This window comes from Carassius auratus, unplaced genomic scaffold (assembly GCF_003368295.1).
Source record: "Carassius auratus strain Wakin unplaced genomic scaffold, ASM336829v1 scaf_tig00024134, whole genome shotgun sequence".
In the NCBI taxonomy this organism is placed as follows: Eukaryota; Metazoa; Chordata; class Actinopteri; order Cypriniformes; family Cyprinidae; genus Carassius; species Carassius auratus.
The window spans coordinates 143,387-287,565 of NW_020525319.1; the positions used below are offsets into that span (position 1 = coordinate 143,387).

General features: G+C 37.8%; 3 protein-coding genes across 9 annotated transcripts; 1 reads left to right on the forward strand and 2 right to left on the reverse strand.

Moving 5' to 3' along the window:
* The first annotated feature begins 651 nt into the window (after nt 1-651).
* Nucleotides 652-10,286, forward strand: LOC113078063 (kinesin-like protein KIF3B). Its single transcript, XM_026250343.1, has 9 exons — nt 652-846; nt 3,907-5,424; nt 6,205-6,306; nt 6,642-6,764; nt 7,019-7,137; nt 7,713-7,829; nt 7,919-8,024; nt 8,198-8,415; nt 8,520-10,286. Exons 2-9 carry the CDS (start codon nt 3,988-3,990, stop codon nt 8,626-8,628), a joined length of 2,331 nt encoding a protein of 776 aa, XP_026106128.1. The 5' UTR covers nt 652-846; nt 3,907-3,987; the 3' UTR covers nt 8,629-10,286.
* A 421-nt stretch (nt 10,287-10,707) lies between these two features.
* LOC113078064 (protein-L-isoaspartate O-methyltransferase domain-containing protein 2-like) lies at nt 10,708-17,356 on the reverse strand. 2 transcript variants are annotated; one of them, XM_026250345.1, is made up of 6 exons: nt 17,194-17,356; nt 15,279-15,633; nt 14,306-14,408; nt 14,056-14,227; nt 13,590-13,713; nt 10,708-12,646 (listed from the first exon to the last, which is right to left on the reverse strand). In XM_026250345.1, exons 2-6 carry the CDS (start codon nt 15,583-15,585, stop codon nt 12,159-12,161), a joined length of 1,194 nt encoding a protein of 397 aa, XP_026106130.1. In that variant the 5' UTR covers nt 15,586-15,633; nt 17,194-17,356; the 3' UTR covers nt 10,708-12,158. The 2 variants fall into 2 exon arrangements, with proteins under 2 accessions (XP_026106130.1, XP_026106129.1); XM_026250344.1 differs by having other exon boundaries at nt 15,279-15,637.
* A 3,077-nt stretch (nt 17,357-20,433) lies between these two features.
* On the reverse strand, nt 20,434-60,686 carry LOC113078066 (myelin transcription factor 1-like). Of its 6 annotated transcripts, none has more exons than XM_026250348.1 (23): nt 60,550-60,685; nt 49,701-49,801; nt 46,542-46,596; nt 45,479-45,509; nt 44,493-44,555; nt 43,348-43,640; nt 40,876-41,772; nt 39,016-39,150; nt 38,696-38,786; nt 38,242-38,361; nt 36,090-36,304; nt 35,551-35,741; nt 32,244-32,507; nt 31,994-32,148; nt 31,831-31,893; nt 31,550-31,618; nt 31,270-31,332; nt 27,840-27,923; nt 26,754-26,975; nt 25,739-25,830; nt 25,544-25,647; nt 25,266-25,409; nt 20,434-25,174 (listed from the first exon to the last, which is right to left on the reverse strand). In XM_026250348.1, the coding sequence occupies exons 1-23, from the start codon at nt 60,572-60,574 to the stop codon at nt 25,031-25,033; spliced, it is 3,621 nt and encodes a 1,206-aa protein (XP_026106133.1). In that variant the 5' UTR covers nt 60,575-60,685; the 3' UTR covers nt 20,434-25,030. The 6 variants fall into 6 exon arrangements, with proteins under 6 accessions (XP_026106133.1, XP_026106136.1, XP_026106134.1 ...); XM_026250349.1 differs by having other exon boundaries at nt 25,031-25,171; nt 60,550-60,686; XM_026250354.1 differs by lacking the exon at nt 60,550-60,685 and adding an exon at nt 57,579-57,810 and having other exon boundaries at nt 25,031-25,174.
* Between the last annotated feature and the right edge of the window lie 83,493 nt (nt 60,687-144,179).

Consider the following 144,179-nt stretch of genomic DNA (forward strand, 5'->3'; position numbering starts at 1 on the left):
GAAATCTTACAATTTCAGATAACCAAATTCTATGTTAATTTATTTTAAAATGTAATCTATTCCTGTGATGCAAAGCTACATTTTCAGCAGCCATGACTTCAGTGTCACATGATCTTTCAGAAATCATTCTAATGCAGATTTTCTGCTCAAGAAACATTTCTTATCAATGGTGAAAACAGCTGAACTGCTTAATATATATATATATATTTTTTTTTTTGTAGAAATCAATTTTTTTAATTTAAAATAGCATTTTTTTTTAAATAGAAATGTTTTGTACCCTAATATAAATGCCTTTACTATTACCTTTGATACTTTTAAAGCATCCTTTCTAAGTAAAAGTATTCATTTATTAAAAAAAAAAAATTGAATAAAAGTAACCGTTTATAGTTTTTGCAATAAATCTGTGCATGGAGTGTTTCAAATTTGTCAGTTTGAAAAGTTATTTATTTAAATTTGTACTTCTTAATCAATAAAACCATATTAAGTAATACAATAATTTTACTATTAGAGGTAATCTGATGCTATTCCATTGTTGTAATAACAAAACATACAAACTACATACAAATCTATAATGCCCATTTGAAACATCTTGTAAGTGCGCGATACAAGGATCGATCCAGCAGCAGCAGTAGCAGCAGATCCATCCCGGCCTGCAGGGGGATCACAGCACATCTCCCTCCCTCCCTCCCTCCTCACAGGGACAGTCATGGCTGACGGAGTTCATGAGGAGAGATGCGGGTAATTTTGTATGTTTCAGAGGTTTGAGAGGTACGTGCTTCTGATGGATATGAAGGCGACGGTGACCTTCGGCGTACTTTGCAGGTTAAACTGTCCTGCAGTGTCGAGGTGAGTCACATTATGTATTTATAAAGCGTGCTCTGTATAAATGACGCGGTTTGTTTGCTGTTGCCAGGCCGCTTGTTTTGAGTCTCCGAGGAGCTCCATCCTCACCGATCCGTTTATATATCTTGACAAGCTCGTATTAGCAATAGTCTATAATTGAACTTTAATAAAACATTATAATAGCACGATAAAACTGACATTTTCAACAAAACGGGCTAATAGTGCGTAGTTTTTGACTCTGGTCTATTATTCACCCTTATATCTCGCTGTATTATGTGACAACCGGTGCTGAGATTAACTCAGTTAAGCCAGATTTACAGGGATATTTACTATTCAATAATATCGGATGGGTTGATGTGAATTAGCACTGTTGCTACAGCTAATGTAACAGTTAGTAGATAGTGCTTTATTCTGTAAATTATTATGACCAGTCTTTGAAAAATGATAATTTGGGAACAACACGAGCTGCTTTAGACGTTTGTTCTTCTACAAATATAATGTGTAATACTGAGTACACAGGTTTGCTTATGAAAATGATTATTTAGGAGTGGCATAAACGACTCTACAGGTCTGTGCTTGTGGAAATGTAGTAGTATGTATCTTAATATCACTTTCAGTTAGGTCTGTACTTTGTCTGAATAGTTGTAAAGCTAAACGCAGAGTAATACAAATTGCGATACACTGTTTAACTTAACACAACTTCTTTGGCAAAAGTGATTATTTCTGACCTTAGAAGAAAAAGTTGGTTTTGGTATTACGTCAATACATCAATAGTATAATGCACTAGATATAGAGACAACATTATGAGATACTAAGTCATAATTATGGCATGGGTCAAAATTATGAAAAGGTGATATATTTTAACTTTTTTCTATCATTTCTTTATCTCACTGGCATAGAGTAGAGATCAACCTACAATGTCCTAAATTGAGGTCACTGCTTGCCTAGTCTTATTTGAAGTTACCCTAATAGGAGTAACAGTGCAGCTTTTAAGCTTGAAAGAGTTAAATATTTTCTGAAGCACAGCACATAAAGCTTAAATGAGATTGTGAAAAATAACTCTGATCGAAATTAGAGATCACTTTCAGATACCTCCCAGTTCTTTAATTATATGTCAAACCCCCACGTAACCCTACATGGCCTAACTTTCCATTTCTAAAGTGACTGAAACCCTCCGACAGCAGGTTGTCCAGATGAAGAACAAGCAGCCATTTCAAGAGAAGTTGGTCATTCCAAATCTGTGATAGAATATTGCATCTTTTTACAATGAGTTTATCCACTTATTCAATATCGCCCTGTTCCAAAGTTCACTTTAGTATTAAAAGCAGGGTCTTCTACACTTCCTCTGCTTTTTCGACTGCTGTAACCTTCAGAAATTCTAGTTCTAATTTTTCTTTGGGCTTACAATCATTGCTGTCCTACTAGCATGGTATAGCCACAACTAAAATGACTTCAAATTTTGAACAATGAATATTATTTCAACTTCGATTATTATATTCAGTTATTGAATATAATATAATTATTATTTCTGAAAAAAATCAAGTGTTCATAAATGGTTCTCTCCACTGTAGTATCTCATAATTTTGCCTTTTTGTTTGATAGTTATAAAAAAAATAATAAAAAAAAGCATAAAAAGTATTACTTGAGATTTACTAAAACATTATTTATTTTTTTCTTATTCGGTGGAAAAAATGGGATATATATATACAGGTGCTGGTCATGTAATTAGTTGATTTATTTCACTAATTCCATTCAAAAATTGAAACTTGTATATTATATTCAATCATTACACACAGACTGATATATTTCAAATGTTAATTTCTTAGAGCTCTGTGTCCAAGCACATTAATAGAGAGGTGGAGGGAAGGACAAGATGTGGTAGAAAAAAGTGTACAAGCAATAGGGATAACTGCACCCTGGAGAGGATTGTGAAACAAAACCCATTCAAAAATGTGGGGGAGATTCACAAAGAGTGGACTGCAGCTGGAGTCAGTGCTTCAGGAACCATTACACACAGATGTATGCAAGACATGGGTTTCAGCTGTCACATTCCTTGTGTCAAGCCACTCTTGAACAACAGACAGCGTCAGAAGCATCTAAAGACAAAAAGGACTGGACTGCTGCTGAGTGGTCCACAGTTATGATCTCTGATGAAAGTAAATTTTACATTTCCTTTGAAAATCAGGGTCACAGAGTCTGGAGGAAGAGAGGAGAGGCACACAATACACATTGCTTGAGGTCCAGTGTAAAGTTTACACAGTCAGTGATGGTTTGGGGTGCAATGTCATCTGCTGGTGTTGGTCCACTGTTTTTTTCTGAGGTCCAAGGTCAACACAGCTGTATACCTGGAAGTTTTAGAGCACTTCATGCTTCCTGCTGCTCACCAACTTTGTGGAGATGCAGATTTCATTTTCCAACAGGACTTGGCCCCTGCACTCAGTGCCAAAGCTATCAGTACCTGGTTTAAGGACCATGCTGTCCCTATTCTTAATTGGCCAGCATACTCGCCTGACATTAATCCCATAGAAAATCTATGGGGTATTGTGAAGAGTAAGATGCAAGCAAGAAAAGCAAGACCTGAGCAGTGCCACAGACTGATCGACTCCATGACATGCCATATTGTTGCAGTAATTCAGGCAAAAGGAGCCTCAACTAAGTATTGAGTGCTGTACATGCTCATACTTTTCACGTTCATACTTTTCTGTTGGCCTAGATTTTTAAAAAGAGATACTGAATTTGGGATTTTCCTTAGCTGTCAGTTATAATCATCAAAAAGAAATGAACATTTGAAATATATCAGTCTGTGTGTACTGAATGAATATAATACACAAGTTTAACTTTTTGAATGGAATTACTGAAATATATGACCAGCACATGAATGTCAAGTAAGCTTTATTTACTATATTTTGTTGTTTAGCAGATATGTACTTATTCAGTATTTGTATGAAAAAAGTTACCACAGATTGCTTGCCAAAATAAATCTAGAAAAATAGTTCAGTGTTTGATTGCTGTAACCATAAAACAAGTTTGTTCATCTTTATTGAGCTGCATCATGTTTTGCAGGCTCTGACGCTGGGAGCACCATCACTGTGAAATAAAACAAACTCATTAGGAGACGCCAGTAGATACGCCAAAGCCATCAAAATGTCTAAAAGCAAGAGCTCTGAATCTGTTAAGGTAGTGGTGCGTTGTCGTCCCATGAATGAGAAAGAGCGAGCTGCCAACTTCCAGAGGGTGGTCTCAGTGGATGTGAAGTTTGGGCAAGTGGCCGTGCGCAACACTCGAAGTGCGTCCTCCCATGAACACCCAAAAGTGTTCACCTTCGATTCTGTCTATGACTGGAATTCAAAGCAGATGGAGCTCTACGATGAGACTTTCCGGCCATTGGTGGACTCGGTACTTTTTGGCTTCAATGGGACCATCTTTGCATACGGCCAGACGGGCACCGGAAAGACTTTCACAATGGAAGGGGTACGAAACGACCCCGACAAGAGGGGTGTCATTCCGAACTCCTTCGAACACATTTTCACACACATCTCCCGCTCTCAGAACCAGCAGTACTTGGTCAGGGCTTCATACTTAGAGATTTATCAAGAAGAGATCAGGGACCTTTTATCGAAAGACCAGTCGCGCCGTCTGGAGCTCAAAGAGAGGCCGGATACGGGTGTCTACGTTAAAGACCTCTCTTCATTCGTCACTAAAAGTGTTCGTGAGATTGAGCACGTGATGAACGTGGGGAATCAGAACCGCTCGGTTGGTGCCACTAACATGAACGAGCACAGCTCTCGCTCTCACGCGATCTTCGTCATCACCATTGAGTGCAGTGAGTTGGGTCCTGATGGAGAGAACCACATTCGGGTTGGGAAACTCAACCTTGTTGACCTGGCAGGAAGTGAAAGACAAACCAAAACTGGTGCGCAGGGCGAGCGCTTGAAAGAAGCCACCAAAATCAACCTCTCTTTGTCAGCTTTGGGTAACGTCATCTCAGCGCTGGTGGACGGGAGAAGCACCCACATACCGTACCGTGACTCTAAACTTACAAGACTGCTTCAGGATTCCTTGGGTGGAAATGCCCGTACGGTTATGGTTGCCAACATCGGACCTGCTTCCTACAATTTGGAGGAGACTCTAACCACGCTACGCTATGCAAATCGCGCAAAAAACATCAAGAACAAACCCCACATCAACGAAGACCCCAAGGACGCCCTGCTTCGGGAGTTTCAGGAGGAGATTGCCCGCTTGAAAGAGCAGTTGGAGAAAAGGTCTGGCAGGAAGAGGAGAAAAAGGAGGAGGAGGAGGGTTGGAGAAGGAGGAGAGGAGCTAGAAGATGGGGAGGGTGATGATGATGATGAGGAGGAGGAGGACGATGACGACGAAGAGGAAGGAATAGATGTGGATAAGAACATTGTGGATTATTGGCATGAACAACAGGAGAAGCTGGAGAAGGAGAGGAAGGCCATCATGGAGGACCACAGTCTGGTGGCGGACGAGAAACAGAGGCTGCTGAAAGAGAAGGAGAAGAAGATGGACGATCTTCGCAAAGAGAAGGAGGCTTCAGAGATGCTGGCGGCTAAAGTTAAGGTTAGAAAGTACAGACCTTGGATTGAAATCTACTTTTGTTCAGAAGTTTATATATTTATGAAAGAAGTCACCAAGGCTACATTTTATTTGACCAAAAATGCAGAAATAACAGTAATATTGTGAAGTATTATTGCAATTTATAATAATGTTTCTATTTGAATATATTATAAAAATGTAATTTATTCAGGTGGTCCCAAAGCTGGATTTTCAGCATCATTCATGTTTTTTTTTTTCAGGATTCTTATACAATTAGAAAAGAAAAACTAACTATATTTTGTAAATTTATACATTTATTTACTGACAGTTTTGTGTGTCATTCCTGAACAAACGTTTCAGCCACATGCTCACACCAAACTTTTTCTTTGCTAGTGTATTTATTTATTTTTTAATGAATATAGTACAATTATTGCAAATATTCTTTGATGGGGAAACCAACAAACAAGCAAACAAACAAAAATAATGTGTTAATTTTTTTTAAATAATTAAATATTAAATGTAAAAAATGTTCTTTATATCTGTAAACATTATACAATTTACATTTATACATAAAAAAAAAAATAATATATTAATATAAAATATACATTTAATATACATAAAATACAAATACAAAAATATTCATTGAAATTAATCATTTTTGAATTGGGCCATTGAAAAGATTTAAAGAAATCTGTTGAAGACAGATCATTTCAGGAACAAATACTCTTAACAGTCCTTCCCTCAGTTTAGCTGATATAGTGTCATCGTGTTTGACTTATCTGACAACCAATTTTTCACTTTTAGGCCATGGAGAGCAAGCTGCTGGTGGGAGGGAAGAACATTGTGGACCACACCAATGAGCAGCAGAGGATTCTGGAGCTGAAGAGACAGGAGATAGCAGAACAGGTATAGTTTCCAGGTGCACACTGTGGAGAGATTGAGCAAATTAACAAGAAAAAAAAAAGTATAATAAATGCTGCTTCAATCTTTTTTTTTTTCTCACTCAGCAGTCCTTTCTGAGTTTGTTTGGAGCTGCATTTATGCAACTTACAAAGAAGTTCTGATACAATTTGTGGCCTGTCGTTGTGTTCAACAGTTAATTTATATCTAGACCGTGATTGGACAGAAATATGCATGTACATTTATCATTTTTTTAGGATGTTATAAACATTATATGAGCAGTTCCACATTGGCTTGTGAAATGCAAAGATGTTTAAAACATTCATAATGTCTGTGAGCAGAAAAGGCGGGAAAGGGAGATGCAGCAGGAGATGGAGTGTCATGACGAAGAGACACTGGAGCTGAAAGAGACGTACAGCTCCCTGCAGCAGGAAGTTGACATTAAGACCAAGAAACTGAAAAAGGTAGTTTCTGTCCGTCTGTCTGTAGTAGTGTGCTTTTAAAATGATATTAGGTGTGCATGTGATCAGGTGTATTTTTAGAGTCCAGCTGTATTCTCTGTATTCTCTATCATGGCAGATCTCTGTCCTCCTTGTTGAGAATCATTTATACTTGACTGAATTTGACTTCCTATTGCTTGAGTTTGTAGACCAAATGCCTTACCTTTTCCTCTGAAGAACCTCACCTTTTTTTTTTGTATGTCCCGTCTTTCATGCAGCTCTTTTCCAAGCTGCAGTCTGTGAAGGCGGAGATCCAGGACGCCCAGGATGAACACGTCAAATACAGGCAGGAGCTGGAGCAGACGCAGAATGAGCTGACCAGAGAACTCAAACTCAAGTATATCACCATTCTGAATTGCTTTGGAATAGAAACACAATCTGGTGAATCCTTAATCGATACTCTATCAACACAAAGACTCACGGTCCTAGCCTTTACACGTATCTTCCACTTCCTAGTCGATCCCATCAGCATGTTTTGTCTTTTGTTGGTTCAGTGTTTGGTTAAAAATGTCATGTTTTGTAATACTAAAGTAAAAGTAATAACATTCTTTCCTTACACAATTTAATAAAAATGTTAACGTACACATCTAAATTTATTATTTTCATTTTTTATGTCACTTCCTGTTTATTTTTCTCTGCATTTTGGCTTTACCACATTATGATTTTTTTCAAATATTAATATTTTTATAAATTGCTTCACTATTTCTAATAATAATAATTTAATAAATTGCTTAACTGTTTATAATAATAATAATAATAAAATACAGTTGTATCACTCTTGACTTTTTGGAATTTATAATGCAAAAAAATATTTCGAAAAAAGAAAAATCTATGAATGAATTGCATTTTAGTAAAAAAAAAAAAAAATTCAGCATTTCATTGACCCATTAAGATTTGTGTTGTACCCTCCAGACATTTGATCATTGAAAACTTCATTCCACTGGAAGAGAAGAACAAGATTGTGACAAGAGCCACTTTTGATGAAGAAGATGACCTTTGGAAAATGACCCCCATCACCCGCATTCAAAAGTATTTAGACTTATCGCAACTGAAGTATTTGTAGGCCTACTAACATCCTTCCCTTCTTCATTATAATGTTTCATCCTTCTTTTTCTCAGCGATCAGCAGATGATGAAAAGGCCTGTTTCTGCGGTGGGCTACAGACGGCCTCTGAGTCAGCACGCACGTGTGGCCATGTTGATGCGGCCTGATGTCAGATACAAGGTATGCTGCTGACACTGTTCCCATAATCCCCCGCGTGACACCACACAAAGGCTTCGGTTACAATACTCCCTCACTCTTTACAGCCACACAGATGAGCTCAGGAGAATCAGACGCATGTTATGCTCTTGCTCCTTTGCCTTCATCTTTTTATATTCTCCCCATCCGTCTTCCAGTCTGAGAACATCTTGCTGCTGGAGCTGGACCTGCCCACACGGACCACAAAAGACTACGAGTGCCCGGTGATCGCGCCTAAAGTGGCTGCGGCTCTGGAGGACGCTCTGAGGGAGGAGGACGAGATCCAGGTGGACGCCTCTGGTCTTCGTGCCAGCCTGGGCTCCAGTCCAGGCCTCAGTGCCTCAGCTGCTGGGATTTCCAAGAAACCAAAGTCAGGGTGAGATAAGCTCCCTCCACCCTCTCCCTTTTTGTGTATTTTTCACCTCTTTGTTTATCCTACCTTAATATACTTTTTCGCTTTTCCCCACAATCCTCTCACAGCCGCCCAAAAACTGGCAAGAAGATGAGCACTCCAACTTCAGCTCACAGCCCTTTGTCCGGCTCAGGGTCCTCTCTTTACCCACAATCCCGAGGCCTTGTGCCAAAGTGACACCGGCTCTCTGTGAAAACCTTCTCTGCTCCATATAAACCGACCGGTTCTGGCATTAAAGTCATCCATAAAGTAAAGTCAACACAGAGACATATTTAAGAAGTTTGACCATCTTGTGTTATTTAAACCCATCCAATCAGCTCTCAAACTACCTTGATGTTAGATGTCGCTTCAGCATCCCATTCATAGCACAACAACAAAAAGTTAAGTTTGGCAATCCTTAAACCTCAATGTATGATGAAGATCTAGATTTAGTTTGTACTCAAGCAAAATGTTACATGTTTTGTGTGTGTGGGTGTGTGTGTGTGTGAGGTCATTGAGACAGCAGACGGTCTCGGCATTGACCATAAGTGTCAGTTACGTCATTGTGGGGGTGTTTTTGTGTGTGTCCGGTTGTAGGACAAAAAATTTCTCACATCAAGTAGCTGATTTGGGCCACAAAAGCACAGTATTGTTGTTCGACGAGAGAATAAACACATTACGTCATTGGCTAACACCCAAAACAACCTTTTAAGCCTTTCTCGAAGACTCTTCGAGTCGCTTGGACTGGGGGAAGGGCCCAGAAACACACCCCTGACCAGGCTGTCAGCGCTGTATCCAGTAAGGAGTTAGGGGGAAAGGGCATCACATACTAAAAATATCAGGGGTCCAAGGTGCCTTAGATTCTCTTTACATACAGAGGTTGGGTCTGAGAGTCCCTTGACCTGATAGCTGGACAGTAGAACCTGTAATCCACACCAAACCCCTGTGGATGGTTCCTGAATGCTTTGAACTATGCTCAAAGTCTGTTGTATTGAGCAAGCTGGATTTTTAATATTCATGGGGTTCTGTAAACAAGAGTTTGACTTGACGAAGTCTTAAAACTGTGTGTGGAACTGTCAAACCTTGAACTAGTGAAGGTAATACCATTTCCTGCTGCTACTGTGGGGTTCTTTTACCTCTTGTGTCATAGCATAGGGTTTATGTATATTGAGACATGTTAGGAAAAAAATCTGCATTCTCATTGCAAAAGTGTTAAAAGTCAAAAATAATAAATGCAGTCTTAAAAGTTATTACCATACTAGTCAGTTTTATATCCAAGCAATTGTAGATAGTTTTTAAGTCGTATTTTCTTTGCTTAGATTTATATGGTTTATTTTTGAATAGGTATTATTTAAAGTTGTGTACAAATGATTTTTTGCGTATGAGATTTAAGTATCATTTTCATGTCGTTCACTGCGTTCTTCTGTGTTAATTGGATTACGTCATCAAATAGTAAATGCACAGCTTTTGGATTGTCAGAATTTTGGTACTGCGAATCCTGATGCTGGACATTGAAGTGAGTGTGCATTTATTAATTTAAATATGCATTATCTAATCGATATTCATAATACCACTTCTGGCTGTGATGTTGGATAAGTCATTAGTTGCTGTTACATTATTTTAGAATCCCAAAAGAACAGAACGCATTATAGGCAAAACTGTTTGTAGTCTAATATTCCACTTTTACCTTCTTCCATGTGATGCATGAGTTCAGTGCTAATAACCACACTGAAAAAATAATTTTCATGTTCACACAGATTTATTTTTTTGTACAATGTTTTTGAATTTGTATTTGAGTTTAGAATGCAAATGTCCTCATTGTCTTAACCATCTTTTAATTAAAGGATGATTATCTATTTGAGGGTGTAAGAGCTGTTTTTTCCCCACCCATTTATTCTGCTTGCATTATTATTCCACCCAAATCACAATATGACTTCAATAAGTAATACAAATAACCAGACTTTTTAATGTTTCACCTGAACTTCATCCTAGTCCAATATTTGTTACATTTTTATTATTACTTACGAACACTGTTTTTACACCAGCCAACATGAAACTTGACAGAAAATAGAAAAACAAGATTACAATTTTTATTGTTTAATATGTGCTTTGTGTTAGTGAAAATGAGCTGAAGAATAACTGAAGCTGAAAGGGTTTGTGAGCTAAACATCCCAATTCTGAATTCTCAATCTACAGTAAATGGTAAATAATAATAAAGTTTTGGAATGTCAATTTCATACTGTAATACAAATAAAATGAACAAAATGATGCTGGCCAGTGTGCAAATTCAAACTTTATTGAAGGTTCTGTCACCTACAAGCGCACAGTTGTTTCAAGCAAAACCTGGTAGATATGCTTGTATGTCAGATGATTAAAGACTTTTCTTCCAATATCCTGGATTTTATGGGCTACCTAAGCATTGGTCTCATCAAAGAGAATTTAGGCGAAAAGCTCCTGCACAGAAAATTAAACTTAAAAATAGAAAAGTCCTAACATTTTGGTCTTTTTGTTCTTGAGTAAAAAAAAAAAAAAAAAAAATTCCTAAAGTATTCCTGAGTAGGGCCCAAGATTCTGAGCACAAAGATTGAAATCCATGAAAAATACACAAGTGCTTCATATACCTTGAATTTTTGGCAATTATCAATAAATAGAATTTTACAAAAAAAAAAAAAAGTGTCTTTATTTTTACACGGTCTTTACAATATTTTTTGTAAATGTCAATCACTGTGTATAATTCTGACGGATGAAGATTCTATAGTAAATGGGTCCAAAAATGATTTCTGCCTTCATTTGATTGTGAAATAAAGTTGCCGCGTCAAATGTGATGCTACAAACAATGGCAATCAAATTTGCATGTTGTAAAATGTTTCATACCACCACAAACTCCAATACGGTCAAAATGTGGGTGCGCTACACATGCAGACGTTATTCAGTAATTGGGAGAACATAGTAGAGGCGAGGAAAAGAGTTCAAATTTAGGGTCTCGTGTAAAGGTTAAGCAAACTTTCACAGGCAAAGAAAGACCAATGTCAACAGAGTAGCAATGCATGAAACACAGCTCATCAAGCAGCTTTTTGTTGGTTAACGCGGCAAATTTGCATGACCAGCTTTGACACGAACTCTGCTTGAGGAACTTATTTGACCTCGTACGAAATGCCAACTGCGTGAAGCACCTCTCACACAGAAGTCACTATCAAACCAAGCAGCTTCCGCTGAGTTGTGGGCAACTTTCTTGACCAACGTGTGTGAGGAACTTTTCCATCCTTGCACGAAACTCCCAGTCGCGCAGATTCCTATCGAAATGACTGGATTTCACCAAAATAGGGTAAATGTGGCCGCACCTAAATGCTATTAAAAAAAGACTAAATCCCTTCATGTCAAACTATGCCACATCCCAAAGTGATGCTACTCTAAAAGAGCTCACAGCTACAAGCATTTCCCACAGGGACAATGTATCGCATCGTACACTTTTGATAATCTCAATCAAGGGAAAACTGAATTAAAAAGAGCTGTGTGAGCTCAGGCGATTCAGGAAATGAGCTGTTCTTCAATTCCATCTCTGTACATCGTAAATCAAAGAGCATTGCTTCTCAAAGGGATATGGATATCATGATGTCATTCATTGAGGACTTAATTGTCATGCTAATCCAGCTAAGAGGAGGAGGAAGAAGAGAAAGGCTTCATGTCTTCACATCTAATCGTCGTAGCACTACACCGCATGTGTTATCTCACTTCTCCCTGTAATACAGCAGATACATCTTCAGGGGTTCAGGTAACGGGAGTCTTAGAATCTTCTCCCTCAGAATATTAACGGGAGGTTCTGCATGAGCGCAGCCGCCTTTGCTTTTCTCCTCTTCGGTGCCGCCGCATCCTTCTTCATCCTCCTCGGGCAGGTCTTCTCTCGCTCTGCGGCAACCGATTTCCTCTTCCTCCTCCTCTTCCTCTTCTTCCTCTTCCACTCCTCCGGGGTAGTTGCAGTCGTCCATGGCCGTGGGAATCATGGAGTCGTGGAGAACCACGGAGTTGACGCACTGGCGGTAGAAACGGCGGCAGAAGCGGCGGCGTTCGAAGCGGGGCCCGTAGCGGTGCATGGCCCGGGCCCCTGGGAAAGACACCCGTCTCTTTGTGCGTCCTTCCCCCATAGCTATGGGCTGCCGAAGAGTGTGGCGAATAGCAATCCGGCACAGGTCCTGCAATGTCCGCACCTCAAAAATAGCTGCAAAGCAGAAAATGAGGAGGAAAGAAGAGTTTTCCTTTTTAGTTTAATAATAATAAAATTCTAATAAATTATAAACCTAATTTTTTTATGGACTATCATACAACGTTCAATCTAAAAGATGAATTAATGTTTCATGTCTTAATTTGATTACCACCATTTTTTGATGACTAATTTATAGTATATTATAGTATATAATATAGATTTATTTTCATATCACTAGATTATTGCATAACATTTTTTTTATATACAAAAAGTTACTAGATTAGTTTTTATTTTAAATATTTAAATTTGATTAAATAGTTACAATTACTTATGAAGAGAATGTAAGCTTCTTCACACTAAGAATTTGTTAATTTATAAATAATAAAATGTAAGAAAATTTGTACTGCAATCATGTTGTTTTTAACATTTTTTTCCAAATAGTGGGATAATATAAAGGATTCATAAAAAAAATTAAATAAAACGATTTTCAGATTTAACATTCTTATATTTCCAAATAAAGCCTGTTCACATCAAGAACTTAAATGTATTATTTAAAATAAACATTATATTTATTTATTACAAGCATGAGCTGTGGTTTTGTCATCTGCAACTTCAAATGCTAGATCTCTTAAACCTGAATTTTGACTGACTGTCAATGTTTTCAACATTCTTTAGGTGGAAAACAATGCTTATGAAAATGATTCCAACAATATTGTTTCTCTGTGTTGTTAACATAATAGTTGTGGTCTGGACTTCACTCAGCATGGTTATTAAAACTTTACTACCGTAATTAAAGTTATTGCTATATTTAAGGTTGTGGGTGTGAATTACCCTTTACACTGAAGTAAACTTTCAGAGAATTACACAAATTCTCATTGGATTTGGTGTAAAAAATCATTTGCAATTAGTGTCCTTGTTTGTACTGGTCTTCAGGCGGATGATTTGTCAGCGTACTCACGTAAAGGGACAATCCTAGGTCTGCCATTGACATTCTGCTTTGGCTGGACGAGCGGCGCAAAGGTCACAGCGATGATTTTCTTGGTCTCCCAGGAGCTCTGACCTGTGCGGGTGATCTTGGTCAACTATAAAAGAGTTTCTAATTAATTACACTTATTACAAATCATTCCATGCGAATACTAATTACACGTGTGTGTACACTGATTTTGCTCGTTTATTTTTCTTAATGGGAAAAATATTATATATACAAAAAATATTAAGTGCTCATCTTGTACACATGGTCTTTAACAAATATTTTTCCCAAGTGGGACTAAAGTCATTCTATATGTCTCGGCCCTACTTCCTTAACAGGAAATGTCAACACAAGAAAGAAAACTACATTCATCAAACCATTGACATTTCAAGTGTCCTTTAAAACCTGCTGTGCGATAAGAAGACATTAACTTGATGAATAAACAGGAACCCACCTTCTCCTCCAGGGGGAGGACTAAGATCCCGCCAACCTTTAGCAGGTTCTTCATGTAGTTCTCGTACTCTTTCTGAACTCCTGCTCCACAGTACACCCTGTCATACTGCCGGCTCTCCGGAGGGATCTCCAGACAGTTCCCCACCACAAACGTCGGCTCACAGAACTCAAACCTGTGGCCATTAGACAAAATCAAGTCATTCGATTCAATTTAAAGCCAAAGTAAGGATGCACCACAGGAAATGACTCACTTGTCAAAGCTGTCGCTGGTTTTGATAAAGTAGTCAAATTTCTGATATGCATAATCGACCACATCTGCATGCAGTTCCACACCGTGATTCACACCAAACGGACCTGGTGACAGAAACGACAGATGTGTATTTTTATTCGAAATATGTTTTTTAAGTTAATCCTTCTAAAGGACAAAAAAGCGAATTGGTTAAGAAATGTATAAAAATCCAAGGTCCAACAACAACAACAACAAAAAAGTTTAAGGGTCAGCAAGATTTTTTTCTTTCTTCTGTTTTTAAAGAAATTAATACTTTTAATCTGCAATGATACATGAAAATGGTCAAGTGTCAGGTCAGACGTTTAGGAGGCATGGAGTCAGACTTCTAACCCAAAGGTTGTAGGTTCGAGTCTCAGTATGGTTCTCTTTCACCCACGGCTGAGCAGAGACCCTTGAGCAAGGCAACGAACCTTCAACTGCTCCCCGGCTGCCCACTGTTCTAGGTGTGTGTTCACAGTGTGTGTATGTGTGTGTTCACTGCTGTGTGTGTGCACATGGATGGGTTTAATGTAGAGCACAAATTCCGAGTATGGGACACCATACTTGGCCACATGTCATGACACTTTCACTTTCAAATATTCCTGACAAAAAGGTTTCTTAAAAAAATACTAAGCAGAATTTTTTGAGCAGCAAATCACCATATTAGAATAGTTTCTGAAGGATACTGTGACACTGAATTTTGCTGAAAGTTATTTAAAAGTGTAATATTTCATAATGACGTAAGCCTTCATTTAAAAAAAACCTTCCGACCCCAAACTTTTCGACAATAGTTTATATTCTCTCAATGTAAAGTTTTAATATTACACAACTTCGCTTCTCATCAGGTGGAAAAGGATTCTTGTAATGTATCTTAAGGATGTTTAGATAATTTTTACTGGAAAACAAGTCAAAAATAGCAATAAATAAATGTTTTTTTGAAGTGCAAGTACGCTCACCCAGTATAAGGCCCACCATGGTGCTGAGGTAACCCGTCCCACTGCCCAGATTGAGAAAAGACAGGCCAGGCTGCAGGTCCAAGGCCTCCATCACCTCCGAGTAGATACACGGAGCAGACAGATGGAGGTTCCCATGCCTCCAGGCCAGGTCTTTATACGCACTGTCACGGTACTCCTCCAGATAATAGTCAGCTCTGTCAATGGCTCTAAAGGCCCTCTCCACCAGATCGGAGCGGATGTAATGGGCCTCCTTCAGGTTGTCAATCAGCTCATCGTTGTCCTCACCCGCGCTCACGGCTCCACCCATGATGACAGCAGAAGAGCTTCTAAGAACCGCCCTGAGGTGTGCCTGTCACTGTCTGGAGGGAAAAGCAAAGCAGCTCAGATCAAACCCAGAGTAAGCTGACAATAAATTGGCAGAACATCCTCATTGAGCTTTAAAACACAAACACAGAGTCTGATATATCAAATAACAAACATGAAGGAAGAATTCCTAATTGAACAACACATACGTAGTTATAATGATGACACTGTTGTAGTGGTTTTAAGATCATGTTTTATTTAGTCATAAATGACACCTCCAACAGACTGTTGTCTAGCCGGTGGGAAGAAAGGAAAGAATGCTAATTAAGACAGCTGGATACGATAATGAGTCCATGTCAGATATATGTTAGGTCTGCTGATGTGCCAACAACTTGGCAAGAAGACTCACACTCGTCTTCTGCTCCTTCTCTTGCACTCTATATTTAGAGGTCAGACAATGCCAAGTAAGAAGTGGCACGCTACTGTGTCCCGACTTGAACTCTTGGCAGCGCCACCATTTAGAGCAGAGATATCATTTGTTTGTCATTTTGGCAAGCAGACAAAAAGCACATGGGTGGCTGACTTATTGCATGTCTTTTATTACATTTTTTGATAGATTTAATATTTAAATGTACTATTTTTGACATGTTATTAAGCATGTTACAGCACATGTTAGCATATCAATGGTCACATTTGCAAACTGCAGAAAACTTCAGACTTTTAACAAATAATAGACTAACAATGTAAAATTGCAGAATTCAAGGTACTGTTACAATAAATGAAACAACAGTAACAGCTAGATTAAAAACAAATATGATTTGTTTTGGATTACCCTTTACCTACAACTACCTGATGGTAAAAAAATATCTTATGTTACCTCATTGCTTGGTCTGATTGAGCAACTCAGTAATTATTGACTCGTTGGTTTCCATCTAGTTACAACTGTGACCTGAAATACAACACGTTTTCAATGCTTTGTTTGTTTTAGTTTTGTACTTTGTTTCAAATGGCCTATAAAAAGAGTAAATTAAATATGTGCTCGGAACATGTGAGCTCATAAAAAAAAAATACAAATAGGATTGTTCAGTTTTGTTTCACAAATATGTCAACTTAGGTAACAACAACATTAAAATATCAGCAAATGCAAAATAGTGGGCTGGTCGTTTATTTTGGATTATATTGTCAGATTAATTTGAACAAGTCTGTGAAATCGAACTCAAAATAAAATGTACATTATATCTCTTTGCAATTTAATCGAAAATATGAACTACTGAGGTCGTCAATTATTTACAACTGTAACACCACAGCGCTGTGTATGACAAACGGAGCCGAGCATCGGCAGTAGCATACTGCTCTCGCCGTTACACGACACTACAAAAAAACATCTGTAACGCACAGAGCAGCGTGAATATGTGAAAACGGATTCAAGAAAACCAGGTGTAACACAGTAACCGTCATATATTATAGGTCGCGTCTGTGTTATGCATTTACCAACAGTTAACTGCAGTCGGTCTGTCTATGCACGAGGAGTAGTTTTGCACCACCACCGACATAAACAAAAGAGTCTCCGGCCACACTGCCACTTATTGCCGCTGCTTAGTCTACATCTTACCGTGTGTATTCGGGCCTCGTCGGTTGTCCCGTGCAAACCGACAATGTCCATCAATTACGTATGTATTATATATGGATGCAGGCACAATAACGCCTAACTTGACGGCGAAAAAAATGCATGCGATGTAAACATAAACCAGCTGACGCACTGACGTCACGCGCACAAAGACGTCGCTGCTTTTCGTGGAGATTCGATTCATCTCAGTGACTCGATTCTCTTAAACCTTTTCAGCAAAAATATTTACATTGACATTCAAGCATTGGTTTGTTACAACAACAACAACAACAACCTCAAACATCGTCAGAGTAGTGGTTGTGTAGTCGTTTATTGTTTCGCCTGAGGCAATCAGTGAGTTATGATACTGTGTTGTGAGTCAATGAATCATTCATTCAATTGATTCTTTAAAAGATGCATTTAATTATTCGTTCCCGAATTATTCGTCTTATGCGTCTTATAAAATGTACCAAAAGTATTATAATTATAATAAGTATTTTTTCTCCACAAATGATAACATATCATCTACTGTTTAATTGTCTTTCTCTATTTTGTCCAGCAAGACAAATAGTTTAAAAACTCGCTCATTCGGTCAACAGATCAAATGTGCCTTGTCGCTCCGCTCCGAACCTTGGAGACAAACACAGACTCACCGACGGGACAACTGCTCTTCTGAAGGTAGGACACGACAGTGAACAAAATGCGTCCACTGCATGGTAAAGGGACGTTTCGTTTGCTTAAAATATTAATTTAAGTACAGATTCGTTCACGAACGAAAAAAAGTAGAACAATACAAGTTCAAATCTTTCATACACCATTTGAGACTCTCTCTTTTTTTTTTTAAATAGATTCACAAATATATATATATATATTATTCTTATGAACAGAGTGAAGTTTTTTTTATGAAGGTTTCATTTATTTTGGCGTAGAGTAATTCACGTCTGATTTATCTAAATGCAAATCCCTAAACATATCTGTCAGATACTGTGATTAGGAATAGATATCATTTAATCTCATTTCTAAAACTAGTGTCGCTATTATTAGAGAGATACCGTTGGAAGGTTTCATATGAACAGTGGCGGCTCCAGACAATTTTGATTGGGGGGGCAATGGGGGGGTCCTGGTCTTTTCAAGGAGGGTCTCATGAAAACCAACAAAAAATACAGTGGACATGGCTAATAACTGCATATTTCTGCTACTAAACAACAAAAACACCTTTGCAATGTAAACAAATGACAGGCTACATTTGTTATTCATATCCTTCACACTGCACTTTCATGTCAGGTATATTATGCATTTTTATTGACATTGATATTTTTACATTTATTTCCAGATAGATATTATTGAGTTTACAGGCTAAAGTGGTCTTGCTGTTGTAAACACTGTTGCTTTCGTAGAAAAAATATTTGCATCACATTTAAAATATAATTATATTTTAATTCATTTCTGAATTGTTTTTATTTTTATAATGATAATTCAGAGAATGAGAAAATCTGAATAAGCCTTACCAGTGTTGTGATAATTATTTTTACGTGTTAAAAATAAATAAGTACTGTAATATAATAAAAGTTTATTCAAATAACATAAAAAAGACCAGACCCCTCGATGCCTGTGAAACTTTTCTCCCTCAAACAGCACGCTAGTGTTACTTCTACACTACAGGCTACACACAGCAATATAAACAACGTATCTGCATGTTCTCACATCACATCGTTCTTGTAAAATAATAATAAGTAAATAAACACCAAAATCACTTCGCTGAGAATGAAACACGACTTACCAGCTGCCACGATGTTGAAAATATCCTCTAGCAATTAAAAAATGCGCGTGCAGCATGAGGAATCTTCCCGGTTGGATGAGGTCGTAGTCAGGTGAACTGTCATCATGTTGGTCATTTTATTTACGGCTAAATTATTATTAATAAATTGTACTAATATTATGATTGGGCGTGGGCAGGCATTCACAAAAGTTTATGTTATTACAAAAAAAAATTGAGGAAATTGTGCTGTGACAAAAGGGCACTTAAGGGGCAAAGGAGCAGGTGCTCAAGTGAACCGGTTCTTTCGGACAATTCGATCAAATAAACCAGCTGAAAAAAAAAAATGGTTCACCGATTCTTTTGCGCTCGATGTAATGCTGTCATTGGCGATGATTGCCCTTCATTCAAGCCTTTGGTTTACCCGCGCTTATAACATTAGCAAATAATCAGTTCAGAATCAATCACCAAAAGAATCAGTTCGGTTCAGATGCGCTCTGTGTCAGTCTGCTTCGCGCTGAATCACGCATGCGCAGTTATCATCAGCTCATCGGTTCTCGAATCGGACGCGTCCGACAGAAACGGTTCTCGGTTCAGTGTATGGATAAATGTCGAAATAATTATGATTTATTATTGTTCTGCGTAGTTTGAAGAGAAACATTTTTGGATCTTTATCCCGATTATATATATTTTTTAATCAGGAAGAGGCTGGGGGGTCAAATGGGGGGTCAAGGCATTTTTTGGCAGGGTCTTGAGACCCCCCAAGACCCCCCCTGGCGCCGCCGGTGCATATGAATCATAATCATGCTGAGATAGTATTGTTTTGAGTGTGGTAGTCTTTTTGTCTCCAGCAGAGGTCAGAATGTAAAAAGCTTTGATTAGCATATGGTGGGATACTCGCTATCTATAAAAAAAACATATTTTTTGAAGCCTAAGAGACTGTAAAACAATCTCTCATCACAGCTAGCACTATCATGATGCTGACAAAGATGGAATATATAAAAGAAGATACTTGTCAATTGGCAAACACTCATTATTTTCAGAATTTCAGTTATCAAATTGATTAATCAATCATGCAGGGACTAAAAATTTGCAAAACCAAAACTTTTATTTCAGAATGTGTTTGTATCCAAACTTTTGACTTGACTTAAGCAAAAAACAAACAAACAAACAAACACACCCACACACACGCTTGCATTTGTGGTTTCCATAGGTTTAATGTTTTTTTGTTTTTGTTTTTACTGTACAAACTGTATTTTCTATTGCCCTACACCTAAACCTACCCCTCACAGGAAACTACTGGAAATGTATGAATTTCATAAAACACTGTTTTTTATGCTTTCTAAGTCTTTTGTTTTACGGGGACACAGGAAGTGTCCTCATAAACCATGTTTAAGTTGTAGTACCCATGTCATTGCACACATTTGTGTCCTCATAAACTATATATACCAGTACACACACACACGTAGGAAATGTATACTCAGAAAGATGACATTATTGACTCTTTATTTATGTTTTCCATATATAACACTGAAATGAACAATACCTTCACAAAACAGATATTATTGTTCTCTTTTAACACTGATATCAATGAGCACAGGTACAAGGATACACAAACACGGTCACAGTCCAAAACCAGCTACACACTTCAATTCCAAAGTCAGCTCGAATCACGCACAGCCATAGCTTGTCCTGCTCTATAGAAATAAAACCTCGGCAAAGAAACTACCACTGCTAGGAAAGTGACTAAAACACGTCTATCACTGTGAAAAGTGCTTATTATTGTTATTATTATTTGTGGAAGTACCATGTCTTAATTTTTTTTTTTGTCATTTTCTAAAGGAGAATCATTTTGTGGCTACAAAATCTCCAGTAAAATAGATGATCTCTGTAAAAAGGACGCAAGAGGACAAGCCTTGGCCGTGGGTTAAATACAAGTTGTTGTTTTTTTTTTCTTCTTTTTTTCCGCATTTACTTTTAAGTATTCTTTAATACAACAACACTGTTCTTTATTACAAATGTACAGAATCCCATTGTTGTCAGAATAATGCCCCGTGTATAAATGCTTCCTCTGTTATACGTTCCATGATTACTCGATGAAATGACCCACCACACATTTTCATACCTGAATCAGAATCACAGTTTTGGGAAGAATTGTTACATATTGTGATTTATTTCATGTTGAACAATAAGCTGAATATCGATTTCAGTATGATCCGCTCTTGGTGTTCACCACTTTGCTGAATTCCTGCTACACCCACCTCCTCAAAACAAGGAAGGAAATAAAAAAAAAGGACAAAAGTTTGGTGTCCTGAGTGGGATTTGAACCCATCCTTAAATGTAAACACACCCTTTCCTGCAGCGGACAGAAGCGAGAAAAGGCACACATGAGAAAACCACAGAGCTGTACGCTACGGTACCTACAGAATGAGGGCTGTTTTGGTTATATCAGCTTAATGGGACAAACAGTACCTTCCGACTTTTTAGCTGTTATTGTTTCTCATGAAATGACAGAGGAACCATTTTAATTGACCTACGATTGGCTCAGAAAGGCCGGACTCTCAAGTACAAGGTGCTAAATCTACCCTTATTTGGTTCCCCGGAGAGGGGTTACATATGCTGACTTGCATTTGCAGATGCTACACTGCTCCAGAGAACATGCTACATTATTAGGCAGATTCAACACACTCAACCTCACCGTGCAACATTCATAGCGGCTCATCATCACTGACAGCAGGCATTTAAGAAGCATGCATCGAGGAAGAATAATTCACACATGCTTTATCTCATGTCAGTAGTAATAAGCAGATAGAAATGTTTCTCCCATCATAATAAGACGATCTGACATCTGTAGTGAGTATTCCCTATACGCAATTTAATAGAAGGAAGAAAACTCTGCCGCTACAGATAGACCGCATCTTCGGATTGCTTTTAAAGCAAAGGAAACTCTGTGGTATTGAAATGCAACACACACATCTTTCCTGCAGAAAGTTAGACAGAACGAGGCGATTGAGGTCAATCTGACATTCTGTGGAAATGGACAAAGATTTATGCAACTAGCATCTCCTTCGTTTTCTCCGTGCGCGAGGACATGTCAATGACAATCTCAGAACGCAAACGCTCAAACCACATCTTTTTTCCTTTGAACGAAGGCCTTGTTGCCGAGAGCTAACAGATCTGATATCGTACATCTGATTTTGGATGGATAAGGGCTTTTTTTTTGTACTGGCCACAAGGGAAAAAGATATCGGTCGAAGGGCATTTGACATTTTGGACAGGATACAGATTCACATTAAACAACAACGAACAAGTCAAAGACATTTGCGATATTTTATCCCAATTCTGCTGAAGCAATGAACAGTTGTCCAGTAGCCATTTGTACCTTTTTTTCGAAATAAAAAAAAGTATGCACTAACACACACCCACACACTCGCACCCACACAAAGAAAACCTTTTGCTTAAAAGGTCATTAGTTGGCATTCAAGATTTCTGAAAAGTGCACACACGTTCTGTCCATCACAATATTGCTGCCATAATAGCAAATGAGCAACATGAGCACTGTGTACTATTTAAACGAAACGACCTTCTGAATAGAGGCACAATGTTCATTTCACAACTTGCTATCGTGAGTCATACAGATGTCATTGCGATGACTGAAATTTTACACGCGTATCTAAGTGTGGCGTGTCCCACCAGAACTGCACAACACCATACAATATTAAAGACAGATCCAACGAGGAGAACTTTCAGCACAGTACAATGCGTCTAAACGATTACAGCCTAAGACTAATCTGTTAACCACTGTCCCATTAATGTGGCTGAGATACATACAGAGGCCCAGTGAGTTCGGACCAGAAAATAGGAAACTCTACAAACATCCTTGTATTCTTCGCTTTAGAAATGTATGTTTACATATTATAAAACACATCGTATTCTGCAACCACAGTAAACTGGGTCTGCCTTTTTTTTTTTAAATATGATTTAGTCTTTAATATTATTTAGTCTAGGACTCACAGCTTTTGGAAAGATATTGTTTCTGTTTAGCTATTATAAGAGAAAAAGAGTTAACAATTACACTGTAAAAATATATGTATGTATATATACTATATATAGTTTTTTTGTCTTCTTTTTTCTTTTAAATACAGAATGGATATATTGTGTAGGTATGGCCATTACGGCAAAGGAATAAAGGCATCTGTAACAATCCCCACGTATGCCACGGTCACATGACCTGAGGGTAGTGTGGTTGCTGAATGGGCGGAGTAGGTAACAAAAGCACAGGTCAGTGGCACTTTGTGCATCAAAGAAATAAAAATCTAGTATAAGGCTACACAGGTGTATGCTTGTCTGATACTAGTCGAGTAAGGGCATTGTGGTTCAAGAGTTTCCGTCAGGATGGTTGGTATTCGTCTTCTGTGCCTCGCCGCAAAAACGACCGCCCGCTTCCCATGGTCCGACAAAGACAAGTTTAGCAAGAAAGTAAAAATAATCCATTTGCAATTCGTTAGGATTGTTCAGGGGAAACAGTTTTTGGCTACTACTGAGAGCTTGAGGAGGTATACAGAAAAAAAAAAAAGGAAAGAAAAAAAAATCACAAGAGGATCCAGAAGAATGTCTTCCTTCTGTCGAGACGGACGGGGTAAGAGTCAAAGCTGTAGGTTCCACAGTACTGGAATTGCTTTTTTTCTCTTTACATTCCTATAGGAAGTAATGCTGGTATAAGGAAAACCTTGATAATCATCATTTTTTATTCTTTAGTCCAAAACGTTTTTTTGTCTTTATTTTTATATCACCAAAGTTCTTCGAGACTACTAAGACTTCACAAACACATGGAGACGTTACAAAATAAATATACATTACAACCGTATCACAGTTCATAATTTCATCATAAATATTAAATAAATAATAAATAGAGATGATACTTCTCCTTCAGCTGTGTTGGAAATTTGAAGAAAAAAAAATGCAAATAGAGATACATACGCAAGTAGAGAGAAAGAAAATGTACAAAATTATCAAAACATTGTTGGTTAAAAATATTTGCACTTAAAAAATGTTTAAAAACGATTATCGTCAAATGAAAAGAAGTTAAAAATTAGTGGTACATTTCCTTGCCACACTGTCATGAAGCAGAAGGGCTGTGTATATTTAAATAGGCGAATTTAAATAATAATACAGTTAAAATTAAATGATAACAAAATATAAATAAATTATAGTAGTGTCTGGACAAGCGTCCTATAATTTATATATCAGTGCCAACCCAACATCTTGTCTGATGTTGAATGGACTGAAATGAAGTGCAACTCATTGTTCAAATGTAAGAGATATGACTATGCTGGGTAAATATCCGTACAGTGTAAGTACTACAAATAAACGAGAGCATGCTAATGCTCCCGTGTGTAGCTCTAAAACAAAACAAACTAATAAACAATAAATGGCTGCCGAGATAAAGTCGTGTTTCAACAGGTGAAATTTACAGAGTCAACTGCATGGCACTGATAAGGTTGCACACGCATTCGCTCACTTTGTATGCTAGTACAACATCCTCTCATTTCCCACGATCCAAACGACTTTTGTTTTCTTCGGGAAAAGAAGGAAACGCTGCATATGTCTGTTCCGCTGGGGCTCATGTATGGATCACTTGTATTTGGAGCATGACTTTTGTTGTTTCAGAAGAGCAGCATACTCACAAATGAGTAAAAGACTCATTTCTTTCACCTAAAGCCTGGGTTGCACATCTTCTGGAAGTTCTACTCCCAGTTTCTTTTTCTTCTTCCAAAACTTCTCACCATTTGAATGTAAAACAAAAACTGTAAAGAAAACTAGGTTTGTCTCTTCTCCGTGAATAAAGGATTTGGTTCCATCTTCGCCTTCCAATCCAGCAGCTTTTGTGGATTTTGGTCCTCATAGTAATATATATTATATACCTCTTTTTGAACTCACAGAATGCTCCCTGGGATGAAGGTTTAGATTGTTGTTCAAAAAAACCTGAATGCCCTTTTTGTGTGTCATATGTTTGCTCTTCCCAATAGTGCCACATTTCTATTTCTGTTCCACGCTTCTGTTTCTCATCCTCGTCTTTTGGTTTAGTCAGACCTTAATGCCTTTCACTGCTTTGTTGATGGTCTCCAGAAGGGCCTTGTTCTCTGGGTTCTGGTAGCAGTCCTTATTGGTGTACATGTCAGTAAGGGTGCTCACGTAGCTCTCAAAATTCTGCTCTGTGATTGGCTCCTGCTGCAATGGAAAACGGAAATCAGAATGGTGCATCTAATTCATGTAGGAGAGGAAAGTTATGGAAGCTGCTGTAGGAGTTTGCGTAACTCACCATGTGAGGGAGACGGATGTTGGCCAGACTCCGTATAAGAGCTTGACTTAGTCCAGACAGCTCCACAAATAATGCCTCATTCTGTTCTTCAATCACCTTATTCTCCTGCTCGATGTTCTTCAGGTTCTTCTCCATGGATGTAATCTGAATCACCAAAAAAAGCTGATTATTTCAACTTCCTATGGAACATGTCCAAAAAAAAAACAAAAAAAAAACAGTAATGTGTTGTTACTGTTTTATATATGTGGTCTTTAGTCACCGGGAGATGTGTGGCTAACCTGTGTTTGAAGGTTGACCATATCTGCCTCCATCTCATTGTTGGATTCATTGAGCTCATTGATTTCTTTATTGAGCTGCTTGATGTCATCGTCATTGTCTAACACTGTAAAGAAAAAGAGAAATGTTGTCACCTTTAGTGTTCCATAAAATATGACAGAAGAAGAGATGATGGAGGTAAATATGGGATGTCTCACCATCACTGGCTCTGAACTTAGTGCTGAGATACTCTTCTCCAGGGAATTTGGTTTTCTTCTTGTTGAGGGAGGCTCTGGGGCAGCCTGAGAGACTAGGGCCAAATACAATTGATTCATCATCAATCATCACACAACGGAGCAGCACCTTTGCTTCATGAGCAATCCCATAATGACTCAGACTTGGCCAGCACCCTAAAACCTAAAGGTAGCGTGTGTAATTTCTGTTCTATAAAGCTGCGGTTACATTTACCTTTATGGTGAAACTCTGCAGGCAAAACAGTCATCTCAATAGAAAATCAATGAAACCAGGAATTTCACATAAGAGACATGTGAGGTGAACCAATATAAAGCTGCTTGGTTTGCTAATGACCTTTGAGCAAACAGTGCTTCATGCATTGCTACACTATTGACAACTTTAGCTCTATTTGGATGGGATTAGTTTCCTGAATGATGTTACAATTAATATCAAAACCATATCTGTAAATTTATATACCGATTAAATATCACATGAGACTAACATTTCCATGTTGACTGCAGTGGTGAGAGTGTGTTCTGGATACGGCATTACAGAAGGTGATGTGCTGTGACTGCATGAATTAAATTAACCCATGTAACTGAGCAGAGAAATGTAGACATGTACCTTACCTGACACTGACAAGTTTCCACAATTTAGCTCTCCTTATTTTTATATCTATACTTTATACTTTTATAAAGTTTAAAAGATGCCATCCATATTAAAAAGTGAAGAAGATGTGCAAACAGTATGTCATTTTGATGGGATTAGATTTCTCAAAGGTTCAGTGATTTTGTGGAAAACACTGATTTAGATGTAACTAAGAAATGCAAATTTTTCAAACCTACTCCATGGAAAACTAGTCCTGTCCAAATAGGGCTTTAGTCCATTAAATATTGCTGAAGTTCATAATGACTGTTTCCCAAAAGGTTTCCCACCTCAAACTCTGGATGAAACAAATTTCACACAGCATTCAAAACCCTATTTTCTCTATTCAAGTACCTGCGGTGGGTGAGGAAGCTGCCGTTGGCGTGTCCCGATCCATCACATCCTGGTGTGGGACAGGTTGGGCCTTCTGTCTTAAATGCCTTCCAAGAGAATGGAGACCCATTCAGCAAACCCTCCTTCTGCCGTCTAGCTGCCAACGGGCATCCGTATGCACTGCGGTGAGTGGCGTACTTCCCACTGATGTGACCCAGGCTGTCACAACCTGGCACTGGGCATCTGTGAGAGAAGGAAAAAGATGATGATAGAGGGAATAAAACAGATAAGTTTGGTTAGATCTTTCGTGAGATCATTTATCCCATCAGAAATATCACCTTGCCATTAACTTCAGTTCCCATCTGTTTACTCTCTGTCTCACTTGAGTCTCTATTCAGTTTTGTAACGAGGGCCATATTTAGCTACATACTTTGCCCAACAGTCACTGTGAATATTACAACATTCAAACTGAAAAAAAAAAAAAAAAGAAATTTTGACACATTGGGAAGCATGAGTGCCACCATATGCCGACTGCTCATTGACTGTAGTGGAATCATGTGGATAAAAAGAAAAAAAAAAAAAGACAAAAACCCACACATTGCGCTGCAGATGACTTACTAACAAAAACATGCACAATATTTCAATACCCCATGAGCCATCTGTGCTGTAATATATTCAGTTTTTACTTCCTCAGCAGTATAACTAGGCGTCTTTGTATTCTTGCTTTTAGAAGTTATACAATGGGATAAAACACACAATGCCATTTTCCAAAATAATTTGAACATTAATGGCACTAGTTTGCCATGCGGGGCTACATGCACTGATTCATTAGCTCATGTACAAGAGAGTTATTTGGAAGGTTGCCAAGGTGATATTTAACACAAGCAGTATTTTGGGATCACAAGTGGTTCTAGATTGAAATGCTTGATTAAGTCACTTCTGTTTGAATGAAGAGGGGTTTTCTAAACTGCTTTACACTGTTGTTAAGTAACTGTGCGGTTGGACAAACATTTGATAACTCCTTTACAATATTCCGCCTAAATTGTGCCTTTTTTACCGTATAGTAAGTAAAGGGGAAAAGCCTTTGGCTTTCTATGTAGTACGAACTTTAAGAGCTCGGAGTCCTCCTTGTCGTCCTTGATGGGAGTTGTTTTTATTCCACCTTTCTTGGCCCGTGGACACCCAGACAAACTGAAAATAGAGAGTATGCAGCTCATGATCAGAGGAGCTAGAAACTTAGAACAATAAGGTTCCAGCACTAATGATCCAAAGCAATGAAGGAAACCAAACTCAATTACTATTAAAAAAGATGCAAGCACACACCATATCCTGACCAGGCACGATGCAACAAGTTTCCATCAATGTCAATCTCACTGACAGCATAATGCTAATGCTACAAATCACAGCCAACTGAAACATATTTGATATGTAATAGATGGTGAATTTAGATAAACTGGGACAATTTTCCTTACAGAGATGCCAAAAAGTGGCCCAATTTACCTGAATCTCTCAACAACTATGTGGAGTAGAAGTCTAGACTAATAAGAGGGGACCAGTGCGGGAGGCTCTATTGAGGGGCTACATGACAGAAACAGAAATCAAGTGACCTTATTTTTTTTTCACTAACTATCATGCAAGGCATGATTCACAGCTCATGGCTGGTTAGGAAACAGTGACCTCAGCAAGCTTTTAGATAAACAGAGAAGAAAGAAAATTTCTCAGGTTACTTATATAACCAGGGTTCCCTGAGTAGGGAACGGGACACTGCGACATCTAGGGGTCGCTATGGGGAATGCTTCGTCATGAACCGTGTCTGAAGCATACATTGAAAAACACCAACAGCACGTTGTACGGCGACAGCCCATGACGTCACTACCGGTGCGACTGTAGTATAAATAGGCACCGGGAGAACATGTCATCCACTTATTAGTCTGAAGCTTGTGTCTAGAGGATGCAGAGTCTCATTTCCTACTCAGGGAACCATGGTTCCATTAGTAACCTGAGCATTCTTTTTCAAGGGAACTTTGAACTGCATCCTCTAGGGGCCGCTATGGGGAACAGTATACCCACGCCACCATGCTGAGGGGAGTGCTGGCCTATTGCGGAACCATGGTGATCACTAAGTACCAACTCTACCATTTCCATGGAAGGTGCCCCTGGGATGATAGACAGTCTATTTAATTATCCCTTATGGCCAAAGGCTAGATACCTAAACTTACCTGCTAAGGCCAGACTGCTGGTCTCAAGGCTTGGAATCAAGAATAAATTCCTTTAAATGGATTGCTCTTATATAAGTTTGCTGAAGGAACTGTCTCAAAAGACCCCTAGTAGCAACACCCTGTTTAAATAGGTATCCTGAGGATACATAGGTGGAGTGGCGCTCAAGATGAATGGGGCTTTAACCATCTCAAGAAAGGGCATGAAGCAACTGCACAAAGCCCTTACCTTATAGTTTTTTTAGAAAAGAATGCAGAGTACTAGCGTTTAAACTTATTTCAATGTGGAAGTTAGAAAGTCCAACACACCCAGTTCTCAATGAGAGAGGAGGCTCAACCTACAGCATGTTCCAATAATGGAACGGCTAGCAGTAGGTTACATGGCTGATGGAGTATAAACCCAGCTCTCAACGAGAGAGGGGGCTCGACCTACAGCATGATTGTTAGAATCAGAAGGGTAAGCGTACTGCTGGTTTCACATGCTCTGGAAAAACGGAGAACTCAACTCTCACGTGAGAGGAGAATTCCAAAATCAGAAAGGAGTAGCACGCTCATAGGCAACCCTTTTTATAAAGGGAAGCGCTGCTAAACTACCATGAGAACAGCCCAAGGAGGAAGGATTTCAAGGGGTCAGAACACGACTGCACCCAAAATGAAACAGCATGCTCGCAATAAGCCTCAATGCTGGGGGAAGTGATGCTTCAAAGTGTGTTAATAGACTGGTTGAGTGGAGCCAAAGGTACTGGGGTCTAACTAACTCAGAGAAAGGGAACGAAGCTAATACACGTAATCCTTACTGTACAGGATTTCAGAGCGCGCACTTTCTGCATTACCCAAATATGATCTCGCAAATGCCACAAATACTACCCCCTCAATGCCTCCACAAGAGGAGATATCCTGGTGACCAGAAAGCCCCTCAGGGCAATCTAGCCGGATATCCAGGAAATTTTGCAGTGCCGTGCTGAGGGCTTGATGATCAAGAAGGCTCCCGCAGAAGCCTATGACCTGGCTGCATGATCCAGGAAGCATGAAGCCGAAACCAGGTCTTCGTGGATCTGGACCTTCGTGGAATGAAGGATTTGAAGGCAGCTGAGCGTACCTTCGCCTCCCTGAAATCTTGACTACCGTCTCGATGGAAGTACGGAAAGTTTGGAAGGTGAAACTGGAGCATCAAGAAGAAAGCTCTTTTCGGAGGTGGCCTGCTTAGTAGCAGATAGAGCGAGATCTGTGGCGCAGCTCAGCTACCTCATTGGGAGAAAGGCCCTCGCCTTTATCCAGGTCTTTCAGTAGATCAGCCTGATATGCCTAGAGCACCGCCATCGTGTGCAATGAAGCTTCAGCCCGACCTGGTGCTGCGTATGCCCTGCCATTTTGGAGATGTATCCTGATTAGTATCGTGATTATTAGACCGCTTCCACAATAAGTCCAGCCTCCCCGTGGCGCGATCCAAAACCTCCAACAGCTTATCATAAGCAGGGCAGAAGGCTCAGCCTCAGCTTCTTCATCGTCCTCAGATGACATCTGCTCTTCCTGGGCCAAACACAGCAGAGGACTGAAGGAAATAACATCATCCTCCAGCGGCTCTCTCTTGTCCACAGCCGACGAGCATGAGAGGGAAAGACCCTCTTTAAACTCATCAGCCAGATCCGCCTGTGATCCCTATGAGCTTGTTCTCCTTCGTGCCTCAGCAGCGCTGGGTCCTGAACCGTGGGAAGCAGATAGCTACCCCTATTTCCTTGAAAAGAGAGACAAACGAGAGCAGAGCTTTTTCATCGAAAAATGCTCACAAGGCACACAAATGGCTCCCTCAAGGACATTGCGTGTGTGCTCTTCGCCTAAACAAAAAAACGCAGAGATCGTGTGTGTCATCAGGTGTCAAATAATGATGACACAGATGCACACATCCTCTAAACGTTTTGCTAGTGCTCGGCATGATAGAATAAAGATTGCTCTCACCACGTTCAAAATGCATGCTTCAAACAAAACGAAGTAGAGGATGACGTGTTCTCCCGGCACCTATTTATACTATAGTCTTACTGGTAGTGACGTAATGGGCTGTCGCCAGCTGACATGTTGTTGGTGTTTTTCAACGTATGCTTCAGACACTGGTCAAGATGAGGCGTTCCCCATAGCGACCTCTAGAGGACACAGTTCAAAGTTCCCTTAAAAGGGAACTGCACAAGATCTAAAATATTATTCAATAATGGGACGGGTAATAAATTAAGTGTTGCATAGACGTGTGTGTCTAATATACAGCTATCACTAAACTTCTCTGTCCTGTTTGTGTATTATGTTGGGAGGGGTTATTCAACAGGCCATACCTCCTGTGAGACGCGTAGTTACCAGTGATATGACCTGAACCATCACATCCTGCAGTTGGACATCTGGGAAAGTGAAGTCATATGTTAAATGTGATGGGTTATATTACTTGCAGTAAACTTGACCAAAGGCAGGGGTGGTGTGTAATATTAAGTTGAATCTCAAGTACTATATATATATATTTTTAATAAAGAAATATAAAGAAGAGTAAAAGCAACATTTAGCTGAGCAGACCCAAGTGAACAAGAACAAAGAACAAGACCAGAAGCAGAGCTGACATACTTGAGTTCAGATGTGTGTGCTGCCATGAGGGACCGAAGACTCTTATCAGCGAGAGGACACCCAGACAGGCTAAAAATATTGAAAAGAAACAAGGGAGAGAAAAGAGAGAAGGAGAAGATAAAATGAAAGAACCCAGAACATCCCAAGTCGGTGTAAAAAGCAAAGAGCAAGCAAGAGTTAAGCAAGAGAAAGATAACATACACGTGAGGTCTTGTTTTATTCAATATTTCCTTTTTAAAGGCAAAATAGAGACAGAGAGGTGACCTCCAAACACTGTATACCTGCGATGGGATGCATAGTTTCCGGTGATGTGTCCACTGCCGTCACAGCCCGGCGTAGGACACCTGCAAAGGACAAACACAAATGTCTGACTGAGTGAAATGTTTCCACTGTGCTGAATATCAGTTTGTGCAAAGAAACGCATACAAATTTGATCTGACTTACAGTAGGAGCTCTTTCTTGTTGTCCTTGGGCTGGAACCTGACCTTGAAGCTGGGGGTTGTGACCTCTCCGGGGTACTTCCTGTCATCAAGGCTCTCCTGCATCATGTCACAATCCTCAGGGTCAGACGAGGCAAATGACTGCGTGCTGTGGTCCATCTGTGCAAAGATAGAATGTATATTACGCTGGTTTCCACAACAATAGCTAGATCAGGGCTCATTTAAATGAAACAGGAAATAGCAAATGATTGTACCTCTTCTAGCTCCTCTTCTCTCTGTCGATTGGGCTTGGTGTAGTCCAGAGGCCCCTCCCACTCCTCTTGTTTGTAGGTGTGTAAAGAGTGGGGTGAGATGCTGCTGTTGACTTGGTGAAGAGATGTGGACGATGATGAAGATGATGAAGACAGATCAGGGGAACGCACTACAGGGCTGGTGCAAGACAAGCCCACTTCTCTCTTTATGGGCTTCTTCATGCTTAAGTCCAAGGTGCCATTCTCATCTACCTCAATTTCCATACTCTACAACATGAAAAAAAATATTTATATTAAATAATTATTTACTGGCTTTGAGCATTATTTAATTATTATTTTTTATTTTTTATTTTTACAAATTAATCTGAGTGGTTGCTGGAGTGTCATGGGGTGATTGCAAAGGCATTGCTATGTGGCTGCTAAGGGTGTTTTAGGTGTTTGTGAATATGGTGGGTGTTTGTGAATAAATTGCTGGTTGTTAGCATGTTGTGGGTAGTTAACAAGGTGTTGCTATGCAGTTACGTGGGTGTGCTGTATTGCTTTTTTAGCTATTTGCTATGTGGTTGCTAAGGTGATGTGGGTATTTGTAAATGCGGTGGGTGTTTGTAGAGTGTTGTGAGGGTTTATAAACAATATGAGTGTTTGTAAGGTTTTGTGGGTGTTTGTAAATGTGGTGTGTGTGTTTTGTAGGGTGTTGTGGGTGTTTGTAAATGAGGTGGGTGTTTGTAAATGTGGTGTGTGTGTTTGTAGGGTGTTGTGGGTGTTTGTAAATAAGGTGGGTGTTTGTATGGTGTTGTGGGTGTTTGTAAATGCAGTGTTCGTTTGTTGGGTATTTGTTTATGTTTGTAGGGTGCTGTGGGTGTTTGTAAATGCGGTGGGTGTTTGTAGAGTGTTGTGAGGGTTTATAAACAATATGAGTGTTTGTAAGGTGATGTGGGTATTTGTAAATGCGGTGGGTGTTTGTAGAGTGTTGTGAGGGTTTATAAACAATATGAGTGTTTGTAAGGTGTTGTGGGGGTTTGTAAATGTGGAGTGTGTTTTGTAGGGTGTTGTGGGTGTTTGTAAATGAGGTGGGTGTTTGTAAGGTGTTGTGGGTGTTCGTAAATGTGGTGTGTGTGTGTTTGTAGGGTCTTGTGGGTGTTTGTAAATGAGGTGGGTGTTTGTATGATGTTGAGGGTGTTTGTAAATGCGGTGGGTTTTTGTGGGGTGTTAATAAATGTGCTGGTTGTTTGTGAATGTGGTGTGTGTTTGTAGGGTGCTGTGGGTGTTTGTAAATGTGGTGGGTGTTTGAAAGGTGTTTGTAAATGAGGCGGGTGTTTATAAATACGTTAAGTATTTGTATGGTGTTGTGAGTGTTTGCAATTGCAGTGGGTGTTTGTAAGGTCTTGTTGGTGTTTGTAAATATGGTGGGTGTTTGTAAACGTGGTTGGTGTTTGTTAATGCTTTGTGTGTTTGTAAGGTGTTGTGGGTGTTTATAAATGTGGTGGGTGTTTGTGAATGCAGTGTGTGTTTGTAATTGCAGTGGGTGTTTGTATGGTGTTGTGGGTGTTTTTAAATGAGGTGGGTGTTTGTAGGGTGTTTGTAATTGTGGTGGGTGTTTGGAGGGTGTTGTGGGTCTTTGCCAAGGCAGTGCAATGCTATTTCTTAGAAAAAGTAAAAGAATGCAGTAAATAACGAAGTAAAACAAACAGAATAAATCTGAACAACAAAGTACACAGTTCATTACATATGTTACTATTGTATGTAGATGGATGATGCATGGATTTATTGCTAAAACAGGCATGTTTACATATTTGTGTGCATGAATATGAATCTGGCAATGTGCACACAGAGTAGGCACTGATCCCAGTCTGATTAGCGTTGAGCCACTGGGCCTTTCTGCCCATTAATCTTCCCCTTTTATCCCCTTCTGCTAAAAACATGTCAGGAAATCGAAAAATGATGAAGTACTAGTGACTCCCATTTTTATCACAATATCGAGGACAGAGCTTCTCCAATTACAATATAGATCCCAGAGTTTTCAGATGGAAAAGTGGGGTGAGAGGCTGATAGATTGTGTTTTTGGGTGTACAAAGGGACAAGGGAAGAAAAGAAAGAAAAATGGGACAGGAAATTGAGGGAATGAGAGAGAGATGCCCTCATTTGCATTAACCATGGAAATATTGAATAAAAGAACATGAAGCACCTGGTCCTGCCCTATCTAGGGAGCTCACTACAACTTAATGCAATAACAACATGAAGAGGAGACAAGGATGAAATTAATGGAGGGACAGATGAAAGGGAGGGCAGATGACGCAATGAGATCCCAACAGCAAGCAAACACATTCTCACTAACGTTACATTCATATGACACAAACCCTGCTGAAGATCAATCACACATAGAGACAGACTTTCTTCAATTAATGGATGCTAACCATTAACAATTACAAATCTACATATGATATGACAGTGTTGTGGAAGCTGGTGTGAAACTGTAGCCTGCTAAGCTAAGTAGATCAGAGTAAATCAGAGCAGCATTCATCTGGCACAATAAAAACAATAAGGATCTTAATTAGGGTGCCAGCATCACATTGAACACATTCTAAACTAAATGCAGCTAATAAGGCTAATTTGAATAAAAGAAAAAAAAAATCTGTACAAAAATATGTAAAATTATTTATAGGGACTTCTGAGAACACTGTTGATCAAAGACTCAGATCAAAAGAAGAATTTGGGATTTTTTTTTAAAGTCAGTTGAATGAAATGAAAATTAATCCAATGAACCAAATTGCTAAAATGTTTGATTATTGCCTCAGCTAACTTGGTTGCAAGATGTGTGTTTTATCAAAGCTACCCAATACTAGTCTGAATAATTTGCCTGTTAGCTACTAGCTGCTCTATTATCAAAACAGCTTAGGTACAATTTTTTTTTGTTATTAGAATCACTACTTAAAGTTGGTAACTTGCAAACATTAGTCTGTCGCTATTGGAAATTTCTAGGCCAACTGTTATCAGCTACTACCTAGTGAGTGCTGTCTTCATGAAAAAAAAAAAAAAACCTGTATTTTTTTATTTTTTACGAGTATTTCTAAAGTAATCTGTAATTTTCCATTTCTTGATGGAAATTGCCAAAATGTGTGGACCCCAATGATTGATAAAGTTGATAGATGACCTTCACTGCTGTGCGATTATTTGAGTTTTTATTTGAATTATTTTTAATGGCAACGTATTTTGGATAAACCCACCTCTAAATTCCATATAAAATACAAATACAAAATGAACTGTGATTGGTTAAAAGTCTGGCTGTGTTACATGAGATTATGTTCTGTACCTTATCTTGGTGTCTGATGCTGAGGTTCTCTGGTCTCTCCCAGCAGCGCGTGGACAGGTTGAGGATTGCAGTGGCGGCCATGTGGGCGGCTTCGGCATCATGGGAATAATCATAGCTGCTGGTGGAACTTTTTCCATAACCAACGTGCAAGCTGGGATTTGGGGGGGAGGCCCGGGGGAATGGAGGTTTGGCTATGGGAAAAATAGAACATTAGGCTAGTTAATAGTCAATATTTGATCTTTTCATTTAAGGGCACTTCACCAAACTCAATTACTGCTAACCTTGATGTAAGACAATAAAGAATCTTAAACCTTATATGTACTATTCACAAAGCACACCAATTACACTCAAGCTCAAGGGCACCTAAGTCGTGGTATTGAAGGTGGAGAGAGAACTGTACATGCACTCCCCCCACCCACAATTCCGTCCGGCCCGAGACTAGAACTCACAACCCTTCGATTGGGAGTCCAGCCCTCTAACCATTAGGCCACAACTTCCCCTATACATAGCATTCATAAAACGTGACTAATCCTGCTCACATCTGAAGGCTTTGGGTGAAGTTTCGCTGGTGTGCATCTTTGGGGCAAGCATGCGCTTGCCGAACACCTGCACGTCGAAGCTTGCATAATCGAAGGACACCTTGGAATACTTCTCCAGCTCCTTGGCCAGATTAGCGCGTGGCGTGGCAGGGATGAGGCTGGGACTGTAGCTGCCATGAGGAGGAATCTCCAACTGTTTCACAAAACACATGGGCCTGAAAAAAATGGGTAGAGAGAGAGAGAGAAGTTTTTTTTTCCTCCACAAAAGAATCAATATCCCTGCAGTGAAGAAAAAAGAAGCATAAAAAGGATAAGTGTAAGTGAGCATAAAAGATCAAGAGTGAAAGAGTGGGCTGGAATTAGACAGCAGAAGAGAAGTGGAATTGAAAGTCTGACAATGAGCCAAAGATACAGTGAAAAGAAAAAGGAAGGAAAAGTCCCTTGGATAAATAGCCGGCAAAAAAGAGTAAATGGGAGAGAGAGAGAGAGAGGTTTTAAAGCAGGGTGACTGAAGGAGAAGAGGATTAAATAGTGTCTTATCAGCACTGAGCACATTAGCATATCATATAGCATGGAATTGAAGCCCTAAAACCAACCCCTTTTCCTGGAGTACCATGAGCCAATGCGGCCCTTTCTCTGTTCTGAAGAAAAACTCTGAAAAGACATTTGCTGTGCTCCAGAAACTAGTGAGCTGCTTACTGAGAAGGCATTTTAGGCATCGTAGATGCTCCCAATGTGAAGGCTGTTTAAAAATGTAAACCGCTTCCTAATATTTCACATTTTAACCAAATTCTAAGGCAGCAGTGCTTGTGTCCTTCACAGAGAAGGCAATCCCAGAATGAATTGCAATGGCAAATGATGCAAGAAATATTTTTCAATGCAATTCAAAAGGATTATTTTACTCCGTATTTGCCCGCACTATGCAGTTTTATGCTTATTAGAAAATCAAGCTATTAGCTTAGCAACTTTATATAAGACTGTATATTTACCTAGATGGTTCACTCATATTATTATGAATGAGAGAAAATGCAAAATAATGTACATGCGCATTAGTTGGGCCAACCTCAATTATGCATTTTTAATGCTATTTGACTGTGAAAAAAAAGTTTGTGGAATATTTAATATCAGATTTTGTTGCTGATTAGGAATAAGGTATTTGAAATGTGACCTTGGCAAGCAGTTTTTGTAATTTACTTTATTTATTGTAATTCAAGTAGGTGGGAATTGGTCTTTCAATCCTGAAATGACTTTTCTTAAAAAGGACTTTGGTCAAACTCCATTGCGAGTTGAATCTACAGCTTCATTGAGGATTCGGATGTTGTTTTAGAAGTGAGCAGTAGGTTCACTTGCTAGGTTTTGGAAACTAGCTAAAGAATGCTAGCATGAGGGTGTGTGTGTCATTGCGGACCATGACACTGTGTTCTTTATTTAACATCATTAACAGATTTCAGGCATAAACCAGACATGGTTTGAAGGAAAACACGCACGCACACATCTATGTGTGTTATGACCTGCGTGATAATGGCATGTAAAGTATATTAGCCACTGCTTCCTGTCTCTTCATTAGTCAGTGCATCTCATTAGCAGGTATGGCATGCGGAGCCGTCAAAGGTCGTTCTGGTGACTTCTCATTGTCGACATCTTGCCTTAATGGGCTTTCTCAGTGAACTGATGCTCATTTAAATCAGAATAACACTAATAAGAGAGGACTGCTTATTATTTTCATAATCCGCATTGCTTTGTCTGACCACAGACATGCTTCCTGAAGGAAAGTAATTATTTTTCTAATACTTCATGCCCTGTAAGTCCCATAATTATCTTATCAGTGGCATAATTAGACTAGCAGGTTTGAGGCCCAATCCCAGCATGAAGCGGCAGGCTGTGCTGTACTAGAAGGGCAAAGGAAAAGGAGGACAGACATTCTGAAACGCCTGACCAAACGTGCTGTGGTAAGTGAGTTCAGTCCTGCAGTGACTGACAGCTATGTTAACCAACCACAGCAGGAGCATTTGATGGACAAGTACTGCTGACATGGAAGCTGAAGGACAGGTGGAGACTGAACACGGGGTAAGCTTGCTGTTGCTGGGAAAAACAGGAATTTACGCTGGTATTTTCAGTTCCTGGGTTTGTTTTGTCTGGGTTTTGGGCTCACCTGAGAATGCGGTCAGAGTTTAGGGTGCCTTTGATATGCTCGCCCATGGGCTGGGGCAGGTGTTGCTTGTCGTGACTTTTCGAGAGCTTTTCAGCAGCAGCGATGGGACATCCAGACAAACTGAAAGAGGTGGAAATGGGAAAAATTATTAAAAAAAAAAATTCCTTATTGGCATTAATGTTTCCGTGAAGAACCTTTAACATTCATGGAATATTTCCCTTGCACAAAAGACTCTTATAATGGAAAATAGTTATTTTAAGAACTGTTTACCAAAATGTTCTTTGAGGTATCCACAATGATTCTATTGCAAAGCTACAACAGACCCTGTTGGAACCTTTATTTTCAAGAGTGCACCAATGTCATAATGTGGACAAAATTAACCAAGAATATACAATTTGGGATCTACCATGTGGTCACCAAAAGGAAAACCATCTCGAAAAAGGAGCCTCCGTACCTGCGGTGTGTGTTGCGGTTGCTGTTGACATGACCCTGACCAGTGCAGCCTGGTGTTGGGCACTTCAAGACATTCTCGTGCATGGCCAAAACTGACACCAACCAATCAGAGCACGAAAAGAAACAAGTCAGCCAATAAAAGGAGTTCTTGACCCCCCAAAAACAAATTCTACCAGCATCGATTTGGAACTAAGAGATGAGAGGTTTAGGAAAGGACATGCACAATACTAGATTTTTTAGTCTAAAGTACAGTGTTTCATCTTTTCTATTGCAGATTATCACACAATCAATAGATGTATCTGTATCTTGATGTTGACTCACTCTCTGGAGGGATCCGATCTTTGTGTGGGCAGCCTGACAGACTGCGGTGGTGGGGATAGAGTCCTGTCACGTGACCCGTTCCATCACACCCGGGGGTTGGGCATTTGATCTCTCGCTTCTCTGATCTAGAACTCTCTGTGGGCAGCAAAACACCTGTCAGTCAAACCTTATCTGAAGACATTATCACTTCTGTCAGGACAGAAATGTACAAAAGATGGGCATATTACCACACAGGTTACACACAAACATGCTCTCTGGTTTCATGTTCACTGGAAGATGTTAAAGTTGCTTATGGACCCATGAGAGGGCACATTTACGGTGTTAATTACGGTCATTATGCATGCGGGCAGGTGGATGTTTCCATTCAGGATTATTATCTTCAGTGAGGGTGCGCTGGGGTTTATTGGAATATCTACTGAAAAATGGAGCTCATTAAACAGCCATTGGCAATTTCACCATTGGCAAAGCACATCTCCATATTATACAGAAGGAGTAAGTACGTGGGGTCCAAGGTAAATGAATGAAAGTGCAAGGACAAAGGCAAAAAACATGAAAAACAGACGGTAGAGAAAAAAAAAGAAAAAGGAGAGAAAGTGAGAGATATAAAGAGAGAAAGAGCTTGCATGTGTGCTCCAGTGGCTCCTTAATTAAATGTTGAAATGTTAACGAGACATGCACCTCCTAATTAAAACTGGTCGGAGCGTGAGGAGGCCAGTTATAGAGGGGGTGTGGAGCCCTACTGAGCGCTCGGCTGAATTCAGCACCACACGGACCGGGCACGGTGCCAACCCAAAGCAGAACAACACCACAAACAAAACCAATAAACAAATAAACACATGCCAAACCAATCTAATTACACACACCCTCTTTCCCCTTCAACTTTCTCTCTCTCTCTCTTTCTGAGTGCTTCAGTAATTATAGACTAAGGCTGGAGTTTATCTATGGAAACCAATTCATTTGACCCATTTATACTCTCCAGATCGCTTCCCCCATTATTAATCTTGCAGTTCTTTGCCTGAGCGAGAGCTTGCCATTTTAATCTTCTTTCTGATTAATCATGTGTGGGTGTTTATTTATGAGAATTTGTTGATATTTGAGCACTTGTGTAGGGTGTGTTGAAAAATGCATATGTGTGAAGTTTAAATAGCACTCTGAGTGCACTTATGTAATGCATTTCTTGCATTAGAGTGTATATATTCATTCCTTAAACAAGCATACTGTAAATAATTGCTGTACACAACATGAGTATTGTGTAAATTTTCGCAACGATGTGACTGATAATATGAAACAGTTTTGCTAAAACATCATTAGTTTATATTTTTTTCTAGAAATTAAGAAGATAATATGTAAAGACATTGCACAAGCAGTCTTATATAAATTGGATCAGATCATGTACAATTTACACAAATCTTTACGTATTTTCTATGTGATTCCATTTATGTAAGAAGGAATTTCAGTCCAAATTGTAAACTTCAATCCAACTGATGAGCCAGTCAGTGTGTATCACCTTTACCTGGTTTTACATTAAATTATTTTAGGTAAATGGTCACATTAGTGCAAGAGTTTATCTAAGAATTATTGTACAAACTCATTGTTTTTATGGTAATCCATTTTAAAAATGTACGTAACAATTCATAAATGGTTTTCTGTAAACACTGTAAAGACTTCATGCAACCATGAATGAGTAAATAGTTAATTTATATGAAAGTTTGTGTAAGAATGGTTTTAGACAAAAATGACGTGAAGACTTTAAGACTTTGTACAAACATTATTACTACAATTGTTGTATCATTTAAATTATAAGAAAAATCTACATAGAAATAATACAGGGGTTGATAGGTAAAATGATTAAGATCTGACCTTTTCCGAAGCAGCTCTTGCGGATATGTTCCATGTGTTTGCCGGGCCGTTCGTCGAGAGGAAAGAAGCGGTGGTGTTCGGGAATGCGGCTGAGCTCACGATGAGCTTTAACCTGTTGGGCTTTCAAAGCAATGGCCTGCTCCAGCAACCCCAAGTTCCCCCGCATGATGTCGAACATCTCAGACTCGTCCGCCACCGTTGATCGTTGAGACAAGCTATCGTCGTCCCCATCATCATCGTTACCGTCCACGTCGGCATCCCTCTCCGACTCCTCAGACTGTACTTCGATAACCACAGGAGACACCGTGGCGGTCTTACTAGAGCTGTAACTTTCTGGCAATATAAGTTTGTGGGAAACATAGTCTTCCCTTATGTGGGATCCCTGAGTGGCAGTGATAACTGAAAGGGCGATTTCTTTGTCCCCTTCCCTTTCAGACTTAATTTCCTTGTATGTCTCTTCAGCTGTAATCTCAGACTTCAGCACCTCATCATCATCTTCATCATCTTCCTCTTCGGCTTGTTGTGTCTCCATCATCTCAGAAAAATACTGGTGGTCTAACTCCTTCTGGCTCTCAGCATGCATGTCCTCTTCTTCATCGTTAATCTCATCTTTATTTCCCATTACTCCATTCTCTTTAGACACTAGAACTCCTACTTGGTTCCCTGTTTCCTCTGTTTCATTTCCTTCTTTCTCTTCTTCTGGTTCCCTAAAAGGGCTTTTATCTTGTGTTCCCATTGTGACAGACTGTTGTTGTTGTTGGGGTGACATGGCACCACTGTTGTGGTTGTTGAGGTGGGGCACTGAGTTGGCCACGATGTGCTGATAGTTAGAGAGATCCTCAGAGGATGAAAGCTTGGGCTTCTCTGTGTTGGATGCCTCAATGATGATGCATTCCTCTGTGTGACAGACGCAAATGTTAAAAAGGGTAATTTTCGAAGGATATGTTCACACTGTAGTACTACAGCATCAGAAGCAGATTGAATAGTGTCTGTATGGACAAGTGTCCAAAGTTAAGCCTGCAACATTTCTAAGTAGCAACTGTAACCACAGTAACAGAGAGTGACAGTTAATATTACAGGTATAGTTCACCCAAAACATTGTCATGATTTACTCGCCCTCGTGTTGTTCTAAACCAGTATGACTTTCTTCTGTGGAACATAAAAGAAGATATGTCGTCTAAGGTTTTCTTCCATATAATGTAAGTCAGTGGGGTCCAATGTTGTCTTTCATTTATGTGTACTAAAAAGACACTTTTCAAAATATATTTTCTGTTTCACAGAAGAAAGTATGTCTTTTCAACACATTCTATTGCATTTAAAAAAAATAGATTTTTATTGTAAACTTTTTTCACCCTTTCATTCAACGTAGTAGGAATGCTTTCTTACTGCACAACACCTTATTTTCTAGCATTTAATGTCACCTGAGAGGCAAAGATTGAGAGCAAAGAATAACCCAGAAAGCGTGCAATGCTTGTCATACATATGTCAAAGATGTGACAGTCAAATAGTTGTTGAGTGCAATTCCATTGAATGTAATTTGCTCTCTAAATCTGGTTGTGACTTCTTCAAATGCATAGCTGTCATTTTGGTTTACAGAGTGTATAACTTACTTTATTACTTTAAGAGTTGCTGCTGCTGAACATGATGATGCAGATCGTATTTTCTCAAAACTCTTTACCTTTTCTTACTCACTGCAGGTCTTAAACTCTCTACTAATTAGCTGAGGAGTTGAAATGGGTGTGTTAGATGAGGGAGACAATACTGGGGTGCTCCTGGACAGTTTTAAAAACCACTGCATTTCAGTGACGTTCTTAAATGTGATTCATATATAACAAATGCTTACATACATGCAGAGTTTTAAGACAGCTTTAATTGCCTTTTTGGTAATTTCATGCCTTAACTGACAACATAACTATGACATTGCATGCTCGTAGGTTCATTTGAGCTAATATGCAATGATACAGGCTACAGCGCGAGCACTGCGTTTGTGTGTGCAATGAAAGAGCACGCGCTACGAGCACAGTATAATGGCTAACTGACAAAGAGAATTAGTTTTTACTGACATAAATCCTGACATCATCTCATCTGACTGCAGTTCATTGTTGTTGTACTGAAGCTTCTCGTCATCTGTAGCCTTTCCGCGCTCATTTCATTAGAGCCTGGTGCTGAGAAGAGTGCGTGTCTGAAAAGTCTCCTGTTTGATGTGGTTGTAAAGACATCCTGCATCTAAATAAACGCAGTTCTTGTCAAGTAAAAAGAGACAGAAGCAGCAGTTGTGAGTGGGGTGGCCAACCCCAGCTCCGCCCCGCGTTAATTGCGAAAAAAATATTTTTAATGTGTTAAGCTTTGAAAACAAAATTCATTGCATGCCTCCGCTCAATAACTTTGACAGCACTAGTATGAATATAACTGCATTTATCACACCAAACAAGACTGTCAATAATTTTCATTTCAAACATTTTGATCACTCACCTTCATCACCATCCTCCTCCTCTGTATTGGTGCCCTCTGTGTTGTGTTTCGCTTGCTCCTCTTCTTCATACACTTGATTGCCAGCTTTCTGCTTTGCCTGTTCTTCATCCTCCTGTTCTTCATACTCCTCTTCTTCCTCCCTCAACTCCATCTCCTCTCCGCTCCCCTCGCTCTCTGCATTGAATCCCTCATCCATCGCCAGCTTCAGCGGGTGGGACTTCCTCTTGGAAGCAGGTTGCTCTGACTCTGCTTCATGTAGGCGCCTTTTTCTGGCCAATGGGCAACTCAAAGCACTATAAGAGAAGAAAAAAAGAAATTAGAAAGAAAATTTGACAGTAAATTCAGCATTAAGGTCTCTTACAGTACTGGTGGAAAAACATGCAAACTACACACATGCAAGCCAAGCATGCTAAGATGTCAGTAGCACTTTATTTTACAGTCCTATTCCTCATGTACATACTATGTACTTATTATAGTAATTACAATAACTATGTAATAACTAGGTACTAACCCTGAACCTAACCCTAACCCTACCTGATGTTGTTACCATGTATTAACAAAACATTATTAGATAAATAAACTAAGTACACTATACGTACATGTAAGTACACATACTGTAAAATAAAGTGCAACCAAGATGGCTATGGAAACTCAGGTGAGGAATGGAACAGCGTTGGATATTGACCTGTAGGTGGCATTGTGCTGGCTAAAAGCCTTTATAAATCTCAGCCAGTTGACTGGAACACTTAATTATAGCACAGTAAAATAAGAAACAGAGAGAGAGAGAAAAGTGAGGGAGGGAGCAGTGGAAGCTGGAATTCAATAAAGCCCTCACCTAGAAAGCGTCACTATCGGACGGGCAGCGGAGATAGATCTATAAACATGAAGCATCTCAAATGGCTTCCTGAATCTATACACGTGTAAATAAACATAACTGTAATATATTTCCAATAATCAATACATTGCCTAAAGACCTCAATTAGGGAGCGTGAGAGTACGAGAAAGAGAAAGACTGACATTATCAGAGGAAGAGATGATCTAGTCTACGGGAAAAACAGCGTTTGGGATCAGGAAAGGCTATGTGGCCGCAGAGGGAGGTGAATCAGGGGCTACGGAGCACCACACGGGCATGTCATCTGTCGTACCTTCTGTGTCGGACATATTTGCCACTGATATGGCCTGAGCCATTGCATCCTGGAGTAGGGCAGCTGAACAGATAGAGGGGGTCAAATTAGAGATGCTTTATAGCTTTCGTTATTTCCTGATGGTTGTGTGCTAAATAGTTCATCAGGAGCCGCAATTCCACGGCCAGCATATCACAAACAAACATTGATTTTTAAATTTAGCAAAATAATTGTTTGGTCAATATGACGGAGCTGTGATCGATTTTCGTTCATGCAGTGGCCCTTCTTTCATTTCATGAAATCCCCTTTTTGGCTAAAAAAAATGTCACTGATATCTTCATTTAGTGTTCCATTTAGTGGTCGAGCAGTGCGTTAGCAGTTGCAAAAGGTGGTGGGTTCAATTCTCAGGGAACACACATACTGCTAAAAATGAATGCACTGTAACTCCCTTGCAAAATGCAAAAATGTTAATTTATTACCAGAAGGGTTGAGATTTGAACATGAATCTTGTCTTCACATGCATTTTAATACACACACACACACACACACACACACACACAAGATCAATAATACAATATTATGGCTAGAAAAATCCAATTATGTACATAACATATAATGTCTAGAAGGATTCATAATTCTTTTTTTTGCTGCAGTATGAAAGCATCAAGCATCTTTTGGGGTGGTCTTTTGAGCAGAGCTCTGTTTAAGATCTGTGACAGAAAACGGCCGTGAGCGGCTTTGGTGACCCTGACGGCTAGCGAGTGTTTTTGATGTGTTATAAATTTCACTCTTGTAAACCTCATAGAGGACTTGACCGTGAGAGGAAAATGCGGAGAATAACTTCAAGAACTGAGAATATGGGGCTGTTTTGTTTGCAAAGCGGCGTGCATTGTGAACCAAATAATGTAAAAAGAATAAATAAAAATAAATAAACATGGATTTAAAACATAAAGAAAAAAAATTGCTGCAGAAGGAAAATTTAATTTTACAGAACTAATCTGTCTCACCTGAGCTCCTGTCCAATGATCTCTGAGGGAACTGCAGAGGGATAGACAATCAGGAACAGAGAATTAAGCAGAAAAATCTAAAGTCACAGATAATTGCATAGAACCACAATCAATAAATCACAAATATATACAGACCCCGGGAGGCCATATGCAGTAACACTCATGACTGCATGATTACCAAGAGAAAACACACACACACGCTGTACATACAGATGCATTATACACAAACACCTGAGTAAGCCAAAACATCAAGCCTTGATGATTGAAAAAAAAAAGTGCAATATGCACGGATCAGCATGAAAATATGATTAATTGTCCCATTTTAATTTAGTGGTGAAGTCATAACAAAACTGTAGATGTTTTTTTTTTTAAAAATCAGCCTTTTTCTAATATATTTGTTTTAAAACAATATAAACTGTCAAAGAAAATTAATGCAAGAAATCAATAAATACAGTTATATACTATATAAGCTGTAAAGAAATGTTGGGTTCAATGCATTTAGCATTTTGAACTAATTTCCAGTTTTCTTTTGCATTTTTCAGTTGAATAAAAGACTATTTTCCCTATATATTTCATCATTGAGGATTTCTTAAAATAAAAATAAAAAAAATCTCTTCTCATCTGGTGTTGTTCTCGTGAACCCAGTCTCGTGTCTCGTGTCTCGTCTCGTGGGATAAGTGTCTCATCACACCTCTAACATGTATTATAAACAAATCTCTACAGGCTGATGGATGAGTCAGAATTACTGATGCTAGTATCTGATAGTATGATGGAGATGCTATCCAACTTTTTTTCTTTCGACATTGCATTTCGTTGAATGCTCTTCTCTCTCACAAAGCTCCATTTAAACTTACTGAATGCTACATAGTGAATAGAATTTTCTTGCAAAATGACCTCTAGAGACTCCAAGAGCAGGATTATTTGATAGAAGCTAAAATATTAGATATGCCTACAGCGAACATACTCTATAAGACATGCTCAGCTGAGCAGTGAAAGAAGTCAGTTTTAGAGGTGAGAGAAAAAGAGAAAGATAGAGTGAGAAAAGGAGAGAGGGTTCACCGACCTCTTCCTGCTTTGGACCGTGTGCGAGTGCGCTTGTCATCAGTATCCAAACTCATCTGTCAAAGAAAAAAAGGAGAGAGTCAAGACTACAGAGACAAACAGACAGATAAACAGAGAAAAAATGACTGGATAAAGGAAAATGATGGATGGACGGATGGACAGATAGATCGACAAGACAAAATGAGACAGAAAGAACAAAAGACAGACAGATAAATAAAACTGACAGATACAGAAAGACATACAGACATATAGATAGATCTAAATAAAACTTTAAAGCCCAGAATATTTTCAGTGTTTTCTCCATCCTTAATGCTTCTGTAAACCTCATCAGCTTATGATTTAGAGGCCCTGAACAATCAATCTGATTGGATGGACACAGAGAGAGACAACAGAGCATGGCGTCTGCCAGAAAAGCCCATTTGCTTTCACGGCCCCATGGCAAGCTCGAGTCGTAATTACAATAGCAATATTAACCAAAGTGACAGAAATAATACAAACACAGGCACTCCAAATCACTGTAATTCCTCCCACACAGTCCCCGATTGCAACACAAAAAGGAGCAGGTGTCAATCCCTCTCAATCTCAATCTCACTCAAACACACAGATGCAGGGAAGTCTGCTCACTGTAAAGCCATCGGATCTTTTCTGGCGATACAATGGCGCCATTAGCTTTGATTACTTTACTGCGATTTAAATGGAACGGAATCCTTGAAAATCCACAAAACTCTCTCCTTTTGACCCTCGGCGAGCGCTGCTCACCCCGCTCCCAGCTGCCGCCTTTAATACAGCGCTGGAGCTGGCAAGGGTACACTGCACTTTCACAGAGGAGTTTCTCTTTCACACGCTCCCTTTCTCTTTCTTTTTTATCCCTGCGCACTCTCTCTGGCAGTGCCACTTCCTGTTGATTGCCGACTTTTCAGCACGGGCGGATAATGAGTGTGTTGTGTTCGATCTGAGGGAGTTTGCGTACATGGCGATGAAAGTTGGCTGTGTGTGTGTGTGTGTGTGCATCCGGGCAGACAGGTGCACAGAGAGTCTCTCTTCCTCTCCCAGGGGCGTTTTGATCACAAGCACACACGCTCTCGAGCAACAAGCCGGCTTTATGTGCAGATACTCGCTTCTCACACTCTGAGCTGTACTCGCCGGCCTGAGAGGAAAGTTCTCTCACATTGATGATCGAATAAACCCGGGAGATGTGGACGCAAACACTGAGCATTGTGTTGTGTGTGGTTCGCCCATCTGCGAGTCTTCTATGCCCTCTCTGTATCTCCGAAACAAGCTTTGTGACCACTCTGACCCCGAGCACAAAAGCCAGGGGCGGATGCGTGTCGTTTTATTCTTTCCCCACTGTAGCTTCCTCTGGTCTCTCACTGCTGTCTCCTTAGTGTCAACACATGAATCAAACAGGCCGGAAGGGAGCCCGCACAGCTTTTATGTTTGTGTAACCATAGCTACGCATCTCTTTCAAATAGGTGAGCGCTTCGGAGTTTGCATTCCTTTTTTTTTTTTTTTGAATTCTACCTCATTAAATCTGCATATAGTGAAGGTGTTTGTGACAAGCAAGACGGTGTCTTCTTTCTTTCATAATATCACTCAAAGGCCTTTTAATGTTTTCAAACCTGTCCTTCCCCGGGATTTTTAATAACGATTGTTGGCAGAGAAATGAGTGAGTGATTTTGAGAACTAGAAGAGGAGCATGGGGATGCCGAAATTAATGGGAAGAAAATTGGCATAAAAATGCGAACGCTAAGATAAAGCCAACAATTTTTTACTCCACATTCTCCACTTCGAGTGTGAGAATGTCCATGCATCCCTTCGGTCCGTGTGCTACATTATTAATTGTGTCCCTCTCTTCTACATACAAGCGGACGGAGACGCTCCTTCATGCTCTTCTGACAGCTTTATGTAAATTGCTTGCTGGGGGCAATGACTTCACAAAGAAGGTCACCCCTCCTCCTCCAGTGTGCATAAATGAGGCTTTTATTCATTTTCACATTTACAAGAAAAGGACGCAACCCGGGCCTGGCGTGGCAACAGTCACTGGAGTGACAGGACTACTGACATCTCCAAAATTACCTGCGGAAAGCAATGGCCAATTAAAGGAGGCCGATACGGTCGCCAAGGAGATCTGAGCCATCCATCAGGGAAGCAGATTTAACGCTCACTCTCACGGCCTGACTGACAACTGAGAGAGGTTTTTGTTTGTGTGTGTGTGTGTGTAAATGTGTTTTCTTGTAAGAGTGCGTGGCAGCATGAGAATAAGCTTGGCTCTGATTCCTTTGCACACAGTTGGATGACGCTGATCAGTCAGAGTTTGGTATTATCTAATTGGATGCTGTTAAAAGAGCTGCCTGCAACTGCAACCCTTTAAACATTTCAAATTAGATCGATAAATCAATCGCTTCAGAAGAACTCTTTCCATCAGAGTGAAAAAAATACATTTATGGGCCCACGGGAGACAGTGAAGACTCTCTCTCTCTCTCTCTCTCTCTCTCTCTCTCTCTCACTCACTCTCTTTAACTCGGTCTTGTTTTTTCTCTCCCCATCTCAGCGCCCCCATTAGAAATCTCTTCCGATGAATTTCCCAATGCAGAAGTGAAAGAGATGGATGGCTGAAAATATGGGCTGTTCCAAATAAAAAGTGTGAAGAAGAAACAGCGAAAGAGGAGAAAAAGGGATGCATCCACTTAAAGGCAAAAACACACACCTAAGCAGAAAGAGGAAAGGGGGGAGGCGCTAGGATGGGAGAGAGAGAGACTTTCTTTTACGTTGATGAAAAATAGCAAACAAAAGCAGCTCAAGGACATCCCCTCTTTCAAACCTCTCCAGTTTTCCTAAATAATGCAAGAAAGCTCTAAAAATTAAATTAGGTTGAGCCGAACAGCCCAATTCTTCATAATTACGGGATGCGGGACACTTTCAAATCTCGGCTCATTCACATGGGGGTTAGGCTGCTCTGCCAAAACCCATTCTAGGTCAAGCTGGCATGAACTGCGTACGTTGCGGTAATACAACGCTGACTTCCTTTCATAAGTGTGCTGATAGACAGAACTGATGAATGTCATAAATGTATAACCCTCTTTCGCCTCTAATTGTGCCAGCTTTGCAGGAAGCCCAAGTTTCTGGGTGATGATTGGCCGGGTGGGTCCATGGAACTCACTTTGATTGGTCGGCTCTGCAGTCTGAGAGAGGGCCGGCAGCGGCTGGTCTTGTCTCCTCGCGTCCAGCGCTGGTTCAGGAGTTTCCCCCGGTACTCATTTTCTGTTTGAGTGATAGAAAGTGAAAGAGAAAGAGAAAGAGAAAGAGAAAGAGAAAGAGAAAGAGAAAGAGACGACAACATGTTAAAATGAAAAAGAAGGGAAAAGACAGTCATGTCAGCATCTGCGCTGGCAGTTGGAAGAGTTCTGCGGAGCGAGGGCAAAGGAGCTTTCGGTTCAGATGCTGTAACGGACTGATTCAGCAGTGAAATGGCCAGATCAACTCATCAGCTGTCCACCTGCATCTGAAACCAGCAGCCTCAGCACAGGAAACACAACCCCCTCCATCCCAACAGCAAGACACACACTCACAAGTGCACATTCGTACAAACATACACCTGGGTCAATGATATATAGAAAAGGAATCTTAAAAAAACCCACATCTTATAGAAATGTGCCATTTGCATCTATTATTGTAGTGTGGTGGTGTTACAATCAAGTGAAAGTAAATATGAATAAATAAATAAATAAATCATTGAGCCCCCTGTCACTAACCTACATATAGGCTGGTGGAAAAAAATAAAAAGTGACATTTATCTTTGGGTTTAAATGCATTAACTAATCTAACATGTTGACAGTACATATACAGCACATTTATATGTAGACTGAAAGGTGAATAATGTCATATGTGTGAAGTGACAGATTGACAGTTCATGATGGGGGCTGGGCCTTTTAAACGTGATCTATGCACTTTTAATTAAAGAGAGGTGAGAGCTAAAAAAAAACTCACATTCGCACATTTGCACACATGCATATGCATGCTAAAACACCCCAGCTGGATGCTCTGTCAGTCTGCTATTAGAATCAATCACATTTGTGCATTTTTATTGAGCTTTTAGCAGGCAGGAGTGTAAGAGAGGTGAGGGGTCACGAAGACAGGCCCGTGTTAGGCGAGGGAATTTGGTCAGTAAATAATGAATCAACCATAAATCAGATTTTTGTCCCTCTTACTTTCTTTCTTTTTTTTTTCATCAGGGTAATAGTCCACCTCTCCATAAATCCGTTCCCCCGCCCCCTCTGGCACACACATGATAGACATGCATGATAGAATGATAAAAGAGTTTCAATAAAATATAATGAAAAAATATCCCTTCTGCTCAAACACTAACATGCATGTGCCATCAAACTCAGGCCGAATTAAAATAATTATTAAATTCGTCAATGTGCAAGGATCAGCCATCGTTTGTGAAATCTCACAGCTGAGACGTCAACAATACCACAGGCAACTAACTCTCAAAAGTTGCGCGAGAAAACCTTCTGAGGATTTTAGCGTTCAAAACGCTCAAAAACCTACGCTAACCTGTCAAGCTTTGCCTTTAAAATGATAAAAGGACACCAGAAAACTTTGTGTTGAATCACAAAGATCTCGCATCTCTCTGTCAAGCATAAAAAGCCCATGTAAAATTTTTGTAGTGTTGAGTAAAAATAATTTAAGTGGAAGTTGGTTATATAATTATGTATAAAAACTAAAATATAAGAAAAATATATATAATTCACTGAATTTGCTCATATCAAAACACTTTTGAAGCTATAGTTATTTTCATATGCAGTCTGCAGTCACACGAATAATTTTTTTCTGTTCTGCTATATTGTACTAAGAGGTACGACTAATCTGCTATTCTCATTTTGCCTCTTCTCCCCTCACTTCTGCCCTTTCTTTTACTTTCATTTTCCCTCTTTATCTCAATCTGGTGTTTTCTTCCTTTAAAGCAGGCTTCCATCTGTTTCTTATTGAGCCCTAAAACTCACCTTGCACTCTTAGAGAGAGAGAGAGCCAAAGAGCAGGAGAGTAAAAGAGAAAGAGTTTGCTGTCAGTAAAAGAGGAGCCTTTAAACATGCCTAGCTTCTGACTCTGTCTCTCTCGCTCCCCCCTCCAACATCTGCCCTTCTCTCTTAGCAAGCACAAAATAAACAAAGCAGGCAGATCTGATTTGCCTCCTAAAACTCTGTGCAGCAGCAATAACCCAGAAAAAGACAGGCAGGATGCCAGTCATCAGAGTTAGAAAGCTGTAGGGCATTGTCAGTAAAAGCATTTCTAATGCCCCTTACACACACACTCCCACGCCAACACGGAACAAAACGCTTATTTATCAACATTCAGCCCTCTTCTAAAAAGTGACTACAACAGCACTACTGTGCATCCTTCCCCCCAACGCTCTCGCCTTTCTCATTCTACGAATTTCAAGCTAAATAAACAGAACTTGCGGGGCGCAAAGGGCTTTTTAAAATCACACCATAAACCCGGGCTATATAGCCGACTCCACACTTTCCGGGCCTTCTGAAATGGCACGGCCCTATAATCCACCCCTGTGGCTCTCAATAACCTTGATGGCTCAGGTGCCACTTATTCTAAAGCGAGAGAGAACATTAATAAAGCTAAACAGTTCATCATTTACAGATGGGTTAGAGAAACTATTATGTGATTGGCTTCTGTGGATGTTCACTTTAAAATATTACCCTACAGGAAGAACAAGAGATTAACAAATGATCTGTAATAGTTCTGCTACTGCGAGACAGTCAAAGGAGACAGCGGTGAGTGTAAACAAATCAAGAAAATCATGTCATGCGGCCGAAATCCATCATGGCGATGCAGAGTTGTTTGAGACGGACATAAATCCATAGTTTAGATTAAATAGGGATGGATGCCTTCACGGTAATCCACGGGTGACACATCTGCACTCTCTGCTCCAGTTAAGCAGATTTAACTTCAACTTTGTGATTAGAGAACAAACAGAAAGCTCTTATCAAGAGCAGAGGTGAAAGTATAACATTAGCCTGCGAGATGCACTCAAATTTAATGAATATAAAAACAACGATACCATCATAATATATTTAACGTTCATGGTGGATTGTAGTTTTCCTTTCGTTTTCCTATTTTTTTCTTAAAATAGAAAACGAAAAATTGACTTGTTCCTGAAAGTCGGCAGTGAGTAATAAAATTAGACGCTCCTTCATGTCAAAACAAGTCAAAGTGCCTTTGAGAGCTAGGGTCACTCTTTTTTTTCTTTATGACACACTACGGAAAACACCATGACAACCACGAGCAGCAGAAAGAAGTCCACTCAGAGAGTGATTAAAGGAGCAGTGGCAGAATTTGCCTTTGTCTGGGCTTCTTAAATAGACAAAAACACTCTCAAGGTTACAGACAAGTTAAGAGGTTAACTATCAATGTTCTTCAAAGATTCTGCTCAGCAGTGCTCCCAGTCCTGTCTGGAAATACATGTTTAAAAGTGTCACAGAAATAGTTATGGAGAACTTCATTTAATCCAGGTACCGATTCTAAATTAAGTCATTCAGATTTGTTCAATAGTTCTGTACATTACAGAGTTCGGCCAGTAGATCGCGACAAACATTTTGAGTGTCTTTTGTGTTTGTTGAGTGCATCATTGAATCATTCTCTCAACAGATTATTTTAAAACACTGAGACTTTTTATTCCTATAATCACAAAATATCATATTACTATGAAATCTACTTACAAATCAACTGAGTATTCAGGTTTAAATGTCATACGTGTGTCTCACAAGATGAATGAAGTGAACAAACAAGGTATCAGAGATTAGATTCAAAACATCTATTTAAGGGTCTTGTTCCTTTAAGAGGTCCAGCAGCCAATGATTTTGCCATTTGTAACTTAATGTTCAAGACTTCCGATAAATTTAATAATGCTTCGTTATATTGCAAATTGGTATTTGTCATATTATTTTAATTTATTGTTATAATCATAAACTGATTTGTAGCCCAAAAAGTTTTTATTAAAGGTACAGGTTGTAGGACCTTCCACTAGAGGGCAAACTACCAAAACAATAACAATCGCGTGGTTTGATGACGCTAAGAAGGAGCGTGGAATGATGGGATTTGTTGTATTCTACCCAACCGCTGACGGCTGTCAATCAGATGGAAAGATAAATCATGGATTTATCGCGAGTTCAACGATTTGCGCGAGTAGATTACATACAAAGTCAATGCAAAGACAGGAAAAGACTACGGCTCAGACGCGTCCTCACGTGGATCTAGAGATGTGATGCCCCGCGTTTGGCATGTATGCCAACATAATACTAATATTATTGATCGTCATAATAGCATATGTTTTCTGTTAAGATACGAATCAAAACAACTCACCTGTCGAGCAAAACACAAGCGAGATCGGCATCTCTTTCTAGTTGAAGTTTGTTGCGAAGCTACTTCCGCATTTGTCCACACACTGTTGTCATGTGGTTTCTACGTCAGTAAAGGCGGTAACACACGCTAACTAACGTCATTGTGAGGCGACTGCACTGCTCCGTGTCACTGTTTAGAATGGGAATTTTCTTATGATTTACAAGTAGTTGAAAACATTAGAGATATTGTTAGTAATCAGCTGGACAACATATATACTGTAACACTAGCCTAGTAGTTTTAGCCTAGTAGTTTTTTAGCCTAAATGCAAAACAGGCCACAAGAACAATGCTTAACTTTAAAGCTGGAAGTCAGTTAGACGTAAAAAAAATACAAACAAACAAACAAACTACAACAACAACAAAAAACATTTAGTTTTAGAAATGTAAATGAGTGCACATGAGGGAAGGAGAACGATTCTTAAAACAATGGCGTGGTTGTTGAACGAAACTCAAACAGCACAAACATTCATTGTAAATCACCGTCCAATTCAACTGCATGCAATTCAGTGTTTCAAGGCTTCTCTAAATGGCACCTTTCTTCACTAATGATAGGGGCGACCCTGACCCTCGGCCCTGGTGGCGTGGCTTTCTGCTGTGCTCTGAATGAGAAGAGCGCAATTTGGCCCAGCTGCTCCATTCCACATTTATTACTCTCTCCTCTCCGGAAAACCTGCGGCACCTGCTGCTACATATTATTTATTTATTATTATTATTTTTTAAACTTTTATAGGCTATCTCTAGTTTTCTGTATTATGGACTGAGTGATAAACAAGCGCCTATTTCGAGCATTTACCACCTTTGGAAAACCAAAATGAGCACTGAAGTTGGTATATTGCAAACAACCTTGCTTGAAGATAGAAATTAATCTGTGGATAAGATTAAACGGTGATCTGTGAAGACCCAGATTTCATGATTTGGGTGAAAAGAGCTGCATGCACCAGATGATCTGCTATAGTGTCATTTTTTTATAATACTGAGCACATTGTTCGAATATACATTAAAGTGGCTGACATAAATAAATGGGAAAACTTGCAAGGATTCCCCCCACCGCACAGATACCGGCGTCCCCTTTCATTAAACTCTGGAGGTTCCTGACGACTGCGCAATTCTGCACAATTTCCGCAAACAGATAGATATGATCTTGTGAAAGTTATTACCAAAACCAGTTTCTAGTCGAGTGAGATAAAATAACTGACTCCATGAATCAATGTTGCGCTCAGGTGACCTTCATTTTACACAGTGCTGAATATCGTGACAAGTGGATGTCGCTAAAATCATTATGCATCACACCCCGCTCTTATTTCATTATAAACATGTTAATTCAAATAGAAAATGTTTTCATTAAATCAGCAAATTAAATTGAAAACAAATATAGAAACACATAAAACTAAGAACATAATGTGAATAGTCTCTCTCAAAAACTAAAACATATTTAATATATATGTATAATCTCATTATATGAAATATTGGTTCAGTAGAAGTGATGGAAAAGTGTTACAAGCCTACAAGTTTGCTCTGCCATGATATTTATTTAAAGTATATCAAATTAAACAAGAGACCCTGCTTGTTCGGATAATACAGTACCTAATAGTTCTAACATTTAACAAAAACAAAAGTCAAATAAAAAATCATGAGATTCAATTTTAGTGGTCTGGTAGCTCTTTTATATTTTTTACATAGAGACGTACAGCTTCTGCCATCACCACAAGAGGCTCATGATGGTAATTTCTCCCCTGTAGCTCATTTGTAATTGGTTAAACTGATGGTGTTACACCTCACCCTGAGTTACAACACTTCCAGCTCTTCTCTACAGCACTGATCTGATCTGAAAGTGCTGGCTGTCATAGAGCCAGAAGCCTCAGACTGGAGAAGTTAGTCACACACGTAAAGCTCACTAACTCCAGTTACTTTTCTCATAGCATGAGGATTCTGGCTCTACAACAAGAATATATTTTCTTTAAAATAATAACAATGAATAATAATGCAATCCTATATATATATATATATATATATATATATATATATATATATATATATATATATATATATATATATATATATATATAGTACACACACAGTAGCATAGGTCCATTGTGATTACACGATCACATTACTGACTCTCAGATGAAACACATTCACGTTCACTTCGTCCACCATCTTGGTTGCAGGTGCTTTGATATTATACTTCATACAATAGTGAATGTCTAACACATTAGCCCCGGAATACTGAGCAAGATGAGACACAGACGCACTAATCACTCAGAAATGAACAGGGGCGGGGGATGGATGCAGAGGATGGGCGTTATTGCTTCAACTCTCATGACTTTTCTTCTGCGCATCTCACCAGGGGCGGTTGACATTTAAAGAGAGCATCTCTCCACTCTGTTTTCTGCTGCAGAAAATCAAATGGCCACCCCTCCTTCTTCTTCCTCGCCATTCGTGCACTCGGCCGGGAGTCCTGCGCTACGCCCATTGTTCGACCTTAATTACACCGAGCCATATGGAAGCAACTCCGTATGTGTGCCAAAAGATGGAGATTATACAACTACATGACAGTGAGCACTTACAGTGCGATCACTCCGAACGGATACATTCTAAACACACAAGCACACATACGCTGATAAAGCTCAAAACGCGACGAAGTAGGTTGAGAAATGACAGTTTTGACTAACGCACGCCGCGCGCATATAATCAACATTTATGCGCGACAGTATAAGCAGGCAGCTGAGGAATACAGACACGGCATTACCGATTCATCTCTAGGATCAGACGCACACAGGATTTCTGTGGCAAAGTGAGAAAACAAATAGACATTCGCTGCGTTTGTGCAAGAGCGCCATAGCTGACTGTCTCTCCATCACTTTTTCCATGTCAACTCCACACACTCTCCGCTGGAGCTTCTTCAAGCAGGGAAGCGTGGACTCACACTCACAACATCCTCTCAGACACAACCCCGCCTGTACGAACTATAAGCCAGCAAACATTTTAATTAAAATATTATGAAATCAATCATTGATCATACAAGTGCAATGAGGATGGAATATGAAAATAAAAGGGCACCCTTCAACGTAAAAGCCATTAACCTTGATCTGTAGGGCATCTCGGAATGGGATGATTTAGATAGTCAACATCCTTGGTTAGCAAATTATACAATAAGAAAGCGAGAAACATTTATAAAATCTTCCAACAACTCAACCCTTGACTCTAAATCTAGCTACACATATCAAAGATCATCCAGAGTCATCTTTTTGGTAATTAACAAAAATAACCCAAACTATTTATGTTTGATAAATAAAGCCGAATGACATGATCTTGGTTACCTGAGTGAAAAAAAAAAAAATATTCCCGAAAGCTTCTCCCGTCTTCGTCGTGTATTCAGCAAACTGTGAGACAGTTTGGGGTAAAATATCCCATTTATAGATTTTTCTCAAAGAAAACTAAACTCTACTTCTTCAGTGGTATCCCGAAAGATTCAGTGACAGTGGTGGAGAGGATCGGCGCTTCGCTGGTGCTGCTACGGACGAGCGAGGATCCAGAACGGGGCGGTATGAACGCTACTTGTTTGTAAGCAAAAACATGGCTTCATTTGCCTTTGTCAGCGAGAAAACGTAATATTGACTTACCTTTCCCTTATGAGCCATTGTCCCCCACCTCCTCCCTCCGCCCTTTGCCATGACATCACGAAAGCTGTAGTAAAACCTACAACATCGATGGGCTGGGCTTTGAATATCCCCCCGCAATAACTCAGCAGGCATGTTCACAGCCATGCACACTATTTCATACTCTGTCTTTCTCAGTGCACACACACACACACACACACAAACACACACATGATCGCTCCACTCTCTCTCTAACACCCACGCACTTACTACAAGGGATTTATATAAGTTCTTCTTTGTGCCAGAAACAAGATAATCAAGATTCTTCAATGGTTCAGAAAATAACCATCTTATTATCAAATACCATGCTGGCAATGTATGGTTCTTTAGAGATTAAACATATTTTTGATATAACAATATAGATGAAAAGGATCACTATATTGCCTTTTAAATCCCTTGAAACACCATTAAAAAAGTTTTTTAGAAAACGTTTTTTCTATCGCTTTATTTTAGAGAGTAAACCGCTGTCAAACGCTGGCGGTTAAGTAACAGAGCAAATGCTTGTTTAAAACATCCTATAGTTCGAAGTGCGCGTCGGGTCGCTGTTACTCTAAATTCTAATAGCGTAAGCTTCTTATTTTACATCCAGTGATTCATCTTCAATATTGCACAAAAGCATGCATATGTCACTGGTGTTATCTGAACCCTCCCTCCTGACTCTTTCCGAATGGTACTGTCCAGTGATTCACACAACACACTTCTCATAGGCAATGCTTCCTTGCTAAAGTTAGCATAATATATTATTATCAGATTATTGCCACTGAGAAAAAAACAAGATACAAACCACAAACTACAAGGCATGTACATCGTTTCCATGGACTTAGTTTTTTTTTTTTCGTGCAAACATTTGCATTGATATGAGCTACATCATTGATGTATGAGTGTATATGTATAGCCTATATATACACACATGCCCTTTAGAATTTTGTTGCGAAAAGAGTTGAAGGCAACAAATACCGGACTGTGTTCTTCACTCAAAACAGACGACTGTAACTTGGAATGACTCCTAAATGTTCCACACACCGCTGTTGTGCTTTGTTGTTTTGTAACCATTAGTGAAAATGACAACCATTCATTACAAGCCATTTGAGAATATTCTCCACAAATGCCACTCTTTATCTGCTGTCTCCATGCTGCACACGGGGGGAATTTTCAAAAACCCAACCTTCGCCTTTCAGAAATTCTATTAAGTTCTTATCTCTTTGCGGCAGGCTCTTTTTTGCCGTCCCATTGTTATGCATTGGAGCGAAAATCAATCACGAAGTGTCCACGCTGCATCAATATGATTTGAGTTGCCCCACTAACCGAGACACAATCCAATAAACAAAAGACAGAAGAGAAACCATACACACCTTAAAAAAAAAAAAAAAAAAAAAGAAAGTTCCACACCCCTGATATAAGTACTCAGAATTAGATAAATAAGAGAACGGAGAATTATGGTTTCTTCAGTATCTCACTGGAAATACAACAGAGGGATCACAAGTACAGAATTTGCGCTCGACTGGGTTTCAGGACCTCAGACAGCGCTCTAGCCCAGTACCATGGACAGCGACTCGGAGGAAAATCACACCCGACTGCTTCCTCTGCGAGAATTTTGTCATCTGTGATGGGATTCAACAGAAATGTTGAAAAGAAAAATTAAATAATATGTTCCGAGTTACGGTGAAATCACAAGTATATATATATATAATAAAAATAAGTGGATTGGTCCGATTAAACAAAAAAGGATCCTGACTGAAAACGATCAAACGGCCTACTGTTGCTATGGTTACCACAAAAGACCAACCCAGCTTGTTTTCTTGAGTGTACTCTGACTAACTTATCTAACTTTTGGGGCAACTTAAATGATAAAATCATATACCAAAGATGCATTCGTACACTAAAATATTTTCATCATGATGCAGCATTTTTCTTTTCATTCATTTAACTTGACACAGTCATTGATTGAACTAAATCTTCTTAATCTTAATTTTTCTTTAATAGTTACATTTTAAGTGTTGGGGAAAGTTATAGTATCTTTGAATGTTACCGTTGACAAACCGTTTAATTAAGTAGTTTGATTTGTTTACATTAGTGTAACATCGGAGCGTTTATAACTAAATCCCAACTGGACAAAATGCCTACTTCATGTAGCTGTCAAAAGATGTTAGCCAGCTTAAAAAAAAAAAAAAGAGAAGAAAAGGAAACTGGGATTGTTGAGTAGCCTATCCATTACAGTTAGAACTGTCCAATCGCGTTGAAATTCCACTGCAAACAATAGGCTTCACAATCTTAATCGCTGCGTCTCTCAGGAGCACATTTAGAGTATAGCGGCTGTATAAGTATTGCATAAGAGAGTCAGCTGAGAGAGCGGCTGCAGGGGCCCCAAACTCAGCGAATGGCCTTGACAGATGGGACAAGCTGACAGACGACAACAGAAAGTAAGTTTGAATGCGCCTCCGGGCTGGCATTGTGTCCGCCACGGCCCCCCGGGAAACAAACAGCCCTTTGTCTCCACACTTCAACAGCAATGAAGTTTAAAAAAGGTCTTGACGAGACCCTACAATTCCCCAAAGTTATGATCTTTATTTATTTGGGATATAAAGACCTCCATACAACAGTCTTTCAACACATGCCTAAAGAAAAGGGCATGCTAAACTATAAAGCCTCACAACAGCGAGAACAAGCGAGACAAAATATGATAGGTATTCCGTTAAACATTAAACACTATATTGAACTCAAGTGTTTTTTTTGTTTTGTTTTTGTTTTTTAAACGATTATGGCATAAATAATTGAAGGAATATATTCTGTCAACAGTTCATATAAGGCTTAAACAAATGTCTATACACCAAATCTCATATAGGACCAGTAAAAGCAAGTAGACAACTTTTTAGAGACTTGTCAATTAAACAATGTTCGAAACAGTCAAATTAGGAGACGGCGAAATACGACTGACCTAAAAAAGTCCCACACAGCTTCATGGTTGCGGCTCCGAGTTTCCCATAAGCATCTGGCAAGTCCCGAGAAAGTAAACTTGAGTGGAAAAGTTGAAGACAAAATTACTACAACTTCTCTTTGACACGAGGCAAAGGAGGGGTGTCGAGTGACGGCATATTCCAGCCCAGCCAATCGAAACCCTGTATTTGCGTACTCGTATCCTACCTCCGCAAAACTCCCAGCCAATCAAAACAATTGTCTTCAGCTCTCAGCAACAAAGCCCGTAGAATGCCAAGAGAAGGGACTACCGGCAGCTGTGCGCTTTGAGCTCCGGAAGTTTCCCAACAATGCTGAGGGAGAAAATCACGCAGGCGCAAACTATATCAAAACTTCAGAATAGTTTTGGTGAACCATACTAAGAATATTATTTGTGCTTGTCCGTTCATATTTAACCACCTATCTGTATTCTAAATTACATTTTATTCGAATGTTGACGTCTACATTTATTAAAGTAACGTTAACCACTTATTTAAATATTTAAATCAGTGAAATTGAAAAAGTAAAAACGTTAAAAGTTCCTTATAATACAGGCTATTTAGGAAAGGAAAATGTGCGTCATAAACACACATACACAGACTCACTCACAGTAAACGCACACATACCAAATGTCTCCCTCACAGCATTAATAGTTTTTAAGCTTTCTCCCTTCATCCTCTGTAGGTGACATTTAATCTGGAATTTAACAATATATACATTTTTAACAGCCACTCAACGACCCCATCTGGTTATATTTTGTAAAAGAACACTTTTATTCAAGAAATGGCACATAACTACAAGAAATAAACCACAAATTCAGAAATGTAAAACAAGCAGTAAGACATGTTTATAGCATTGAACAAGCATTTTGGATGTGGCTTCAGGCTTTTCTGATTGATTTCTATTAAAACCCCTTTTTGTGAAAGTCACTTGTAAAAGTGTTTTTTTAATCTTTATATATTTTTTTAACCATGTGACATATGGTGGAAATTAACATATTGAAAATGACAGACTTTCAGGGAGAAAAGAAGAAGAAGAAGATGACAATTCTCCCGAATGTATTCCCACTGTTAGAAAATTGTGAAGAAAAATTCAATAAAAAGTGTCATTTAAGTTCACAAAACCAAAAGTGCCTACAGAAACACCCACATGCATGAGCCTAAATGTTTGTAAGTGAGCCGTTTAGAAAAAGCAGTTTCTGTGTGGCCCTGTTCTCTTTGAATTTCTCTGTGAGACTGAATTTCATCTTTATGGGGCATTAAGAGCAAGTAAACCTATGTGTTAGTTCACAGTCATGTTTTAAACCGCAACAAAACTGTGGGAAACAGAAAGCAGCCCGAGAGTGAGGATTATCTGTTTTTCAATGCAATTGCGACTTCTCCTCTGGGGCAAAATTTCTCCTTTCCCAGTTCGCTCACTTGTTTCTTGCACACTGTTACATCATTAACACATACCTCTCCTTCAACCTCTTTGAAATGTGAAGCACCCGCTCACCCAATACAAGCAAAGTCCAAAAAATAGCATCTGAACTGAGAAGGAGAAGGAAATGAGCAGCGTAAGTGTAGGGTGTGGAAGTCCCCCAGTGGGACTGGCAGGTTCTGGACTCTCCTTTAGCAGATGGCTCCTCTGATAATCGTGTCCTCTCTAGGCCCATCTCCATGCCCCAACTCCGTGTTGCCATGGCGAGGGGGCCGGCAGAGAACATGTAATGCATTTGTTGCTTATTAAATTTGTCTTCTTACAAAGAGAGGCTCTCACTTAAAAATGAGAGCAGGCCCGAGCAGAGAAGAGCAGGCTCAGTTCTCTTTATCACAGACTACCAGACGCCCTGCTGTGTTCTTCCACTATGGCATACACTCATTGACCTATTAACTTCATGGCTGCCCCCCTCCCCCTTTGGCCTTCTGTGGAGTCAGGGTCTGCGCACCCCTTCATCTGTGAACCCCCCGACCCATCGACATCATTACTGTGCATGAGAGAGAGTTGGAGAGGCTTCCGCTGAACCGTGATGTGCCCTACAGCTGTCTGCGTTAGCACAAAAAGAAGCAAGAAAGAAAAGAAAGAAGTGAACATATGCACAAACAGCCTGGAAAGTGCACAAGTATGAGTGAGTGATGGGGAGTGAGACGTGTAAAGCAGGGCTGTGTAGATGACTACGTGATATAATGCCGATTAACTGCAGTCTAAGAAGCGTGACGCTGAACGTGTGGATACACTGAGGGGAAGTGTGTGCATGGATCAATTAAACTTAGGGTAAAATTAGGGTATAAGGCTTCTGCTGCTTAACACAGCTTAAACAAGCCCATATAAATTCACCACACTGAATTTGATGCAACTACAATTTTTTATATGATTTTGATCATTCAGAGGGAAATCTAAATCTTTTATATAAAATTGGTTCAGATGTAAAACAAATAAATAAATAATTAATATAATTATAAATAATAAATAATTCCAAATAAATTAGTTGTAATAAATTATAAAATGAAAACAAAATAAATAGGAATAACACAAACAAATACACATTTGAAACAACGAACAAAATATTAAATAATAATAAAAAAGTAATAAAATATGAATAAACAATATTAATACATTCAGTTATGTTGTCATTGTTTAATAAAAGCAATGAAACAGGATAGGCCTGTCAAAGTGATTTTACCACAGTAAAATAATAATGTTATTTTACCCATGGTAAAATAGCAGTAGCATCAATGTTATTTTAGTATCTTTAATATGTCTTTATATTGTAATTTTTTAAAATATGTCTATGTAGTTTTTTTTTTTTTATGAAAACTTTAGCTTTAGCAACAATATTTTTACATTTTATTTTTATTTTGTATTTTAATGTACTTTGGCTTTTATGGTTTTAGTTTTATTCAATAATAAGAACTCTGGGTAACATACAGATACTTACTTTTGCAAAATTCGACCAGATTGTATTATACTCACAACATAATTATTGACATCACATGCTATAGTCTATATTGCTATCATTGTCTTTTGTTTTATTAATTTCATTTTAGTTTCAATTCCAAGATCATCATTATTGCTATTTATTATTTTTACATTACATTACATTATTCAATTTTGTCAAGATTCTTACATAGCAGAAAATGAGCTTTGTACACTCCTTCCCCCTTCATATGCAAATCCATATATGCTTGAAAAACAAGTTTGCTCTTTGTTTAAGTTCCATGTCCACCATTGTCTATTCATTTCCTCCAAAATGCTTACAGGGTAAAACATTTTTTTGTCTTTTTTCTTTTTTTTTTTTTTTTAGCCCCAAGCTTTACAGAATCACCCCTCCTTCATACACCCACTCACATAACCCAGTCTGGGTGCCAGCCTACATGATCGTCATTCTCAATCTCACAGTATTGGGTTTGCTACCCCAGCGCCAGTCAGAGAAGGTTCAGAGGTGCCAGAGGGCACAGAGCCACAGTCTGTCTGTCTCCCTCCTCCCTTTCCCCCCTCTCTCTCACTCTCTTGCTAGGACATGTCCTGTCCTGCCACCCCCAAAACCACTCTTCCTCCCCTCTCTCTCCCTCCCTCCCACGCCCCTCCTTTCCCTCCCTGTCCGCAGCACTCCGAATGGCTGGGTGAGGAGTAAACACAGACAGAGCTCCGCAAGTACGGCCCAGCTTGCTGCCTCATTACAATCACAAAGAGCTGCCACACTTTTGGGTGGAGCCTGTGGCCGCGGGAGGCTCTGGATCCTTTAAGTGAGTGGCATACTTAATAGGCTTTGTGTAGCAGAAGAAAAGAGAGTGAAGGGGGGGAGAAAGAGAGCAGGCCCAGCTGTCACGGCACACTAGATATCAGCCTGCCACAGAACCACTCTTCCACTTTTTACCCCTCCTTTCTTTTCTTTTCCTTTGCTGAGGTAAGGTTTTAGATGCACAGGAAACCGAGCATCTGAAGGGAAAAAAGAAAAGAAGGGAACACATATATATGCTCCCTCACACACATACACACACTAAAGAGCTGTGTGGGCAGTACATGGATCAAATAGTATGTTTCTTGCTGAATGTTCAGTCTGTTACATTAGATATCAGAGACTAAAATGCTGAACAAAACTTCTTCCAGAAGACCAACTTTGTCATTCAGTCATGACGAATGATTTTATGATTAAATTGACAGACACTCAGACAGAGTGAACCCGTATTTAGGTGTACATATGCTGGAGCACAATAGTCTGTTCTTGTGAGCTGCTGCACAAAGCAGGTGGCCAAACTCAGAAATGTGTGCTGTTGTTTGTATAATCTGTGTGATTGTGATGGACTGCTGCTAAGTCCTGCTAAATCAGCTTAGCACATGTCCTGCCGTGGAGGAGGCTTGTTTTAAAGTCCCCCCTCCTGAAGCACCCGTCCTTTAGGAGCGCGAGAGACGAGGCCAGACGCTGAATCAAAGATTATTCTCCGAGGATGACACTCCCTACAACACACAGGACTCCCAGGATGAACATACGACCAGACACACAGTCACACACAAATTAGGTGAATGTGTGTGTGTGTGTGTTTGTAATAAAGAAGATAACTATTTAGGCACATATAGACGGATTTTATCCATTCTTGTTTCTTGTTTAAGTAAAGTTATTTCGATAATTTACTTACAGTTTGTTCATTATTTGATTTTTTAAAAAATCCTGTTTTAGATTTGTATTTGATCTTTGAGATTTATGAAGAGCAGTGATGCCACTTAAGTCACTGAATTAAGCATGGGATTAATACAATTGTATATTATTTAATGTTATGCATTTAATACTTATATTTAATGATTTTATACTTTTTTTTTGTTCTGTTAATTCAGCAAAACGGTCTATTATAAATTTTTATTTTATTTTACAGTTTATATATTTTTTTATTTTATTTTATTTGACTTACCGGTAATTTTCTTTGTTGACTATTTATTATTTTATAAGTTTCTTTGTGATTTATGGAGAAAATGAATGTCACTAAAGTAATTAAGCTTCGGAATGACTTAATTTAGTTTAAATTAAACCAATTTAATGGAACATTTATAATATCATTTATATTATTTAATGTAATATGTATTTTTATTACATCGTACATCTTATTGAAATAAATATTGTTTATATTTATCTGTTATTTTGTTTTGCAGTTTATATCTTTATTGTTTTATAACTTATTTTACCTTTTATTTTACCTTAAACATTAATGAACAATTAAGCTTTATTTTAAAATAAAGCATTTTAATTTAATTAAAAAAATGTTATTCAAATGTAGTTTGCTTTACAAGTTTCTTATTTAAAAATATGATTTAATGAATTGAAATATATATATATATATATATATATATATATATATATATATATATATATATATATATAATAAAAAAAGATTTTTCTTTAGTTTGTATTTTTATTGTATTTGATTGTATATTTTAGCCCATGAAGCACAGTAAATTGAAACTGAGAGAGAGATTTGAGGGGTTATAAAACCCTTCTAAAATTCTAAAGTTGTCAAACCCCTCAAACACAACTCACTCAGAATCACCAGGACCCCAAAACCCTCACCACCGCCTCTTTCGGTCGCACTCCAGACAGAACAGAGGAAGAATTAGAATGAGTGAAAGTGTGAATGAAAGGGGGACACCTGGAGCAGGACCCTGTAGTGTTCTGCACTGAGGGGTATTGTAGACTAATAACAGGGCCGGAGTGTGTGTGCATGAGTGTGTGGTTGCCCTGGTAACAGGACTCAGCTGATTGTAGGGTTATGGGGTGCGGAGGGGGGGCTTGTTTTGAAAGCATCTGTATGCAAATGTCATTATGGTATAGAGATGCTTGGAGAGGCCACGGGAGAAGAAAGAGGGGGGTAGAGAGACGAATGGACTGAAGGATGGATCTACAGAAACACTCCACTGATGGACGCTGGTGGTTGCAATCTAAATCCATCAAGAAAATAAGACACTTCACTTAAAAGGCCTCATACAGCATCAAATTAGCAGACTTCTGAAAAGATTCTGTAACAATATACGATCATAATGAACCTGCATTATAAAAAGCCATTTATCTTTCAGGCACTGCCTCATAAAAAGAGATAGCGAAACATTGTTAACTTTATATTAGAGAATAAGGCCATAAACTCCTGAAATGAAATATATTTCACATTTCGTTCTGTGACACATTCACTTGATTTGATTTCCTACAACTACTAAAACCGAATAGGCCTTATTCATGAATTGGGATGGGCTGGGAACCAAGAACCAGTTTCATTTTTTATTTAAACTTGCTCCCATTCTTTAGTGACAACTGTGATACTGAATCTACAGCGCAAAATATACAGCATGAACTGTGTAGCAAAATGTTCAAACAAATTACTCTAATGAATCACTTATTTTTAGTGAATCAAAAACATACATGATCAGCACAACCAGTGTAGAGTGGTTCCAAAATAAATTACTCTGATGATACAGTTATTCTTAGTGAATCAAAAACATACATATACTGTACAGCTCAGCCAGTGTATAATGAGTTTTTTTTTTTTAATCACCAGACCAGTTTCGTCTGATTTTAGTTTAGTCTCAAAATTATAAAATGTGATCTGTGTAGTCAGAATGACTTCTAAACTGTCAGACTTATATCAGCGTAGTTGCTGTTGTTCAAATGAAAACAACACACATTATGCGTTTTTGTCAATAATATTTTATAAATATTAATGAATTGTTTACACATTATTATTATTATTTTTTTTTGTATTATTGTTAAGGTCTGTTATGCTGCCTCTATAAAGGCCATTAAAACGTTTGTAAATGCACTTTTTGCTAGAATTGTTTTACATTTATTTATTAAAACTGTCATCATTTGGCAATATAATTGCATTTGTGTTTCTCCAAATTCCTTAGAGCTCCTAAAACAATCATTGATTCCAGAGGGAATCGTTACATTCAAAATTAGAACCAGAACTGTTAAGATTCATTACATTTCCCATTATGATTTGTAAAAGAGTCTGTCTAAAATGTTCATAATAGCGTTACCTAAACTATGGCTCTTAATTTGACGCAACAATTAATGCAAGAACAGATTTATGAACGAATCACACAGAACTGTATTCTGCTTGTGTTTCATGAATGAGGCCTAATGAGGCCTGTTTCTGTTTGCAATGTGTAATTTTTTTCGTGCATGCGCCTGCAGTTTCTCCCACCTACGGAAGTAAATTCTGAAATCAAATCAACAGTGTTCCTTTATGACTCTGCTAATCTCTGCCAAAGTAATTTGATTTTCCTACACACAATAATAAAGCATGTGATGCAACTACATTTCCCACTAATTCAAGCAAAGATTTTTTTTTTTTTTCAGAGCCGCTACAAATGCTAATAACGTGTAGCAGCTTTTTAACTCTTTGCACAAGGATATTAGTATGGAGTCACTACCTAACAGCTTTTTTTTTTTTTTTTCATCCATGTAAGCTATTTAATGACAGGTAGCCAAAAGAGACTTTTTCATTCCTAACAAGAAAAAGAAAGTATGCAATAAAAGAGCTGACGTAAATAGTTTTACACACATTTGTAATGAAATCCTATATTGAGACATATTTCCACAGAGAACGAGGGAGAGAGAAAGACAGCAGTTGTTTTTTATGTACTGCTCTCACTTAATGTACTCAGTAGCAGTGCCTGATGGGTAATTATAATAGTCACAACACAGATGGGGGGGCAGTGTCACCGTGGCACGCCAGCACACACACACACACACACTCTCACACACACGGCCTGATGTGTAAGTGCTGACACACACCTGAATGCCCATTTCTTCTTAACAAACGGCCAACATCATTAAAATCTACACTTGGAAAACAGATCTTGTTAGGTTCCTGCCCTCCATTAACACAGTCTGACTCTTTACCCTCACATTTACCCTTTGTTTGTTTCTCGCTTAAAATAAACTCTAGTTTCTTTTGACAAAATCTCTATCCGACACCGGATTCAGATGGTTTTCTCTCTCTCTCTCTTTTTGTTGCTCTGTCTTCAAAGCTTTTGTCCAGGTTAAGGTCTTAAGACAGATGGAAAAAGTCAGAGAGAGAGAGAGACTTTTGAATAATTCATGGTGGCCTATAATGAAGCGCGGTCCACTCTTTAAAGTGTTTGGTGTGTAATGGAGTTTCAGACACACAGCTATCATTTTCTCTTAATGACGCTTTCTGGGTTGCTTGCTGTGTGACCCTCTCTGCACACATACACACACACACACCAGCAAAGGCGATTACCGACAGCTGCTGGAGTTTCGAAGTGGCCAAAGTGGGCAATTTTCTCAATGCCATTTAAACAACAAACACAGCAGCATGTTTAAAGAGAAGAGCGGACGGTGGGGGGTGAGTTAGGAGGAGTTTGAGAGAGAGAAGCTGATGCTGGCTGTTGTGATTCAGGACGAGTAGCGGGGGGTTCATCGGGAGAACTCCAGGTTGAGTGTGTACATGTTCACATCTGGCCTGAAGTTGGCTGCATCCTGTGCACAAGCTGCTCAGAGTTCAGATCTCTGTGATTCATTCTCCTCATATGCATTTACTCCACATGCTGTGACGATCAGGGAACATGTGACAGCAACTTGGCAGCATGCTTTTGAATAATTACACATCCTGCTGCTATAAAGTCAACATGAAATGCCGTTCAAAATCCATTTTACTTCTGTTATGTGACATTTCAAAATGCAAGATATTAATAAGAATATTAATAATAAAAAAATAAAAAAAATACACAAAAATGGTTGTTTTTTTTAATACACAAATACAGAAATGTTGAAAACTTTTTGAAATTAATCTTTTTGAGGTATAAAAAAACTACAATAACAACAACAACAACAACAACATATTAAGCATCAATAATACTAGAATAATTCTTTATCATTATTTAATTTCTTTTTTTGGGGGCTGGACTCCCCTAAAGTCTAATTGTTGATATTAATAACATAATTATTTATATTATTTGTACCAAAAATAGTCTTGTTATTGTTAAAATATTACAAGCTGATTGGTTCATGCTGCATATGAAGCCAATTAGCTTACTGCCTTGCAGTTGTTGGCTGGCTAGAATTCACTAGAGATTCATGCAGCGCACTTTTCAATGTTTCTTTGAAATCCTCCACCTTCCCAAGCTCCACCTGTATAGATCTGCTACGGGGTTATTTTATATGCTATTTGTGCAGCAGCAGTATGTCTTAAATACTCACGGCACAATGTCGCCTTATGCATTGGCAGTAGCTAGTTCCTGTACTTGCTTGCAGCAGCAGCAATAATCTACAACTACAGCAATAACCAACAGCTGCAGCAATTCAGCAGAGGCAGCGTAGCTGATCTATTCTTCCAAGATCAAAACCATTAACATTGTCATATCCATCCCCATGCTAAAGTCTTCAGAGAGTTGTCATGATTAAAATGGTACTGTTATACATCACTGAGTTGCATACCTTTTTAAAAAATTTGGAATAACATGAACTACATGAATAATGCTCAATTAGACCGGGGTGTGAATTAAATTAGATTTCTTGTTGACTTTAAACTACAGGCCTTTGGTATCTAAAGATCAGCATCAGGGATATACAGGCTATAAATCCCCCAGCATGACCCTCCCGGTTGAAATAACAGCATTGTTTGGTCAGTGAAGGGGCAGCAGATTGTGTGGAGACTTCCAAACTAAACTAATCTCATCCTAGAACACCGAACAGCTGTTCTGGTGCTGTGGTCAACACCAGACAACACACACACCTCGCAAGGCTAATATTTGCTCTATTGATGCTTCTGCACTGGCCACTGCAAAGTACAAAAACAAAGAATCATTAAAATACCACACCGTTCTCATCCCTCTAAAAGCCCAGTTGTACATTTTAAATCAGCAATGATTTTTTTATTTTTTTATTTTAGGAATCAGAGACTTTCATTAGAGTACAGAAGAATGATCAAAGTGTTTTCCCTTCGTCTCTCTCACTTTTCCCTCTATTTTATTGACAAGTAAGGTTGTTTTTCATCTTTTGCTGCTTATTTGTTCCTCCTGTAGTTCCACATGACTGCCTCTGATTGAACAGAAACTATCAAACCATCATGGCTCTCTCTTCCTGTCTATTCACACTCACAAGCACTCACACACACACACACACACACACACACACACACACACACACACACACACACACACATATGATGGGAAACTATATTATTGTTGAAGACCGCACACAGACGAAATGGATATTACACTATAGATAATGATATTTACAGTTTTAAAAATGCTAGTTCTTTATTGGCATCTACGGATCCATGAAGAAACTTTAACATCCATGGAAACAACCGTTTGGAACCTTTATTTCACTCTAAAGCCTGATAGAAATCACAGATATCAGAAAATGTAAAGCAAATTATGATTTTAGATATTTTTTAAATAAAGTGAACACTTCAAATGTTCTTTCAAGTCAGTTGTAGTATTAAACTAATTAAAAAATGGTGCTCACAAGCATAAGTAAACCTGTAAACTCTCTCTCTCACGCACTTGTAACTTGTTTTTAGTTTGCTGTGGATAAGAGCTCATTATCAGAAAAAAAGTGAACTTCACCCCCTGATTCAATTTTCCAGGTGAGCGTGGAAGATTTGAGAGCTGTGTGTGTATGTGTGTGTGTTAGTGTGGTGGACCTGTAATTTGAGGCTATAACTTCCTTATGTGTGCGGGAAAGTTTGCGTTCTCTCTCTGGTCTTTTGTGCTGAGGAGTTGAATGTAAGTAAATAGCGCTCGTGTAGAGGAGACAAAGACTTCAACCTGCACCTGCCTCACCGGGTATATCGAAGAGAATACAGTCCTCTTTTAAAACCATTAACCCTTGCTCACTTCTTTATAGCTCTTTTCTATTTTTTCACTTAGTAAACACTGCAGGTCTCCAAACTGATCAGCAGTGTGACTAAATGTGAGCTGGGTTTTTCCACTTTCCATTATGTATTTTCAATTTCGCTTCGCTTCAAAAACATTCAGTTGCGGAAAAAAATAATAACAATTATTACACTTTTTTTGTAGCTGTTGCATGGTAACACAGCAGCTCAACTGTTCTTGCATGAGGTGCAAGAACAAACCGCATTGAAACACGAAGATGAGTAAATGATGACAAAATTTTTGGGGTGAACTATCCCATTAAGGGTAAATATCCATTCATACAATATTTTTTTTTTTAATGATTCTTATAACATTTTGCCACCTTTTAACAATACCAATAGAAATAAACCTGGAGCCAGACTCAAACTCACATCGCCCAGATGAGCACCACTACTCATTACTCCTAACAATATTCACAGAAGCCTCTCTGAAGACATAATATAAATGTGTTTTGGACGGCATGATGTTACATTGTAATCCGATCATTTATATCTGTAAATAACCTATAACAGTACAGTTTCTTATCATGTGTGTTTTTAAGTAAGCCAAATCACTCTGAATATCACCGCAGGCTACTCATATAAATATTATAGGCATAATAACCTCCTATTGCTTGAAATGAAAAGACATTATTTTGGTTTAGCTGTCAGTGTTGTTAGCAATGTGTGCGCACAAAGCACAAAGGTTCAAATTAGTTTAGAACTTACAATTCATCAAAGAATCCTGAAAAAACAAATCATATTACGATTTCCCCAAAATATTAAGCAGCACAACCTTTTCCAACATTGATAATAAGGAATGTTTCTTGAGCAGCAAATAAGCATATCTGATTCATTTCTGAAGGATTACATTACATGACACTGAAGAGTGAAGAGTAACAGTGTTGAAAATTGCATCACAGGAATAAATTACATTTTTTTAAATATATTAAAACAGAAAACAGTTATTTTAAATTGTAATCATATTTTACAATATTATAGGTATGACTGTATTTTTTATTAATTACATGCAGCCTTGGTGAGCTTAAGAGAGTTTTCAAAAACATTTTATAAATATATATCAGTATTAAGTAGACGGACAGTTCTGGGTGTCTTTAGTCATGTTTATTACTCTCTAAAGATGAGACTTGTATGAGACTTGTACATGGCAACTATATGAAGGGAACACCACTAGTTTCGCCACACTGGTTAGAGAGAGAGCGAGTCTGTTCAAGTCACTATGTCAGGTGATATGGTGTGTGCAGGTATGTTTATGAGTGTCCAACTGTGACATGTTTTACACACTTTACGATGCAAGGAGAAAGAGGTGTGGCCATGAATAATGGAGTTTTCCATTTAAATTCCTACTTCTAACTTCTGAGACGTTTTTATAATTCATGAAACAGATACAGGAAGGTATGATTTACATGAGCATGAGTGTGTATGTGTGCCTTGCCTGGCCTGGCCATGTGTGCAAGTATGAATCATTCATACAATATTTTTCCCATGGACCTTCTGTAAGTATGTGAGCAGATTTTGAATATGAATCAGAGTTTAAATGCTAAATTGTTGTTTATAGCCTTTTATGTATGCTGCGTCGTAGCTTGTGTTTACATGCATTCATGAGTGCTTTTGTATTTGGTGTCATTATGTTTATAAGGACGTTTGAGAGCTGATTTGTTGTAGTTTGTGTGTGTGTGTGTGTGTGTGTAATTATGTATGTGTGCAGATGTGGGGTTGAGGTGATGAATATATACGAATGCTAATGTAATACTATGGGAATGCTACAGGGAATGCTGGGATAGGAGAGAGGTTCTGTGTGTAGGTGTATTTATGTGTATGCCTGGGCTGGGTAACATTTATAAATGTTTAATATGTAAATTTGTGAGTGCCTGTGTGAGTGTTTGTAATGTAAACATGCGTGTGTGTGTGTGTGGTCAGTGTGTGATCTGTGATTGTCAGGTACACACTCTGGGATCTGAACAGCTTCAGGTGTGGAATGTAAATGCAAGAAGTGACATTCTCACATTTATTTCACCTCTCTTTCTTTAGCTTTGTTCATTCCACTGTAACATTCATGTCTAAACATTCTTGTAAGAATTATCTTCATCATCTTTCTATTACAAAAAAAGTGGCAAAAAGCACAACATCAATAAAATAATTAATAATTAATCAAATGTGAAGGTGTATTGGAATTTATCTCTACTTCAAAATCTAGCAAGCTGCCTTGCAAATTTATGGAGCCATACACATAGGACATGTGTTTTGAGTTTAAAAGCGTGAGACAAAGGCACTGGATGGATGGATGGATAACAAGGCCTAAAGTCAGCAACTGATTTGGGACCCCAGCAGCAAATTTATGCAGCACAAAAACAAACATGACCGACCAACTGCCAATTGATTTCACTTTTGAGTTTGCTATTAGCATGTTGCTAAGCTAAAAACACAGCCAACATAAAATCCAAGCACGTGCAAATATACACATGCTTGATTCTGATTGGTTGATTGATAACAGTTGTTGATAAAAGGTGTGCAAGTATTCTTCAAGGAAAGACACGTCTAAAGTGGTTCCAGGAAGGTCTTGACTGCATTACAGTCCCGCATCACAAATGATTTCAGAAATTTCAAAGGTCCTTATAGCCTACAACAGCAAAAGAACCAAAACCCACAAATAATATAACAAATAATAGGATAGAAATGTTAAACTATTTTCATGTGTTGCCCACAAAATTATGTTTTATTATCAACCGTTTGCACACTCTTTTTCTCCCGCTCTCTCTCATACAAATGCACACAGTAAAAGCACACACTCACACAGAAACTTGTCAGCACTGCCCCATGACTTTATCAATGAAACAGTTTCACAGCTGAAAAGCTAAATTAGATTTTTCAGTAACAAGGTGCTGATGTCTTCTTGAAGCGGTTAAACTTACAGTTTCACTTTTAGTAGAGATCAGTGATGTGCGTGCGGGTTTATCCGAAATCAGCGGGTGCCTGCGGTTACCCGCGGTTACGAGTCATCCAAAAATATTTTTTATGATATTCAGGTCACGGTCGGTCGGGTTGTTTGAAATAAAGATGCCAAATAAACCTTTGTAATTTATATAGTACTAGACACAATTTTGAAATACATAGGCCTACACTTTATTGGCTGAATGACTGGTGTGATTATAGAGTGACCACCTGACCCGCTTTACGTTGAACTGTACAGCAATTTTACCTGTTGTCCTGCCTCATCCAAATTGAGCATCTGTCCAGCTTTTTCATTCGACCCTGCCTAATAAATACACAGATACGTCCATAAGCGTAGTGTTAACTTATGTCCAATAGTTCAGAGGAGAGCAATAATAGCGTTAGTCGTACGTCAATCAAACTGTTGACTGGTACACGAACGCCTCCTCAATATTGTCAACAATCTCAAATTGGAGAGCGCGCGCTGTTCGGTCAGGTTAAGCAGCCATAGCCAGAGTGGCCATGAAAAAACAGAAGATGCCCTTTTAATAGTGAATGGACCGCAACATACTTTTGGTTAATACCTGCAGATGGCAAAGCAGAAAGAGCTTTTTGCATTTTATTCAAAAGCAGTTTTTCTGTGGGACATGTTGGAGAATACGACGTGAAGCGACATGGTGCATGTGAGTACCATAGAAAAAAAAGTACATCATTAAGAAACATGCAAATCAGTGCAGTTGTTTTTCAATAAACCAAATGACCCACAGGCTGACAAAGTTCAGGCAGCAGAAGTGACGAGCATTTATCATGTTGAACATCACACACATTCATATCGCTCGACTGACTGCTTCAAGTTAGCCCCAGTCATTTTTCCAGATTCTGAAATAGCTAAGAAAAAAGCTGTAGAAACTTTGGGTGATATTTTGGGTCAGGAAGTGTCTTAATCTTTTAGTCGGTGGGTTCAAAAAGTAATATAGGCAACATATTACAGAAAGCTTGAAATGTCTACTTTTAAATGAAAATATTTAAATCAAAATAAATAGGCTACTATCTGATTATGTAATCTATATGAAATGTGCATTTCTCTCTGGCGTTCACTGCAAGTCCGCATCTTCAACTTCATATTTGCAGTGACACCCGAAAGCACCAGTTTATTACTAAACAATTAAATGTCTCCTTGCTAATTTAGACACATTCATAATCATTACCGGTTATATACCATAACACACATGCTTTACACAGATACAATTAATCTCTCTCTTTCTAATAACTGCATTATATTGCATTAATAACTACATTATCAACTGCTGAAACGTTTATTACTGGCTCTGAATAAATGACTTTATTGAAATTAGTTCAATATCCAACAGGGTTTAAAGGACAAAAAAACTGACAAATATCTTGAAATACAACATCTGACTTCATGTTGCATTACCACCACAGGTGTGCATTATTTTTTTCTAATAATGGACCCGTTATTTTGCTTTCCCATGCTCAAATAGCAAAAGAAAAATTAAAAAACAGTATTTTCAGATGATGACACTGAACTGATGACAATATATAAAAAAACATATTTAAGATACTGATGACTATTAAAACGTGTCATGACATTCATGAATCATACAATGGATTCATTTAACATCCATCATCAATTATTCCACACACACACACACACACACACACACACACACACACACACACACACACACACACGCGCACACACACACACACACACACACACACACACACACACACACACACACACACACACACACACACACACACACACACACAATTCAGACTTCACATTGGAAGCACATAAAGTGTATCTAAATACTAGCTGGGTAGATCTAAGCTTTATCACAAAGATTATGTGTGTGTGTTTGTGGAATTGTTGATGGAAAACTAAATTAAACTGCCAAAAATGGAAAACTGCTAATATGAAAAGCTAAATAAACTGCATACCCATTTAGAGTCAAGACAGTCCATTTACATGAGCTCTTTAGACCCCTTTTAAGCTGAAAGGAGACCGCTCTTTTCCCTTAAAGAAAAACTGTCAGCAGATGTTTAAAGGAAAAAATAAAATAAAAATAAACATACAAACAGAAAGACACAGGAAAACTGTCCAAACAAGCTGAAGCTATCAGCTTTGAACAAGAGAAAGATATTATTGACAAGGCAGCAGAGTTGGCAATGTGTAGATACCACACCAATAGAAAATCAATGTGTTATAAATTTGTGCGCAGTTGTGTCAGTTTAGCCCAATGAGAATCTTTTATTCTGCCCCACAATCCCTAACTATCAAAACCACAGAGTCAGATGCACACACACACACACACACACACACACATGCACACTAATATGACATCACACCCCTGCTGAGCATGTAGGGCAAACATGCCCCTCCAGACGGAAAACAGACTAATCTCTGCACAAACGCTGTTCATCGACCACGTGAACACGCTAGCAAACAAACAAACCAAAAAAAAAAAAAAAAAAAATCAGGGGCTTCCAATATCTGTAAAAGAAACAGGAACAGAGAAGAACTCTGCTGGGAATTTAGGCAAAATGTCACTAGCTGTGTGTTCTCATCGGCTGCTCTCTTGTTACAGGTCTGCTGAGCGGAGTCACACAGGGGAGCGGGTTAAAAGGGAGATGTCTTCTGTTCTATCCGTCTGAGGTGAAACAGAGAAGGAAGTGTGAGGAGAAATGAAAGGGGGTTCCCTCTGAGTAGACAACCGAGGGCTTTGAAAGTTTTTCCCTCTGGCGTCTCCAGAAGCATTCAATGAGATAATACGAGCACAAACACGCTCACACCTGCTGAGCAAACAGTTAAGGCAAAAAGAAGTCTGTCCATCTGACAGATCACATTTTGATGAGTAAAGAGGGGTCACTGTCATCTGACCTCTGACCTCTGACCTCTGAAAGGTCACCAACCATGACAACTCATCTTTTCACACTAAAAACACATTTAAAAATTGTTATTTTTTGTCATAAGGTCACATTAAAATTGACGTTTACTATGATGTTTTACGTATCCTTATTATTTATATACATTGCTTTTTAAAATGTATTTTATGTTTAGATTTCATAGATTTCATAGCTTTGTTCCAGGATTTCAGTAATATATATGAAAATCCATCATAAGAATTATTAAATATTATATTTTTAAAACTATGATGATGATCCAAGCCAGGGGTTCTCTCTATTAGATGCCATGTAATTTTCATGGTGAAAATTTCACATATAAACCCGTAAAATAGCATTTGGAAAATATATTGTATTGCAAATATATTTTATTACATTATATTATTAAATTGTCTTTCTATTCACTAGAGTTCTGTACTGTCAGATGTTTTTATTTCATCATTTATTATTTATAAACATTTTATAAATTATAAAAATCTATAAATGATTGAAATTCTATAATTAAATAAATTAATTAAACTGTTACAAAATTTTTCTTAAAGTAATATTTATATAAATAGCTGTAAATTTGTCAAATTATGCAAAATAAATTTAACTGTGAATATAGGACACATCAAATGCAAAAATGTTGAAATTATAATTTCCACCAAAGAATATTGTTAAACACAATAAATCATTTGAGATGTGCTGGAAATTACACTCCAGAGGAAATAATCGGAGCAGAAAAAATGCACTAAATAAACTTGTTAGAGTGTGGAAAATGTGTTTTAGAAAGGTTTACTTTCAGAAAGTCCACAGGGTCAAAAGTGCCCACTAAAGAAAAACCTGTAAATTAAAATAATAAAGCAGAAAGAAAAACACAATGAAAGACGTGAAAACATCAGAACAAAATGAAACCCATCTCCATTGTGAAGAGCTCAGCTGGAGCGGATGATTTCATAGCTGTGCTTTTATTATAACACAAACATAAACCACAGGCACACACTCTTCAACAAATAAATGTAACGCATTAAATAACAGCCGCCTCACAGTGATGGACTCAAAAACATTCAAATTCCATGAATATCCCCCACTCAGATAAAAGTATGCATAAATAAAACACACACATACACATCCCATGTGCGCAATGCAAACACCTGCATTCTGAATCGCATGAATAATACACACTCTCTTTATCTGTGTGTGAGTGGCAGGTTAGAGCTTCCCCAAGTAAGTGCAAGCCTTTGAGTGTTATCTTTACCATCTTCCAGTACCCCGCGTGACACCGTGAGGGGAAGAGGCTGTCGCCCGTGTCTGCGCTCTATACTTAGTCGTCATGGAGACCACAAACACCCCGCAAAGAAAATTCCACACTGAATCATCACTGGCCAATTGTGCATGTTCGCTCCCTAACAAACCACAGGATTAGAAGCGTTTTCTTGACAGAATCATAAACTATTGCTACATGTAAGAGAGAGAGAGAGAGAGAGAGAGAGAGAGAGAGAGAGAGCGCACAAGGGGGCAAAGATGAGATCAGATACTAATATTCTTAGCTGAAGGGTCTCTGAGAGGAAAGAAACGAAAAATGTTATATACTGTAAATAAAAAAGAGAGAAAGAGACAGAGAAAAACTGCTACAGACTTGCCTATAATTGAACACACTTCCATACTGTCTATTACTGCAAATTGTGATGGGAAAAACACTTCTGCCTCAAAACTGGAATAAAATATGAACATAAATATGCACTTAAGATATACTTCAAACAATAGAGCTACATGTTCACAATTAGATTTTACCATTTATATTACACAAACAGCATATCACGTGGTTTGAACAAATACATCAGAGGAATATTCAAGCATTTGTTTGAGACAGTAAGCAGCAAAAAACAAGATATCCTCAAGGACAACAGCATATTTGGGTTTGTTTACAGATTTCCTTGAAATATACAGTACTGTGCAAAAGTCTTAGGACGCTAGTATTTTCACCAACTTAAAATGTTTTAATGCAGTTATTTCTATGTTTTGCTGTAGTTTATCGGTAGGAAATACCAGTTTACATTTCCAAAGATTATTTTTGCCATTAACTGTAATAATGCAGTGAGATTTGTGTTTGAACAGGGAGTCTGACATCAGCCAGCGCTCCACACAGAGATCTGATCTCATCATCATCCAGTCCATCATCACATGAAGAAACAGAACAAACTGAGACAGACTCAATCCAGAAGAACTGTGGCAATGTCTCCAAAACACTCCAAAAAAACCCCTGCAAAGATACAGTACTGTACAAAGTTGTAGGCACTTGTGAAAAAATGCTGTAAAGTGAGGATGCAGTCAAAAATAATGCCATAAATAGATTCTATAAACTAACTTCTGTTAAGTTAAATCAACATTTGGAGTGACGACACTGTGTGTTTAAAATAAATAATAATAATAAAAAAATAAAACTTGTTTTTAGCTTTGCTGGTAGGTTTCTTGAAGTGTCTTGGAGATGTTGCCACAGTTGCGACAGCAATGGCAAATGGCAGGAATGGCAGAACTGTTTGCTTTTTAACTGGCTAACTGAAAACAGGGTTTTACTGTCATAGTATTGTGCTCTAATTAAAAGAGCTTTTCTTAAACAGTTAACACGATGCTTAACTAGTAGGCTAAGCTGATTGCTTGCTAACATAATACTTACTGAAATCACTAAGGAAATGTTGAATTTGATCCTTTTAGCTTCGATAATATATAATTTGATATTGGCCCTAATTGGCAAAAAACAAAAGACAAACACCCAAGCTCAGAAATGTGGTGAGAGCTACACACTTGCGCATTAAAAGATTCTGTCCACACGCGAGATGCAGACGTCCTCGTTACACTCTCACAGCGCCATGTCACGTCCCATCAGCCTTTTTGTCAAAAAGACAGAGTAAATAAGTCTGTAATGTGACCATTCCCTCCTTTCCTTCGTTCTTTACTCCTCCACACCCCCCAACCGCACAAAATCTCTCTCATTCTCATTTCTCCCGTAACCACCGAATCAATCATTAGGCTGACCGGCCCGCCCGTCAGAGAGGCACGCAACTCTAAACAAGTCTAATACGTGCTGATTGGTGACTTATTTGGATTAGTATGAAAAATAGAAAGCTCACAGAGGAAAAGGCTACTAGCTGTCAGCTCGCATTAGTGCTGACGTGAATCTCACACCGGCTCTATTCTTCAGTCCCCTCTTTCGTTATCACTTTAGTTTTAAAAACCCATCAATGAAATGACAGCCATGTCTAAAAGCCTGCTCATTAAAAAAAAAAAACAAAAAAAAAAACAAGCAACAACAACAACAACAAAAAAAAAAACTATTAGGCCTAGCAATTCATGGCTCTTTTCTTGATGTCAGTTTCCAACGATTTTAGCTCAAGAGACTAATTGGCTGTTTTATAACATTTACGTGAATTGTTCAAATTTAGATAGTGCTTGATGTTTAATCTGCCTTAATCCTTGGACATCTCCATCGCTGAGCTGTTTTGTGTGCAGATACAAGCACGTTCAATAGCAGTGAGCGGGCAGGTTAGCATGCGCCATATGCATTAGCAAGGCAGAATCAACCTTGCAAATTAATTTGGGGAGGCGTAATAGTAGCCGGTGCAGGGCGCAGGCCCGATTTCACAGAGTTATCATTACGTTAACTCAACACTGAGACAATGTTCACTCCCCTCCGGTTCTAATGCAGGGGGAGACGGACCAAGGTCACTCGCTGCACACTCTAATGGGAAATGACAGGTGAAAAGAGTTATAGCGTACCACGCAGATTTTACTTTCATTTGTGTGTTATCCTGTGCGTGTGTGTGCTGCAAGGCTGGTTTGTGTGTGTGTGTGTGTGTGTGTGTGTGTGAAGGAGGTAGAGAGCGAGGAGAAAGACTTCTTTCCACAAAACACTCTTCTGACCTTCCCTAAGAGGGAACACTAAAGTGGAAGAGTAAAGATATAATTAAAAACTCCCCACTGAAACTGTTATTAACTCAAATGGAGATATTTTAACAATAGCAGAGCCGTTTCAAACGCTTTACAACAATTTACCAGGGAGTTCATGACTTATGATATTATTTATTTAGAAACTGACAATACATGTGTATTCTTAAAAATGGCTGAGGGTATGAAAATTATGTTTTAGCCTAGTATAACATTAAAGGGCCTAAAACAATACAAATAATTTATTCAGTGGTACTGAATCACTGTTTGTGACAGTACAACTATGTATCACTTTATATCTATCTATCTATCTATCTATCTATCTATCTATCTATCTATCTATCTATCTATCTATCTATCTATCTATCTATCTATCTATCTATCTATCTATCTATCTATCTATCTATCTGTTACGTCCCTCGTTATTTAGATGTTATTTGTCTAGGAATATTATTAGACGTAACAAAAGTTTTGCATGTGTGTCAATAAGGTGACGAGAATCTGTTATTGGAAAGGAACAGACAACCACCCATAACTGAGTTGAAAGATTTTAATTCTTCAACTACAATAAAGTGAAGTAGTAACAGAGGAAAAAATAATAATGAAGAATAATAAAGTAATGACTATTTATAATTAGTACAACGTAACAAGAGTAACCAGAGCAACAGACAATCTGGGGAAGAGGAAGGAGCAAAAGAGTGGTGCTTAAATCAAAAAACTGAATATAACAAAAAGCCCCTTTAACTAAAGTTAAAGAACTAAACTAACTATCAACAAAAAAGGTAGAAAGAAACATCTTCAGCGTACAAGACGCTATAACTAAACTATACTAACTAAAACAAAAACATACATAATTAGCACCACTCCTAACACTAGTGCATCTAATACATCTCCGTAACTACGTGTGCAAATGTAAGTCGCGACCTGCTTACCTGGCTCACAACCTCTCCCATCAGTCTACACAATGTTAAACGATGAACTGAGATGAAGATTTCAAGACAGCAACAAACATTTAGCAGGCACTGCAAACACGTAAGCTACCAAGGGCAACACAGTGCGCCTTCAAGCGCAAACAAAGAGAACTGATCTAACTGCAAGATCACAAAAGCAGCGAGCCCCAGACAATAGTCAGTCGCTCAGACTGGTCTCTCGAACAAGAGAACCGTCTTCACAGCGTGTGCCAACTCTTTTCCCAACCCAGAGTCTGTTTTCATCCCCCCGCCATTGAAGTTAGAGCCATTCATAAACCACCCGGCGACAGGCGATTGGCGGCGCGATCCCAGACGTCAGCATCCTACGTCAGCTGATTGACAGGCGGACGCTCCAATCGAGCTTCACACCTGAAACAAACAAAGTACACAAACACACACGCCAAGCATATGCAACAACATACGCACAAACAAAAATTACGAAGCGCGGCGTACGTAACACTCACCCCCTTAAAACTCAACCTGAAGCAGTATTTAAGCTCTAGATAAGGTGTCAGCAATGATATTCTCTGAACCCTTTTTATGCTTTATGATCAAGTTATAATTTTGCACAATCAACGACCAACGCATAAGACGTTGATTGTGATTGTACATTCTGGACAAGAACACTAACGGATTGTGATCCGTGTACACAGTAACAGGCAGAACAGATGAACCCACATAAACCTCAAAGAATTGCAAAGCCAGAATTAGACCCAAAGCTTCCTTCTCAATGGTAGAATAATTTCGCTGATGTCGGTTGAATTTTCGAGAAAAGTAACAAATTGGATGCTCAAAACCGACATCATCCTCTTGAATAAGAACAGCTCCCATGCCTAAAGCACTAGCATCAACTTCCAATTTAAAACAACGTGTACAATCCGGAGCAGCAAGAACAGGTGCACTAGTCAACAACAACTTTGCACCTTCAAAAGCTTGTTGACACGCATCAGTCCAAATAAAAGCATTCGCTGGACTTAACAAACTGGTTAAAGGATGTACTACAGTGGAGAAATTTCGGCAGAAACTTCTGTAGTAACCAGCCATGCCTAAAAAACGACGTAACTCTCGTCTTGTCGTTGGAATAGGAAAGTCAGCAATAGCAGATATTTTGGCACTAACAGGGCGAACTTGACCTTGACCTACTTCTTTGCCCAAATAGGTGATCGTTGCTTTACCAAATTCGCACTTAGCCAGATTAATTGTCAGGGAAGCATCAGCCAATCTTTCAAAAACTGTCCGAAGAACAGTCAAATGCTCAGACCAATCAAAAGAATAGATTACTAAATCATCAAGGTAGGCATTACAATTCCTCACTCCTGACAACACAATGTTTACAAGGCGCTGAAAAGTTGCTGGGGCGTTTCGCAGCCCAAATGCCATAACCCGGTACTGCAGGAAGTTATCCGGAGTAACGAAAGCTGAAATATCCGCAGCTCGAGCGGTCAATGGCACTTGCCAATACCCTTTCAGCAAATCTAATTTCGTCACAAACCTAGCAGAACCCAAGTTATCGATGCAGTCTTCCATCCTGGGAAGAGGATAGCTATCCGGTACAGTCACAGAATTTACTTTTCGATAATCTGTGCAAAACCTGAATGTACCGTCAGATTTTGGAACAAGAAGACAAGGAGAACTCCACGGACTATAGCTAGGTTCAGCTAGGTCATTCCTCAACAAATAATCAACCTCAGTCCTCATCACAGAACGTTTCAAACTATTCACACGATAAGCATGTTGCTTGATGGGAGAATTACACGTCACTTGAATATCATGCTGTAATACATGCGTTTGAGTCGGCACATCACTAAACAGCATGGGAAATTCTTGAATTAGCCTCATAACGTCCCGTTTCTGTGACTCAAGCAAATTCTCAAGGTTTTCAGACAATTTTTTTAAAATCTCAGAATTCGAAAGTCTACCACACATTGATAAATCATTACGAAGTGTAACACCATCATCAGGATCACACTCACCAAGAGAAAGCCGCGACACCTCGTCCTTCACTATCGTAGGATCAGACACCGCAACAACAGCAGCAGCTAGAACATCAGTAGGAACAGCAACAAGCTTTTTTTTCTCTTCCACAGATTTCTCAGACACCTTTCGAGAACAATATAATTTCAACATGTTAATATGGCATGTACGAAACTTCCGTTTGCGGTCAGGCGTGTGGATTACAAAATCAGTCTCACTCAATCTCTTTGATACCTTGTACGGACCAGAGAAACGAGCAGTCAAAACTGAACCTGGTACTGGTAACAGTACCAAAACTTCGTCACCAGGTTGAATTTCACGCACAACAGCTTTCCTGTCATACCACTTCTTCATGCCCTCCTGAGCAGTAGATAACGATTTTCGTGCAAATGAGCACGCATTATGTAGTCGTTCTCGGAACCGACTGACGTAATCTAGCACATTTTGTTGAGATGACTTAGTGTCATTCAACATTCCGTCTTTCAACACCTTCAGCGGCCCTCGTACGGTGTGACCAAAAACTAAATCTGCAGGACTAAACCCCAGAGATTCTTGAGTTGCTTCATGAACTGCAAACAACACTAATGGTACTCCATCGTCCCATTCTTTACCAGAGCTTAGACAGTACTTTTTCAACATTGACTTCAGCGTCTGGTGAAATCGTTCAATAGCACCCTGGCTTTCAGGATGATACGGGCTCGAGATCCGATGTGAGATACCCAAAGTTTTCAACACTTGTCTAAAAACATTAGAAAGAAAATTCGTACCCTGGTCTGTCTGCACGATTTTTGGCAATCCGAACGTGGAAAAAAACTTTATCAAAGCTTTAATAATGACAGGCGCAGTTATTCTTCTCAAGGGAACAGCCTCCGGAAATCGTGTCGCAGAACACATAATAGTTAACAAAAATTGATTGCCTGCTTTTGATTTCGGCAAGGGACCAACGCAATCCAAAATTATATGCTCAAACGGTTCGCAAATGACAGGGATCGGAATTAATGGAGCTGGTGGAATCTTTTGGTTGGGCTTACCCATCACTTGACACTCATGACATGTGCGGCAATACTTAGACACGTCGCTCTTCAAGCCAGGCCAAAAAAAATGTTTGAGAATGCGGTTGTAAGTTTTTGTCACCCCCAAATGACCTGCTAAATCATGATCATGTGCCAAGCTCAACACTTGTTTTCGATAGACAGTAGGTAAAACAATTTGACATACAACATCCCACTCATTCTCCCCATCTCTGTGAGGATGCCATTTCCTTAACATCAACCCATTTTCGATCACGTATTCAGCCGCGTTGACTTTATTAGGTTGAGGACTTTCCACAGCAGAAAAACATTTAGTTAACGACAGATCTTCTCTTTGTGCAGTCTTAATTCCTTCATGAGAAATAGGTTCAGCTAACAATTCAGACTCAGCCATTGCCGTATCAGAATGTCTGTCATGTCTAACATTTTCAGATTCTTTTGGACCTGACCCAAAATGTTCCTCGGTGAACACAGGTGACAAAAAAGTGTCAGCCAAAACAATGTCATCTCCAATTCTGCGTTTTTGAGCACGCGTAACTACATTAGCAGCAAATACCTCCGGAAAATTATCAGATATATCACCAACAGGAATAAAACAGTCAGGTTTATCAACGACTTCGAGCACAGGTGACACTTTACCTCCCGCCAAATCGTTCCCGAGAATGAATGCAACCCCTTTCACAGGAAAGGAAGAACGTATCCCCACCTTAACAAAACCTGAGACCAGGTCACATTGCAAGTGTATCCGGTGCAGCGGTACCTTTACAACACCCATCTCAATCCCTTGAACTAACACACTTGACCCACAAAACGTCTGCTCCGACAAAGGAAGTGCATCAGAGACTACAAAAGATTGAATCGATCCTGTATCCCTCAAGATTTGTACCTCTTTCTGCCCTCCAGGTTTACCATTTACGGAGATTAACCCCTTCAACAAAAATGGTTTAAACCCTGAGTCAATCGCATCTTTCTCTAAAACCGCTTTAGGACGCACAGTCTTCACAAAAGTAACAGGCTTTAACTGTCCTTGCTGAGCCTGAGTCTTACGTCTCAGCATTAAACAATCAGAAATAAGGTGTCCCGTCTTGTGGCAATAAAAACATTCTCGTGTTTCTTTATTCTGTGGTGAACTGATTTTAGCACGGATACTTGAATTTTGAGTTGAAAACGAACTCACCATTCTCTCTGGTCGGGGTAAAGTGAACACACTCTTATGCGTTAACACATACTCATCTGCAAGAATCGCAGCTTGTGATAACATGGTGACCTTTTGCTCATTCAGGTACGTGACTACTCTTTCCGATAGACAATTCTTAAAATCTTCTAAAAGCATTAACTCTCTCAACGAACTCAAATCTTGCACGTTGTTAGAAGACAACCATTTATCAAAAAGAATTCCCTTCTCACGGGCAAACTCCACAAATGTCTGAGCTGACTTCTTATGGTTCCTGAAACGTTGCCGATATGCCTCAGGCACCAATTCATATGCACGAAGAACAGCGTTCTTTACGGTATCGTATTGCATGCTTTCTTCTAAGGTTAGTGCAGAACAGACCTCCTGTGCTTTTCCAACTAATCGACATTGTAGTAACAGACACCAAACCTCTTTTGGCCAACGAAGTGCAGCAGCCACACGCTCAAAAGCAGCGAAATACGCATCCACTTCGGATTCTCTAAAGTGAGGCACTAAAGCGATCTGTTTACTAACATCAAATGTAGTGGTCGAAACATCACTCACAGAATTTTCTGAATTTACTGAAACAACAGGATTAGGCTGCACAGTTCGGCCCGAGACAACCGTCGCTGAATCCAACTCGAGCTGTCGCAGTTTCACCTGTGTCTCAGCTTCAATTTCCAGTTTACGGATTTCTAGGCGTAGCTTAATTTCAGCTTGGCGCGTCTCAGCCCGTTCCTGCGCTTCCATCTGGATTTTGGCTAGGCGGACCCTCAGTCGCGCATCACCCCCAGAGCCAACGGAAAGCGGAGAAAGTGGGTAGAAGGGGGGTAAGCCAGCCTTGGGCTCGGCCTCAACCTCCACCTCAGCATTCTCATCTTCTGCTTCCGCCACATTTCCCACACTAGTCAAACGTTTTTCCACAGCCGACATGCCAGCCCTCTCACTATCCGCATCTGGAAATAAAAATACTTTTAATTCGACCAAGTGTTTCCAAATTTCATTCTTAATAATGTGCTTTAGAGATTGCCTCACCACAGGAATGCGATAGTATTCAGCTATCTGCAACAAATCGTCTTTTCTACATCGATCAAAGATTTCTAAAGTTGGATCAGCAATAAATGATTGCAAATCAAAAGTACTCATTGCCAATATTCCACCATACTCACTTCAACATGCACTAATTCCTTTCCAGCGCAGTTCCCCGCACCACACACACACAAAACATAAGCAATATAAAAGTTAGGACGAGCCCCCAAATATGTTACGTCCCTCGTTATTTAGATGTTATTTGTCTAGGAATATTATTAGACGTAACAAAAGTTTTGCATGTGTGTCAATAAGGTGACGAGAATCTGTTATTGGAAAGGAACAGACAACCACCCATAACTGAGTTGAAAGATTTTAATTCTTCAACTACAATAAAGTGAAGTAGTAACAGAGGAAAAAATAATAATGAAGAATAATAAAGTAATGACTATTTATAATTAGTACAACGTAACAAGAGTAACCAGAGCAACAGACAATCTGGGGAAGAGGAAGGAGCAAAAGAGTGGTGCTTAAATCAAAAAACTGAATATAACAAAAAGCCCCTTTAACTAAAGTTAAAGAACTAAACTAACTATCAACAAAAAAGGTAGAAAGAAACATCTTCAGCGTACAAGACGCTATAACTAAACTATACTAACTAAAACAAAAACATACATAATTAGCACCACTCCTAACACTAGTGCATCTAATACATCTCCGTAACTACGTGTGCAAATGTAAGTCGCGACCTGCTTACCTGGCTCACAACCTCTCCCATCAGTCTACACAATGTTAAACGATGAACTGAGATGAAGATTTCATGACAGCAACAAACATTTAGCAGGCACTGCAAACACGTAAGCTACCAAGGGCAACACAGTGCGCCTTCAAGCGCAAACAAAGAGAACTGATCTAACTGCAAGATCACAAAAGCAGCGAGCCCCAGACAATAGTCAGTCGCTCAGACTGGTCTCTCGAACAAGAGAACCGTCTTCACAGCGTGTGCCAACTCTTTTCCCAACCCAGAGTCTGTTTTCATCCCCCCGCCATTGAAGTTAGAGCCATTCATAAACCACCCGGCGACAGGCGATTGGCGGCGCGATCCCAGACGTCAGCATCCTACGTCAGCTGATTGACAGGCGGACGCTCCAATCGAGCTTCACACCTGAAACAAACAAAGTACACAAACACACACGCCAAGCATATGCAACAACATACGCACAAACAAAAATTACGAAGCGCGGCGTACGTAACACTATCTATCCATATATTTGTTTACACTTGAATAATCATTTCAAAATGTAATATGCTCCCAATTGCTGTACTGATCCTAAATTATTGCATTTGCAAAAAAAAATGATTTGAGTCTCTGAACACGCATGCACGCACGCACGCACTCACACACACACACACACACACACACACACACACACTTATTTACTGAATTTAAATAAATAATTGTATATGTAAGGTCAGGATTGGAATCGCTGTCCCCAAAATCAGCACCACTAGATTCACATTCCTTACATTTGGAAAAACAAAACAATAAGTGGCATAATGCCTATATATGACACTATACTCTATATAGTTGAGAACAATTTGAATGCAATGCCCAGCACTCAAGGAATGATTTTAAAGTCCAATTTTCAAAATTCAAATGATCTTCAACCACTTTAAATTGAGGGTGGTCCATAAGTGATTCATCATTGACCCTTGGTTTTGTGGAGATGTCAGGACAAACAGCCGTTCAGTAAACATTGCTGTCATGAACTGTGGTGTCCACTCAGAAGCCATTTATTGGTAAGTACCACAAAGCTATGGATTAAAGCATAAGGCTGTGTGTCATAAAAGATCCCCTGCTGTTCCACACATGTGCTCTCTCTCTCTCTCTCTCTCTTACGCCTGGTAGTGACAGTGGAAGCATAGGACATTTTTTTTTGTGACAGACTCAACGCTAAAAGGAGGCTGCAGCGGTCAATAACTGCAACACTGACACCATTAAGATGTTGTTTGGGCTGTTTCCTGTGACATGTATCTAAAAAAGAGAGAGAAGGCGACGATAGAAACGGAGAGAGGGAGTGAATAGAGGCGCATTGTGGCTTGAAATGATATCTCTTTTCATCATTCTTTTAAGCTGTCATTTTAGTTAACTTCTGGATGGGTGACAGAAAGCAACATGCAATCCCTCTAACCCTCCTCCTTCTCCTTGATGGCCATGAATTATTAATGCACAGATAGATGGAGTGTTTGGGTTCGTTACATGGTGATATTGTTAGAAACCAAATACAAAATTATAGGGCCATGAGTTCAGCACAATAATTGGTTTCACATCAAAACAGACTTTTAAACAAAGCCAGGCATGAATAACGTGACTATCTTTTGAAGAGTAAAAAATAAGACAACTTTTATAGATGCACTTTTCCAAATAAATTGGGCTGCTTTTTTATTTATAGAATCCCTAGCAAAAAAAAAAAAAAAAAAAAAAAAAAAAAAATCCAGATTAATTATCAGAACAACAATGGCAGCCTATGGTTCACAGGAGACACTGTGCTGACTAATTTATACTTCCATGTCCCTGAGTTAGTTTATGTTTAGGTGCAGCACCACTGAACAATTTCACTTTTCAATTATTTCCTTATTTTGTTCGTATTAACATACAAAAAGCTTAAGAATTGAATTAAGCAAGTATCCAGATGATAAAATGCATTCATGCATTCTGCATGGTTGCTCGCTGATCGGCTCTCCTACATTACTGTTTCTTGTGCTCGGCTTTATGACTTTACTTTCACAGTGTACTACATTAATAACTTATTAAATCATATAATCAAGTTATAGCGTGTTATGTGTATTGGTTTGTATATGCTCCTGTCCCTTTTGATGGATTTGCTCTGCAAATCAACTTAATCACACCATTGGAAAACATAATGAGTGTGGCATGCTTTTCGACAGACTAACAATCTTATTAGGGAGCCAATGTTCTCAAAAACCAAGCCATAAATTCATTAAGTGATAATTTAGAGCATAAAATGAGATTGAAATCCATGATGCAAAACAACCAACTCAGAAAGCAACATGATGACTAAAGAGAGATGTAAAGAACAGACTGCCATGTTTTATATTGATTATCATTTTGGGAGGTTTTAAACAGGGACATAAATAAATAAATAAATAACACTTCTTACAGTCATATTCACTATTGTTAAATAAAAATTAGACAAACATTTTGTCTAATAAAAATATACAGTATATTAGAACATGCTGTTGTGTCAAATGAATTTATATATATATATATATATATATATATATATATATATATATATATATATATATATAAACATTGCACAGTGTCTGGTATAAGGGTTACAGGGTTAAAAAATAGGGATGTTTAATATAATTTTCAGTTCCATTTTAATTTGAGCTAAAGTTTTAGTAATTTATTATTGTTAGTACAATTATTATTATTTTATATGGTTTTGGTTTTAGTTTTAGTTTTAGTGAAGTATGATAACCCTGGTAGAAAGCAAAAAAGTTCATGCTTCAGTGTGACCTTCATAATAAGGATTCTAAATAATAAAAACCAATCCTGTTTTGTTGATTTATAAAACTAGACTAGAATGTATGGCTGAGGTCTGATGCATATCTGATGCATCTTTATGCAACATTTCACACTTCCCTCATATCTTTGCTTACATTTAATAAAGCACAATTGCATGTTGTAGTAGAGTGTTCTCAGCTCTCATTTCTCTTACTTACTGTGTAAATCTGATCTTGTCTTTCATGAGTAATTGAGGCTCGTCAGTCTTAGTCTCCAGTTAACTTAACCCTCTGTTTCCCCAGTAAATTATCCTTCTCCTCTCCTCTGATAGTGCTGCTCGATATTCACATCCCATCAAGCTATAATGACTTAAATGACTCAGCTTATGGTAATTTTTTAATTAATCTAATAAATGGATGTGACACACGGCTTGGTTAAGTGCACATACATGACATGGTCAATCATTAGCCTGTGCTTAACCAAGAATCTCATACCACAGATTGTGACCGTGATCACAACCACTTTTATCATCTTGATCGAAGGACCCACAACAAATACACCAACGGCATTATGGTTCCTTATAGTGCTGTCATGAGGAAACTTTATTTATTACAGCATAAATATCAACCCACTGACTCATTGGTTAAGAACTCTTAAAGAAACAGCGCACCCTAAAATGAACATTTTGTGTATGTACTGTATGTTGTATTAGAAAACAGTTATTTTAAATTGTAATAGTATTTCACAATATTACTATGTTTACTTTATTTTTGATCAAATAAATTCAGCCTTAATAAGAGAATTACAGTATTAAAAAATTCTATTTTCCAAATGGAAAAGAGCTTCTAGGATTTGCACCTTAAATCTTATATAGAAAAAAATTAAAATAAAACATGGTTTGAACTATGTGAACTATGCCTTTAAAACCAAAGAGGTGAAAATAAAGAATTCAATGGGGATTTCTCTTATACTCTCACACTCTGCAGATGTCCATCACTCTTCCGTTCCACCTGCATATTGACATTCAAGTAACATAGCAACATGACAACACGCCTACTAGGCTGCGGAAAGAGTCTGTAGCCGTTTGAAAAGGTTGACATGATGAGTACGTGTGTGTGTGTGCGCATGGGAGCGAGGCATCCGTGATTTTCTCTTTTTCACTCGCATTCAGAGTGTCTCATTTCAATTTAAAAAACATCTTTCCAGGAATCTGTAAATACCTTAACAAGTGCATCATAAATAGAGCACAGAACAGAAGAGCCAAGAAAAGTGTGTGTGTGTGTGTGTGTGTGTGAGCACAGATCAATACAGAGCCATTAAATTCAGCAGAGAAATGTAAATGACCTTGTTTAATAAGATAACTGCAGTTTTGATTGTCAAAGAGAAAGAGAAGAGAAAAATAAAGCCTGGTCTTTTTTAAAAATACATGAGGTGGTCAGCGGGGTTATGTAAATTCTGCATTTTCGACCACAGTGCGATCTCATAATGATTAAAGTTAAATACTATATTAGGCAGCCCACATTAAAAAGCTTGGCTTGGACTTTTTATATTTCATCTGGGATGAGGAAGGAGTTAGATAAGCCTTCAACAACTAAATCAATATTAATACAAATTCAGCCTTCAGCTGGTCTGCTTGCTTGCCATTCATCTAGCGGATAAAACACACGGTATCAGTAGTGCAGGAAGAGGAGAAAACCAGATGGTTCAGATTATGTGAGGTTATGGAGATGAGGAACAAAGGAGAGGATGCGCTCACATGTGTGGAGGCAGGTCATAGTTCAGTTGCTGTGGTGACCAGATCTGTATTAAACACACAAGACTGGAGGGCAATATAAATGTGAAGAAATTACTAAATTATATGGAGGGAAAAACCTCTGTGAGACAACAGACTCCACAGATTGAGACCAAGATACAAACTTGTGCTTTTGTCTCTTTTGTAGGAGCGTGGCGTTAAGCTCGAATGCAATTAATGCTGCACTGAAAGGACAATCGTCATTGCCTTTGTCAGAAGAGAGTCACAGCTTGGCTTGGAGAAGTGTAGACCCTCGGGAGCAGTGACTTTTGACATGTGCACTCACATATCTTCTCCCCAGGCTCAGAGTTTAAATCCAGAGGGGACAGGAAGAGGACAGACTGCGACACAACAACTGCTGCTTCTCTACTCTCCTCTCGGGGCCGTTCATCTCTTCCTCTGAGTGAAATCTGAGGAGTGGGCCAGTATTGTCAAAAGGAAGAAGAAATACTTAATCATGTTCTGCACAATGTTTGCTTATTTACAGAAGTGACAAATGCATTCTATAACCAAATTCATTAAAAAAATAAATAATAATAATAAAAAAATAAAAAAATAAAAACAAAATTTTATTGCCATTAAAAAAAAATATTAAAAAGAAAAAAAAATATTTGGTAACACTTGATTTAAAGACTTTATATATAATGCATTATAAAGGATTATTAAAGGGTATCATGGATTGAAATTATTCATAATGTGCTTTGTAATACATGATATCTTGTCATAAGTAATTTTAACCAAATTTAAAATGCATAGTGTATGAATTAATACGTGTTATAATATATTAGCTGTGGTTAAAATTATTCATGAGATTGCATTATAAGGCACAATTAATGCAATAAAACTACTTTTTAATCTCCTATATATATAAAGGCTTTGAGTAAAGTCTTAGCAAAAATAATTTTAGTATTATGACGGGGGTAATAAATTTTTTTCAATAATCTCATAAATGGTCATCACATTCCATTAATGATTAGACAGATCATTTGCATTATTATGTTACAAAAAAAAAAAAAAAAAAAAATAGCAGGACTTCTACAAAGTGCGGTACTCTCATTTTATATGATTTCTCCCGACAATCAATGCAGAAAATGTGGATATGTAATTAATTAACAAATTCACACATAATTATCTAAAGAAGCTTGTAATTGAACAAGCTACAATGCGGTTCAATTATTTACCATTAGTTAATGCATTAGGTATCATGAACTAACAATGAACAGCAATTTTTACAGCATCTATTACTCTAGGTTGACATTACAATATAAATTTATTATTGCTCATAGTTAATTCAGGTTAATTCATAATTAATAACAAGAATTAATTCATACAACTTGAAATGTATATGTAAAATAACATTAACAGATTGATAAATGCAGTAAAATATTGCTCACTATTTATTGTTAGCTATAGCATTAATTACGTATATAAACTTCAAGTATAGTTTTACCAATTAAATTAATCTTAATTAATTTTTTTTTTTTTTTTGTGTGTAAAATATGTATCAGGGACATTGTAATTCAACTCGTTTCAAGTACTTACATAATGTAAATGCTTTAGCAATTTACTCAGCAGTGATAGTGAGAGTTGGACTTGCAACCTGAAAGTCTTTGGTTCAAGTCTCAGGTCCAACAGGATTTGTCGGTAGGGGGGAATGAATAACCAGCACTTTCTTTCACCTTTAATACCACGACTGCTCCAGGTGTGTGTTCACTGCTGAGTGACATGACATTCAGCCAAGTGTGGTGACCCATACTCAGAATTCATGCTCTGCATTTAACCCATCCGAAGTGCACACACACAGAGCAGTGGGCAGCCATTTTGCTGCGGCGCCCGGGGAGCAGTTTGGGGTTCAGTGCCTTGCTCAAGGGCACCTTAGTCATGGTATTGAATTTGTAGAAAGAACTGTACATGCACTCCCCCCACCAACAATTCCTGCCAGCCCGAGACTCAAACTCATAACCTTTCGATTGCAAGTCCGACTCTCTAACCATTAGGCTACGACTTCCCTTGGGTGTGTGCACATGGATAAGTTAAATGCAGAGCACAAATACTTGGTCACATGGCACTTCACTATATGGGTTGACCAGCCAGTGTCAAATTCTAGTTAGAAGGAGGTTAACCAGTCATCTAATGGCCGTGACTGCATCATTTGTTCTTTGAAGTAAGAAAAAGTGTGTTTATTATTTAGTTAATTAGTATTATTAGTCAATAAAAATCAAAGGCAAAACCCCCATCCTTCTTCTAATCTGATTTAATGACAAAGAAAAAGATTACTTTCCCACCATATGGTGAGTCAGTGAGTGAGATCATATCCTTATATATCATATACTGAGAAATGTAATCATGCACAGATTGAGAGTGTGGGAAGTGACCTCATCTACATGAGTCCGCATTCTGTTCAGAGATCAAATTTTAAATGTAGCTGCAACCAGCAATTATCAGGGTTTAAGCAATTTAAGGCATTTAAGCATATGTGAAAAAAAAAAAAAAAAAAATTTAGGAAGCCTGTAATCACCTAAATAAATTATTAAAAATAGCATTTTTGGCAAATCCAGGAAATTTATTAATGAACTATGATGTAGGCATATGATGATTTTTTACGTTTGTGAATGTTTTAGTGCCACCTATGGTCCTATCTCCATAAAACGTTGCATGCTTGTTTAGAATCATATGTTGCACACCTAGTTTTGTGAAGTTTTGAGTTTTTGTTTTGGATTTATAGGCATTTGGGTTTTCTAAAAGACCCCATTGTAGCTACTCAAAGGTAGAGTTCAACATTTTTTGATAATTATTGATCTCTAGAGAGATCTAGGAATTGTGCTGCGGTGTTTATATCGAGGTTGAGCGAAAAACCTAGGACTAGTTCACAAAGGTAGTTTTTACACAATGCAGAATAATAATGAATGATTTGATTGAGACTGGCAGTTCTTGAGGCAAATTTGCTCAGTATGAGGAGAACTATGAAATGTTATGTATATTGTGTGGATATGTGAAACACCACATGATTACAGAGGCGTAAAACTAGTCAGTGCCAACTAGTGGCCAATATCTTTTAAAGTTCTTATAGACCTCTACGACCATGAGTTGAACAAGCCCACTGAGTTTTTTTACCGATCAGCCTCCGTTAAACTTTGTCTAACAAGTGCTCAAAATTCATTGGCTGATGGCGGCCATGTTTTTTGAGATACACGAATGTCCTCATAGACCCTTGTGGAACTTGGATAAACTGGGACTTTTCGGACAACCGGGAGTGTAACTTCAGCTGTTTTTATGTAGTTGTCTTTTTCCGCCATTATAGCACCACCAAGAGGCCAAACTCAGTGGTTTTTTTATACTGTAATCACAGTTTGAGTACTTCACATTGCGATGGTGAGTTGAAAGTTCAACTTCTTTTTGGTAATTATTCACTCTCCAGAGAAAATTTCTGCACTGGTTTTGGTCATGGTTTGGTGAAAAACCAAGGACTAGTTTGCAAAAGTAAGTTTAAAAAAATAAAAATTTCCTGAACCAATGGATTGAGCACTTGAGTCTGCAAATGATGGTTTAGGAGTTACGACTGCTTTTGTACTGTTTGTTTGTTTGTTTGTTGTGAGCCTTGGTGATGTTGTAGATGGTTTTAATACCAGAGGTGGTGTTGGCGCAGTGGGTAAGACACATGCCTTTGGTGTGAGAGACCTGGGTTTGAATCCACTGTGAGACACCAATGTGTCCCTGAGCAAGACACTTAACCCCTAGTTGCTCCAGAGGCTTGCGACCTCTGATATATATAGCAATTGTAAGTCGCTTTGGATAAAAGCATCAGCTAAATGAATAAATGTAATACCACCATCCCTCCAAGTTTCAAGTCTCTACGTCTTACGGTTTGGTCTGCATGTTCAGTTTTAGGTTGAGAATGTTAATCCTTTGACATTCTAACAATTAAAATAATGTTTCAGCAACACACAATTGAACCCATAATGAACTCTTCTGAGTCTCCATTTATACCCTCTACCAGTGAAAAACACTCTTGGGTTCCTGAGATTTGTAAATTTTTAAATAGGTAATTTTGTCCCCTTTTACAATTTCAATACTACAGTTATAAACAGTGTTGTAGTCGAGACCAGCTCATTCGAGTCCGAGTCCAGATCGAGTCCAGAGAGGGTCGAGTCCGAGTCAAGACCGAGTTCAGAAAGGGTCGAGTCCGAGTCAAGACCGAGTTCAGAAAGGGTCGAGTCCGAGTGAAGACCGAGACCAGAGAGATTGGGTCTTTGACAAGACCTAAAGAAATCTTCAAGAGTATGTAAAATGTTTGGTGGAAACAATAAAGGGTAAAAGGGCCACATAGTACAGTATTGTTCAAAATAATAGCAGTACAATGTGACTAACCAGAATAATCAAGGTTTTTCGTATATTTTTTTATTGCTACGTGGCAAACAAGTTACCAGTAGGTTCAGTAGATTCTCAGAAAACAAATGAGACCCAGCATTCATGATATGCACGCTCTTAAGGCTGTGCAATTGGGCAATTAGTTGAATTAGTTGAAAGGGATGTGTTCAAAAAAATAGCAGTGTGGCATTCAATCACTGAGGTCATCAATTTTGTGAAGAAACAGGTGTGAATCAGGTGGCCCCTATTTAAGGATGAAGCCAACACTTGTTGAACATGCATTTGAAAGCTGAGGAAAATGGGTCGTTCAAGACATTGTTCAGAAGAACAGCGTACTTTGATTAAAAAGTTGATTAGAGAGGGGAAAACCTATAAAGAGGTGCAAAAAATGATAGGCTGTTCAGCTAAAATGATCTCCAATGCCTTAAAATGGAGAGCAAAACCAGAGAGACGTGGAAGAAAACGGAAGACAACCATCAAAATGGATAGAAGAATAACCAGAATGGCAAAGGCTCAGCCAATGATCACCTCCAGGATGATCAAAGACAGTCTGGAGTTACCTGTAAGTACTGTGACAGTTAGAAGACGTCTGTGTGAAGCTAATCTATTTTCAAGAATCCCCCGTAAAGTCCCTCTGTTAAAAAAAGGCATGTGCAGAAGAGGTTACAATTTGCCAAAGAACACATCAACTGGCCTAAAGAGAAATGGAGGAACATTTTGTGGACTGATGAGAGTAAAATTGTTCTTTTTGGGTCCAAGGGCCACAGGCAGTTTGTGAGACGACCCCCAAACTCTGAATTCAAGCCACAGTACACAGTGAAGACAGTGAAGCATGGAGGTGCAAGCATCATGATATGGGCATGTTTCTCCTACTATGGTGTTGGGCCTATTTATCGCATACCAGGGATCATGGATCAGTTTGCATATGTTAAAATACTTGAAGAGGTCATGTTGCCCTATGCTGAAGAGGACATGCCCTTGAAATGGTTGTTTCAACAAGACAATGACCCAAAACACACTAGTAAACAAGCAAAGTCTTGGTTCCAAACCAACAAAATTAATGTTATGGAGTGGCCAGCCCAATCTCCAGACCTTAATCCAATTGAGAACTTGTGGGGTGATATCAAAAATGCTGTTTCTGAAGCAAAACCAAGAAATGTGAATGAATTGTGGAATGTTGTTAAAGAATCATGGAGTGGAATAACAGCTGAGAGGTGCCACAAGTTGGTTGACTCCATGCCACACAGATGTCACAGATGTTTTTTTTTGTACAAAATAGTTTTGAGTTTGTACAGTCAAAGGTAGACACTGCTATTTTTTTGAACACACCCCTTTCAACTAATTGCCCAATTGCACAGCCTTAAGAGCGTGCATATCATGAATGCTGGGTCTTGTTTGTTTTCTGACAATCTACTGAACCTACTGGTAACTTGTTTGCCACGTAGCAATAAAAAATATACTAAAAACCTTGATTATTCTGGTTAGTCACATTGTACTGCTATTATTTTGAACAATACTGTATGTGGTGTAAAGGTAATTTTATTAGTATTATGAATTGTAACTTGTCAATATTAAGTGCTCATTTTCACATAACATCGTTGTACCACTATACACATCCATATAACCTTTCTAGTACAAGTAACATTACTGTACCACTATACCTGTAAATGTTCAACTGTAACAGCTTTTACATAACTTTTAACATTGAAGCTTAACTAATGACTGCTAATATCCTTACAATGTCTTGGATTATGTGCACTTTAGATGTTGTGAAGATTACAGGTGGGCATAATTACTTTTCAAAAAAATAAGTGAGGAGACCATCCTGCTACCCAACCAAGCACGATATGGTCTCATGATCAATCCACCCCGACTAAAAACACTCTCTACTGGTGCAGAGGAAGCGGGGACTGACAACAGTTACCATTTTATCACTGTCTGTAACAGCAACGGATAATCTAATGCTAATTTCCCTGGATGGTGCGTTTTAATGCAGGGTAAAATACACACTAGTCCAAGTTTTTTTTTAGTTACGGAGGGCATACACACAAGAGCCCAGGAAAATTTCATGCAAAAGTGTGTATTTGCCAGGGGAAGAAAGCTGGATGAAATGCCATATTAGTTCAATGCATTCTGTCAGACATGTTTTTGGGGGGAGATGTTTAGTGTTGAGACAGTCAGTCTGTGTCTGTATTCATTATATAATTTAATTAAACGATATTTTTTGTGACCATTTTGTCCTACTTTGTAAAAATAACACAGTTGAGAGAAATAATGTAGCAACGTGGCTTTCTGGAAAGCGGGATCACTACAGGCGGATGGCAGGAGGGTAACTTAAGGCCGGTGACACACTGGCTGCGTGGCGTCTGTGCTGCGTGCTAGAAGCATGGTGGCTGCTTCACGTTTTCAGTGTCTTTACACACCAGAAGCGTGCCTGCACACGGCGCTTGGCGCGGCAGCCGCGCAGCTGCTGCTGTAGGTGACATAGAGGGAGTCCTCTCCTTTTTTTTTTTTTACACACCTACAGTATTGACGGCACAATAGAGTATGTTTGACAGGTGCAATATTTGAAAATCGTTCATTATTAAATTATTTTTTAAATTACATTTATATCTGAATTTATGCCAACCTATAGACTTTCAAATATCAAAATGTCATGAATTAATATGTATTTATGTACAAAATGATATATAAACATATTTTCCTAGTATATTTTGCCTGGAAACGCTTCCAACATGCACGCGTGTCGCGTGAAAAATAGGCGTCGGTTCTATTTCTAGCATGCACGGGTTTTCCGCGCGTCTCACGCAGGCAGTCTGCAAGATCTAACCTGTAAACATGGGAGCCGAATTAAAAACAGACACGCCACGCAGCTGAGACGCTTGCGCCACACATCCAGTGTGTCGCTGGCCTAACGTCTCACGTCAAAAGAAAATCACCAGTCATTGGATGTCTCAAACATACATCAATTTAAGTAAACATTAACATACAGTAATAATCATGAAATATTTTGATTGGGACTCGAGTGGACTCGGACATAAGTCCGATTCCTAATATGTTCGAGTCCGAGTCAATACCGAGTCAAAATGCACACGAGTCCATGACAAGACCGAGACCATTAAAATACGGTCTCGAGACCGAGTCCAAGACCGAGTCCAAGTCTCGAGTACTCAACACTGGTTATAAAGTTGAGTATAAAGAAAACAGGAAAGAATGGTGCAACAAATCAGGAAATAGGACAAATCAGGACACAAGCCAGACTCAAACCCTAATTCTCATAATGGTCCACAAAGTCAAGACTTTCTATACTTAATGTCCAAACTCAATCTTTTCTGCCAGGTAGGGCTCTAAAACTTCAAATGTGCAAGGCCTTTTATCATATCCAAAAGTCCATTAATAGCTGTATTGTAGGCTACACTTTGTAATAACGCCACAAATGACATTCTCTTCAAAATAGTGGCATGCATAACACAAGGGTTAGGAGGTTACACAGAGGTTATTTGCTCTTGAGGAAAGCGAACCAGTGTTCGGTAACAATATATTTGCAAATCTAAGCTTCTGGATCGTTCAGAGGAAGTATAAGTATTACTAAGACAGAAGGTACATAGGCTATAGACTTGCACAGCGCTCCAGAACAATGAAACAAGCAGGAAGCTTGAGAGAAAGGGAATACATTTCCCAGATCAATAATTATGCTGAGTGCCATGAGAAATAGGACTGAAATCAAAGAAAGCAGTCTAAAGAAACACAAAACATGACCAGCCATTCTGTGACTAAGACAATGAGGAGAACGCCTCTCTGACTAATCCAGTCTTCATCATTTTGAGGATTTGTTTATTGATGATGTCCAGTTGAGTTAAACTGGGAAAGAGATCAATTCAGATCGATAAAGAGCAGGTCAGTGACTCAAAGTGACTCTTAGTCATAATGCCGAACAAGCCGTAGAGGAACGGTGGAGGAGAGGAAGAGAAAAAGAAGAAAACACAAAATTAAAGACATCATCAGGGAAAAGAAGGAACCACCCGGGTGACACAGTAGAAGAAGAGAACGGATCAGAGAACAAGTGGCATTTTTTTCATGCTAAAAAATAGATGTTGGTTTTGTGCTGGAAACAGCACAAAAAACGAATAACGTCCTTCTGAAATGTTCACAAACTCTCAGCTGGGGACAGAAGCGAAGGAAAAGCTTCATCGCAGCAAGACCCTCAGGTACAACACTCCAGTTATCTTTCCAGTGCAGCGCTTTGTGGAAAGGTTTTGGCCCTCGTACAACACACACGCAGGTGCCGCTGCAGGCCTAGAGAGCCATACAGTACGTTTCTAATCTCTCAGCCAATCCTTGCTCTGAGCAGCCCATTTGATGTTTGGCCTCTGATGCTCGGTGCATTTTGATGTCGAATCTCTTTTCGTTCTACAACAAAGTTCTGCCGCGAAGTGAAATTGCAGGAAAAAGCAAAACGAAACAAATTGCGCTCTTTGTGCTGCTTTATATAGGCTTGCTTAGCATTCAAGGGCAGGGATGTTAGTGTGCATTGTGTTTGAAGCCCTCTGCACTCTGGTTTTAGATGCTGTGTGATAATGTAAGCCAATTCCCATTCCACCCTCCCCATCTCATTCGCCTTATTGTTCTGCTATCCTCTCCCCCATCATAGAGGCAAAGTGCCTCTTGCTAACGCGGAGCTCCATATTTAAATTACACTAGCAGTTTACGAGCACACTGGGGAAATCGACAAGAAGCAGAATGAGAGGGTGTGGGGATGAGAGAGATACTATATTAAAGTGCGAGAGAGTAAAAGAAAAAATGAAGGGCGGGAGAGAGAGAGATACATGATAGTTTGACAGTTTTCTTCTCTTCTGTTCAATCAGAGGCAGCGATGTGGAACTGTAGGGGGAACAAATAGCGCCTCACAACAAAGATGAAAAACAACTCTACTCTTCAATGATATTCCATAATTCAGAGCCTGGGGTCGAGCAAACACCATCAAATAATAACCGCGGGCCTGCGCAAGTTAAATAGCTATATAAATATGGCAATAGAGGTTAAATAAGAGAATTGGCCATTTTCTCCCCTCAGTTTCTTGGACCGAAGAGTACAAACTCTTTGGGTCTGGCTGGGAGGAGAGAGAAACAAGGGCAATTTAATGTGTTTAAATGTGACAAACAAGCACAATAACTTCTGCTTGACCTGTGCGGGAAGGGTTTTCACTAGTGGTTGGAACATGAATGCAGGGATTCACTCTTATTCAGACACAAGAGGGTCAAGAGGTCAGAATGATGCTATAATAAAGATAAATTAAATATTTTAAAAAGAAAACATTACTAAAAGGTTTTTTATGATTGCTTTAGGATTTTTTATTTTTTATTTTTTACAAATATTTTATTGATTTAATTGTAATTAATTATTTTATAAGGTACCAATCTATATATATATATATATATATATATATATATATATATATATATATAAATATATATATATATATATATATATATATATATATATATATATATAACTGCTCTACTGCTTATTAATATTTTATAAAATCAGGTAATATCAGGTAATATCTTATAATATCAGGTAATAAGACATTTATGACAAGGTAAGGTAATAAGATAATAAAATATTATTATATTATTAGAAGTTTCAGTGTAATGCAATGATGTAATAATGTAATTTTAATTAACTTCATTATTTGACTGTAACAAAACATGACAAGTCAAGATAAATCTAAAAACGTTTCTTAAAAATGGCTAATAAACCATTTTCAATAAACCATATGAAACCATAAAGAATACAAAGAGCACATTTACATGTTTCAAACTAAAATGTCCCACTCTTTCAATCAATAACCTTCTTCTGACCCAAGATCTTTGGCCCAAGAGCTTCATTGAGATCAGGCATTTATTTTCAATGATTCTGAGTCCATTTAATCCCAAATGTGTTTACTATAATAAGGTGTTGCATATGGAACACGTTTATAAATGTCATGTTTTCAGTTTTCAAATTCCATCAAACCCATGTGATTCATATAATTAATAGAAAAATGTTCCCTGGGTAAAGGAGAACAGAAGAGAACAGATAAAGATATGTAAGTGGAGTTTGATTATGCTTACCTGTGCTCCATGCAACACCATATAATGCATACCATGTGAAGTGAAGCACGTTGTTTACTCTCAAGAGCCCATTGGAAGCAGCATAGTAGCTCAAAACACACTGTGCGGCTGACAAAATTACTACTGTATAACTGCGGTACCATTGCATAATGGACCGTGTTACACGTACACAGCACATATGTGATAGAAAGGAGTAGAAGATGTGTGTTGTGGGCAAACTCTTGAATGGGTTGTTAGCATGTGATCATTCAGGAGCTTTAAGGGGCTTTTAGCATAGTGCTTTTAGGAGACTTGGGAAGGGAAAAAATACTTACACACGTGAGCTACCATTAACACATACATACAAACTCTACTCAAGCCTTTGGCAGAACACACAGGTTTACATGTACTGTATAGCGGCAGCCAGGCAAAACAGCTTGTTCTTTCCTTTCATCTTTGTGAGGTAATTATAGGGAGATAATCTTAGTGCTGGACCCCTTGCTTGGGGCCAATCTGGCCTCTATCGGGAGCCAGGACTGAAAGGTCACGAATGAGTTTTCGTAGGAGGTTGCTGTGAATGCAACACGACTTACCATGGGGTTATTTGATATGGTCAACTTGTCAATTTCTTCAATAGTCGTTAATGTGCGGACCACTGCATGAGCACTAAAGTACTGGGAATTAATTTTTGCTCTGCAATGTTGATTAGTACAATATTTGCTTTATCTGTTGCTGCACATCAGTGTGTATTTGAATTGCATGTTTTTTCGCCCACACATCCAGTGTAGCTTTTTTTTTTGAGCTGAGAGAAAAAGAATGCAAAGGGAAAGGAAAGAAATGAGAGAAGATGCTGAGTGGAATAGGCAGATACAAGTAAAACTTCAGCTATTTACTTTTCTTTTCGGCAAGTATATATCCATTCTGCTTCACCTTTCAGATTCTGCCTTTTAGTCCATTATCTGTGTCCAAAGATGCAAAAAAAAGAAAGCTCACAGTTCTTTCACACCTAGCAGCCGCCAATTTATCTTTTTAAACCTTAAACATTCAACCATCAGTCCTCAGAGCTGCACGACCCTATAATCAGCAGATAAGACTGAGGCGCTTAGTATAAAGATATGTCATGTTGCACACAGCAGAAACGGTGCAGTACTGCTTAGCTGCCAAACCAAGAATGGATGGAAGAAGAAGACATGGCAACACATATGGGTTTATAGAGATTTTAAAACAGACAACCTATTAGAAGAAATTTCCTTAATTCATTAAAGTAAATGTTTTTAAAATATATACTAGTAAATTTAAATGTTTAAATTGAGTTCCAAACTCTGATTGATCTTCTAAACTAGCTGAGCTGAAGTGGAACTTAAAGAACAGGGACCATCAGCAGTTTTTATTCATTTCCAGCTTGTCAAAAGCGAGAGGCAAAATGGTTTACAGCCATATCTAGGCTTTGCCAAATTGGTTTTTAATAAAAAGTTTTCAGTGCAAGTGAAGCTCTCAAAGTTTGAGAAAGTAGAATTGGGCTCCGCAGTTCTATTGTCAAAAGACTTTTAAGTTGATATGAAAACAAAATCCATCCCATTTCCTTTTATAATAGACATTTTTGGTATTATTGTGAATAAAACATTGGTGTATATAACTGCAATGAAAAAAATAATTTGTAATCATTCATCAAAACAAAACAACTTTCCCTTTCGCTGATATCATCAATGCGTTTTATTTTAACTCCTCCCCTCCAACCACCTGTCATATAAAGACTTTTTATTGTTTATTTTATTTGCCACTTTATTTTATTTGCCATGTCCACTTTTCACAAGCCAGGTAATTCCAGATGAATTCAATAAAGTCAGGGCCTACATATTTACTTGAATATCATTTTACTCGACAAAGTAAAAAATTGCTTAATTAAGTAAAATTAACAAAATTAAATACCTTTTTTAATTTTACTCATTTACTTAAGACAAGTGTTTATACAAAATTTATGTATTTGAATTTTAGAAATACCTTTTCCCCCATGTCATTATACTGACATTATCAAATATATGTTTAATGAATGAAGCCAGAAACACCACAGTCATTGTATAACCATCCTTCAGTCTAACCACAGCCTCTTCTCCTTAGTGCATTGTTAATCACAAAGAATTCAGCCAAAGAAACTCTATATGTCCAACATAACTGAACAGAAAACACTAGAAGGTCTTTGCGTTTACTCAAAATATCCATAAAACAATACTTAATTCCACCATTTACTCTCCAAATCCAGTCCTTTGCAAAGTTGCTGGGAGCTAAAAATCCACCCATCCAGTTATTGCAATAAATAAATAAATAAACAAATAAATAGTCCTAATACAAATGAGTTAAGTAATCTTCAATTTTACATGTTTAAGTGGATTAAACACAATGAAATTAGGTTGTAATAAAGTGTAGAGTAAAATCAAAATGGTGTAATAATCAGGAAATGTTATAATAATTAGAATATATGTAAATATATTTATTTATAAAATCACAATGTGACTTAATTTCTTATTTTAAACTACCTCACAATTACCCTTTTTACTCTGAGGTGGAAACAGGCCTTCAGAAATGAACGTGTTTGTATTAAGAGAGGACGAGACAGATAATGTAAAACATACATATTGGCATTTATTTGTGCATGAGTACCTGTGTACACAGGCACAAACATTTCACACAACCATGGCTTTTAATAACAGCCATCTCATTCGGCAATAAATATCGCATCTGAATCTCACAGATGGAGGTCCCTTTGGAACCGTCATTGAGAGTACAGAAGTCTGCTTTAGGGCATGATTCTTATTTCACACTCACAGTGTACGCATGTGTCAATGCATGCTTTCCAGGGCAAGGCCGTGCAACAGTGTGTGAATGATCCGTACATGTGTGTTCATGTGATCACATATGTCTTGTGTGTGTTTGAGTATAACAGATGAATCAAGCATGAGTGGTCAGGTGTATTTCTATTTGAGAACTACAGCAGACTATTCAAGCAATATCTGTATGTGCATACAGTATGTGTGTGTGTGTGTGTGTGTGTGTGTGTGTGTGTGTGGTGATAATCCCTCTCTGTAATGTCATTCATAGGGTTTGGGTGATCAGTTCAGGCACAAGTGGTAATACATCCAGCGTGGTGGAATAATTGTGTCTGTATGGAGAGAGAAGTAGGGGTTCTGGGAAAATAGAAAGTAGACATTCAAAGACCTCCAGGGATTATAAACTCACACTCACACTTCCTTTGTTGCAAAGGCACAAAAAAAGCTGTTCTAATTCCTGTGCGAAGAGCAAAGTCCACACCACAACTACAGCAATAACAACATAGAGGAAAACATGACATACTTAAATCAGAACATTCATGTGTGTTGCTGTGGATGCTAACATAAGTTATTGTTATAGTTGTCTTTATTGATTTATTAATAGAAAATAGAGCCCATCACTAAAAAAATAAAATAAAAAAAATGTAAGACTTTGTGAATAAAAATGTGTCTCATGAAATAGAAAGTAACTATTTAAATAAAAGGTTCTTATTTTAAGGGGTCATATGATGCGATTTAAAAAATTTATTTCTCTTTTGAGTGTTACAAGCTCTTTTCGCATAAAGATCTGTAAAGTCGCAAAGACTAAAGTCTCAACTCCAAAGAGATATCCTTTATCAAAGGATATCATCCTTAAACGGCTCATTCGAACACGCCCCCACATGTCTACATCACGCCGTTGGAAGATTTGCATAACACCACCCAAATGTACACACAAAGAAACAGGGAGTAACTTTTCTTCTCGCTGTTGCCACCTGCACCATGCCTGTGAAAGCTAATCTACTTTGTTTGACCTTCCAAAAGAGGACACTACTACAGTATGGACCAGTGGTTACGTTGTGTTTACAACACTGTTCTGGAACAGTTCAACCCAAATATTCAGATGTGTGCTGCGCATTTTATGGAGGATGAGGACTGTTTCCTGTGAGAGTAACCTACAATGCTGGTGTCTGTTTCTATAAACTGAGGCAGTTCTATGTACATAATAATAATAATAATAATAATAATAATAATAATAATAATAATAATAATAATAATGTCCATTATTAATAATGTAAGCATAGAGGGGAAATAATAATATACATTATGTGGAAAACATTTTTTTAAACCTCAAACCACATAAACACATTGCATTTCACCAAATACACCAAATAATGTTCTTTTTGACAATAACATATGACCCCTTTAAATAAGTAAATATTATATCACATAAAATAACAACGTCACAAAATCACTTTAATATTATAGAATGCTGCGTGTATATTTTCATTATAACAGATTACACATTTCAGCTGGGGAACAGTTCACTGATGATGATATCTTTTATTGATGACAATAATACACACACACACACACACACACACACACACACACACACACACACACACACACACACATATATATATATATATATATATATATATATATATATATATATATATATATATATATATATATACACACAAAGAATGATTTGCCTGCAATTAACTTTATTTATTTTTACCTTTGACTCAGATAAAGTAATGGCTCCCCAGAATCTTTTGTGAACTGCTTTTATGTACAACAGTCTTCTTTTAGATTCTTTCATTCAAATGGTTGAAGAAAAAACTGTTATTTAAAAATAAAAATATAAAAAATAAATATATATAGGATTACATAAAAAAGAAAGAAAGAAATTCCCCCAAAAACTTTTAGTCATGTTTTTACCTTTCTTTAATCACACAAATCTATTGTTCTTTTTCTTTGTGTGTGTGTGTGTGTGTGTTTGCTAAACTGCATCCATGACTCACTATCATTTGAGTAAGATGACTTTACTAGCCAATCGATAAAGAGAAAGCAGAGACAGTCTAACATACTGTACATGCATTTGATCCAGGTTAGATTGAGAGTCAGAACAGGATCAACATAGCAAAATCAATTCTGATAGTTTAGATTTTTTTGCCGCTTGAGAATGGTTCCCCAGCCTATGCTCACTAAAATAACTGAAGCCACTGATTCACTAAATGTGAGGAAAGATCACATAATCACAGAATTTCTGTTGCCTAAGCCTTAAAGTACACTAAACACCAGAAGGTCTACAGATATAGAGAAACTGGTGTTCCCATTAGGGCACACATTACACTTCAAATGACAACAATTAACACCAAGCAAACTGCCTCACTTGCAGAAGCATGCATAACACGCACGCAATGAAAAAAAAAAAAAGCCCTCAGCGAAAGATGACATATGGCATGAGCAATTTCCCTCTCAATTTCAGCTCCAACTCCAGCTGATGTTTTCATGTGCCAGAAAATAGCCGTTCCCCCTTTACTACCCACCCCCGGAAAGTCATCTGCTCCGTGAGCAGTAAGCACCATCGCGGCTTGTAGACCCAAATGAGAGCGTACAAATGATTTGTGGCACCATCGTCCCGCAAAGGCGCTGTGGAACGGAAACAGGAAAGAAGAGGAGGAGGAGGGGAAAGAGAAAAAAGGGAGGAGACGTGGAGGGTGAGATAATGTCACTTTCACCTTGCATTCCTCCGTCAGCCCATAATGCTCATTTTTCCCCATTTTCACAGCAAATTAATTTCAGTCGCCCATCCAAAATAGAGCAAATGAGAGAGAAATGAGAAAGCGAAGGCAAATGAGAGCGAGGGCTGCCGTTGGGGGGTGAGTGGGCCGAATTTGCACTGCAGTGACCTTTTTCTGATCCAATCTCAGTGATGAATCCTAATGAAGGACTTAATCAAATCACACTTTACAATCTGTCTCTGCATCAAACCGTGGAATCACATTCATATCAGACCAACTGCGTACAAACCCGGTGAAATAAATAGATAAACAGATCTAAACCTGTGTGTGTGCCGGCCCAATGGATGCTGTCGACAGGTGGAGGGGGTGGAGGGTTGGTATGGGCCCCCGAAATTGGCTAGACTGAACAGGGAACGCCTGGGCCATTTGTTCCAGATGCGGTCTAAAATCACATCTCATCACTTTCATTTAGACCTTAATGAGTTAGCTGTCAACACGGTGCACAATTCCACACTGATGTACACGCAGTTAAAGTTTGTAGGAAGGTTAGGCCTACTTCAGTTATATTTGTCATCTTATGGTAACACAAGACTATTCTGCTGCTCTTTGAATAATGTGAGCATTTTAATTATTTTGAAATGCATTATTTATGACAGAATTTTTAGGCGAACTCTGAATAGGTAACATGATTTTAAAAAGCAACACAATGCTTTCCTGATGACATGCTGTTCCACATACAGCCCTGCAATATTTGTGTGCCTGTTGGTTTCAAGGCATGTTAATATTCTTCAGTACCAGGCGAAAGGTAGCACTGCTTTATACCGCCATGCATTAATCTTAGTAGGAGAGGAGAAAAACCAACAACAGCACTTCAACAGCACAAGATGAGAACAGGAAGCTACTCTTCTTAGACACAGGGACAAAACTAGTGATCTGTCAAGATATGAATGAGGTGCCGATGTATTCTTTGCAACCCTGACATCTGGTGGACAAAGAAACTCACAACGTCAAGACTGTGAGAACTGGAGCAGAGATGTTTTATGTTATGATCAGATTAATATAAAATACAAAAGCGTAAAAGCTGTTAAACTGACATTGTGTTGCTACTTCCAAAAGAGGCGGTGAGCTCACTGCATAGTGTGCCTTAATATGTGTGCAATCTTTAAAGCAATCCATATTTCCAGCTCAGAACGAATGACAGGACTTATTGATACCTTACGAAATATCCAATATGTAATTTCTTACTGACTACAATTCAAAGGATATTATTCAGATCACACGAGAGAGAGATTGATAGAGAGATTGAGAATGTTCTGGCTTTGTAAATGTGTGCACATGGATGTGAGAGGATAACACAACAATCTATCAGTTCATCTATTCACCCATCTATCCATACATCCATCAGTTCATCCATCCGCCTGTCTATCTGACTCTATGGTAGGATGTGTAAACCACAAGGCTTTGTGAACTTTGTTGTAAACATGCGGTGAAAATGAAGGTCTATTCTGCATCTTTATTCTGAGAGCACTCTGCAGTGTAAGTACTACATGCCTTTACAAACAGCACCTCAGCAGCCTTTTTATTTTTTCCAGTGGCGCTGATATGCTCCATTGAAAACAGAGCACTCAAGAGTGAACAACAGTGGCTCAACTGAGATATCCCCCCATACATGTCCAATAGGTTCTATTCTGCACACTTTATTCTCCTCAGCAACGACTGAAACATTTGCTAAAAGCTTCTCTTCCAGGCTTTTTGTCCATCAGTACAATTCCAACCTCAGTCTGCTCCTGCAGTGGCCTAAGCATAATGAATTATTCACTCATCTTCTTTGTAATTAATGGTATGTGCTTTAAAACGCAGCTCTAAATTGGTATGTTTAATGTGGTCCTGTGAAACTGTTGTGCAGATCAGTCCACATCTCACTAAAGGCCATACATGGTGGTTTCTTCATGTGGAAAATCTAATTCATAAATGCCAAGTGAGAGCAGATGCAAGGAAGATGTGTTTTCTCATACAAACATATACTGTTATGGTGAGGCTTTTCATTGAAAGAACCTGCCCTGGTACAATTTTACCGACGTGTGTGATATACGGCACAAAAATCAGTAAAATAAAAACTATTCAAACAATTATCAGTTTCTTTGAAAGTAACTGTAATAATAATTGCACTCATTTATAGCTAAATGCATAAATCTTATGTAAACTATCAAGAAATGTATATAATTCATCCTAAAATCAAAATAAGAAAATGAGAAAATAGAATAACCATAAAAAATTAAGCCTATTTAGTACCTTGTGGGACAAATTCTAATCAATTAATATATACAATTTAACATCAAACATTACTCAAAAATGAATAACGTTTAGGAGAGTTTTACCTTTTTCTGATACCTCAGTGTCTTCCATAACAGTGCTCAGCTCTTTGGTTTGACCGTCTGCTCTTTGAGTCTGATTGGCCTCTGCATGCATCACTGGTCACTCTACAGAAAGACGAGAGACATTAGGTCACTCATTTTCCAAAACAACCTGAAGGGGGAGTGATGTGTGTGTTTGGTGTTTATTGGAAGTTAAAGAGGAGTAGGCATCTCGATGCTGTAAAGAGGATTGCTGGATCAAAGCTGACTCAAGGCCTCTCATCTGACCACTGCTGTTGTGCCTTCAAGCAAATAAATTGGCCTTTTTGTCTACTATACTGAGAGTTTCCTACTCCGTGTCCTTTTCCTCTTATCTTTCCACTTCATGCCAAGCTAAAGCACAGTGTATTCAACTAATATTTTCTCAGCACTTGCTGTGAATGAGAAAAGTGCACCTGGTACCTATTGTTTGCATGGATCTTTCCTCCCCAGCATGCATCAGCACACATTCTCTTCTCTTCCTTTTTTTTTTTTTTTTTTTTGTCCTGATTATCTCCACCTGGTCTATCATGCCTCGCCCTTCAACAAAACACATTCTCCCATGCACTTCACAGGACAAAAAAAAAAAAAAAAAAAATATAGAAATTGTACTACTTCTGCAGTCTCTGCCCTGCTGCCACATTTCACAAACTGGGTAAAACTGGGCAAAATATTAAGCCTCGGTTGTATCAGAATATAGTGACATTGCTTTTGCAACAATTATATTTTTGGAGTGAATTGAAAAACATTAAATGCATTAACTTATTACTGTGAATTCAACAAGACTATAGTCATTGTGTTACTTATCTAAAAAGTTTGTAGAATTTTCTTGGTAAGAGATTAATAAATCCAAAACCTACCTTGTTTGAAAGTTTTCCAACAATTTTTGCACATGTACTTCCTTAAGAGATGGTCTGATAAAGACGCACTGAGCACAAGCCTTACTTTTATAATCAACTCTGAAGCGATTCAGACTCTGAATAGACTCTGAGGAACTGAGGCACCACGGCACACAGTGACAGCAGAAATAGAAAAAGTTCTGCTTTTGAAAAAATAATAACGCTGTCTGGGTGCTTTTGTTGACAGAGAAGCGTAGAAGAAGAATAGAAAAAAAAGTCACAATGCCATCCTTTTAGACGGATGAAGGAGCATAAAAAAAGAAAAATATAGCCTGAGGCTCTGAGTGTACTTCCCCTAATAATGTATAGTATCCCAGTCCTTAAGCAAGTTCCAAATAAGTTCATAGTGTGTAAACTTTACTTAACAGCACATTGTGATAAGTTAAGCAAAGAGGAACCACGGATCCCATATCTTACTTTATAGCCTAATGTTTCAGTACTGATCTATCGTTTAAGTTGTATTAGATCTCAGGGCGTTTATAGTCTGTATTTGTACTTCAAATTAGATTCAAGTGATATGGAATTAAACGCCCTCTCATGCAAGAAAGACGTTGAAAATACATGTTTTCAAAACCTTTTCCAGATCATTAACAGGTCAAACCAAGTATCAGTAAATAAACCCTGCCAAACAAGTTCAACTGCTTTGTCCCAGACATAACTATGGTGGAGTGTCTCATTGGGCAGTTAAAAGTGAGAAGTATGAAACTTCAGAAAGTTAAAAGTGACTTTAACTGCGGCAGCCCAGAGCCTCAGGCAGCACTGACACACAGAGGCTCAGTTCAGCATTGCCCATTACAGCTGCATGTCTTGTGACTCTCTTTAAACAGCTTCTTTCCTATCACCGAATACTGTGGTTTTAACAAGAAAAATCAAACAAAATCAGCAGCTGTGTGGAAAATGCTAGGCTAAAGGCACGTTAAAGATCTGTTTAAGTCTAAACATGCAGTACAGACTCTCTGACTCTCGCTTACTTTTGGGTATCCACCATTAAACTGTTTAACAGCCATTTCTAATCAAAAGCATCTTAGATGATAAAAATCTCAAACAACGATCAAGTGATACTCAACCAATATAAACTCTCACCTTCACTAGTAGCATGCCATCTGTTGCTGTCTGTTAAAAACGGTGAAGTTCTGGGACAAAGTAAAAGCCTTGCTGTGATTTCCCTATGCAAACACTGAGGGGAGTTCACCTGAAATTCAAATCAAATACATACAACATATCAATGTTTATTTATGTGGTGTCCAATCTCATTTGCATGTATTTGCATATTTTTGGCACATGCTTCCAGAGAAACTATGCACTCTATTTTCTCTAACCTTACTATGTTTATTAGATACAGGTAATACTTAGTTCTGTTATTATGCTGAAAAACATTAAAATTAATTTGAATGGCTTTACAAAAGGATGTCAAAGGGGACTTTGACACAGAAGAAAATCTTTTCTTCATGTTGCACTAACGTTATGGCAGTTGCCTTGGACTGACATTTGGTATGGTGAATGCAGCAAAAGTTTCCAGTTAATGAACTGTGGGATATTCACAGTCAATCCTGTCTAATAATGGGTATTACTACAACAAAGGGTGTAGTTTTCAGCTAGTCATTTGATTGCAAATAAATAAATAAATAAATAAATAAGAAATTAGCAAAAAATAAGTAAAAATTATGAACTACCAAACAACATGCATTATGCATTACAACATATTGCATTTATGTTGGATGTATGCAAGTTTAGTGTCAGCTGGAAACAGAGCATAATTCAAAATAACAACCAGATTCTAACACATCCACAGCAACATGCTGAACTAAAAGTGATACTTTTTCTACCTTGGAAGTCACTATGATTAGTGACATTCAACATATTCTGATTTTTTATTGACCGTTTCATTGACTATTTGTTAAAAATAAAAGAAACCCTCATTTTTAAGATGTTGCCTTATTATGTACCCTGTATTTGAAGGTCCTAATGTAAAATCTGTCTTGATCAGAACTCCCCCTGCAGGTGACACTGTTGCTCAACAGATTCCCTCTAAGAGGTTGTTTGGTGCCTCACCAGTGCAAAGATAGTACATCAGTGTGTGTTTGTGCGCAGTGAAGACTTGGACTTAAAGGGTTAGTTCACCAAAGAAATTACAATTCTGTGTTTACTCCAAACCTACAAAGGCTCTGGTCAATCTTTGAAACACAATTAAAGATATTTTTAATGAAATCTGTAGGTCCAGGTAACCAAAACAGAGACGATCCAAAAAGTTAATACAAGTGTTGTAAAATGAGTACATATGAATCGAGTGATGTATAGTGTCTTGTGCAGAGATACAATCACTTTACATGATGAACAGATTTAATTTAGGCTTGTATTTTTTGTCTAAACAACTATAGAAACACATACATAATAGCACAATTACATATGATAAACACGGAACCTTAAACTTGCGCAGTAGATGAACCAGAACCAATTAAGTTTGTTTTAGCGCTTTAGGCATTCACAAGTTTCATGTCTACCATATGACGTTCTCTATTTTCATGTTATAATCACCAGCTGGAGTGCCCATGAGCTCCACCAGAGGACACTCCTTAGGGTACCCTTTGCCATTCCATCACAAACTACATTTCCAATAAACCTTTGCCTGGACTCATTGTTGTGTGATCACTTTCACGTGTGTGTCATTAGCTTATTATGGCCTGTGTATATAAGAGGTGTTTCTCAATGTCAAGGAAGGATCTTCGGAAGCCAGCATTTCAAGGATGCTACGTCACCGACATCCGTCGAAGGACTGTTCCAATGTCGAGGATCCTCGGAATTTCAACCAAGGACTGAGTCCTTCATTCTAAAAATATGCCATTCACAGGAAAGGATGCATGTGTGTATCCTTCGCGCTCTCAAATCACCCAAAATCCTATGCGCGCAGCTTTGCTATCTTGTTCAAAAATTCAAAAATGTCGAACGTTAGCAGAGTCGGAGCGTTAACTGTTTTTTATTTACGTTACCAAAAATTTGTTATAACTGTAGTAAATATAAGTAAAGTTTAACGTTTAAATGCCAGTACAAATTACTACCATATTGATATTGTAAATTATACAAATACAAATGGTTAACTGAACCGGACCTGTCATTTAACAAATGTTAACTTGGTTGCGTCATCTGCATTTCTTTTATAAATAACTAGTTAAGTTGTCCAAAGTAATTTGATGATACTGTACCATTCAAACGGACCTTTTCACTGACACAATGACGTAATTACGTGCACTTGCTAGCCTGTTCTATTGACGTGTTCTCCGAATGCTACAGAGGAGTCTCGCCTAGCCTCTGAAGGAAGTGACTTGGAAGTATCCTTGACATTGAGAAACACCTAAGATCTGTGCTTCAGATTTTTTTTCTTTTTTTTTTTTTTGGTCATTCATCCTCTTTGTGTGTTGATGCTCTCTTGTCTTCTCTCTGTGGATTATGTTTGTGTTTCCCCAGTGCACCCTTGCTATTGTCTTAGATTGTCTTTGTTTTAATAAACTGTTGTGCTTTTGTTCATTATCTCAAAATATGCATTTAATGTCACCTAATTTTCCAACGATTCTCAAATAATTCATTCAAAGCAGTCCAAAGGTTTAGTCTCTCTAAACCCCTCCTTTCCATGATCCTACTCTGCTCTGCTTGGTCAGATGACCCAGTCTTTCGGAAAATGATATGCTCCATGCCATAGCTCTGTTTTTTGAATGCTCGATAGAAGCTTTCATGGAAGTGGGATTTACTGATGACTTGTTTCGGCTGTTCAGAATCGATCGTTTAATTTTGGGGACAATAACTTCATTTATCATGCATTTTCAACTTTACAGCTTTGCAGATAATCGACATTCATATACAGCTACATTACACTCTGCATTAAAGGCAATATTCAAAATGACATAACAATTCACAAGATTCAGACTCATCTGCTCGATTCACCTGGATTAATTTTACAATGCTTTGGAGAGAAAAACCTGTAAATCTGTGGAAAAAGCTATCATTTAAAATTAAATCTATTTTCTGTCTTAAGTGAATATTTCACTACATTCTATCATAATTTACTCACCTTCATGTGGCTCCAAACCCACTGTCATAGACAGTAACAAAATATTTTTACTTTGTTACTGTGCTTGAGTAAATTTTTCAAGTATCCATTTTTTGTTTTGTTTTAGGAAACATTCACCTTACTTCACTCCAAAGGAATTTTTACTCTACTACATTTTATAAAACATTAAGTTCCTCTTGTATTCAAACTGAAGAGGGGTGGCAGTGGAGTGGTGTAAGATAAGAGAATGAGCTGATTCTTTCCAGTGAACCTGTTGAATATGTTTGCATTCCTCTTAAAATGTTAAGGCATTTTAACCTATGTGATGTCTATTAATTGTATTTTTTTTTTACAAATTTACAAAAAAATAGTTTTTCCACATTTTTAAAAAATATTATATGGCATATTATTTCACTTGTTTGAACATGAAAATTATCAGTAACTCAAATTTATATTTTAGTATGCTGATGTAAAAAAGGATTTATGGTATTCTTTGTCATTTGTGAGCTCGGCAGAACCGGTATCCTCTTTATCTGGAAACCGTTGTTCCTTACAAAAGTAAAATGACATTGAGAGTGTGTAAATAGAGACAGAATTATGGGTGAACCATTTCCTAAATATTTGCAGTGGATAATCAAGTCATAGTTTATTTGCTGCTTATGGAAGTGGAAAAGCCTAAAAAGATTTGTGATAAAGGATTTCTCAGTTTAGGTCAGGGACAGTTGTGAAGTACTGTAAATAATTCTTTTTATGATTGAATTTCATATCCCCAGTCTCCTCTCACCCTCCCTGTTGAGACCACATTCGGGACCAATTAAAGAGTGCGTTAAAACTCGCACCCTGTGCTGAACGGACATTAATGAATGTCAGTGACTTTACACAGGATGTATTTGTTCCATTTGCTTGGTTATTCAACTGATTACTGTATGTTATAATGAGGTTTGCACCACAACCTCAGAGCCAGAGCAATGAGAACTGAAACCACCATTATTAAACCTGGGTATGCATCACAGCATAGGACTATTCATTGATCTTTATTACAATTTACAAAGAATATCATATCCAGTTCACCTCACAGGTGCCATTCATTCAAACAATGCAAATCATTGTACTTTGAAGTAACATTACAGAAAATATGAACAATCTTTAATAGTGAATGCGATAACCTGATGGTAAATTACACCATCAGACATCTGCATTACTTTATCATTTCCATTATGATGTCTGAAATAGATTTTTTTGTAACAATTGAGAGTGAATGAGCTCCATTTTCATGAAGACGCGAAGGTTTGACAAAATAGTCAGAAGAGCTTGTGCTGTGTAGCTCAAGTAAAAAGTGAAGGATTATTAACTGGTGCTATTGCTGCGCTAATTACTTATTGATCATGTCTGGCAGCGTGGGTGATTGTGACCTTTAAGGTTTTGCCATTTTTTCTGCGTGATGACTTTGTAGAGGAGGTGCATTTAGATAATGTGTGCTGACAAGAATAATTTTGTACTCGGTTTAGTAGTCTGGCTCCCTGTGGCCATGTCTGAGAGTCATTCTTTGAAAGTTCTATATGAAGTTCTTGTTTGTCAACGAAGAGATGTTTTTGGAGTCAAGATGTCTTCATATGAAAACTCCTGAAAACACTGACAAGATGTAAATGTAAAAATGTCTTTTAGAAAATTAGGCAATTTTTTAAACAGGTAATTCAGTGGGAAGTCATGGCCTAATAGTTAGAGAGTTTGACTTCTAACCCTAAGGTTGTGTGTTCAAGTCTCAGGCTGGCAATACCACGACTGAGGTGCCCTTGAGCAAGGCACTGAACCCCCAATTGTTCCCTGGGCGCAGCAGCATAAATGGCTGTCTGGGTGTGTGTGTTCTGGTTGGATGGGTTAAATGCAGAGCAGAAATTCTGATTATGGGTCGCTCTAATTCGTAATGCAAAGCTGAATTTTCAGCATTATTATTGCAGTCTTCAGTGTCATATTATTTGATATAACCTTCAGTGATAAATCATTCACAAAAATACCAGGAATGTACATAACGAAAGTAAAAGAAGTCTATTTTTATTTCATGTTTACTTTAACTTCCAAAATCAATAGTTCATTGTCAAGACAGATGAATGAAGAACTTTTTCTCTTAGAGCTGCTCAATTAATTAAATTAACATCACAAATTGACCTTCAGTGATTCTTAAACTGCTGAAAGCTGAGATTTAAATAACCCATGGTCTGCTTGTGCTGCATGCTACGAAGAGAAGAGAAAGACCTGGAATTTGCATGAAGAAGAAAAGTTAAAGAGCTATTTTTTCCTGGCTGACTTTAAAACCAAAATCAATAGTTTATTGTCAAGTGAGATTAATGACATAATTTTTCTCTTAAGGCTGCACAATTAATTAAATTAACACCATGCCCTTCAGTGATTTTTAAACAACAACAACAACAAAAAACTGTGATTTAAATAAACAATGTGCTGCATGCTTCAAAGTGATGAGGTGATGCCCTGATTTGTCATCTATTAAACAAATTAATAGTACACATGGGGCTTATGTTTTCACTGGTTTCTCAGAGCAATTTGCAACGTGTGAACAATTAGAGACCCAAGTTTGATTATTTTAAAGAAGACTCAAGTACAAACATCCTTCAAGACCCCAGAACATCTCTTTCTATTGGCACCAGGACTGATGTCTTTTGTTCTTCTAACCTTGATATATACACATCAGTAACATGAATCATCTAAAAAAAAAAAAAAAAAAAAAAAAAAATTAATAAGAAATATTATGACCAAACTGTACAGGCCTCATTTCATCAAGGAAAAAACTAATTATCAGATTTGTCCATGGTGTTGCCTGCAGATAAGCTTCACCAATGAATGCAAAGAATGAAACATACTCTCAGAGTCATGGATAAAATGAGTCATTGTAGAGAGAGAGAGAGAGAGAGAGAGAGAGAGAGAGAGAGAGAGAAAATACACGCACACTTTATTTCCCCCACATCTGTCAGCTTTGGTCTTAGTTTAAAGTTTATCTTGTGCTGCTTTTGTCATGCCTGTCAAAGATCGGGAGCGATACCATCAAAAACCATCACCTCCCTCAAAGAAAGATTACAAACCATTGACTTATAGCCACTGGACAAGAAGGACAACAGCAGCCTCACTGCCATGGCAACATGATATATCCAAAATGTTTGAGCTATATGGTTTATTCAGGAAATGTTCGTAATTGCAAACTACCACATTGCTCTTACTATTTTTGCAGTATAACGTATATGCTATGTAAGCACCATACATCAGAGCTTACATAGCATGTGGTCTATCCCATTCCATTTTAGAGTGATGAATGATTTATATAAAATTTGAGTTGTAAAATAACTATAAATGATTTTGTATTCACTTAATATGACTAAAAAAAGGCACAGCACATTGATAATTGATGCAAGTAGTACATTAGTATTCCATTCTGAAGATTTCCATGAATGAAGTCATGGAGAACAAAGGGATGTGAGAGAGAATGAGATACCTCTACTTGATGTTTATAAATTAATGTATACAGCACATAAAAATAAACCAACTATGCGCATATGTTACAGCTAGTGTTGGATATGGGTGAAAAGATCAGTGTTTAGGCACAAAATTATTTCTTAAAGCCAAGACTTTGCACTTCTTTTAGTAGCCTACAGGGCATATGTAAAAGGCTTAGGGAATTCAATGCACAGATTAATGAGGATTAAACCAAACTGTGAACTCTGTGATATTTCTGTTATTTATACATTTATACGCTAAATGTACTATAGTATAACGTTTATTGATTCATGCATGCATACTGCATACCCTAGCTTACACCAAACCCAACCCTAAACCTTCCCGATAGTGTTAACAAATGCAAAACTGATATAAAAACACATGTATTAATGCAACTGAGCCATTTGGACTCATTTCTATGCAGATTTGAACTGTTTTGTTGAACTGTATTTACACAGGATTCGAACCGACAAGGCTCCTCACCTCTCAAGTATGTGTCCGTACTTCGTGAGCTACCAAACAAAACCTACTATCTATGGAAACCCGTTAGATTTGAAGCTGGATATGTGGAATGCAAACATTCAAAAGTATCAAATCTCCCAGCATATTAAAATTGTTTTGAAGTAATACCATACTATTCAAGTTATTGTGCGAAAATTATGCTTTATTATTCAAAACTGTACATTTGTGTGGAAAGGAATAAAGGGTGTCAGAGTTTTACTACCTCAAGTGTTCATTTCATTTGGAAACTGCAGTGATATGTACTTATATTGGTAGCCTACATATTTTGCGTCTTGCGAAAAAGTGCCCCCGGTACGTTTTTGCCATGAGAGCAGGTAGGCATTAAGTGTGACCAGAAATATGTAAATATGTAAGTGTATGTCATCAGTAGCAGTTCACTTCTGCAAATTAGACCAAACTGCTTCCACACCAGTTGACTGTTGCACTCAGAAAACCAATATCAAACCAACCAAACCATTTCAAACCAAATTCTGACATCTAACAGGCTTTAGCCCCTATAAGATGACATAATACAACGTTATTATGACACTACTTTGACACTTCAGAGTTTTTTTTTTTATTTTTTTTTTACATTATCTGATATTCTGTGATGAAAATAAAGTTGCATTGTTTACTTATCTGTCTAGTGTTTTAATATGCTTAAGAGGATAGTTCACCCCAAAATGTAAAGAAAACTAAAATAATGACTTTTCTCAACAATAGGCTTAAGTAACATGACACGTGTGCATTCCTCTTCTTGCAAAAAGGTGCAGTGCATGCGTGTTCTACGTCAGCAGCACAGCATGCATACATCCGGACACTCTCATGAATGGCAACAAAGACCAACATTGAAGAGAATAATTTTATTTTTTATTTTTGTTGTCTTCATGCATGAAAACTATACTTGTAGCTTTATAAAATTGTGGTTGAACCACTGATGTCATGGACTACTGTAACACTGTCCTTAATACCATATTGGGCTTTGAACATGTTAGTTCCGTTGCTGGCTATGCAGCATCAGAAAGCTCACGGATTTCATCAAAACTATCTTAATTTGTGTTCATTAGATGAACAAAGGTCTTTTACGAATTTGGAACAACATGAAGGTGAGGGTGAGTAATTCATGACAGAACTTTCACTTTTGCATGAACAATTCCTTTAAAGACTTTTGTCTGTGCATATTCATGATTCTCCTTAAACCTGCAGATAATCAAACACAGTCTCAGAAACCACAGTTTAAAACCAATGTATTTCTACTGTGAGCAAACTAATGTTATTGTACATTCATTCATGCTCAAAGCTATGGAGGCTTACAGATATTTAGCCATCAGTTCTTTGCCAGGTTTTGGATAAAAATGTGATTCCAAAGTCTTTATCTGTCAGACTTGCCTGAAGGTTAACAAAAGCATGCCTTTGAAATGAAAACACCATGGAATAGATTTGATATTTAATTTTTCTAGTATGTGACAAATGTTAAGAGGCTCTGTAGAATGAAGCATTAGAAGGGACATTTTCAAAGCTAACTACCCAGAAAAGGTTACAGTTTTTCTTGTTAATTAAAAGAATGCTTCAAGGAACCTCGCACACAGCTTGACAAGCGTTTGACAGTAGTATGCTAAAAGACAACAATAATGGATGTGACATAATCTGAGCTTCTGGCTTTCCTGCACTTGATACATACAGTATTAAGGCAGAACCGCTGAAATAACCTAAAGAAAGGCTCCAGCTTTTCCTGCTAAATCAAAGATGAGTTTTAAATATATGTATATTCAATCAAAATTAAATAAATGAGTAGAATTATAGTCTTGTATCAAAGCACACAATAATTTAGGGTTGGCCTCAGTTAGAGGTATAACTGAAGAACCAGTATTCACCATAATGCTCCAAGGGAACTGTTGTTAAATTAGTGAAGAGTAAGTCACTTTGAATCAAACGGAACTTCTAAATGGCAAGCAACCAACATACACACCATGAGGTTGGTTTGATTACTTTAACAGCATTACCTGTGAGACACTGACCTTTTCTCAGGTTCCCCTGCAGATGCTGAATGCAGGCACATATTATTATTTCATTTGTCCATTCTGTAACAAATATTAATATTTGATCTTTTGAAAATATTCTAAAGTAATGTGAATAATTTATTTAATTTAATTTCAATTACAATTAATTTTAGACAATTTATTTTAGGGTCTTTTAACAAGTTGCTTATTATCATGCATGTAATAGCCATTTATTAGTACTTATTAAGCACATATTAATGCCTTATTCTAAATTAACTTATCCTACATCCCTAATCCTACTCAATACATAAACTTTCAACTACCTTACTAACTATTAATAAGCAGCAAATTAGGAATTTATTGAGGGAAAAGTTGTCTTTAATATTGAATAAGTGTTTCCAAATGGAAAGTGTTACCCTTTTTTTTAAATGACATGGTTGAATATTCACAGAGTAATGTACTGTTTTGGCGGTGAAAATGACAGTTTAGAAAGAAGACAGCATCATTCAATCTAAGAATCCTTTTAGATACTATTTCTTAAAGTTTTTGGTTACACTTTAGTTTGGGGACCAATTCTCAACATTAATTAACTATAAATTAATTTTGCCTCAATAAATTCCTAATTTGCTGCTTATTAGTTAGTAAGGTAGTTGTTAAGTTTAGGTAGGAATTAAAAATATGGAAATGCAGAATGAAACATTAATATGTGCTTTATAAGTAGCTACTAATAAATGGCTAATATTCTAGTAATATGTATGATAATAAGTTAGTTAACTAGTTAATACTGAGAATTGGTTACCATTTTACCCAAACTAAATTGTTACCATTTAGTACCATTTAAGTTCTATTTTGGTATCTTCACCTTTAAGGCCCTGTTTGGTTAATATCCAGAGATATATTAAATTAATGTGGCTCCATGAGAGAATTGTAATATTGCACACATTTTAGTGATCAAAAAAAAAAAAAAAATAAATAAAAAAATAAAAATAAAAGAAAGATATAAAAAAAGAACTGAAGAATAAATAATGTTGAAACTAGATACGTACCATCAAAACAGTTGCATAGTTCATACCTGAGTGCCATATATATTAATTATTTTTCAAAGTTTGGCATATTTATATTATAAGAAAGTAAACAATATTATTTTAGATTCTAGTTCTTAACAAGCTTTTCTTTATCTTAATTTTAAAGGTTGTATATGTTAAAATGCCAGTCCTCTCTCTATAGAAAATTCAAGTATAAAGAATCTCTGCCAAACACTTCATGTATCTGGAAATTCATGCTAAACTACTGAGACTTACACATAAATATCCATCAGTTCTTTGCTTGGTTTTGGATAAAGCGTGATTCTAAAACCTTTATCTGTCAGACTTGCCTGAAGGTGAACGCAAGCATGCCATTTGAAATGAAAACACTATGGAACAGATTTGATATTTCATTTTTCTTCAGTATGTGACAAACATAAACAGAGGCTCTGTAGATGGTAGAGCGCAGCATTAGAATGGAAATTTTCAAAGCTAACTACCAGAAAAGGTTACCGTTTTTCCTGCTAATTAAAAGAATGCTTCAAGGGACCTCGCACACAGCTTGACAAGCGTTGTATGCTAAAAGACAACAATACTGGATGTGACATAATCTGAGCTTCTGGCTTTCCTGAACTTGATACATACAGTATTAAGGCAGAACTGCTGAAATAACCTAAAGATTCACACGTGTTTGTACATAGGGTACAGCAATAGGCCTTTTCGCAGGAGTTAGCCTTTAGCTATGGTGTCTTTTAGTTATTTTCTGAGAGTCTGTAACCCAGACACCATTTCAACACAGTTTGAAGTCACAGCCTGCAAAAATAGAGTGCCAGAAGAGTAACTTGTTTCATCTTTTTCCATTCATGCTAACTAACTGTGTCATTGGGATATATGAAAAATTAAAAATTAAGTGAGCATATGGTTGATGTGTGTTTTTTTCTGAATGTAAATCAGCGAATAATCAAAAGTTAACCGTTCAAACTGTGGAATTAAATAAATTACTAGATGAAGAAATAAGTGGTAAAGAAATAAAAAATATTGAGCATTAATAGATCCAATAATTCTCAAGACCACAAATATAGTGTGAAATAAACATCCGCAAAAAAATAATAATAAAAAAGAAAGAAATGAGAGCTATGAATAAAAATTGTGAAATTACAATGTTAAAACCCACTCAAGCCTGGCTCCATTCAAAATGAAAAATGTATAACTGGAATATTGATGACTCATACCAATGGATACTAGCTAATGTAATGTGTCATACTCCAACTGTTAGCATTGTATGAAGTTCCACATTCCAGCTTATTCTGCCTAAGATTGCTTATTTAACCAGGAAGAAGAGACAGGATTGAGAGGAAGTTGTTTGTTTTTGTTTTTAGAGCTGTTTAGGGAGGAACCAGTTAATACTACATGAACAGGCGTCAGAAAAAAATATTCAAGTAATTGCAAGTGTCTATAATTTGTAATCAGAATGGCAGTTCTATAGTTTGGATTGCTCTCTGTATTCATCCTAGCTTGTTTTTGAAGGAATTTGATGTGTAAACAATTCAATTAATCACTCATAAAGACATGCATGTGTTTAAGTTATACATTTCTAAATGAATCGTGTGTTTTTGAGTAAGCTACTCAATGAAACACTAATAAAGTTAAGCAGTTAAGCCCCTCAAATCCATTCCAGTTGAGGAATGGTCTAATAAATAAAACTCCGTTCCGCATTTTAGCTACAGCCTTGACTTGTCTGTCTAAAATGCACAAACACAGAGTAGTAATAGAGTGCAAGAGTGCCTGTCCAATTTTTTCAGTGTAGTAAACCTAAAATAATAATAAAAAAGGTCTTCTTTAAGAGTTATAAACCATGAACTAAACCAAACTGCTACAAGGTACTTTTTGATTTGATTTGATGCAAAGAAAGATTTGGAAATCACACAAAAAGACAACGGTCAACTGGCATTAATGAGGGAAATAACCTCAATCCCATGAAATGTTGTGATATAATCAAAAGAAAAATTGCACATTGATTGATTGATAAAACTATTTTCAGATATTTATTGCAAAATTATATATATACAGTATATTGTTTGAGAGTGCAAGGACACTGACTTTATGTTATTCACAATGCTTCACGGGAGTAGGCTGATGCTAAAGAGTACATTTGTTCAGTTTCTCTACTGAAAAAAGTGATTTTTACTTTTGGAACCTGACTGTTGCACTCTATATCGACAAGAGTGTAATGCTCCTCTTCCAATCATATTGAAAGACAGGAACTAACTGATGTATATGTTTTATAGAATTTGCATTTTATAATGTGACAAATACGAGCTAAGCCATGAATTTCATTTATGTCTAGCAACGCCTTAACCAGCAGCATACAAAAAAGGGTGACAAGATGAAAGAATACATTGCAAGTCAATTTTTGATTCTCAGCAGAAATAACTCTGTATACTCTCAGAGTGCTCACTGGTTTATTTTGCTTCCTGCTGACAATAAAGTCCATCCCTTTAAAGAATACTTTGAAGGGATTGGATGTGTGTGTGTGTGTGTGTGTGTATCTTTTCTATAGAAAAGCGCTATATAAATGTAAGGAATTATTATTACTATTAATAATAATAATTATTAATATCAACAGTCCTCTATATTGATACAAACAGAAACTTTCCACCCTTCATTGCAAATGTCTCTCACATTAATTTTAAAATACTAAAGGAAATATGCTTTCTTGTGGTTAAAGATTGTAAAAACTGAGAATGGTAGATTAGCACAACAGTTTTAAATAGAAGATAATATAGTTTTTACAGTTACATTACTAATCTTCCTTGTTATCATTTCTCCTTAATTTATGATTTATTATATAATTTATTGCATGCAAATCAGAGTTAATTTCCTTATGTTTAGGTGTGAAATTCATTATTTATTTTTTCATTTCAAAAGGTTAGTGACTGCAGTTGAAAGCATAAGGATGTGCTCAGTCATTGTTAGAAAGAATTGTGGCTTTTGAACAGGATGGTGTTATGAGAGAATGAGGGCGAGAGGAATCAGAGTAACAATGTAATTCCATTTGAATCAGATTAAGCAGCAAGGGGAAATATTAAATAAAGCATGGTTATAGTTCAACAGTCGTGTGAATGGCGATCATGCTTTATTTCAACAACCTTCTGACATTTAGAGAGACGGTTCATAGGGAGCGACGGCATGCTGAGCTCAGTGTGAATCTACACTCACTATCTTTCCTCCTCCGTCTCTCTCCTGCATCAGTCTTCCTCACATATTCATATCAGCTATAATATCAGATTCTATCAACAAAGAGACTGATCTGACTGAACTAACTTTATTAGTCCTTACTAATAAGAACGAATATTAGTATATTTAATAAGAACATTGCTAGTATTACTATACAATATGGTTCAATCATTAGTTAATGCATTCGGTTACATGAACTAACAAAGAATTACAGATTTTAGACCAATTATGAATCTCATTTATAAATATACTACTTTTATCTGTAAATTCAACAGTAATGTTACTTTATACAAGGGGTTACAAGTCCATCTCTCTAACCACCAGATAATTTCTCATTTCTCTTTGGAGTGTTACAAGCTCTTGGTGCATGAAGAAGATCTGTAAAGTTGCAAAGAATAAAGTCTCAAATCCAAAGAGATATTCTTTATCAAAGAATATCTCTGCCACGCCCCCTAAAAAGTCTAGTTCTAACATACCCCCACATCTCTACATCACTATGTGGAAATATTTGCGTAATTCGTGAACCTAGTAGAGGAGGTAATTCTGACTTTGCAATGACAATCTGGCGCTTATGAATCAGCTACTGTAAGTATGTTTTGTTATTAGTTTAAGTATTTGCTATTGACTGTTCAAATGTGGAGTTTTGCACGTTGTGTATGTGTGTGTGTGTGTGTGTGTGTGTGTGTGTTTGTGTGAGAGAGAGAGAGAGAGAGAGAGAGAGAGAGAGAGAGAGAGAGAGAGAGAGAGACATGGTCACACAGTGGAGTCAGCTGTCTTAACTGTCCGTGGCTTGTCTACTGCAGACATATGCGAACTTCATCGCTGTGTCTGTCACGTGACTCTGTTCCCCTTTCGGACTTGAACTGTTGGTAAAACTAAGGACATTATTAACTGTCTTTACATTTATTTTGAAAGATGAAGCTCATTATTACTGAAAGGGGCATTACATTTCCGATGAGTGCTTGCTGTGTTCAGCCAATCACAATGCCATGGGTCAGTTGGCCAATCAGAGCAGACTTTGCTTGTCAGAAGGAGGGACTTTGTAGAAAACGACACATTTGAGAGAGGTGGGGCATATAGGACCTACAATAATGTACAGTATTTAAAAAGTAATGTGTTTTTTAAACATTAAAGCATGTCAACATATTATGTTACTCCAAATACACAAAATAATGATCTATAAAAAAGCATCATATGACCCCTTTAATTATTTAGGTGGTATAATGTTATAATGTAATAAGTGGTTTCCCATAAAATTCTATCTAGTTTGAACTTACCGCTTGCTATATTCACAGAAGCTTTGCATTCAAATATTTCAACTCAAATCAATCAATATTTTGTGTCGAATTATTTACTTATGTGGCAAGTAGCAGCTTCGCGTCGGGGTCCTGATCACCCTGTCAGGGTTTATTCTGAGAGAAAAACCCTCTGGATGTACATTATCCCTTTCTTAACAAATTACCCCTTTTCTCATGGGTTCTTTTGATTGATGAAATGTTTGGGAAAGCATGACAAATTGGCCAAATTAAATCTACATGATTATTAATTAATGATGTTATCACACCCATGTAATTATACTGTTTTATCTGTGAAAAAAAATAAATAAATAAATAAAATAAATGAAAACACCAAAAATGTTAACTAACAAGCTTTCCATAAAATGTAATTGTCTTGAAATTAAGTTTAATTAGATAACTAAAAATAATTTAAAAAGTTACTAAGTTTTTGTTGTTGTTGTTGTTGTTGTTTTGTTAAGTCTACAGTTCCAGAGGGTAAAACACAGAAAGATGCATATTTTCCAAAAGAGCTTCTAAGCCATGAATATGCAAACTTCAAATTGCAGATTAGTTGTACTGCATGCATGTCATGTAATTAGCTCAATCTGCCTAGGTCTCCAGCCACTACAAACCAGCTGTAATCATTAAATCAATTTCAAACAGCTCTTGGGGAATAGGTCCTTACAGCAGCTTATATCTTTGATATGTCTTTTACAGAGATTTTCCACTTGGTGGTAGATTCAAAATGGTAAACATTTGATGGAGATGATAATAAATCAGCTTAACAAATAATTTTAAGAGAAGCTGGTATATATATATAAAAATCCTTGATCAATGAGTGGAATATTTGTTTAATCTTTACACACAGTGAGTAAACACGGATACTGCTGAACACTTTAAAGAATACATGAAATCCAAATGTAAACCTCATGTGGGAAGTTATGCGCTGTGAATTCTCATTAGGGGAGAAACGGGCTGTAAACATCAATTCGATTGACAAATTGACAACTACAGGCACTAAAAACCAGAAAGAACCCATTAGAGAATACTAATATTGATTTGCAGAGGACCACATTGCATGCATTTCTTTCTCATTATTTAACTTTTTTTTTTTTTTACTTCCTGTCTGTACATTCTGACTCACATTCTCCCTCACATCCTCCCTCAATGAACCTCATCTAAATTGAATATTCATTCCAAAATTATATACAATACAGGTTGTGTCAAAGCGTCTACACAGAGTCAAACAGGAAAAATAGTCTGTCAATGATGCAAGAAGACAACAGCAACAGAGTATTTTTTTCAGCTAAAGTAACAACTTACACAATATATGGTGTAAAATGTGTTAAACTTACCGTTGAGCACTTCAATGTTATTAGTGGCTGAAATCACAAACAAGGACCGGATGCATAAACCGAGTCATGATTTTAAGACTGTGGCTGTTTCTCAATTCCAAGAACAGAAAGTATGGACTTGTGGAGACCGTTCTTGTGAGGCTACCTTGAAAGAATGATCCTGGAAGGACACGAGAACACAGAATGCATCTTTATGAGAATTGAAATACACTGTGATCTTGCCGCTCAACTGACTGTCCCAGCATGTTATAGGGAGCGATACACAATTAATAATACATAACATCACAAACTAATTTCATAATAAAACATTTATTTCAGATTATTATAGTCAATATTTTCATAGTATTTATATTGTTTTTATTTTACCATATGTAGTTTTAACAATTATTAGGCTTAAGCATGTATTTTTAATGTTAGCTGTATTTTGTCAATGTTAAAATGATCAATGTTATAAAATATAGCAATAAAAAGTATGACAGGCTTTTTTTCCAGGTCATCATCACTTTATTAAAATTCAGTAAAACAAAATTACAATGTTTACTTTCACAAGCCGTCGTGTATTTACAGGATTGCAGTGAGAAATTAAGAAGCTTACAGGCTTCCGTACCACATCTGCCTACATCGTCTTCTAGGATTTCTAATGGTTCAATGTTCTCAAGTCTGCATTCAAAGCATCCTTGATATCAAGAACACATCCGGGCACTTTCAGGCATCCTCTGTACTTGTGTTCCTGAGTATTAGAATTGAACTTTGATGATTAATGATGAAGTAGAGCAAGAACACAAGGATGTAAGATCTGTTAAAAAAATGGCCTGTGTCTCAAGAACTAGTCTGACTAACTAGCAGTTATTCAGTTCCTTTTCAGTTTCAGATTTAAAATTAAACCAATCTACGTTTATATGTTGCTGACTTAACAATCAGATGACTTACTTGGAAGAAAGTCTAAAGTATTTCATAAAGAAACAAATAAGGTACAGGGAATGTTAATGATGGGCATTCAATTTCTGTGGAAATCTTTAGAGTTTGACATGCTGTTAAACTCCTATTACTGCACATCATATTGAAGTTGACATATATAAATAACAATTATTGGAGTATGTTTTACAAGAAAGTAGTATTTATTTATTTTTCTACTTCAGAATTGTATTCTTATTTGCCTCTCTTTCTAATTATTAATGACATTTACTAGAAATTACCGAGAGAAAAACTGTTTCTATAACATTTCTAAAAAATTCTTAATGCTTTCAAAGGCTGGATTTTATCTCTAGTATCAGAATGTTTTGAAGACCTACTGAATTATTCAGTTTACCAGACCTCTCATCTTTTACAAAATCCTCACAGGATACCTCTCCTCAAACCAAAACTAAAATGAGTCTAAAATGTGGCTCTGATAAGGAAACTCCACTTGCATTTTATACTAGAGAGTCTCTTTTAAGAACAATAGCTGAAAAAGTCACATTCACGTCACGTTATTCGCCTTCATTTCAGAACGGAAATTGATAGCTTACTAAAGGGTCAAATGTCATATGCTTGTCATTGTGTGTATATTGAAAGCTATTTTTTTTCCTTTAGAAAGGACAGGCCAGATTCATGCTGGCTAGAGTGTAAATTCCATCAGTTATTTTGAAGTGTGAGCAATGCTGATTTTTAAACCTGTTGTGTGGCTTTTAGAGTATTAATTGATATAATTTCCCAAAATATACTATTAATTTAGCCATGTTCAGCAGTAATGTTGGCAGCGATGCAACGCAGTTCACTCACTAAATGCAACTGGCTGCTTTCATAATTTACTTAACTAAAATTGTCTGGATGATCTAGTACAGTACATTTACTGAGATGCTAAAGTGTGTTTCATATGGACAATTTACTATTTACTATTAGGCTGTATCCACAAATGGAACAAGGATGTAGGTCACATGACAATGACAACATGAACCCGTAAACAATAGAACACACTCTTAAATGTTGTCAAATTTAATTTTGTACATTTTGTCACGACAAAAAAACAAAAAAAAACAAAAAAAAAAAAAACTTTGATTTCCTTAAGACTTTGTGCACATAGAAGTTGCCCTCTGTATTTCTTCTGAGCTGCGGCTGCTGTTGGTTATTGCTGTTGTTGTAGATTATACCGCTGCTGCACGAACACAATATATAATAACCCATTGCAGATCTATAAAATCAGTGAAAAAATGAAGCTACTCACTTATTTTGATAGCTTAAAATATTTTTATTTCACAGAAATGTAATGCCCCATAGCCTTTTTTCTCAACAATTAATAGACCGCTTCTAATTTAACCACTTCTTAAAAAGATCCCTTTGATACTTTTGAATTAACAAAAAAAAAAAAAAGAGAGAAAAAAAAAGTTTAAATGTATTTATCTTTATTTATATATTCTGTGGAAGGCGTAATACCAAGAAATGTTTGTACAGTCAAAGTGCTCTGTTCAAGCGTTTTAATCCCTGTTCGCGCAGACAGAACATATCAACAGCGTGTTTGGGCACACTAAGCATACAAACATCAATAACCTGATCTTCTTTTTTTGCAAATTTTGCATTTCTCATTTAGTTAACAAATCTGATTCAGATAACCAGCTTGTTAGAATTGATCTCTGTGCATGAAATGTGTTCTGATTGATATAATCCATATGCAGTGTTCATTGCTCCCTCCCAGGGGAAATCTGTTGAAGTTTACTTCTCTTCGGAACATGGCCTGTAATTGGGAACCGCTGATAATGTTATATATATATATATATTAGGGGTGTAACGATACGCGAATTCGTATTGAACCGTTCGGTACGACGCTTTCGGTTCGGTACGCGGTACGCATTATGTATACCGAACGGTTCGTTGGAGTAATTAATTATATTTGAAAAAAAAAAAAAAAGAGAGAGAAAGAAATATAATGATATGCGTTCAACAAGGTAGCCCAATAACCCAAACAACGTAACAGGCAACGCCCCTGACACTCCCGAAGAAGAAAAAAACACCATCTTATATGTTTATGTTAGGCTACTCAGCAGGCGCTCGCTCACTCAGTACGCGCTGAAGGCTCGTTGCAAAATAGCCAATGCGTTTAACAGACTAGAAATGAGAAGATCCTCCAATAACCAACAGGTCTGGTGTTTGGGTGCACTTTGGATTCCCTTTAAGCTATAATGGTGATGGCAAGAGAGTGGTGGATAAAAAAACAACGGTATGTCGCATCTGCAACAGGGTACACCAGCGGGATTACAAAAAAAAAAAAAAAAAAAAAAAACAGCGGGAATATCTGGGATATATGCGTCAGTACTATCTGGGAAAAGACGAAAAAAAGGAGAAACATGCACGCAGCAAACTATCCCTGCAGCATTTAGACACTATAGCTTACAGGGAATCCAACCCAAACACCAGACCTGTTGGTTATTTTAGGATCTTATATTTCTGGTCTGTTAAATGCATTAGACATTTTGCAACGAGCCTTCAGCGCGTGCTGAGTGAGCGAGCGCCTTAGGGGCCGTTCACATATCGTGCCTAAAAACGCATGGAAAACGCTAAGCGCGTCTTTCTCCTCCTTTCCAAAGCGCTCGGGCAGAAGCGCTCATGAGGCGTCTGTCTTTGCTAAGCAACAATGACGTGCTCTCTCCATGAGACGCGGAAATTTCAGCGAAGGATAAATGGATTTGCAGCTCTAAAAATCGCTTGCAGTAGCTCTGCTACTGAATTTATTTCAAAATTGCAATCCATATACAACTATGATCAGCTGTTCCTTCATCTTGGCTGAGCTCTCAACGTTGTTACGGGAAAGGATGAAGCTGATTGGTTGGTTCTTGTCACATGACCCGCGGTGCGCTTGCGGCATTCTGAAAAGTTGAGATGTTTTTACATTTTGCTGTATCTAAAACGTATCGAACCGAACCGAACCGAACCGTGACATCAGTGTATCGTATCGAACCGAACCGTGAATTTTGTGAACCGTTACACCCCTAATATATATATATATATATATATATATATATATATATATATATATATATATATATATATATATATAAAATATGTCCAAGAGGGTCTTTTCACAGACCAATGGTTGGCAGATCAGTGTGCTACTTCTTTTCTTTCCAATACGGTAGGAGGTTAAATGAAATGAAATGTTGACTGTGACAAGATGATTGACAGGCAAGTTTACAGTAACAAGGGGTGTGTAACTAAGTTCTGTTAAAGACGCTGTCGTATGATGTGATAGTATGTCCCAAAGCTTGCCTACTCTTCTCCTACACATGTAAAAATGTGTATGTTTACTTCACTAAAAGAGTACATACTTTAAAGGCATAGTAAAAGTTAGCACATTGGTATGCAGCTTATATGCTGAATTCCAAAACCCTATTAGCGATATTGGTGGCTGTTAAATGAACTGCATCCAGCAGCATATTGCTTGTGCTTGAATTCATGCACACTTAACTTGCAAGACATTGAGCTTGATTCAATGTCTGATATTTTTTCATGCCCTTTTTTTTCTCATTCTTCACATATAAATAAAAATTTGTAAAGTTGGGCAAATTCTAATTTTTAAGACCATGTATAGCTCAGTCCCATAGATATGGGGATTTCAATGTGTCCAAATGGTTGCATTTTACTTATTTTCTGTTGGCGCCAACTGTTGTTGCAAGCTACATTAAAGTGATTATTAAATTTTGAATATGGATATTTTTCTTAAAAAAACATCAATTCGCTATGACTTTTTTCACACCCTGGAGGGTTATGAGACACTTTTTTTATGGATGGGCACTTTTTATTCAACTTCTTTTGGACTGATGCATGCAACACCTGCTGAGTGGCATCAAACAGCTTGAAAGATCAAAAAACATTTTTAATATCACTCTGACCTAAGATGACTTGAGGGTGAGTAATTTATGGGCCAATTTGCATGTTTGGGTGAACCATCCATTTAATTGTATTTAATTAATATTTAAAAGTATATTTAATTTAGATTTAAACATAATACATTAATGTATACAACTGAACAATGTTTAAACGTGTACATTTAGAAATAAACATAAATGCTGTAAAAGTATTCTAAACTGTTTCCACATTGCTGCAAACTTTTCAGTTGACAAACTGAATTGAGTTTTTACCCAGAGTGAATGGTTCTCTCGCGCAATATTTCAACATCTGACTGAGTGGCATAGCCTTTACTCCAATCCACACTTGGCAGCCCAAACAATTCAAACATCCCCTCGGCACCACACATCAATCTGACTTGAGTCAGGAAAAAAACAGCATCAAAATGACAGGTTGTAATGACGCTTCACAGCCCCTGAGGATTTGTGTCTTTTTTTAAAGCTGCATTTCTCACTTATGTGTAGCCAGAGACCGGGCCATCCTCGTGTTACGGAGCATCAGAGATAATAATGGATAGTCAGGTGGCGTTAGCATGTGGTGGGAGACAGAATGCGTCACCTCTTGGTCTGGCTGTGGAAAGTTGGTTGGTGGTGGGCTGGAAGCGGAGGCCTTTTGACAAGGTGCGGTTTAAGTGATGTGCTCTAATGAGCTCTAATGAGGAAGGGCAGACAGATGAGACAGAGGCAGGACTGCAGGAGCTGATAGCGCCTGTCTGAAGTGAAGCACGTTTCTGAGAAATGATGACATTAGGAAGTGTGCGCTGTATCATCGCTCATGTCAACATCACTCACGCAAGCAGAGAACATTTTGATGCTCAGGGGACTGGAACTGGAACTGCCAGTCGAGTGCTGCAGTGATGTACAAGCAGGAAGTTAAGGGCTGCCATTGTTGTTTCGTGGGTTTTGTGACGTCAGAGCCTCGGAACTGGGAGTGCATTGATCTAGTATGAGTTAAAGGGTGGGAAGTCACGGGTTTGACTGCTGTTTTGGTGCACTTTCACGGGTAGAAGGTTGGAAAAACACGGGTTACAGGTTGCCTGGAACACGGCATAACTTCACCCTGCTTCCCTTGACCAAAACTTCATACGATTTTTCTACTGGCTTTTGGATTATTGCAGAAAATAAGCTCTGTTATCAACAAGTGTTAATGGTTCTTAAACATTTTGTTAAGAACCACTAATTAACACAACTAACTATTTAGTAATGCAATGCTAACTGTCACAGCAGGAAAGAGCAGAAGAACACACAATCTGTACACCGTCTGCATCCAAAAACCTAGGCAGCTGACTTGCTGCCTTACTGCCTTATCACGCAATGACTTCTAAGGTAACATTTGCGCACAAAGCTACCTCATGAATCTGATTTTTGAAATGCTTCAGAGGCAGCGTAACAGTGTCCTGATCTACCACAAAACTGAGCAAGCTTTGGTGATAACTAAGCAAATATTTAATTACTATGACAGATTTTCTGCCTTAAAGTAACAAAAAGTTGAATAATAATAATAATAATAATAATAATAATAATAATAATAATAATAATAATAAACTTTATTTTCTATAGCGCCTTTAAAAGTTACACCTCAAAGTGCTTTACCAAGGCATACAGAATATTTTTTTTTTTATTACAAATTTAAAATATGGTATACATGATATATTTATCATATACAATTTTATATAAAGTATAATGAAAGAAAAGATAATCCCAAAAATTGCAATAACACAAGGCTACATATCCAATTGTGTACTTTGTTGCCATGGTGACATAAAGGTGATGCTGGTTACGGTTAATGCTGGTTAAATACATTACACAATGATACCTGAAACTTGTAATAAATAATTTCTTAGGACTGTATGTACACAGATTGGTGTATATTATGTTTCCATGAGATGGCAACAGACATTTCATTCTTCTTTTTTTTTTTTTTTTTTGGGAGCAGCATGTGTTGGAGGGCAATCAAGTGCATGCATTGATTGCATGTGCTAAACCCAATCAAATGATTTGAATACTTCTATGAAGAAGGACTTGAGAAACTTGAATGATCGAGCATATGCACTTGTTTTAGTGTTTTATCTGCTCTCATGACTACACATGGTTTAAATATATTAGCAACTAATAAATAGTCAAATTTGGTGAAACCTATTCTGATAAGCCATGCAAAAGATATCTTCAGCATTATCGGTTGATTTCTCAAAAAGGAATACAGTAAACACATAAAAAAATAAAATAAATAAATAAATGAAAAATAAATCACTGGCGCTCACAAACATTCAAATGTTTGTGGTCAGTACAATTAAAGTAACAGTAAAGATATATATAATGTTACGAAAGAGCCAAAAAAAATGCTGAAAAAAATAAATAAATTATAACTTAAGCGGCACAACTGTTTTCAACATTGATAATATGAGAATCACTTCTAAAGCCCCAAATCAGCATGTTAGAATGATTTCTGAAGGATCATGTGATACTGAAAACTGGAGTAATGACTGACCAAAAAAATAAATAAATCAGCCTTGCCATCAGGAATAATTTAAATGTAAAAATTGCATAAGCATTTGAATTTATTAAAATAGTTGCAATATGACATACTCTCAGTTCTATACAATATATATTGTAATACATTAAATAATTTCAAGACATCAATCTGATATGAGTTCTAGTCATAACTGTTACGAGCTCTAGTACAATATATCATTCTGGTATAAAAAGGGCAGGCAAATTAATGAATGCAAATGTGGTGAAAATAATACTTCAATAATATTGTACACACTGCAGTCTATTTCCTCATGCTCTCTCTCCTATGGCCTTTTTGCAGGCTCGCCTCATTTCCTGCTCCATCACATTTAAACGTGCTACTCATCACTCACCTATTAATACAGAAATGGCCAGTGTTAACCATGTTTACTCTTCCTGTTGACTTTGTTTTTAAAAAGCAGATGAGAAAGCATGAGAAACATGTTTCTACTCACCCCTAAAAATCATATCTTGTTGTGCAACAACATAACCCTACATCCCCCTTCAGATATTGTATTTATCACAGAGATTAAACCAGAATGGAAGGGAGCCCCTGGGAGGACAACAATATTGATCACACGATGCTCATCTTTATCCACTTCTCAAAGAGAGGAGGATTTTGAAAAAGTGGTTAAACCTGAGTAGAGAGCAAGAATTAAAAATGATAACAGTAACGGGCCAGAGGGAATATGACAGGTACACTGTAGAGCAGCCCAGAGTGAGTCGACATCTGCTGCAGCTACTGTGCACTAATTAGCCCATGCAACAGTGGCAAAGCACATTAAGAGCTCTGATACAGGCTTCCAGGCAGAATTGGGGAAACGCTGGGTAGTCGCAGCCCCCTGAGCCATTTAAATGTCGGAAAGAGGCAGCAGCGATCATGAAGCGCCATCAGTCATGCTGTTGAGTGACTAATTCATTTGATCGCCCAAGCTTGCAGTTCCCACAATACTTATTTGGTAAAAATTCAAGCGTTAATTGGCTTGTAATGCTTTGTTGCTCTCTTAACATATTCCTCTGATGTTTAAATACATGAGTGCTCAGCTTGCTCTTGATATGAAAGTGAAATGCATTGTGAATTTGCATAGTTGCCAAAAGTGAACTAACTTTTAAACATTTTTGCTGTTGTTTTATTATTATTTGTTGTGTTGTGATGTTAAGCTCCTTACATTTGTTGATTGCTACCGTTCTTACATTTTTTTATGTAGTGTTAAAGTCTATGTACAATTCAAAAACTATTTCTCAGATATATTTTCTTTGCAAGGCATAAAGTGTCTCCAAAACAAAGCATAGAAATATAGCAAAGATCACTTCACAATGGCCTTAAAAACTATGGTTACCAAAATTATACATCTATTTATTTATATTTATTTCGTAAATTTGCTGAACAAGTATTGTAGTTGCCTCAATGAAATTATTAGCTGATCATTTAATTTCGTTCATGTTCATTTGCATTTAGAAAAAAAACTAATACTAATAGTTGAGAGAACCAAAAAAAAATCTGATTTTTCTTCGCAATAATTCCTTTTTTTTTCAGTGTTGTCAGTTTTTTTTTTTTTTTTTTTTTTTTTTTACGTTTTATTAATTCACAAGTTTATATTTCACAAAATAAACTGAGCAATAAATGGTAAATCAAAAAACATGTGTCAAATGTGGACTGCTTATCAAGATTAGAGAGTGGTATTGTCATCAAATCATACCTCAGTGAAACTGAAGCCACCCACATCAAAATCAGATCCCTCCATCTCCCTTCAAATTGCGTCTTGTTTATGTCTTAAATTTCTCAAATGTTCCTTCATCCATTTATTTCTTTATTTTTTACTTTTTTTATTTACTGCTGTGGGTCAGAACATAAGCAAACAAAAAAACATTTCAAAGTAAGGTATCATGTGCTGTGGTGAGAAATGCTTGAGAAATGCATGCTTCTAGTTTCTACTTGTTTAGACTAAAGAGATCCAGAAGAATCCTTGAATAGCAGCCAATACATATGAACATGCATTTCAGTTTTATGTTCTGTTTAGTTCTCATATTGCCCATGTGTTTCTGTTTTCTTAAGCTAAAGTGTTTTTTTTCCCCCTGAGGTATAAATATGGTTGCAAGTGACTAGTTTTGTTGCAAACCAGGAATTGACAACTGAGAAAAGAACAATGTTATAGGCAATGTTATAGATAAACATAAGAATATAGTTGCAAAATATTTAATCAAATATATACATACATATATACAATATAGGCATGTAATTCTTAAAGTCTGTTGGAACTTTAGCCATCACCCCCCATATATAAATAAATAAATAAATATATATATATATATATATATATATATATATATATATATATATATATGTATATATGTATATATGTATATATATATATATATATATATATATATATATATATATATATATATATATATATATATATGTATATATATATATATATTTGGGGTTTTGTATAATCAGCACCACACATCTAATTAGTTATAGAAGACTCTATGTGCAGTGAAGGACATGCAAAACAATGAATAACGTGTTCATGCGTTAGAATATTATATTTTTTCTTTTTTTTTATACAGCACTTTGCCAAATAATCAAGCATGTCCTTGCTGAGAGAACACATCTGTTTCACACTCTGAATGACTCAAGGTCAATTACAACCACGATCTTTAGCTAAACAATTTTACTATAAAAGTGTAGGTCCTCATCTCATTTTCTGCACAGCATGAGAACCATTATGAGTCTGCACGATGTACAAGTCATTGTATGTGAATTTATGAGTGTCACTCGAACACAAAAATGCTTCCTGTTTAAATGCAAATTAGAGAGGCTGTTGTACAGTAATATACAGCACTTTAATCTACAGGGTCTTGGATTAATTGTTCTAATTAGATACAGTTCTGAGACAACAGAAATACAGTGGTGAGTGGCTCTCGATCTGCATGGAGTTTAAGACCAAATTACTTTGGTGGTTCAAAGTCCGAACTGTTTCTACCCAGAAAGGGGAAATGGAGGGTCAACTGGCTGCTCAACTGCAGATTTGCGTGGGATGTAATAGGGTTAAATGTGTAAACATCTCAGTGACTTTGAGCTTTGATGACTTGATGACCCTCTGGACAAGTGAACTCCTTTCCCCTGGCGCCTAAACACTCAGTTTCGACTCTAAATGGCAGGGTTTCTGGAATATGTCCTTGATTTATATCGAAATTATAGTTTGTAAAAATTGGGAAATGGAAAGGTGCTTCTGGGAGCAACTGGTGAGAGAAGAAAGCTAATTATGTAGAGCTGTCTAGGTGAACTTTTATCCTGTCTTTCATTTTAGTCACCTTAAAATATGCAAATCTGTGATTGTGAGATTCAAATTAGTTGAAAATACTACTGCAAGAAACTGGTTATTTTAGTCTGAATCTTTCCCTTAGGAGTCATTAAAAAAACCTTCAAAGGCTGTTACTTTATGTATTATTCATCTCTGCTATTACTAGCACACCTGGTCTTATAGATGAAAAGCACAGAAATAGTTGTAAATATTTACTATGACTCAATTTTAAAATATATCAGCATTATAATAGTGTAGATATCGTCTGGTTCAACTGGATATGTAGTTAGTGAATAAGACATATATGTATTCTGCTAACATTTCTGGTTTCTCCCTCTGTTGTTCCTCTCTTTTCTCTCAGGCCAGGGGTTGGGGACGCAGTCAGGCAGCTGGTGATCGCTCCTGACAGGCTGTGCATCTACTCAGCCTGGGAGAAAAGGTGAAGAGTGAACCTAAAGATCAGAGACGGCGCAAGTGCTTGTTTCTCTCTCATAAAAATGCCAGCCGCCTTTGCATTCTCCATCAGTATCCACCTCCGCCTGCCGTTCACAGACACACAGACATGGCTAGCCTTAATGGGGCCCTGAGTGCTCCAAACAAACCCTGGCTCCAGTCCAGTCCCTGTCACCCACAGTTGCCTTCCTGTTGAGAGCTACTAAAAAATAAAGCTGATAGGAGAGACAAAGACAGTGCAGAATGATAGGACATATGTCCATATGGAGGCACACCATCTATTTTCACTGATGTCTTTCATATAATCAGTGCTGGGAAAGGCTACTTTTGAAATGTAATAGGTTACAGAGTAACAATTTATAATTAACAAATGTTATTTGAAGCTTAATGGTTCATTAGTTAATATATATTTAAATAATTAGAAATGTGAGATAATGTGTCGCGTTCTTAAACGTTCCACCTGGAAACAATAAAGATACCATGGCACCAAACCCCCTTACGAAAGAAGAAAGCCATTGTGTTTACAACCATGACGACGAGCGCTAATCAGGATCAACTAAACAATTATGGCATTATTTCCCTGTCAAATGTCGAGAGCGCATTATTCTAGCGCGAAAGTACATTAATATAATGCGCGAGCGCGAATCTCTCTGCTCGTGCATGGAATATAATATGCCCGAGCGTGAATCTCTCTGCTTTCACGCTAACTGGGCACGCGCTCTCAGATACACGTTGCGCTTGAACTTAAAATGTGTTTAGTGCAATGGCGAATCTCTCCTCTTCACTTAAAGTAGGTGTGTATGTGCTTAGACTTTGTCCCGTGCGTTCGCGCATGGCCAAGTACTCTTCTCTTCGATTTATTTCTCTTTGCTCTTGGCATAAACGCTGTCAAAACGGCAACGACCAATCAAAAATAGGCTTCAACGACTGACCAATGAAAATGCGACATCGTACATGGAATCTTATTGGTTGATATTGAACCACATATGGAACACATGGAATAAGTTCACCGAAGTTTAATCAAGACGATACATTTGACATAATTAACATCAAAACAAATAAAACTGGTTAATTGAGATCGTCGATTTGGCGGATCCATCTGGGCTCGTCTTGATTGAACTTCAGTGAACTTATTCCATGTGTGAGATTCATGCTTGGGTACATTATATTCCGCGCCCAGGCAGAGAGATTCGTGCTTGTGCATTATATTAATGTACTTTCGTGCTACAATAATGCACTCTCGACATTTGACAGGGAAAAAACGCCATAAACAATGGATTTTCAAAAGTGTGTGAAATTTCATGGTATCAAATTTTTTAAATACTTCAGAGAGTTTTACACACCGGTTTATTATTGTGGCGACATTTCCAGGCCTCGAAACGTGACGATGAACAAAACAAACTGTTATTGATGGTTTGACATGTCGGTCAAACGGCCTCATGGGCGGACTTTGGCCAATGAAAGCTGCCATACATTCCAGACCTTCAGTCTAAAGATCTGGCTACACAAGACTAACCATTAGGTAATATTTCTTAAATTCATTAAACATGAACATTATATCATATTTATAGCAATGTACGTATACATTTATAAATTTAAGTTATAATAAGCTGTTACCTTATTTTGATTACTTTATTAAATAATTTAACTTATTGTTTTATTACTTTTGGATTACTTTTCTAAATTTCTAGCAAATGTTTTCAACTGTTGATCTTTCAAACGTTTTTAAGCAGGCAGGGTTAACCTTACAGCCCCCTTCCTCAAATCTTACCTTGGAGGTCCAATGTACTGCAGAGTTTAGCTCCAACTCTGATTAAAGTCACCTGTCTGCCATTTTCGAATGATCCCAAAGACATTGATTGACACTGATTAGCATATTCAGGTGTGTTTGATTAGGGTTAGCGCTAAATTCTGCAGGAAAGTGGATCTCGAGGTCCAGATTTGAGGATCCCTGCCTTACAGTATAGTACTCAACACTGATTACTGTCAGACTTTCAAAATACTTCATCACTAAAATTAAGATTATAATAATTTAATTTTGAAGTACAGCAATAACTATGATACTAGTTTTGAAATCATATCTTTGCATATCGATGACAGAAAATATTGGTATCTTACAATGCCTTGGGAAAAGCATATACATAAACCCATATGGAAATAAAAGTTTTATCAAATATGTGTCCTATTATGTTCCCTAAATTGCTGAAGCATTGGTGTGTCTCATATTTTAGAGCAGTCAATGCAAATTGGGAAATAAATGAATTAAATCTGTATGTGTTTATGTGTGAAAATACTTAGATGTAACCCTATTTGTATTTATGTAAACTAACTAATATAATATAGTTTAATATAATATAATAGTTTAATATAATGTATAATATAATATAGTTTACAAAAAAAATTGTATTAACTGAAACAGATCACAGTAACATTTAATTTGTAATATTAAATTACGTAATACTGCTACATGTAACATGTTTCTCTCCAACACTGCATATAATACTCCAATTTTAGTGGGGTTTTTTTCACACATTTTCTCACTGAGCCCTCATATTCTGTTCAGGGATATGATAGTCACCTAAAACTAAAAGCATAAAATAAGCTTGGTTACTTAAAAGGGGTTTAGAAAGAAAGAAAGACTTAAGACTTGGTGAAATAAATCCTCTGTTGTGTGGTGTCATTACAATTATTTAACTGCTCCTGATCGAAACTGAGCGTCGTCAAACTCAAATCGTAAATTTCAAACATGTTTGATATTTCACCGACGTGGTGTCGAAAGTGACCGACTGAAAGGGAACTGATATTTTTAGTTTTCTTCTAAATTTGACATTATCTCTGCAAAACTGTGTTTCACAGCTCAACATCAGGAAAGAAGTGTGAACTGCTGAGCTCTGAGCAAAAAGCGATAAGGCCACTGTGATCTGCAAGTCTTAAAATAATAATAAAATAATAATAATAATGTTAACTAGACAAAAACTGTTTCTACACTGTATTAGCCCACATTTAGCCTGATGTGAGAATACATTTATCTTAAGAATCATGTAAATAATTTGTTCACTGGCTCTTTCTTTCAGTGTCCCTATTATAGCCTCTTTAAACCAAGTAACGAAGTAATTTGTATTACATACTTTTTTCTAAAGGAGAGTTAACTGAGGTCAAGTTTACCACTGAGAGCAGCAGTGGTGTATAAAGTACCTTAAAGCCTTACTCAAATAAAAATACAGATATCTTACCAGAAAATGAGTTTGGTAGAAGTTGAAGTCACCGTTTAGATTATTATTTGAGTAAAAGTCTTAAAGTATGTGATATTTATTGTACTTTAGTGCAAAAAGTATTTTATACATCTTAAACATATGTAAGTATTGAAAGTAAAAGTCCAAGTGAATGCAAAATGAAATGTTCATAAACAGCGTGAGTAGCAAGATTGAATTCAGTTTTAACTCTTTCTTCCATTTTGTAATTTTGGGTAAGAATAAGGGGCCGTTCACATATCGTGTCTTTTGCTCGCGCAAGTTCGTTATTTCCGATGTAGGCGCGCGGCATGCATGCTCATAATGGAAGCGACGAGGTCGCGACCCGCACGCGGTGCGACGCGCCCGTTTTTTTCAGGTGCGTCCGCACCGCATCGAGTTAAAAACATCTCAACTTTTCAGAGAGCATGTGACAAGAACTAACCAATCAGCTTCATCCTTTCCTGTAACAACGCTGAAAACTCAGCCAAGATGAAGGAACAGCTGTTCATAGCTGTATACGGATTGCCATTTTGAGATAAATTTATTAGCAGAGCTACTGCGAGCGATTTTTAGTGCTGCAAATCCATTTATCCTTTGCCGAAATTTCCACGTCTCCATGGAGAGAGCACGTCATGGTTGCTTAGCAAAGGCAGATGCCTCAGGAGCACTTCTGCCCGAGTGCTTTGGAAAGAAGGAAAAAAGCGGCGTGCCTAGCGTTTTCCACGCGTTTTTAGGCGCATGCACACTCTGTGTGTGATGAAGCCTATTTGATAATGCAAGATAGCACATTACAAAAACACTTACCATATTATCGCAGA

Bases quoted from the DNA above. Each gene is read 5' to 3' on its own strand.
- LOC113078063 (XM_026250343.1), top strand. From the start codon at position 3,988: ATGTCTAAAAGCAAGAGCTCTGAATCTGTTAAGGTAGTGGTGCGTTGT. The intron at 5,425-6,204 runs GTTAGAAAGTAC...TTTCACTTTTAG, and splicing joins TGCTGGCGGCTAAAGTTAAG to GCCATGGAGAGCAAGCTGCT. The intron at 7,830-7,918 runs GTATTTAGACTT...TCTTTTTCTCAG, and splicing joins CCCATCACCCGCATTCAAAA to CGATCAGCAGATGATGAAAA.
- LOC113078066 (XM_026250348.1), bottom strand. From the start codon at position 60,574: ATGAAGCTGTGTGGGACTTTTTTAG. The intron at 38,362-38,695 runs GTACGGAGGCTC...CACCTCTTTCAG, and splicing joins AACCGCAACACACACCGCAG to TTTGTCTGGATGTCCCATCG. The intron at 36,305-38,241 runs GTGAGCCCAAAA...CATTTTTTTCAG, and splicing joins AACTCTGACCGCATTCTCAG to GCCCATGTGTTTTGTGAAAC.
- LOC113078064 (XM_026250345.1), bottom strand. From the start codon at position 15,585: ATGGGTGGAGCCGTGAGCGCGGGTGAGGACAACGATGAGCTGATTGAC. The intron at 14,409-15,278 runs GTGAGCGTACTT...TTCTGTCACCAG, and splicing joins CATGGTGGGCCTTATACTGG to GTCCGTTTGGTGTGAATCAC. The intron at 13,714-14,055 runs GTGGGTTCCTGT...ACTCTTTTATAG, and splicing joins TCCTCCCCCTGGAGGAGAAG to TTGACCAAGATCACCCGCAC.